This window comes from Schistocerca serialis, chromosome 11 (assembly GCF_023864345.2).
Source record: "Schistocerca serialis cubense isolate TAMUIC-IGC-003099 chromosome 11, iqSchSeri2.2, whole genome shotgun sequence".
NCBI lineage: Eukaryota > Metazoa > Arthropoda > Insecta > Orthoptera > Acrididae > Schistocerca > Schistocerca serialis.
The window spans coordinates 74,496,326-74,640,504 of record NC_064648.1 but is presented as its reverse complement, the minus strand read 5'-3'; the positions used below and the strand labels follow the sequence as shown (position 1 = coordinate 74,640,504).

At 42.1% G+C, this 144,179-nt stretch overlaps 1 protein-coding gene across 4 annotated transcripts; it reads left to right on the top strand.

Annotated features, from left to right (window-relative positions):
• The first annotated feature begins 30,943 nt into the window (after window positions 1–30,943).
• On the top strand, window positions 30,944–127,132 carry LOC126426743 (serine/threonine-protein phosphatase 6 regulatory ankyrin repeat subunit B-like). Of its 4 annotated transcripts, none has more exons than XM_050088714.1 (6): window positions 30,944–31,035; window positions 45,564–45,733; window positions 45,859–45,906; window positions 91,613–92,189; window positions 111,226–111,375; window positions 126,557–127,132. In XM_050088714.1, the coding sequence occupies exons 2-6, from the start codon at window positions 45,646–45,648 to the stop codon at window positions 127,041–127,043; spliced, it is 1,350 nt and encodes a 449-aa protein (XP_049944671.1). In that variant the 5' UTR covers window positions 30,944–31,035; window positions 45,564–45,645; the 3' UTR covers window positions 127,044–127,132. The 4 variants fall into 4 exon arrangements, with proteins under 4 accessions (XP_049944671.1, XP_049944673.1, XP_049944674.1 ...); XM_050088715.1 differs by having other exon boundaries at window positions 31,008–31,069; XM_050088716.1 differs by lacking the exon at window positions 45,859–45,906.
• Window positions 127,133–144,179: the final 17,047 nt, after the last annotated feature.

Genomic DNA, 144,179 nt, shown 5'->3' with positions numbered 1-144,179 from the left:
ATATGGACTTAGACCAGTTGAGCTGTGCATTTTGCCATTGTAACAACTTACCAAGTAAGGTAAACAGACATGCTAGTTGTAGTGTTTGCTGATCACACAATGGCTAACCATTTTAATGATTGTTCTGTGGACTCGCTCAACTCTTCCATTTCCTTCAGGGTGTGCTGGTGTAGTCCTTAACTCAGTTATTTGCATGAGCTTACAAATCTGTTTAAGTAATCGACTCATAAAATTCGTTCCTTGATCACTAGATTTACTTAATGGTGATCCAAAGTTAAGAATCCATTTGCTTACAAAAACTGTAGCTATAGTCTTAGCGCTCTGATGAGGTATTGGTATGATGAGAAGGTATCTAGAGAAATGATCTGACATTGACAATAAGTATTTGTTTCCATCTTTAGTCATAGGCAACGGTCCTATGACGTCTAGCCCCACTCATTCAAATGGATTGCTTGTCTCTCGCACTTCTTGCATGGTGCTCTACTTTTTCCTACATTATTCCGTCTGTTACAGGAATCACATTGTGAAACAAACTTGAAAAGTCAGCTTTTGCGGCTCAGCCACCAAAACATTTGAACTATTTTAATGTTTGTTGCTTTTTTACCACAATGTTGCGGTAATGAAGAATCATGTTGTTCTCTCATGATTTGCTCTTTAATGCTTTCTGGAATATCTAGGAGGTTTCCTTGACTAGTGGTTTTCTACAATAATCTATCTATTTCGACAAACTTCTTGAGCTGCCTTCAACTCTTCTTCTCGACTTATTGTAACACAAACATTGACTTTCCACTCATTGCATCAGCATTCACAGGTCGGCATATAACCTTAAATTGGTACTCACTTAGTCTTAATGCTTATCTTGTTAATTTGGAATTTGGACCCTTTAAGGTCAATAACCATTTAAGAGCAGCATGATCTGCAATAACTGTAAATTCTCTTCCTGTTGAGAAACATCTGTTATGTGTTGTACCAAAAAACAAAGCACAAGGCTCCTTCTCAGTAGTAGTATAATTACATTCTGCTTTGTTGGATGTTCATGACCATCAGCTTCTTGAGACAAAATTGCACCTAGGACAAAATTGGATGCATCAGGTAAAAGAATGTAAGGTTTACTGATATCTTGATAGGCTAACACTGGGGCTGTGGTTAGAGCAATTTTAAGTCCTTCCATTGCCTTACTTCCTCTCCATGCAACCCATGAATGAATGTGTCAATGGCTCTCTGGTCGACTTTGAGCAATTGAATGCGATTTTCATTTTCATCTTCCACTAACTTGTACGTTTTAAATCTCTGAACAACAATCGTTCAAAACTCATTGTAATCTTCTGTTGTCACGCAAGTAGGTTCTGCGCTAATGAAATCTCGTGCTGCTCCCTGAATTCTTAATTTGGCAGCCACTAGCTTGTCGAAATCTGTCCATGATCCTAACAGGGCGGCACCTTCAAGTTTACGAAAAAACACCTTCACATCATCTTCGGATTTCCCGCTAAAACCTGGTCCTGATGGCGATAATGAAAAATTCTTTATTGTAATTGTACTTGTATTGCATGAAATATCATTTGACAAGTCTCTCGGAATGTTATGCCTGTTTCTTTCTGCTTTTAACTGCCGAATCTCTTCTTGCAGTTCAGTAATAACAGTTTGTAGATCGACGACGTACTCTGACTGAATTGCGATATTTCGGCTAATTTAACGCCAATGAGTGACTCAAAAGTAAAATAAAAATCCATCACTACCTTTCGTATTGTAGCCAAACTGGAGTAGACCAACCTGAATTCCAGCGTTGGATGTCCCCACATGGTCAGAAGATGTTCATGCTGCTGCTGGTGCTCGAAGTTCACGTTGTGCTGCACCTCTTCAGGACAGTAGATTTTCCGTAATAATCCCACTTCTGACACCACTTCCATATGTGGGTTGTTTGTGTTCTTGTTCCAGATGATAATTAGACTAAATGTTTGTCAAGGTTTGTGAGCAGTGGGTCCTTCAGTTGCGGCAATACACGAATGCCGAGAAGTAAGTTTAAACAGTTTTATTAACAAAGGCTGTTTATAAAACGCGCACTCCAGGCGCACCCATCATCACTGTGTCTGACATAATTATGGTTCTATTGAAAGTCTCCATGGTGAGCTAAGAAAGAGAGACATATTTACACCCGAGGCCGCGCTACTTAATACGGCGCGTTGCAGACGGCGGCCAGTGGTTTACTCCCTGCGTCGCACGGCGGCCGAACGCACGTGCACTGGCCGATCAGATTGTCGGCACTCCTCATAGGTCGGCTGGCGAGCGCGTGTTACGTACCGTACAGCTGCGTGCAACCGGTAGATCCTTACACATGTATACATTCAAGAAAGAATATGGAGATCGGGAAACGAGACGAACTTCACATGATTTAGTGTTAGCATAATAGATAACGGTGGGGTTTGTCGAGTCGAAAGTTGTGGGATTCCAACCCATCCCATGACATGCAAATAATTGTTTCATGTTATCGCTACTAACACATTCTGCGACCATCTTATCAATGTAATACATGTATGTTGCGCAATAAATGATGTTACTTACAATCTGTCTGATTTATGAACAGAGGATGGATTAAATATCAATTTCCATGTGCGTGGTTAGGTCGAAAATTAAGAGGACAACTTAAATTTCAGCGACTGAAGCAACTAACAATAAAATCCATATTCTTCCTTCTCGTAAATATTTGATTCTCTATTTTCGAATATGTGCCGTGTTTCGAGTATTAGGCGAAGCTGGAATCTTTGTAAAAAGACAAACTGCTGCAAGTGAATCTAGGTGCTATGACATCCATATACTCCCTTGTCACCAAATCGATAGCCGATCATGCAGCCGTTGCTGTTGGGAGTAACCTCAAAATGACTTCACGATTGCGAGAAGTTCGTGAACGAGATTTACCCTTTCAAACATCCACATGTACCATCCTCAAATCTTGCCACCGATTATTCGTTTCAGAAAATAAAATTTCATTTCTTCTCGTTTTAGTCAACCGTTACCTAACGCTCCATTTAAAAATTTCCACAACCAATGGTACTTAAAATTTATCAAACACCCATGTGTGAAAATCCACACCTTCCTATAATTTCTTCAGTATTAGTAAGTGTTTCCACGACCAATCGTACTTAAAATTTATCAAACACCCATATGTGAAAATCCACACCTTCCTATCATTTCTTCTGTATTAGTAAGTGTTACCAACGATTAAACTATGCTCACTGGAAAAACCCACTAGGCCAGTCCATGTTCACCTAATATTTTTCTTTCTCTTCCTCTAATAGAATTCCAGTCCTGCAAGACAATTAAATTTTGGTCCCCATTAACCACTTGAATAATTTATCTCAACATACACCGTTTAAGTCTCTTCACCAAGTGCTGAGACATCAGGCTTATGAAGTTGTTCTCTTTTGGTGAGTGTTACCTTATCCATAGTGATTAATTCTCTGTGCTGCTGGTAGCAGCTTACCTACATTCTAATTTTCTTATTTGTTATTAGATCTGTTGCTGAATTTCTTGTATTTCATATAGTGGTCGTAATCTTAGTTTGTTTTATATGTCCCATCTGAATCATTGTGCAATATGCACTTGTGGTTACAATGTATTAAGGTAATTTTTATGCCAACTATAGTCGTCTCTTTCTGCGTGCTTTTATTGGACCTTACCGATTAATCTTCCGGTATATGAAATTATATTCCGTTGCCCTTAAATATTTTGATGATGTATGTGACTCTGTTTCAAATGTTTAAGCGCAACGAATCATAATTCCATTTACCAAAAGATTAATCCTTAGCGCCCAGTAAAATTACTGAAAAGATAAAACCATGACTCGTAATGGAATTGATTTGCCATTGTTTTGTACGCATACTGCTCAACGGAGTATCAACTAACACAACGGTTTCAGCCTCCACTTGCACACTTCAAAGGTCCATGTCCAATGTTTTGTCACCTTTTTCATCTCTGATTTGGAGTAAAATTCCCTGCGCATCGATATTAAACATTCCCCGATACTGCTTTGTATTCTCAGTGGAAAATCACCCCGTGTCAGCCACTATGTGTTGCGACATGACGGGTGTCGTCACCGTCTCCTGCTCTACTGAAGTCTCTTAAGTGTCCAAAGCGCGTTCCGCCTACAGCTCTGCTCCTGGCAGTACACGCTGTGCTGAGTCCCTTGGACTTGACGTCATCCAGATTTCATCTATTCGGCTGCCCAATCCTTCAAACTAAAATGTTTAATGACAGTGCGACATTTTTACTGCTCATTTACAGAAGCAACTGATACAGTGTCATCTTCAGATTACAGTCATCAATTAACTGCCTGACGCATACAGTTCAAACTTCGTTACGACTACCACAAGAATCACGTTAACCATCTGAAAAATTCTACAGTATTTCAGAAAAATTAACCTCGCCTATTAAACGGACGCAGTAATTTTTCTACGAATGACTGTCGATGGCGTAAACTGTGTATGATCTGATACTCGTGCGTCGTTCGACTTGTTCTTGGAGACTGCAGGATTTTGCTGCCCTGCACATTGCGGGATTTCTGCTCTGCAGCCTGCCCACGGAATTAAATAGAGCTCACTCCTTAGCTCTAGGTTTTATCAGTATCTTGTTCCTGCTACAGTGTATTTTTAGCCTAAATTCTTTTAATTGGAACACATGCTCGAGGCATAGCAGTAAGATGCACCCCTACCTAACAAGGTTCGTCACATCTCAGGCGGCTGCTGCTATGGTAAATATTCTGCTGTCCACTAAAATGGAAACACCTCGAAGAACGGCAGTTACCGAAATATTACTTTTTGTCCGTATACAGTATGGCACGAAAAATAAATGATAAAATCTGTAGGTGATATGGACCGTCGAATTCCCAAGGTGAAATGTCTTGCCTGCATCTAGCATTGCTTTACTGTACGTGGAACCACATTGTGGTGATATATGTGAAGCGGCCAGACCAACATATGGCATCTGACAAGCAGCGGAGGGCTTCTCAGCAGCTGCAGAGGCAACAGTCTGGACGATTGACTGGTCTTGTAACACCCGTCTGAATGACTGACTGGTGTGGCCATTTAACATCAGCCAACTTGGCCATGCCTTCTTGCTACTGCGAATGTCTCAAAACGAGAGGAAACTACAACTGCTATTTTTTTCCAAGAAGATGTACCTCTGCTGCATCGCTATACGGAGATGGTACAGTCTAAGACAAAACATTACGGACGTAAAATAATAGCCGAAACCGATCTCCAGGCTGCGACTACTCAAAAATGGCACATAATCAGAAGAACGAAACTGGCATTCTACAGGTCGGAGTGTAAGGTGTTAGTGCCGTTAAGTAGGTAGATAGGTTAGAAAATTTAAAAAGAGAGATGAATACGTTCAAGTTGGATGTAGTGTAGAAGGAAATGCGGTAACATGAAGATCAAGTCAGGTCCGTATGAGGCTACCAGCACTAAATGAAATAGAGCTAATGCAAGAAGAGGTCTAATAACAAATGAGAAGATTTGAATGTGAGTAACCTAATACCAACAGCATAGCAAATGAATTATCGGGGACAAGGTATGTACGAATGTAACATACGCCTGCTAGCTCAGCAGTTGGTGGAAAGAGTGAGACAGTGTATGTTGAGATAAATTATTCAAGTGGTTAATGGCGACGAAAGCTTAGTTGTGATGCAGGAGTGGAATTCTATTAGAGGAAGAGAAAGAAAAACGGTAGGAGAACGTGGACTGGCCTGGTGGGTTGTTGCAGTGAGCATAGTTTCATCGTTGGTAACATTTACTAATACTGAAGAAATTCCGAGAAGGTGTGGATTTTCGCATACGGGTGTTTGATAAATTTTAAGTACCATTGGTCGTCGAGATTTTCAAATGGAGCATTAGGTAACGGTTGACAGAAACAAGAAGAAATGCACTTTGTGAGGCTATACACATTTAGCTTTTATTTTTTGAAAGGAATAATCGGTGGCAAGATTTGTGTGTGCTTCATGTGGATGTTTGAAAGGGTAAATCTCGTTTCATGAATTTCCCGCAAACGTGACCTCATTTTGACGTCAGTCACAATATGGACGACCGCATGCTCGGCTATCGATTTTGTGACAAGGGAGGATATGAGTGTTATTGCACGTCGATTCATTCGCAGAAGTTTAAAGTTTCCTCTTAGGTTCCAGCCTAACCTCACACTCGAACACGGCACTTAGTCAGAAATAGAGGGTCAAATATTTACGAGAGAGAGGAATATGGATGTTATGGTTACTTGTTTCACTCGCAGCAATTTAAGCTGTCCTCATAAGTTCCTGCATAGGCGCGCACTCGGAAATTTCTATTTATTTCATCCTCACACAAAATGTAAATAACGTCTCTTATTGCGCAAGTTACTTGTATTACATTGACAAGAGAGTCGTAGAATGTGCTACCAGCGATAACATGACAAAATTATTTGCATATCATGGGATGGGAACCAACAATTTCCGACTTCAGAAACCCCGCCGTTATCTGTTACACTATCAGTTAACCATGTGAAGTCTGTCTTATATTTTCTCCTGTATATATACATCGTTGGTCCGTTCTTAAGTTGCATAATACGATAATGACAACGTATTTGTAAAAAATTTTCAGTGCTCTGCGAGCTTAGAACGACATACTACAAATTATAAAACAAACGTGTTCCATGCTTAATCTGGAAATTATTGAAGATAATAAGTCACTTCTGAGAGAGCACTTTTTTATGAAGACATTAACCATCGATAAATCATTATGTAACATTTTATGATTGCAGTAATTATAATAAATCCTAGAATGACGTGGCTTTGAAAATCTTCAGTGCTTAGGCATTAACTCTTGTGAGTGGCCCGTATCGAAGGCTACCGAAAGTTGATAGCCGATGATGAGGTTGTCGATATTGCGTGTGATATCAAGATGACGTCACGTTTGTGGAAAGTGTAGTGAAACGAGAGTTACCCTGTTTGGAAACATAGCACGTAGTAAGTGAGTGTTCATATTATCAGTCCTTTGCTACTCAAAATTCGAAAGGTACACAGCAAATCTGCCCTAAGCCCGGAACACAAGAATGGCAGCATCCATAAGCCTCACCACTGACGAAGTGTTTTGAAAAATACGGGATGTGCCGAAAAGAATATGTGTATTAAAAAGTATTATTTAGTCCGAACTATCGATAACTGCACCTTGGTTCAGCTATTGGAGAAACGAATACATAGTCTAGTTCATATTAATAGCCGCTACATGACAGTGGTCTCCTGTTTTCTTTGGTAAGCATGATATGTTTAAAATGGCTACTCCACAGCTGAAATCATTTTGAGTTCTAGAGTTTGCGAATTGCAGTTCCGTGATTACAGTGCAAAGACGTTTCAGGTTGAGGTAACAAATTGATCCAGATGGTATCGACAGTTTCTAGATACAGGATGTGTGTGTAAAGAAAAGAGTCCCGTCCACCCTAGTGTTCCTGAAGAAAATGTTGCACGAATTCAAACTGCTTTCAAACACAGTCTCTCAAAATCAACCCATCATGCCATTCGGGAGTTACAACTGCGTACAACAACAATTTGGCGTGTTTTGAGACGTCAGTTGGTTATGAAGCAGTACAAGTTACAGCTGTTACAAGATCTGCGTCCTGCTGACTAACGCAAACGTGTGGCATTTTGTAACGAGATTCTCGACACTATTGCCAATGATAACACTTTTGCACAACGAATCGTGTTCAGTGATTAAGCGCCCTTCCATGTTAATGGTCAGGTAAACAAAGAGAATGTTCGAAATTGCGGCCATAGAACCCGCATACAGCCACTGAACGAGATTCACCCAACGTCAATGTGTTTTGTGCAATATGCCGATCATCTGTTTACGGCCAGTTCCTCTGTGATGGAAACACGGTTAACGGTCAGTAGTATGTCACTATCTTACAAAACTGGTTGTTTCTGAGACTGCACGAAGACAACTTCACTTTTCAACAACACAGGGCACCCACTGGCTGGAGTCGCCGAGTACGTGAATATCTGAATGAAATTCTACCGAACCGTTGGATTGGACGTCAAGGAGCTAGCGAGTTAGCATGTCCCAGCTGGGCTCCACAGTCACCGCGTCGGATTTGACACCCTCTGACTTCTTCCTGAGGGGTTTCGTTAAAGACAACGTGTATGTACGACCACCCCAACAGAACATGGAAAAGTTGAAGAACCGGATCCGTACTGCTGTAACATCAGTGACGAAGGACATGCTAGCCCAAATATGGGAGGAATTTGAGTATCGATGTGCTACTGTTCGTGTCACTGATGGAGGACATATTGAACGTCTTTAATATGAACTTGAGAGGTTTGTAAATATGAGTGTAAAGTTTCATGTTTGTATTTCGTAAGGTTTAATAAAAATATGCACTCGAAGTAAATATATTGTTTTTGAAACACCCTGTAATGGCGAAATGAGAATGTCTTGGTAAAATTAGTTTTATTCGGTTCCGTAATGTGAAAATTTCCAACATAATATCACACGCCAATGAGGGAAACATAGCATCTGAAATTAAAGAGAAAATGAGATCAGTACAGGACGCACAGGGCCGCCTCGTGCAGGGCAGCCACCTGTCGCCAGACACCCCTGCTGTGCTCGCGGGCCGAGACTGCCTCCCAGAGCCATCGCTTACTCCACGTCACACTGTATTTCAAAACACGCCGCTTCACTGCAGGCGAAGCCCGTCCTATCACTGGCGACCCAGCGTCCCCGATCCGTGACCCGGAAAATCAGCGTCTTTATATTTTCCTCGGAGGAAGTCACTCACCAATGAAGTTCGCGAATTGCTTTGACTCATACTCTGCATCTGTGGGTGAATAATTTTCCTTCTTCTACGAAAAGCAAAGAATCCCTGAACGAGGAGAAAATCTTTAAAAAAATCACTTCTTCAGCATCTGTACTACAAGGCTAGCAATTCTCGCCGCTTTCATTTTATTAAGTCCATTCAATTTTTAGTACTTAAATTTATATTACACAAATCTGTTATTTTATAGCGATTTTCAATATTTTCCGTGGAATTGTCTCCATGTTACAAAATACACACTTTTGTCCTGCAGACTTATGATAGGCTTAATTTCTACAAATATAATTTCATACAAACAAATTATAAGCTACAAGTTTAGTGTGATTCAAAACAGCTCATTACACCAATATAAGTGACAACAGGATCAATTTTTTTAATAATCATTACACTAAATCCTCTTGTTACTTTCATTCCACCTGAACCAAAATCACATGGGCTCTACAGGAGAAAGCAAACAAACGACTGCCTCGAGCATCAGCCACGTCGTACAGTTCGACATATCCTTCGGTGGAATCCTCATATGGCAGTAAGTTGGTTTCATTTTCAAGGACAGAATAGCAGCAGATGCGTGGGACGAACAGCCCTGTACTTCTGCTCATGAATTTGAAATCAGGATTCAAGATACCAGTTTGCCTCGTTCCATGTACTTTCGCACATATTTTCTCCCTCACTGAAAGCGCAACTGAGGCAGATTTGATCACACGGGCAAAAGTACAATAACAATTTGTGCGTTCCAAGATGTATTGAAAAGAAATGTGACAAGTGTGAACGAAAGTGGGAGAGCGTGTTTCACGGCCAATGTGCGGACGAAACAGCAACCAGACATTCTAGGCCTTATGCTGCCGTAAATCTAGAAGGAAAGGTTGCAAGAATCTATTGGTAATATCTGGACATAGTGATGGGACAGATATCAGATTCTGTACTTGCGTTCTGTTACTTGCGCAACTTTTAAATGCACATAATTTTGATCAATGTAAATAGTATTAATTGAAACTTGGACATAATCACTTTAAGGTTGATTTGGACGATTTTTCTGCACTTTCTTCTATTTATCCTTTTTATCGTTCGCTGCACAGCCGGTGGTTGCGCATATTTCCGGACAAATGGTGGTGATTTCTTGGATTTTATCGTCAAATGGACTTCAGACAACTTTGCTCAGACGTGTTGTGCAGTGTCTCTCGTATCCCGATATATCGCGCCTCGTCGCACTTTCCAGTTCTGAGCACAAAACGAACACGTACTGATGGCTGAAACAACAGACACACGCTCCAAGTGAGGAGTGTGTGCTGTAATTTGATTTCATTATGCTGAGGGATTCAGCTTGATTTCATGCGGCCCATGAGAAACCGCCGTGACGTGTGATATCAAGGAGTTGCAGTCATGCGAGATATTTCAAGCAGGATGTTCATGAAGCAGGTAGTCAGCGAAAGAAGCGAATGTCAGCTGATGTTCTTGTTCACTGATTGGATAAGGCGATTCGAGAAAATTGACCGTAAGGGAGAGTTCAGAACAAGCGAAGAGGAACGCTGTCTTTAGGTAATGTTCCTTTTCATGAGAATGCTCATCAGCACACTACAGCTGCTATGAAGACGCTCGTGCAGAGTTTCAAATAGGACGTCTTTGGTCTCCCACCATAACAGCCTCGATTTTGCTTTTACACTGACGGTAGTGTGGGGCTGTGTCGGATGCCTCCCTGAAGTCAAGGAAAACGTCACCAACCTGGCCACCGGTGTATACACCGTCCTGGGCCTCACGGAAGAAGACAGCGAGCTGAGTATTGCAGGATCTCTATATATGGAATCCATGTTGATTTTTATATAGCAGGTTTCTGTGAGCGTAATACATATTCCATAATTCTTGGTTGATGTCAACGATACAGGCGTATCATATTTACCTCGGTCTCATGATCCTTCTTCGAAATGAAAATGCCCTGCGCTTCTTTTCAGTCGCTAGCTACTCTTGGTTGCTCCATGCGACCTACGATAAACAGCTCGCCCTTGTTCAGGTTTCAGCGCTGTTCTTCATCTTCCTGCCATTGGAACCTTCAACAGCACGCCACTGACAGTATGAACACTCGTTTGCTCCGTGTTATCTACAAAAGATAACATGAGGCAAAGGAACCTTCAGATAGTTAGTTCTGATCTAACCAAAAAATTCGAATGTAAGGAAGGAGAAGAACATATCTAAATCCAGAACATGAAAACATTTGGAACATCTTCCCCAAACCCTACCAACGACAACGCCGTTTAAAACAGGATAATGGCGTATGACCGGATAAAACTCGTTTATTCACTTGAATATGATCGATATAAGATGAAAATTATCAACATAATGTTGCACGCAGTTTAAAACGGCTGGACGAGAAAGTTTCAGGCCTGGATCTAAGGGAGACAGCAATTTCACTGGGCGCCCAGCCATATTCTCGAAGAAAAAAATCATCCACCGCATGTTGTTTATCGATCATTCATATGATTTTGAAACGCATACGAGTTGTTTCTTGAACATTTTTGAACAAATTCTGAGTTGATTTCTCAACAAATAAGAAGTTTTTTGTAATGCATGCATAGTTTACGTGGTGTGTCTGCCAGGGAAATCCCTTCGCGTGTAGAAATAAAAAAAGGGGATGGTGCTACACGAGCTGACCCGAATAAACCCGAACGGATGAATGCAGATCCCTGTTTGTTTATGTGGTTGATTGGGTGTGCGAATGATCAGCGTTGTTATTATTACCAGCGAAATTCCTAAAGTCAGACTACCAGGTTGGAAAGATCACATATTATGTTCTGGGTGCATCCAAGAAAAGGAAATTTTGACAGAAAGTGTTTGCCAAATCGCTACATTACCAGTTGTTACTGCCGGTTAGTAGCCGCATTAAGTTCTGTTCTCGACAAAGTGCGGGAAGCGCGTCGTACGAACACGCAATGACACCTAACCGGCGAATAAAAGCGGGGTAACTGAACCTGTGCTGCTGGCAGGGTTACTGAAATTAACCAGAGATTAAGTTTAGACAGTGGCAGCAACAGTTGTGATGAAAAGATTATGTGTTAGAACGAGGAAGGAGAAGAAACGGGGACACCTCACAAATTATGTGGAAGAATTTGACGATTCCAAAATTGTATGAAAAATTTGGTACTAACTACTTGTCGATCTCATGCTTGAGGAAGTGGAGCGTATGAACGAAATGTGAAACTATTTCTTAATATAAGACTTCTTGCTTGTAGTAGGCCATAATAGCCATTTGATATTAGTACTTCATGAGTTATCTACTGCTGTGTTATTTATTTAAATGAAGTACACAGAAATGACCATTTATGCAAAAACAGTGTCACTTATCAGGTGTATTACAAATGCTGCAATATAAGAAAGGCCCATTTCCTTTTATTTAGCAGATAGTGGGGAAATAGATGTAATCAAGTCGAGAAACCACACCAGTCTTGGGTAATATTTGTATTAACACAGCTTTTTCAGTATCAGACAGCAATACTTTCAGTTTTCATGTAGCAAAACATTTGACGGACTTTGATGTGGTAATGGATTGTTTCACAAATATGCAATCACGGAGTGTAAAGCTGTAGCGAGATTAGTGACAAAAAAAGTGCCGGGACATTTGGATTGAAGAAATGTGTACTGTCTTGATTGTCTCTTGTTTTTACTGGTTTTATGTTTTCTGTATTTAACTTTGTATCACATTAATGAGAAAGTTATTAACAAGTAGATTGTCTGCAGATGAATGCTCTCATTTTCCGTCTTGTAAAGTCATCAGAGGACCAAAACGAATTGTAAAATGATTCAAATAAGATATCTGTATGGTGCGAAAAGTTGCAGTTGACCCTGATTAAAGAAAAGTGTGAAGTAACTCACATGAGTACTAAGAGAAATCAGTTAATTTTCGGGGGTCATAAATCACTCAAATCTGAAGGCTGTAAATTCAACTAAATACCGAGGGATTACCATAACAAATAACCTAAATTGGAACGATGACGTAGATAATATTGTCGGTAGAGCAAACCAAAGACTGCGATTCATCGGCAGAACACTTAGAAGGTGCAACAGGTCTACTAAAGAGACTGCTTGCACCACGCTTGTCCGCCCTATTCTGGAGTATTGTTGTGCGGTGTGGGATCCGCATCAGGTGGGACTGACAGATGACATCGAAAAAGTACAAAGAAGGGCAGCTCGTTTTGTATTACCGTGAAATAGGGGAGATAGTGCCACAGACATGATACGTGAATTGGAGTATTAAACATTAAAACAAAGGAGATCTTCTCATGAAATTTCTATCACCAGTTTTCTCCTCCGATTGCGAAAGCATTCTTTTGGCACCCACCTACATAGGTAGAACTGATGATCACGATAAAATAAGATACATCAGGACTCGCACAGAAAACTTTAAGTTCTCGTTTTCCCCGCGCGCCATTCGAGAGTGGAACGGTAGAGAGACAGCTTGAAGGTGGCCCATTGCACCCTCTGCCAGGCAATGTTGTGCGATGGGCAGATTGACCACGAAGATGTAGATGTAGGCAATAAAGAGTGCAAATTTTCTGAAGAGTTCTTATTCTCCATGTCACAAATAACGCAACCAAGTATTAATTGGGAGATTTTTATTTTTTTTTTTATTTTTTTTTTTTTTTTTTTTTTTTTTTTTGAGAGGGTTAGGATGTCAAATCGGTCGACTGTGAGCAGGAGAGGCACCACAGGACTTTTCAACTTCCACTGTCCTGAATATACTCTTGATGGCTTCCAATACAAAATATACACATTTGAATTGCATAGAGCGAAAGACAGCGTCGTGCGAGAGAAGACTGCTGTGTGAAGAGGCGTGGCACTGCACTTTGGCAGACTTAAGACCGAATAACAAGCCTTACATATCCTCGAACGTGTATGTTTCATATTTCGAACTCATCAGAACGATGCACGCTGAAAAATGATCACATGTTCAAACCTTCCCGTCTCCTCTATGCCTCTTTTGTTAATGATAACCTTCCCTTTTACAATATCCTATGTAACCTTCCCTTAGGATTTCTACCTCTTGCTTAATAATAACAAATGAAATCTTCCCTTTGAAATTTATTCTCTTTCTCAATCGTCGCATACAAATTTAATTGCTGCTTATTAAAAGTGATTTTCCGATTATTTCGACGAAACATAGAATGTGTCGTCGACGTGGCCCTCACTCATTGCCTGCAATAACCCAAAACTGTTCCTTAGCTTTTTTACTGTTACTGGATCGCCATCTGATTCCTACATCGAACTGGGACATGAATATACTTACTCCATTTTACTATACTCTATTAGCTGCTGATGGGCTGTCATAATAAGTGGTTGTATTTATTACCAAAGCTGACGTTATTCTTTAATAGCAAAACTGACGTTATTCTATAATTAATTTGACTGAAGTTACGTAATTCATAGTTACACTTTTTCTTGACAACAATAAAATTTTTGCAAAGTTTTATGTTGATAGTTTTTGGGATGGATTGTAATCAGTAATGCAACATTGCTGGCAAAAATTAATTATATTCTGAAAACGCTTCAAATATTTACTGTTGGTAATGAAATGATTTTACAAACGTTCAAATGGGACTTACTTTTTACAATAATCTTACAACTAGCATTGCGCAATCATACCTTCAGTAGTCTTGAGTTTCGCCAAGAATTAATTCAATAATATTAGTTCCTCTTATTATAATAGTTAGCTGATGTCTCTGTACATCTGTTTATAATCTCTTGTAAATGATAGCTGGTGGCTGGCAGACACACTACTCCTCTCAACCTCTCGCTTCAGACCTGCTACCGACTCGCTTCACTTCTCGCTTACTACTGACTTCCTACGAACGCTAAAGTGCGGTCTCTCCCTCCAACAATGCTTTCTGGTGCAGACAATCCCTGCTACCACTGCAAAATGTATCAATGCGCGGTCTTTCCAGCTCTTTTCTTAAAATGTATCCATACGCGGTTTCTCCCGCCCTTTTTAAAATTGTATCAACAATACTTTGAAGCAGATATTCCCTGTTACCACAATTATTTCCAACATGACAAATATTAATTATTCCTACTTAATTCTATTAATAAAATATAAACATATTTCATAAACTGTGATTTGACAATAGACAATAGAAATATACACGTCTTTCAATGTTTCAAAAACCGATTTTTTTTAATTTTTTGTGTCCTATCGCAAACAGACGATGGGCTGGGGGGAGGGTAGATGCCACTATCAAGTTTATACCCAGGTGGGAAATATCGTCGACATGGGTCTGGCAAACAAAAAGAAGAAACGAGTGCAGTACAAGACGAATGAGCCGCTACGCCCTTGCAGCTCTCGTCATGTTGCTAGGCTGCGAACTGGAACTGCCTCTCCGGTGCACTGCGCACGCGTCCGCCTTATCGGTGTGACGTAGGAAGAAGTCGATTTAAGGAAGGCGAGGCGCCCCATATCGCTAGCGAACCACTGCCCCAGACCGCTAACAGTCGCTATCAACGTTTATTTATTTATTTTTTCGTGAGAAGTAATTACCCAACAGTGCAGTTGAGCAACAAACAAACAGCGTAACTGCGGCCCAACGATGTGTTGACTGTTCTTCCAAGAACGGGTCTGCGGAGGAGGAAATGGATGTACAGAGGCCCTCTGTTTGCATAATTTATGAAATGTTCAATGCACAGGTTCACGTAAAATTATTTCACCGTTTTACTTGTACAATCTGTATCTGAAAGAATAATCCGATTTGGCAAGTCTACATTTTTGAATACTGACCCTATGACTTACCTTAGAAGGTAGGTCAAGGACAGACAAATCTACGTTTCTAGCATTTGTAGACTTAGAGAAAGCTTTAGACAGTGTTGCTGGAATTCTCTCCTTCAAATTTTGAAGGTGGCAGGGGCCAAATACAGGGAGCGAAAGGCTATTTTCAATTTTTACAGAAACCTGATGGCAGTTATAAGAGTTAAGGGACATAAAAGGAAAGCAGTAGTGTGGGAAGAGAGTGAGACAGGGCTGTAGCCTGTCCCTGATGTTATTCAATCTGTATATTGAGCAAGTAGTAAAGGAGAGAAAAGAAAAATTTGGAGTTGGAATTAAAATCCATGGAGTAGAGATAAAAACTTTGCGGTTTGCCAATGACATTGCAATTCTCTCAGAGACAGTAAAGGATATGGACAGTGTCTTGAAAGGAGGAAAAGCAAAACGAGGATAACTGAATGTTGTCGAATTGAATCAGATGATGTTGAGGGAATTAGACTAGGAATGAGACACAAAGTACTAGATGTGTATTGCTTTTTGGGGAGTAAAATAACTCATGATGCTAGAAGTCGAGAGTATGTAAAATGTAGACTGCCTGTGGCAAGGAAAGCGTTTCTGAAGAAGAGAAATTTTTTAACATCGAGTATAGATTTAAGCGTCAGGAAGTCTTTTATGAAAGTGTTTGTGTGGAGTGGAGTCATATATGGTAGTGATGGCTCTGAGCACCATGGGACTCAACATCTGAGGTAATCAGTTACCTAGAACTTAGAACTACTTAAACCTAACTAACCTAAGGACAACACACACATCCATGCCCGAGGCTGGATTCGAACCTGCGACCGTAGCAGTCACGGGTTTCCAAACTGAAGCGCCTAGAACCACACGGCCACACCGGCCGGCTATGGTAGTGAAACATGGGCGATAATTAAATTAGACAAGAAGAGAATAGAAGCTTTCGAAATGTGGTGCTACAGAAGAATGCTGAAGATTAGATGGGTAGATCACGTAACTAATGAGGAGGTACTGAACACAATTGGGAATTTGTGGCACAACTTGACTAGAAGAGGAGATCGGTCGGTAGGACGTGTTCTGAGGCATCAAGGGATCACCAGTTTAGTGTTGCAGGGCAGCGTGGAGGGCAAAAACCATAGAAGATAACCAAGACATGAACACACTAAACAGATTCATTAGGATGTATTTCGTAGTTGTTACGTGAAGAAGCCCCCCCATGAACCATGGACCTTGCCGTTGGTGGGGAGGCCTGCGTGCCTCAGCGATACAGATGGCCATACCGTAGGTGCAACCACAACGGAGGGGTATCTGTTGAGAGGCCAGACAAACATGTGGTTCCTGAAGAGGGGCAGCAGCCTTTTCAGTAGTTGCAGGGGCAACAGTCTGGATGATTGACTGATCTGGCCTTCTTACATTAACCAAAACGGCCTTGCTGTGCTGGTACTGCGAACGGCTGAAAGCAAGGGGAAACTACAGCCGTAATTCTTCCCGAGGACGTGAAGCTTTTCTGTATGATTAAATGATGATGGCGTCCTCTTGGGTAAAATATTCCGGAGGTAAAATAGTCCCCCATTCAGATCTCCAGACGGGGACTATTCAGGAGGACGTCATTATCATTAGAAAGAAAACTGGCGTTCTATGGATCGGAGCGTGGAATGTCAGATCCCTTAATCGGGGAGGTAGGTTAGAAAATTTAAAAAGGGAAATGGATAGGTTAAAGTTAGATATAGTGGGAATTAGTGAAGTTCGGTGGCAGGAGGAACAAGACTTTTGGTCAGGTGATTACAGGGTTATAAATACAATATCTAATAGGGGTAAGGCAGGAGTAGGTTTAATAATGAATAAAAAAATAGGAGTGCGGGTTAGCTACTACAAACAGCATAGTGAACTCATTATTGTGGCCAAGATAGAAACAAAGCCCATGCCAACTGCAGTAGCACAAGTTTATATGCCAACTAGCTCTGCAGATGATGAAGAAATAGATGAAATGTATGACGAGATAAAAGAAATTATTCAGGTAGTGAAGGGAGACGAAAATTTAATAGTCATGGGTGACTGGAATTCGTCAGTAGGAAAAGGGAGAGAAGGAAACATAGTAGGTGAATATGGATTGGAGGGAAGGAATGAAAGAGGAAGCCGCCTTGTAGAATTTTGCACAGAGCATAACTTAATCATAGCTAACACTTGGTTCAAGAATCATAAAAGAAGGTTGTATACCTGGAAGAATCCTGGACATACTAAAAGGTATCAGATAGATTATATAATGGTGAGACAGAGATTTAGGACTCAGGTTTTAAATTGTAAGACATTTCCTGGGGCAGATGTGGATTCTGACCACAATCTATTATTGGTTATGAACTGCAGATTGAAACTGAAGAAACTGCAAAAAGGTGGGAATTTAAGGAGATGGGACCTGGATAAACTGAAAGAACCAGAGGTTGTAGAGAGTTTCAGGCAGAGCATAAGGGAACAATTGACAGGAATGGGGGAAAGAAATACAGTAGAAGAAGAATGGGTAGCTCTGAGGGATGAAGTAGTGAAGGCAGCAGACGATCAAGTAGGTAAACAGACGAGGGTTAATAGAAACCCTTGGGTAACAGAAGAAATATTGAATTTAATTGACGAAAGGAGAAAATATAAAAATGCAGTAAATGAAGCAGGCAAAAGGGAACACAAACGTCTCAAAAATGAGATCGACAGGAAGTGCAAAATGGCTAAGCAGGGATGGCTAGAGGACAAATGTAAGGATGTAGAGGTTTGTCTCACTAGGGGTAAGATAGATACTGCCTACAGGAAAATTAAAGAGACCTTTGGAGAGAAGAGAACCACTTGTATGAATACCAAGAGCTCAGATGGCAACCCAGTTCTAAGCAAAGAAGGGAAGGCAGAGAGGTGGAAGGAGTATATAGAGGGTTTATACAAGGGCGATGTACTTGAGGACAATATTATGGAAATGGAAGAGGATGTAGATGAAGACGAAATAGGAGATAAGATACTGCGTGAAGAGTTTGACAGAGCACTGAAAGACCTGAGTCGAAACAAGGCCCCGGAGTAGACAACATTCCATTAGAACTACTGATGGCCTCGGGAGGGCCAGTCATGACAAAACTCTACCATCTGGTGAGGAAGATGTATGAGACAGGCGAAATACCCTCAGCCTTCAAGAAGAATATAATAATTCCAATCCCAAAGAAAGCAGGTGTTGACAGATGTGAAAATTACCGAACTATCATTTAATAATTCACAGCTGCAAAATACAAACGCGAATTCTTTACAAACGAATGGAAAAACTGGTAGAAGCTGACCTCGGGCAAGATCAGTTTGGATTCCGTAGAAATGTTGGAACACGTGAGGCAATACTGACCTTACGACTTATCTTAGAAGAAAGTTTAAGAAAAGGCAAACCTACGTTTCTAGCATTTGTAGACTTAGAGAAAGCTTTTGAAAATGTTAACTGGAATACTCTCTTTCAAATTCTGAAGGTGGCAGGGGTAAAATACAGGGAGCCAAAGGCTATTTACAATTTGTACAGAAACCAGATGGCAGTTATAAGAGTCGAGGGACATGAAAGGGAAGCAGTGGTTGGGAAAGGAGTGAGACAGGGTTGTAGCCTCTCCCCGATGTTATTCAATCTGTATATTGAGCAAGCAGTAAAGGAAACAAAAGAAAACTTTGGAGTAGGTGTTAAAATTCATGGAGAAGAAGTAAAACTTTGAGGTTTGCCGATGACATTGTAATTCTGTCAGAGACAGCAAAGGACTTGGAAGAGCAGTTGAACGGAATTGACAGTGTCTCGAAAGGAGGATATAAGATGAACATCAACAAAAGCAAAACGAGGATAATGGAATGTAGTCAAATTAAGTCGGGTGATTCTGAGGGAATTAGATTAGGAAATGAGACACTTAAAGTAGTAAAGGAGTTTTGCTATTTAGGGAGTAAAATAACTGATGATGGTCGAAGTAAAGAGGATATAAAATGTAGACTGGCAATGGCAAGGAAAGCGTTTCTCAAGAACAGAAATTTATTAACATCGAGTATAGATTTAAGTGTCAGGAAGTCGTTTCTGAAAGTATTTGTATGGAGTGCAGCCATGTATGGAAGTGCAACATGGACGATAAATAGTTTGGACAAGGAGAGAATAGAAGCTTTCGAAATGTGGTGCTACAGAAGAATGCTGAGGATATGGTGTGTAGATCATGTAACTAATGAGGAGGTATTGAATAGGATTGGGGAGAAGAGAAGTTTGTGGCACAACTTGACTAGAAGAAGGGATCGGTTGGTAGGACATGTTTTGAGGCTTCAAGGGATCACAAATTTAGCATTGGAGGGCACCGTGGAGGGTAAAAATCGTAGAGGCAGACCAAGAGATGAATACACTAAGCAGATTCATAAGGATGTAGGTTGCAGTAGGTACTGGGAGATGAAGAAGCTTGCACAGGATAGAGTAGCAAGGAGAGCTGCATCAAACCAATCTCAGGACTGAAGACCACAACAACAACAACAACGTGAAGAAGCTTATGCAGTGTAGAGTAGAATGGAGGGTTGCATCCGACCAGTCTCTGAAGGCCACAACAAGAACAACATTTTTGAAACCAATATACATATACGAGGGTCGTTCAATGAGTAATGCCCCACGTTATTTGTCTCAGAACATACTTATTGTTTAGAGTCAGAGTTTGGTAACAATATACATCAACATGTCTTCTACGTAGACTCCATCACGACCAATGGACATGCGCCAATGTTGTGGAAGAGCATTTACTCCCAGTAGGCGTAGCCATGCTTTCACTGCAGCATTGACACTCTCGTCATCTTCAAAGTATCTTCCCCATAGAGAATCTTCAAGTGGCCCAAGGAGATGGAAGACCGAGGGTACCACGCCTAGAGTGTAGTATGGATGATGCAGCAATGGTGTCCAGCCAAGGGGAAACTACGGCCGTAATTTTTCCCGAGGGCATGCAGCTTTACTGTATGATTAAATGATGATGGCGTCCTCTTGGGTAAAATATTCCGGAGGTAAAATAGTCCCCCATTCGGATCTCCGGGCGGGGACTACTCAAGAGGACGTCGTTATCAGGAGAAAGAAAACTGGCGTTCTACGGATCGGAGCGTGGAATGTCAGATCACTTAATCGGGCAGGTAGGTTAGAAAATTTAAAAAGGGAAATCGATAAGTTAAAGTTAGATATAGTGGGAATTAGTGAAGTTCGGTGGCAGGAGGAACAAGACTTCTGGTCAGGTGACTACAGGGTTATAATTACAAAATCAATTAGGGGTAATGCAGGAGTAAGTTTAATAATGAATAGGAAAATAGGAATGCGGATAAGCTACTACAAACAGCATAGTGAACGCATTATTGTGGCCAAAATAGATACGAAGCCCACGCCTACTACAGTAGTACACGTTTATATGCCAAGTAGCTCTGCAGATGACGAAGAAATTGAAGAAATGTATGATGAAATAAAAGAAATTATTCAGATAGTGAAGGGTGATGAAAATTTAATAGTCATGGGTGACTGGAATTCGGTAGTAGGAAAAGGGAGAAAAGGAAATGTAGTAGATGAATATGGATTGGGGCTAAGAAATGAAAGAGGAAGCCGCCTGGTAGAATTTTGCACAGAGCACAAATTAATCATAGCTAACACTTGGTTTAAGAATCATGAAAGAAGATTGTATACATGGAAGAACCCTGGAGATACTAAAAGGTATCAGATAGATTATATAATGGTAAGATAGAGATTTAGGAACCAGGTTTTAAATTGTAAGACATTTCCAGGGGCAGATGTGGACTCTGACCACAATCTATTGGTTATGATCTGTAGATTAAAATTGAAGAAACTGCAAAAAGGTGGGAATTTAAGGAGATGGGACCTGGATAAACTGAAAGAACCAGAGGTTGCACATAGTTTCAGGGAGAGCATAAGGGAACAATTGACAGGAATGGGGGAAAGAAATGCAGTAGAAGAAGAATGGGTAGCTTAGAGGGATGAAGCAGTGAAGGCAGCAGAGGATCAAATAGGTAAAAAGACGAGGGCTAGTAGAAATCCTTGGGTAACAGGAGAAATATTGAATTTAATTGATGAAAGGAGAAAATATAAAAATGCAGTAAATGAAGCAGGCAAAAGGGAACACAAACGTCTCAAAAATGAGATCGACAGGAAGTGCAAAATGGCTAAGCAGGGATGGCTAGAGGACAAATGTAAGGATGTAGAGGCTTATCTCACTAGGGGTAAGATAGATACAGTCTACAGGAAAATTAAAGACACCTTTGAAGAAAAGAGAGCCACTTGTGTGAATATCAAGAGCTCGGATGGAAATCCAGTTCTAAGCAAAGAGGGGAAAGCAGAAAGGTGGAAGGAATATACAGAGGGTCTATACAAGGGCAATGTCCTTGAGGACAAGATTATGGAAATGGAACAGGATGTAAATGAAGATGAAATGGGGGATACGATACTGCGTGAAGAGTTTGACAGAGCACTGAAAGACCTGAGTCGAAACAAGGCCCCCGGAGTAGACAACATTCCATTGGAACTACTGACGGCCTTGGGAGAGCCAGTCCTGACAAAATTCTACCATCTGGTGAGTAAGATGTATGAAACAGGCGAAATACCCTCCGACTTCAAGAAGAATATAATAATTCCAATCCCAAAGAAAGCAGGTGTTCACAGATGTGAAAATTACCGAACTATCAGTTTCATAAGCCACAGCTGCAAAATACTAACACGAATTCTTTACAGACGAATGGAAAAACTGGTAGAAGCTGACCTCGGGGAAGATCAGTTTGGATTCCATAGAAATGTTGGAACGCGTGAGGCAATACTGACCTTACGACTTATCTTAGAAGAAAGATTAAGGAAAGGCAAACCTGCGTTCCTAGCATTTGTAGACTTAGAGAAAGCTTTTGACAATGTTGACTGGAATACTCTCTTTCAAATTCTAAAGGTGGCAGGGGTAAAATACAGGGAGCGAAAGGCTATTTACAAATTGTACAGAAACCAGATGGCAGTTATAAGAGTCGAGGGACACGAAAGGGAAGCAGTGGTTGGGAAGGGAGTAAGACAGGGTTGTAGCCTCTCCCCGATGTTATTCAATCTGTATATTGAGCAAGCAGTAAAGGAAACAAAAAAAATTTCGGAGTAGGTAGTAAAATCCATGGAGAAGATATAAAAACTTTGAGGTTCGCCGATGACATTGTAATTCTGTCAGAGACAGCAAAGGACTTGGAAGAGCAGTTGAATGGAATGGATAGTGTCTTGAAAGGAGGATATAAGATGAACATCAACAAAAGCAAAACGAGGATAATGGAATGTAGTCGAATTAAGTCGGGTGATGCTGAGGGAATTAGATTAGGAAATGAGACACTTAAAGTAGTAAAGGAGTTTTGCTATTTGTGGAGCAAAATAACTGATGATGGTCGAAGTAAAGGGGATATAAAATGTAGACTGGAAATGGCAAGGAAAGCGTTTCTGAAGAAGAGAAATTTGTTAACATCGAGTATAGATTTAAGTGTCAGGAAGTCATTTCTGAAAGTATTTGTATGGAGTGTAGCCATGTATGGAAGTGAAACGTGGACGATAAATAGTTTGGACAAGAAGAGAATAGAAGCTTTCGAAATGTGGTGCTACAGAAGAATGCTGAAGATTAAATGGGTAGATCACATAACTAATGAGGAAGTATTGAATAGGATTGGGGAGAAGAGAAGTTTGTGGCACAACTTGACCAGAAGAAGGGATCGGTTGGTAGGACATGTTCTGAGGCATCAAGGGATCACCAATTTAGTATTGGAGGGCAGCGTGGAGGGTAAAAATCGTAGAGGGAGACCAAGAGATGAATACACCAAGCAGATTCAGAAGGATGTAGGTTGCAGTAGGTACTGGGAGATGAAGAAACTTGCACAGGATAGAGTAGCATGGAGAACTGCATCAAACAAGTCTCAGGACTGAAGACCACAACAACAACAACATACACGCTGTCATCTTCAGGTGGCTCCTGGCGAATGCTGTGCTGTTCCTCTCGGCGCCGAGAGGAACAGCACAGCATTCATCAGGAACCACCTGATGATGGCAGCGTGTACGTCTGCCGAAATATTGAGGAGAAATTACGACGCCACCCGGTCGGATACCCGAGAACTGTTGAAACTGGAAATACGCTGGGAAATCTTAAGACTGGATGTCCAACCGAATTTGGCCCTGTGTTCCTGGGTTCTCTGCCTTTTGTGCTGGTGTGCATTTTTGCGTTGGTGCAAGGTTTCTCCTGGATTCTTGTCCGATCGAACACGTCGGAAACGGATCTTGAGTTTGTTCAGAGTCTTTACGTATGCCTCTGAATTAATGGTTGACCGTCTAGGCATCACATCCATGAGAATGACGTCATTACAATCCCAGAAGACTGTCACCATGACTTTTCTGGCAGAGGGCATTGTCCTGAATTTCTTCTTTTGTGGTGAACGAGGATGATGCCACTCCATGGACTGCCTTTTTGTTTCTGGCGCTAAGTGGCGCGCCCAGCCTTCGTCTGCAGTAACAAACCGTGACAGAAAGGCCTCTCTTTGGGGCTCCAACAATTCAGATGAAATGGCCTTTCTTTGAATCTTGTGGTCCGCTGTGAGCACTCGTGGAACCCATCGTGAGCGCCTTTTTTAATATCCCTGAGTCCTGATCACTGCAGACGCACTTCCATTGCTGACCGACAACTGTAGAGCCAATTGTCGAGTTGTGATGCGCCGGTCGGCACGAATAATGGCATCCGCACTCTTCAGCACATCTGCAGCAGTGGCTGTGGCAGGACGTCCCGAGCGTGGCTGACCATGGAGCTCTGTTTCTGCATTTCCTTAGGCTGTAACTTTCTTTACCCATCGCCCAGCTGTACTCCTATCAACTGCAGCATCGCCATACACTGCACACAAGCGTTTATGGATGTTCACAACGGTTTCTTTTTCTGCACACAATAATTCAATAAAAGCATGCCACTTGTAACGTGAATCGTATGTAGACGTCATTTAGACGCTGTACTAAGGCTGTGACATCTTCTCAACTTCATCGGCGCACAGAACAAAAATAAAATGTGGTGCAGCAACAAGGACGTTTGTTTATGTATTTGAATGGCTTTTTAAAAAAATGTGGGGCATCACTTACTGAACAACACTGTTACAATGAATATTCTTTTTTAATTAGCGGGAAACTCAGAAAGTCTTTTTTTCATACCTTTTCATAGGTGTTCATTTTACACCCTTTAGGTGAATGGCATATGTCAATCTGGTATTCAAATTGTTCATCACTACAGCGAACAAGTCATGAGTTTCAGCTTCCACAGCTGGTGTTATGCGATGTCTCAGCTCATTCATTGATGTTGATAACCGAGGCACATAGAGTCTTTTATAAACCCCCACAAGAAATATCACATACAATCAAGTTCGGTGACCATGTAGGGCCGTAATGTAGGGCTGAATCATACGGTCCATAGCGACCAATCCATCGTTCGGTGATTCTTTGATTTAAAAATCCCCGCACTTCAAGACGCCAGTGTGGCAGTGCCCCATCCTGTTGGTAAATGAAGTCGTCTGAATGTGGGGCACGGAACAACCACATGAAGTTGTACAACATGACTGGAATTCTCCAAAATTTGATGTGTTTTGTGTAGTTTCACAGGAAAAGGTGTACAGTCCATTTTTCTTTGCCGAGAACACTGTTCACTCAAGCACATATCTCGATATGATTCAGAACTTCCTTTTCCCAGAGTTTGAGACTGTTGAGGGTGAAGGGGAGGGAAGTTACAAGTCACTGTGGGAGTTTTTATTATTTCTTTTCATTGGTGGAAACCGGAGAGCCTATCAGAAGTAGATAACAGCCATGTCTGTAGGTATATAAGAAACAATGTTTTCTGATTCAGCAGTAAACAGATATACCCTGAAGAAGGTGTGGCTTGCATCAGGAAAGGAACCGTCGGTAGTTTTATATATATTGACAATGCGGTCGCAAACCCACAAAAATGTTGTTGAATGGCCGCGAAAACCTAAGTTTATAGATGTACCTGAGTACAGGCGTACGTGGAAGGTGGAATTACGACTGCACTGAGTTTGTAATGGAGGTGGATTGAACACGTAGCTTGGTAAACAGATGGCGGATAAGCAAATGAATATAACGGGAAAAAAATCTTGAGGACACCATTACAGAAAGGCTAAGAGAAGTAGGAGGAGGTGTGATAAGAGATACTATACTGGGATAACAATTTCACAGATCTGTGGAAGTCCTAAACTCGAAACAATGCACCTAGCGTAGACCTACATTACTTCTGAATTATTGAGGCGCGTGGGAGAGCCAGATATGACCAAATTATTCCATGTGGTGAGCAGGACAAATGAGACAGGCAAAATATCCTCAGACATCGGAAATAATGCAATAAATGAAATACTAAAGAAAGCAGGTGATGGTGTGAATACTATTGAACCATCAGCATGGCTGCAAGATATGACGTGAATTATCTTCTGAAGAGAAGGCCACCTCGGGAAATATCAGCCTGGAGTCCTGAGAAATGCTGGATAACGTAACTTCAGTAGAGGCAGCGAATCGATTTGAAAGTGCCGGCCGTTTTGTATGCAATGAGCACAAGACGGTAGGTCGATGTCGGGACGTGATAAATTGGCAAAAAGGTCCGATCGTTTTTGTACTTGCCTCTGTTCGTACGTTGTCTGAAGCTGGTTCAATTGTACATAGGTATCAAAGAGGAATGGTACGTTACACGCAGCCACGCATTGCGGTGCAAGGACAGTGATCGTAACAAGATCCTAACTGAGAGGGACCCAATAAGAGGGCCACACGTTGTCAATGGCAGTCGGTTTCAAAGCCGACAGGGGTTGCTATTGTCAGAAGACTTCCGGCATAAGAAGTCAGACTCATTCTGCCAACGGCCTTGTCAAAGAGGGCGGAGGAGCGGATAGAGGTTCAGGGCACTCTCTTGTCCTAGGGGTGGGAAATTGCCCCTAAAGGCGGAAGAATCAGCAATGATCAACGACATGAGGATGCAGAAGGCAATGGAAACCACTGCATTAAAGACACGTAACGTGTATGCACAGGACATGTGGCCTGTAATTGAAGAAGTGTCATGATGATCTCTCCATTGACAAAAGATTCCGGAATAGTCCCCCATTCGGATCTGCGGGAGGGGACTGCCAAGGAGGAGGTTACCATGAGAAAAAGATTGAATAATCGACGAAAGGATAACGTTCTACGAGACGGGGCGTGGAATGTCAGAAGCTTGAACGTGGTAGGGAAACTAGAAAATCTGAAAAGGGAAATGCAAAGGCTCAATCTAGATATAGGCTAAAGAAAAATCAAGACACTCTCATAGGATTTGAAAAATCAAGACACTCTCATAGGATTTGTCGACCTAAAAGCGTTCGACAATATAAAATGGTGCAAGCTGTTCGAGATTCTGAAAAAAGTAGGGGTAAGCTATAGGGAGAGACGGGTCATATACAATATGTACAACAACCAAGAGGGAATAATAAGAGTGGACGATCAAGAACGAAGTGCTCGTATTAAGAAGGGTGCAAGACAAGGCTGTAGCCTTTCGCCTCTACTCTTCAATCTGTACATCGAGGAAGCAATGACGGAAATAAAAGAAAGGTTCAGGAGTGGAATTAAAGTACAAGGTGAAAGGACATCAATGATACGATTCGCTAATGACATTGCTATCCTGAGTGAAAGTGAAGAAGAGTTAAATGATCTGCTGAACGGAATGAACAGTCTAATGAGTACACAGTATGGTTTGAGAGTAAATCGGAGAAAGACGAAGGTAATGAGAAGTAGTAGAAATGAGAACAGCGAGAAACTTAACATCAGGATTGATGGTCACGAAGTCAATGAAGTTAAGGAATTCTGCTACCTAGGCAGTAAAATAACCAATGACGGACGGAGCAAGGTGGACATCAAAAGCAGACTCGCTATGGCAAAAAAGCCATTTCTGGCCAAGAGAAGTGTACTAATATCAAATACCGGCCTTAATTTGAGGAAGAAATTTCTGAGGATGTACGTCTGGAGTACTGCATTGTATGGTAGTGAAACATGGACTGTGGGAAAACCGGAACAGAAGAGAATCGAAGCATTAGAGATGTGGTGCTATGGACGAATGTTGAAAACTAGGTGGACTGATAAGGTAAGGAATGAGGAGGTTCTACGCAGAATCGGAGAGGAAAGGAATATGTGGAAAACACTGATAAGGAGAAGGGACAGGATGATAGGACATTTGCTAAGACATGAGGGAATGACTTCCATGTTACTAGAGGGAGCTGTAGAGGGCAAAAACTGTAGAGGAAGACAGAGATTGGAATACGTGAAGCAAATAATTGAGGACGTAGGTTGCAAGTGCTACTCTGAGATGAGGAGGTTAGCACAGGAAAGGAATTCGTGGCGGGCCGCATCAAACCAGTCAGTTGACTGATGACCAAAAAAAAAAAAAAAGTACCATTATAAAAAAGTTTCCCAGAGAACATGGAGAAGCGGACTGCACATAGAGCACACTTGGAATCTGACCCTTCACAGTGAAGACGTTTCCCACAGCCGCACTCACGACTGGACACCTCCTGTTGGCCAGCGACCACAGCGAATGGTTAGCAGCTGCTGGGGCTGTGCAGTGTGCTCAGGCGTCTCGCCGTTTGGCCTGTTGTCAAACGATGCGTAATGTCCGTCCAGTCAACCGACGGCGCAACGTGTGGAGGATGCAGAAGAGAGGGCAACACTGCGTTGGATTAAACAACGTGGTTTTTGTTCACATTAAAAAGCATTACTGGGCCCACGATATACACACATAAAAAAAAAATTGTGTCACCTCAGTTCCGAGAGTTCCGCAACGTGTACCGAAAATTGGAATATAGATCAACATACACTTCATTTCTGCCCTTTTTATTAAAACCACATATTGCATGAGACCTTCAGGAGGTGGTGGTCAAGATTGCTGCACACACCAGTACTACTAATACCCAGTAGCACGTCCTCTTGCGTTGATGCATGCCTGTATTCGTCTTGGCATACTATCCACAAGATCAAGGCACTGTTGGTCCAGATTGCTTCACTCCTCAACAGAGATTCGGCGTAGATCCCTCAGTTAGTAGGTCATGTCGTCTATAAACAGCCCTTTTCAATCCATCCCAGGCATGTTCGATAGGGTTCAGGTCTGGAGAACATGCTGACCACCCGAATCGAGAGAAGTCGTTATCCTGAAGGAAGTCGTTGAGAAGACGTGCAGGATGGGTGCGCGAATTGTCATCCATGAAGACGAATGCCTCGCCCGTATGTAGCCGATATGGTTGTGCTGTCGGTCGTAGGATGGCATTCACATATTGTACAGCCATTACGGCTCCTTCCATGATCACCATCGCCGTACGTCAGCCCCACATAATGCCACCCCAAAAGCAGTGGTGACCCTCCACCTTGCTGCACTCACTGGACGGTGTATCTATCTCGTTCATTCTGACGGGGTTGCCTCCGAACACGTCTCTTACAGTTGTCTGGTTAATGGCACATACGACACTCATCGGGAAAGAGAACGTGATGCCAGTCCAGAGCGGTCCATTCAGCTAGTTGTTGGGCCCATCTGAAACGCGCTGCATGGCGTCGTGGTTACAAAGATGGACCTCGCCAAGGACATCAGGAGTCATGTTGCCCATCATGCAGCTTAACGCGACGTCCTGTGGCTGCACGAAAAGGATATTCAACATGGTGGCGCTACTGTCGGGGTACCTCCGAGCCAAACTCCGAAAATAGCGGTAATCCACTGCAGTAGCAGGCCTTCGGCGGCCTGAGTGAAGCATGTCATCGACAGTTCCTATCTCTCTCTGTATCTCCTCCATGTCCGAAAAACATTGCTTTGGTTCACTCCAAGATGTCTGGACATTTCTCTTGTTGAGAGCCCTTGCTGGTACAAAGTAACAATGCACACGTGATCTAACCCTGGTATTGACCGTCTAGGCATGGTTTAACTACAGACAAAACTAGCTGTATACCTCCTTCCTGGAGGAATGACTGGAACTGATCGGCTGTCGGACCCCTCCATCTATTAGGCGCTGGTCATTCGTGGTTGCTTACATCTTTGTGTGGGTTTAGTGACAGCTCTGACCAGTCAAAGGGTCTGTGTCTGTGATATACTATCCACAGTCAACGTCTGTTTTCAGGAGTTCTGGGAAACGGGCTAATGCAAAACTGTTTTTGATGTGTGGAGTAGGATGTAGAATCCCAAAGCACCACACAACAATCTCTAGCGTGAAATGCATCCTCCACAGATAGCAGACAGAACGCCCTCCTAATTGCGCCGTTAGAGCATTCAACACTAATGGCTGTGATGTTTTGAGATTATATTTCATACCATTCCTTGATACCATTTCTTCGGGTTATTGGGGGAAACTACATTAAGATGTTTGACAGATTTTTTGGGATTTTGTTTTGGGTGCAAGGAATTAATTATAATTTAATCAAATTTTGACAATTTTCATTCATGTTTCGAATAGTTTCTGTGAATTTTTTGAATGATTTCAGCCAAAAATAACAGAGTTATGCTGTGATGTCCGCTGAAGGTTGTGAGTAGTGAATTGTGTGTAGCATAGCCATTCCAATTTTCATATGAAATCAAAAAGTTTTGATTTTACATTAATAACTTATTTTCTAAGAATATGAACCTCAACGAAAGTGAAAATAATGAAAATTAAAATGTCTGCTGGCGTTGGAACAATTTACTTCGATTTTCACTATTTTTTCTCTAATTATGAAAAGAAAAATACCCTTAAAATATGATATCATCTCACGAATTGTTTCATATAATTTATGGTCGTAGTGTTGACGGCAAGTGCGAGGCGCCTCCTGAGAGGGAACAGTTTTCTGTCCGGCTTGCGTATCCCGGAGAAGGAGAGAGAAAGGCAACGGAAATGAGCACCTCCTGCTGGCAAAGTACGTCGCAGTGAGAATGGAGCGGACTGAGCCTGGGAATGAGCAGCATCTGATGTGGCGCACAGAGCTTTTTACTAGTGAGGGGTTCCAGGTTCCCTGTTCCGCGATCGCTTATCTCAGTCTCTGCAATTTCAGTGTTCATGCAGTGATTGAAAGGAGCGACCGTATTTCCGGTGAAACATTTTAGAAAGACAGAGTGCATCATCTTCCATTACGGTGCCGGTGTGGCCACTGGGCGACACGATACGTGACTTGAATTCAGTCACTGGATTTGCGTAAGAGGAAGATTTCTTAGTGCTTCGGCTAAGATCAGATGGCAGAAATACTTCGAACGTCAGACCTATGCAAGAGCTATCGTTGTCGGTACGGAGGGGGGAGGGGGAAGGAGTGGGGGCAGGGAGGGGGTCTCGAGGAAAACTGCGGACAGAGTGGGTGGGAGGCGGCAGCCCAGTCCAGCACAGGAGGCGAGTCTCGCTGCCGACCACCACTGCACTGGCTGCCGCGGCGCCCGACGTGTCTGGTGAGTCTCTACGTACTCCTTCCATCAACGTACGGTAGGTATATACTGTGCGTGTAACTTCCCTCAATTTGGCTGTCTCCTGTTCTCAGTGTTGTCCACCCTGAAAAGTGCCGGCTATGAAAATGGGGAAAACTAAAGTGAGGCCGAGATGTTTCTCTTTTTTCTAAATTATTTTCCGTGACCTGTAGCGCGACAGTTCTTATTAAGAACTCCTGTACTGGCTAACGTTAGCTTTGAAAGTTACTTATTACTGCTTCTTACAGCACAATTTATGTATTGGTGCTACTAGCAGTGGTTCTTGAACGAAAGTCGCTCTTATGTAAACTTGTCGGATCCAAATGACAACTGAAGCAGGCGAGAGTTCCGGAATGAAACTCTCACTCTACAGCGGAGTCTGCGCTGATATGAAACTTCCTGGGAGATGAAAACTGTCTGCTTAACCGAGAGTCGAACTCGGTACCTTTGCCTTTCGCGGTCAAGTAGGAAGGTAGGAGACGAGGTACTGACGGAAGTGAAGCTGTAAGGAGGGGTCGTGAGTCGTGTTTAGGTAGCTCAGTCGGTAGAGCACTTGAAATTCAAAGGTCCGAGTTCGAGTCTCGGTCCAGCACACAGTTTTAATCTGTAAGGACGTTCCAGAAATAAACCTATTGCTGCTTTCTTGGGTTTGTTACCACTTTGCATAAGTAACCAGCCTTGCTATGGCAGAGATTGACATGATAGTACGTCGATCACACATGTTAACCAGGTTTTTGTTTTCTCCACACATTCCCCATCCACAAAATTAGTAGAAATTGGCCCTTAGCTCAGGTACTGGGTACGATCTTGGTAACAGCAGTTACATCTGCATGGCTACTTAGCGACTACGATAGATCGACCATTGTCGGTAGAAGGCAAGGAAGGACTGAAAACTGTACCTCTGAATGTTGATAAACTCAGGAACGAATGCGGTAATATGCCCACATGAGTGTGTTGCACTATGTCCAGGACATTCCTGATCACCCTGCCATGCATGTGTTGAACACGTATGTAAGTATACTTAGCATTTGTGTGTTGTTGTTGTAGTAATGACGTTAGTAGTAGTAGTAGCAGTAGTAGTAATAGTCTTTAATTAGTAGATCAGTTTTTACAGGCATACTGGACACGTCTTGATATTACAATTTAGGAACGATAAATTACTGTAAGTCACATAAAGGGACATTTGCAGCCTTACAGGTCTAGAATGGCAAGAGTGCGACAAATAGTTAGCTGTGACCTTACAGTAGGAATAAACCTAGCATTAACCGGATATGATTTAGGGATACCACGAAAATCTAAATTAGATGAGTAGATGAAGAGTAGAGCATCCACCATCCCGAATACAAGGCCAGTCTGTTTATGACAGTGCTACCTCATTCGGTTTATCTCTTGCGTACAACACTTCAAGTGCCAGGGAGCCAGGTTGGAGGGGTAAGGTGCTGGTGTCCAAATGAAACAGTTTATTACACAATACGAATTCATCAAACAAAGTCGATAACTTTAAAAATTACAGAGGTCCGTGATTAATGAATTTAGCATGTTATATGAGCCACAGCCTATGAAACGTTAACAAAAGTTAACTGTATTTTTACTCTAAGGCCGTCTAGCAACACTACTCACACTTCACAGATCAACAACAGTGGTTGCTTCGAACTTAACACCGAGTGACGCATTCAGTTAAATTCAAAGAAAATGAAATAATGGGTCAAAAAATGAAAGAATCAATAAGTGGAATTAAATGTATATCAGGCTTGTAGTCAAATAAATTCTTAGTACACTAACCAATGGCAAAAGGTTTACTAGTTACATAGACAACAAAACCAAAATACCCTCATGAACAATGTGGAGACGCTCTACACAAGCAAAATCTGAAATAAGAGCTGCTTATACTCATTAGGTTTTCCAACACAATTGTTCAAGGATTCTGACATGATTTAAAATTTGCAGTCCTCGCTCCGAGAGACAGTTTGAAGTTACAAATCAGTACCGAAAATCATGATAAGCCACTCAGTTCAAACCGGCGACCCATTGGCTCAATCTATTATTTAACACATCAAACGGGCACGCTAAAAGGCGCCTAGTCTCTACAATAATTAATCTTGCACCCAGAACACAAGGAAACAGTGTGCTAATGTAGAGCTTAAGATAGTGGACCAACAATTATACCTGTTGTCACACGCACCAGCACTGTGTGGAACAAATTTTTACGCTCTCTCGGATTCAGGAACTTAGGTGACCAAACATCCGCCCCAAGGTAATGGTCTACCTTGCTCCTTTTAAAACAACTTCGTCGTAACTGAAACGTGTTGTTGTTGAGGTCTTCAGTCCAGAGACTGGTTTGATGCAGCTCTCCACGCTACTTTATCCCGTGCAAGGTTCTTCATCTCCAAGTACCTACTGCATCTAACATCCTCCGAATTTGCTTAGTGTACTCATCTCTTGGTCTCCCTCTAAGATTTTTACCCTCCACGCTGCACTCCAATACTAAATTCATGATCCCTTGATGCCTCTGAAGATGTCCTACCATCGATCCCTTCTGCTAGTCTAGTTATGCCACAAATTCCTCTTCTCCCCAATTGTATTCAGTACTTCCTCATTAGTTACGTGATGTACGCATCTAATCTTCAGCATTCTTCTGTAGGACCGCATTTCGAAAGCTTCTATTCTCTGTTTGCGTAAACTATTTATCGTCCATGTTTCGCTTCCATACATGGCTACACTTCATACAAATACTTTCAGAAAAGTCTTCCTGACACTTAAATTTATACTTGATGTTAACAGATTTCTCTTCTTCACAAAGGCTTTCCTTGCCATTGCCAGTCTACATTTTACATCCTCTCTACTTCGACCATCATCAGTTATTTTGCTCCCGAAATAGCAAAACTCTTTTTTAAGTGTCTCATTTCCTACAATAATTCCCTCAGCATCACGTCATTTAATTCAACTACATTCCATTATCCTCGTTTTGCTTTTCTTGATGTTCATCCTATATCATCCTTTGAGGACACTGTCCATTCAGTCCAACTGCTCTTGCAGGTCCTCTGCTGACTCATACAGAATTACAATGTTATCAGCAAACGTCGAAGTTTTTATTTCTTCTGCATGGTTTTTAATTCCTACTCCAAATTTATCTTTCGTTTTCTTTACTGCTTGCTCAATGGAACATTGGGGATAGGCTACAACCCTGTCTCACTTCTTTTCCAACCACTCCTTGCCTTTCATGCCCCTCAACTCTTATAACTGCTAACTGGTTTCTGCAAAAATTGTAAATAGCCTTTCGCTCCCAGTATTTGACAACTGCTGCCATCAGAATTTGAATGAGACTTCCAGTCAACATGGTAAAAAGCTTTCTCTAAGTCTACAAATGCTAGGAACGTAGGTATGCCTTTCCTTAGTCTAAGATAAATCGTTGGGTCAGAATTACCTCACGTGTTCCAATATTTCTACGGAATCCTAACTGATTTTCCCCGAGGTCGACTTAACCAGTTTTTCCGTTCGTCTGTAAAGAGTTCGTGTCAGTATTTTGCAGCCGTGAAATATTAAACTGATAGTTCCGTTATTTTGGCACGTGTCAACACCTGCTTTCTTTGGGATTGGAATGGAATTATTAAATTCCTTTTGAAGTCTGAGGGTTCTTCACGTATCTCATACATCTTGCTCACGAGATGGTAGAGTTTTGTCAGGGCTGGCTCACCCAAGGCTGTCAGTAGTTCTAATGGCATGTTGTCTACTCTAGGGGCCTTGATTCGACGTAGGTTTTTCAGTGCTCTATCAAGTTCTTCATGCAGTATCATATCTCTCATTTCATATTCATTTACGTCCTCTTCCATTTTCGTAATAATGCCCTCAAGTACATCGCCCTTGTGTAGACCCTCTACATAGTCTCGCCAACTCTCGACCTTGCCTTCTTTGCTTAGAATTGATTTCGATTTGAGCTCTTGATATTCATTCAGATTCACCTTTTCTCCAAAGGTCTCTTTAATTTTCCTGGAGGCGGTATCTATCTTACCCCTAGTAATGTATACCTCTAATTCCTCACATTTGTCCTGTAGCCATCACTGCTTAGCCATTTTCCACTTCCTGTTCTGGCGTTAGTAACTTGCTTATTCTGTATAAGAAATAGTAGTAAATAATAATAGTGATGCTGTCACTGTTAATTGGTAATATTTACTGGCAAAATAAAACCTAACACTAGATTGCGTACTTACAGCTATCCTGTGTGGCCGTTTTTCAGTACGACTTAAAAAGAGAGAAGGATTATTATTGATCACCGATGCGTCGGTTCTCGATTATGTTCAAGAGACGTACTGATTGATTACGCCAAGGGGTTTTCTTAATTGACCTTTTGACCTGGATTGCCTTCGCGCTATCAGAATGTTCGATGAAAATACCTAAGGGACCTATGTGAATACAAAAACAGAAATGAAAGCAAATTAGTCGAATTTCGTAAGAGAAAGATTAACGGATCGGAAGTTGAACACATTAGTGGTCTCCCAAACGCAATCGAGACACTGCGATAAAGAGTGAACCTGTACAAAGCAGATATACAATTTGAACATCATTTATGGTTAGTGAAAGAAAAAAATAAGAAGAAAATTACTCCATCGTAAAATATTAATATATCTTGAACAAATTGGCTTTAAACTTCTAGACACTGACAAGTACAGAATAAGTACATGGGTTACAGCTGATATTTATTTTGTACATGAAGCAGTCCAACAATTGCTGCTTTGTCAGTCCGTTCCTTCTTCACCCGAGCTACCGAGACGTTTCTTCGTTGTTTCACATACTTTCTACATAAGATAAAAATACAACTGGTAGCAATGCTATGTCGTACGTCTTAACATATCGGCGACCAACAGTACCAGAGTAATGAAGTCTCTAGAATATTTCTTAACAAAAGATAGATTGTTCTTTCTTCTGTTTCGCTGCTTCTTGTATCAAGCGCTGTGATGCTCAGCATCTTTATGACTAATACATCATTTGCAAAGTATCTGAAATCCATTAATATTACATTGCTTTCCGAGTGAGGAGCGATGACTAAAAAAAAAAAAAAAAAAAAAAAAAGTGGCTCAAATGTCTCTGAGCACTATGCAACTTAACTTCTGAGGTCACCAGTCCCCTAGAACTTAGATCTACTTAAACGTAACTAACCTAACAACATCACACACATCCATGCCCGAGGCAGGATTCGAACCTCCAACCGTAGTGGTCGCGCGGTTCCACACTGTAGCGCCTAGAACCGCTCGGCCACCCCGGGCCGGCGCGATGACTCCGTCAGGATCATCGCGACTCACGCGTAGTTGTAATATTATTGCTTTCATCAATCAAATTAGTATTACTTGCTAGAATTCTTTACAATAGATTTCATATATGACATTAGGCAAGGTGGTTGACATAAAGAATAACAGGTAAATATATTCGTACGACTGAAATTGATGGTAAATTGTTCATGGAGTAATTACATGACTGTTGGGCCGGACTCGTTCTAATGTATTATACAAGGATAACAGGTGTGCATTTTTCGGTAAGGGACAATGAAATTAGGCTAAAGATACACGTACATAGATACATTATACATGGCATAATAAATATTAAAAAATAACAAAGAAATAAATAATTTGACTTCGCAGGAAGTCTGGGAGCAGTGTGCACTCTTGGAAAATATATTACAAAGAACTGACATTCTTGTTATACAGTGACATTTACAGGGCCAGCCGGAGTGGCGTAGCGGTTCTAGGCGCTACAGTCTGGAACCGCGCGACCGCTACAGTGGCAGGTTCGAATCCTGCCTCGGGCATGGATGTGTGTGATGTCTTTAGGTTAGTTAGGTTTAAGTAGTTCTCAGTTCTAGGGGACTGATGACCTCAGAAGTTAAGTCCCATAGTGCTCAGAGCCATTTGAACCATTTATAGGAATATTTTTGCCGTGGTCTGTACGTAGATTTCTTGCGCTAAGCTCTTAGCACTTTACTGATTTATGGTTTTCATGACATGCAAAAAACAAAAAGTTTCACTACGATTTGGGTAAGTATGACTTGCACTGGGAGTGGTAGAACTTCAGGTATAAATGGCAGCACTACACTTGAGTGAGGGAAATTGATTGCACTTTCATAGTGGTGGAAACGTAGGGCATCAGTTTCACTGTGGAGATTGAAGTGTTTGTCTCGATATGATGGTGCGTTGGAAATTTGTCGTGGATCAGGAACTGGAAGACTGGTTCTGCAACGTGTTGAGCCGTTTGGTGGCGGTCTCTATTTCACTTGATGCATGTTCGAGCTTCCAATCATGTTCTCGTAAATGAAAAATACAGAGAAAATCTGTATTAGAATGTCCTTATTTACTAATAACTTAGTCTAAAAGAAAAATGGATTAGGTAAGGATAACAATAATGTTTTGTACATAAGGTTTCATTCTCTTAGGAGTGCTTAGTTATCGTATTTATTTATTTTTCTGGTTTTATTTGGGTCGACAAGTTGTCGTCATTACTTGGCCTGGTCTATAAGTCCGGTAGCAATTGTCAAAGTCGAGTTTGAGACATTTCAGATTACTGTCTTGGTGATTTTATAAGGTATATAAGTGCTTAACTCATGGTTTTATCAGATTTTATATTGTAAGTATTTCAAACACATTTGGAGTCCGCGATCGTTGTGCAAAGGAAACTGGATTGTTGAGCGCAGCGTACTCTGTGTTACGTCCGTTTGTCATAGTCACGTGATAGTAACTTGAAGGCTTCACAACGCTAGCAGCAGTGTTCCGAGAGAAGCAGAACGTTTGGTGCCTACTAGCCGTGTCGTGAGTTTTTACAGTTTTTCATCGACTCGGAAACTCGGAAGCAGTCAGATGCTGCAACTCCCGTAGCTGTGTCGAGGAATGTGTCTGTGGAAAGGCGTACAATACCGGTTGCGATAAGTACAACACTTGTTCACTTGCACAGTTCGGTTTTCTACATAGTGGTTTCGTGGTGCAAGTACTTATAACATTACTTCACACATGGATTTCTACATTTGTCCGTGGAGTTATCACCTTTTCAGTTCAGACGTTATTATTATTTCGTGTGCACATGTATTTCGTCGTCATGTGAAAGTCCACACGCATAAGTTTTATACGTGTCCGTTTATTGCTTGTCTATAGTCGCTTCACATGCAGCAGCATATATGTGTCCATTAATTGATGACTGCATTATTACTACAAAGTGGAGTTGTAGTTGTTGTTGTTGTGGTCTTCAGTCCTGAGACTGGTTTGATGCAGTTCTCCATTCTACTCTGTCCTGTGCAAGCTTCTTCATCTCGCAGTACCTACTGCAACCTACATCCTTCTCTATCTGCTTGGTGTATTCATCTCTTGGTCTCCCTCTACGATTTTTACCCTCCACGCTCCCCTCCATTACTAAATTGGTGATCCCTTGATGCCTCAGAACATGTCCTACCAACCGATCCCTTCTTCTAGTCAAGTTGTGCCAAAAACTTCTCTTCTCCCCAATCCTATTCAATACCTCCTCATTAGTTATGTGATCTACCTGTCTAATCTCCAGCATTCTTCTGCAGCACCATGTTTCAAAAGCTTCTATTCTCTTCCTGTCAAAAATATTTATCGTCCATGTTTCACTTCCATACATGGCTACACTCCATACAAATACTTTCAGGAACGACTTCCTGACACTTAAATCTATACTCGGTGTTAACAAATTTCTCTTCTTCAGAAACGCTTTCCTTGCCATTGCCAGTCTACATTTTATATCCTCTCTACTTCGACCATCATCAGTTATTTTGCTCCCGAAATAGCAAAACTCCTTTACTACTTTAAGTGTCTCATTTCCTACTATAATTCCCTCAGCATCCCCCGACTTAATTCGACCACATTCCATTATCCTCGTTTTGCTTTTGTTGATGTTCATCTTATATTCTCCCTTCAAGACACTATCCATTCCGTTCAACTGATCTTCCAAGTCCTTTGCTGTCTCTGACAGAATTACAATGTCATCGGTGAACCTCAAAGTTTTTATTTCTTCTCCATGGATTTTAATTCCTACTCCGAATTTTTCTTTTGTTTCCTTTACTGCTTGCTCAATATACAGATTGAATAACATCGGGGAGAGGCTACAAACCTTTCTCACTCCCTTCCCAACCACTGCCTCCCTTTCATGTCCCTCGACTCTTATAACTGCCGTCTGGTTTCTGTACAAATTGTAAATAGCCTTTCGCTCCCCGTACTTTACCCCTGCCACCTTCAGAATTTGAAAGAGAGTATTCCAGTCAACATTGTCAAAAGCTTTCTCTAAGTCTACAAATCCTAGAAACGTAGGTTTGCCTTTCCTTAATCTAGCTTATAAGATAAGCCGTAGGGTCAGTATTGCCTCACGTGTTCCAATGTTTTTACGGAATCCAAACTGATCTTCCCCGAGGTCGGCTTCTACTAGTTTTTCCATTCGTCTGTAAAGAACTCGCGTTAGTATTTTGCAGCAGTGACTTATTAATCTGATAGTTCGGTAATTTTCACATCTGTCAACACCTGCTTTCTCTGGGATTGGAATTATTACATTCTTCTTGAAGTCTGAGGGTATTTCATGTGTCTCATATATCTTGCTCACCAGATGGTAGAGTTTTGTCAGGACTTGCTCTCCCAAGGCTGTCAGCAGTTCTAAGGGAGTGTTGTCTACTCCCGGGGACTTGTTTCGAATCAGGTCTTTCGGTGCTCTGGCAAACTCCTCACGTAGAATCATATCTCCCATTTCATCTTCATCTACATCCTGTTCCATTTCCATAATATTGTCCTCAAGTACATTGCCCTTGTATAGACCGTCTATATACTCCTTCCACCTTTCTGCTTTCCCTTCTATCCTTAGAACTGGGTTTCCATCTGAGCTCTTGATAATTATACAAGTGGTTCTCTTTCCTCCAAACTCCAAAGGTCTCTTTACTTTTCCTGTAGGTAGTATCAATCTTAACCCCCCCCCCCCTCAAGAGATCAGCCTCTATATCCTTACCCTTGTCCTCTAGCCATGTCTGGTTAGCCATTTTGCACTTCCTGTCAATCTCATTTTTTAGACGTTTGTATTCCTTTTTGGCTGCTTCATTTATTGCATTTTTATATTTTCTCCTTTCATCAATTAAATTCAATATTTCTTCTGTTACCCAAGGATTTTTACTAGCCCTCGTCTTTTTACCTAATTGATCCTCTGCTACCTTCACTACTTCATCCCTCAAAGCTACCCATTCTTCTTCTGCTGTATTTCCTTCCCCCATTCCTGTCAATTGTTCCCTTATGCTCTCCCTGAAACTCTGTACAACCTCTGGTTCTTTCAGTTTATCCAGGTCCCATCTCCTTAAAGTCCCACCTTTTTGCAGTTTCCTCAGTTTTAATCTACAGTTCGTGACTAATAGATTGTGGTCAGAGTCCACATCTGGCCCTGGAAATGTCTTACAATTTGAAACCTGGTTCCTAAATCTCTGTCTTACCATTAAATAACCTATCTGAAACCGATCAGTATCTCCAGGCTCCTTCCATGTATACAACCTTCTTTTATGATTCTTGAACCAAGTGTTAGCTATGATTAAGTTGTGCTCTGTGCAAAATTCTACCAGGCGGCTTCCTCTTTCATTTCTTAGCCCCAATCCATAGTCACCTACTACCGAATTAACATTCGGTATACATATTATGTCTAAATATTATTTACAAAAGAAAAATAATCTCTATGACTACAAGGTCTGACGAAAAAAAGTGTCTCTTATTCATAGTTCGTGCTTCCAAAGTACTTTAGGTTTAGGGCATACACCTTGTTCGAAAACTTGTTACTCTTCTCTTTTTACGATAATTACTCTTTTCTCAAGTTCAGCTCTTATTTTTTCTGTGTTAATTACGTCGTTTGTTTGAAGACATAGTCATTATGGCTTCGCTTATGGGATGAACAGCTCATGTTCAAGTTTCCATTAGGGAAATTGGGAAGCTTAGTGTTCTCTGTCGTGCTTCTGCACATAACAAACCTTAATTGGATTCGCGGTTCGCGGAGAATATGCATATTCAGTCAACAACTAAAGTGTCACGACCATCCATACGTACAGTCTGTACGTATCAAGCTTGCTGTCAGTCTGTAAAATTCACTTCTGTACTAGATAAGGTAGGAAGATAAGGATACTGATTAGAGGAAAACACAATAGACTTTTGTGGGGTGAAAAGATATTAAGACAAACTTTCAATGACGTATGAAATGATGAGCGTGACATAAATTGTGCCTCATCACGCTAGTTTTCTATGATAAGTAGTTAGCGTAATTAAATCGATACAGTAGTCTCAGTATCGTCCGATCCAGCTCTCCAAGCATTTCTCTATACATATCTAAAATTACTTATACCATGCATTAGCAGTGAACAGTGTCAGTTAGCTATCTTCTGTTCTGGATATCGTAAAATTGGGTTCCCAAAAAAAAATTTTTTAAAAATATAAAAAAATACTTCTGGTACTAAATTATTTTACTTATAAATGATCTTTGTAAGTATTTCAGCTGCACTCTGCCCTAAAATTCCTATGAGCGCATACGGTTTTCTCGGTACTGTAATAAGAGTAATTGAGTTGCACACTTCTTTCCTGCTACCTGGATCGTTATTGATTTATTTGACACATATATGCTAAGCTGCGGTCTGTATCAACTGCTTTTCACAGGTGGTCTCATAAAAATTGTTATCAAACACTCCCTATACATTACAAAACATATCCCTCCTAAGAGCAAGCGACCTTAATCAACTTTTATTTACCAGATATCATTGTTGTCCGAATGATCATTTTAATTTATTTCACTCAAGAGGAGAGAGCTTTGTTATACTTAAAACTAGTGGTATCAGGTGGCACTTAGCACGTCCCTCCTATATTATTTGTTTTTCAGCTCTTTGGCTGTGGCTGCTCATGGCTCAGTTAACTTAAAACTTACATCTAAGGCAAATCCTGCTCTCCTACAATAAATCTATTTTATAACTTCTCTTGTGGAGGCAGGTGGACAGGGTGTTAGTCCTGTGCAATATTCTTATGTATACTTATATGTATATAAAGTCTGCGTGATGAAACAATCCTTTTATTCATCAAGACACAGGGTCAGCTAATAGATAGCAACCAATGTGCGGCTTTCTTAGTATAATAAATGGTCCTTCATACAAGTACTGCCACTTGCAATTCTTATGATAAGTCAAAAATGGTTTGAAGTCGGTCTTTAAAAGCACTCGTTCATTTACATGATATGATAAGACTTTCGTAATGTGTTTGTCATGCGCCTTTTTTCTTAGGTTGGCATGAGTGATTAAAGATATGAGAGCTTGTCTTAACTTGTCGTCTAATGTTACTTCAGGGTGTTGTAATTTTGTTCCGCAGCTTCCCTGTGGCGGCATAAACAAGCTGCTACTACTTTTCCGACTTAGGTGGAGTTGAAATGTCAGTTAATTTTACTTGAGTAGTAGGCTCAAAACTTGCGTTCGTATACCATACGAAATGTGCATCACTTAATTGCGTGTCATTTGACATTGCGTTTGATGCTTGGTTCGCCTGTATGTAAAAAATTGTCGGGTTTCCTTGGCTATTGTGACTGGCGGTGTTAAGAAAAGCTTGCGACGGATTGTCCTGATTATTGTTCCTGAACTGTTGGTTGAGTTGGTGAGAAAGTGTCGCATTTGGAGGCTGCAAAGAATTCTTTTGATGTGAGAGGGTGTTAAGAAAAGCTTGCGACGGATTGTCCTGATTATTGTTCCTGAACTGTTGGTTGAGTTGGTGAGAAAGTGTCGCATTTGGAGGCTGCAAAGAATTCTTTTGATGTGAGAGAGTGAAGTGACTTGGCTGACTATACTGTTGTGGCCCGATATTATTGTTCCATTTCTTTCCCTTGTGACGCTTTCCATTACATTTCCAGTAGTTCGGATGCTTGTAATTACAGTTGTGATTTATTGGTGAGTTACCGTATTGTCGCTGTGTGTTTTGATAAATCAGGTTGTATCTATTCTGGTTTCGATATTTGCTATGTAGTTTTCCATTGCGGCGGTTGAAATTATTATGACTGCTGTAACGCTGAGCGTTTGGTTGTCCGCTGTTATGCTGGTACGACATTCCGTTGACACAGTTTGCTACGTGCTGTTGCGAAGCGTGTGGTCCATTATTGTAATTATTATGCGCACTCGCACGCACGTCCAAATTGTCAATTTAAATGGAATTTTGCCCCGTCACTAAGCTCTAAGTGTGGAAGAGAACTGTCATCCTCCATCTTTCCAGGAACGAAATTACAGAACTCCACACGTTGTCGTTTGTTACCTTCACGAAAAACTTGCCATAGCAGAATTTTGTACGGTTTCGTGTGTAAACGTCTACGCAACAAACGCCAGGACGGACATCGGGGACACGTTGAGCTGTCGTGCTGTGCGGCCAACGGATTGCTGCGGACTCCTTGTGAAACTATGGCGGATGCGCTCGACATCTTCGTCAGACACTCGGGGACGGCCCGGCGATTTGCCTTTACACACACACAACGTGTTTCTTGGAATTGTTCATCCCATTGTCTAACGATCTGTGCTATAGGATGTTCCACACGAAAATCGCGCTGAACGGTTATTACTGATCCGCAGTGCGCAAAACTTTGAACACAAAGCGCTTTCAGTTGTCCCGACACCATTTTTACTGGAACTGAAACGGGCGCACACTGCTGCTGACTGGCTGAAATGGTGTAAAACTCGGGCCTGCTCTTTCCACAAGTGAGTTGTTCATACACATATGTCAAATAACATAACAGTCACGATAGTTTGGAAATCGGATGACGCATTTTGATTCACCCTATGTTTCTTGGAGCACAGTTCCCGCCAGCACCACACGTTGGCGTGTCCTTAGCCGCCTGAGGCTCATCTAGCTGGCTAATGCCACTGCTGTAGGTGAAACACAGTCCCGTCCTTCTCTCCCTCCGCATACCAGATCTCCACGTATAGACATACACTATGGTTTCATTTGAAAAAGCCAAGTTGATCCCTGTCTCCTGCAATTAATATGAGTATTACAACGGACTATACGTCGCTCATACAGCAGTTTCTCGCAATTAATAGGGTGCAAACATTATAACGATCTCTTAAATTGTTTCGACAGTATTTGCCTTAAACAGTGCAGCTGATAAGCCAGTATACATGGTGGTTCCTGAACATACTCAAATATTTCAATATGTTATCCTACAAGTAAAACCAAAGAAAAAGTTCATATAAACATCGGTCCGCAAATGTTTAGTTACGAAGTTACGGCTAATAAAGGATTTTGCCTGAAATTTAGCAACTTCACTAATATGAAGCCATCGCAAAACTGTACGAGGTTAAAGTAAAGCATGATTTCCATTTACTTCGTCGTCATTGATATGATGAGTCTAATAAAATATTTTCCCAGCACGTCTAACTGACGAGACATACTTACAATTCCTTCAAGAAGAAAACCCCGCTTGCTCGAAGATGTTCCACTTGCTACGCGATTGCAAATGTGTTTTCAACAGGACGGCGCGCCTCCACATTTCGCCAACCCATCACTACACATTTAAATGAACATTTTCGCCATAAACGGATTGGTCGAGGTGCTACACGTCTGTGACCACTCAGATCGCCCGATTTAACACCAATGCATTTTTTTGTATGCAGATGGCTGAAAGACATAGTTTATGAGGACAAAGTCAAAACACGTGAGGCATTACGTGCTCGCGTTGTGAATGCAATAGGCAAAATTAAGAACAGCTCCGTGGAACTGAAACGAGCAACAAAATCAGTTCATACATGTGTAGCTAAATTCATTGAACTCAGTGGACACGTTTTTGAACATTTATTGTGAATGTATTGTGAAACTGTATGCCCACTGTACAACTTCCTTAACACTGAGCTTTCTTATATCCGCTGTAACATGAATTCACGTGTGATATCGTATTAATAAAAGCAGATTATCTGACAAATTCATACAGTTTCAATTAAAGTTATTAGCATCATTATTTCAAAATAAAATTTACAACTTCTCCTGAAAACTTTGTGCAGTCGCCTCGAATTTAAAAAACAAATTGGGCCAAGTAATAAATTAATATTTTTACGAAATTACTTCTTTGCTTCACTGAATGTTCTGAAAAACTACTGCAGATACGCGCCTGGAGCATCTCTTATTAGTTTCACCAGATGAATAACAACAAAATAAATGGAAATCGTGATTTACTGTAACCTTGTACAGTTTTGCGATGGCTTCATATTACCGAAGTTGGTAAATTTCAGGCAAAATCTCTCACTAGCCGTAACTACGCAGATGAACATTTGCGGACCTGTGTTCACACGAACTGTTTTCTTTAGTTTTACTTGTAGAATAACAAATTAAAACATTTGCATACCTTCGTGAATCACCCTGTATATTCGGAACAACGGAGTGGCATCCATATTGTAAAATGGTGTAATTTAGATTAATTTACGTTTCTTTATTTACTAAACAGGTAGCTGCAAAAAAAAGTGCGTTTTGTAATTACACTTTTTCGTAACATTTCAGGTTGTTCAGCAGACTGCAAGTTCGGTGAAGTTGTTTTGAGAGAAAAGTTTTTTACTTGGCCCGACACCTGCGACCATCCGTGATGTTCCGCAGAAACGCTTGTTGGTTCATCCGAATTTTTGTGGCGGTGGTCATATGTAGTGGCTACAGTCACCCATTTTCCGTTACAGGTAAAAATTATTTTTTTTTTTCGATTCCTATGAGGCTGGGTATGATAATGGACAGCAATTTTTTGTGAAGTAATGAAGTAAATGTTTAAGTTTTGCACTGAGATCTTTACGAATTTATTTTCCAGAATCGTATACAGAAGTCAGCGGACATAGTGTAACAGCCGACAACTCAGGTAAGTGTTTCATCCGTTACTCGTGGTCCAAGTGGTCCTTTTGGTGCTAGTTTATTTAATCACGGTAGCCTTATCTCTGCTTTGAGACGTCCTCGCCGGCGCCGTTGGGAGGCGAGCGTGTGCAAGCTTCCCTCCAGCTGCCTGCACCACCTCTTCCCTGCTCGTCTTATTCAGACACACTAGACTAGTAGCCTACTTGAATATATCGAGGTTCTATTTTTATATTAGCGAGAGAAGATATAAAATAAATATACATAAATTGTTCAGAAATCTCTCTTGTCCAAGGGTCACACAAACTTGTATTCAGTACAGTTCGTTGCTCCTGCATGATAGGCAATACGTACGTCAGACGTTATTGCTATGCATGTAGCATAACTGGCAGAGATGGGCGTGACCCACCCGTGGTACACACAGGCGGGAACTTGTTGGACTAACTGCTTTGGGTCACAGGGCAGTCATAAGAATACTGCGAGGGAACTGCGCAACATCGTTGGGTATCAGTGTATCATTGCCTTTGGTATTGTAGAAAGCTCCAGTTGGAATGCCATTTGGTCATCATGTTGCCTATACAGGGTGTTTTTTACCACAGTGTACAAACTCTAGGGATTGATCGATGACAGCATGCGGAACAAGTAAGGTCTAATGAACTAACGTCCGGAAATGAATGATTTCCACGCTAGAGACCATTTATTCAATCATACACTGTTACGAAGACTGCAGTCTAATAGTCGCTGTACCACGCAGCGACAGTTACAGTATGTACTGAAAATGCTTTTCATGTGCCTCAACCCATGCGTGTATACGCGCCGTAGCGTGCTCTGTCTCCCACGCTCACACCGGCCAGGCTGCATACGAACAGCGTCGAAGGCAGGATGAATACGCTGCTACAGTGTCTCCACATCTGGAATTGGCTACGTGTGCACGATACTTCTTGAGCTCGCCCCATAACCAGAAATCGCAACTGGACCACCTTCTCCAATCCATCAACCAGGGAAGACACCATTGAGATGCGTCTGGACGTCAACGGCAAAGTGTAGCAGCCATATAACCATAGAAAAGACACCCGCAAGAAGTGCCGATAGTTCAGGCCTATTAGGCGATGTGGAAGGAAGGCTGGTCCCAAAATACGGCCGCCAATTATTCCGGCCCACACATACCGGCTGCACCGATGCTGATGATTCGCTGTCACCATACCATGGGCGTTCTGCATACCATTCCACAGATACCTGTTACGAGAGTTGAAGATACCACTCCACGTAAAGGTGCCGTCATCTGTGAACAGGATGGATAACACAGATCCCGGAATCGTGGTTGCCTGGTGAACAAATCAGTGACAGAACTGTTCCCTATGTGGAAAGTCTGTCGCTAGTACGCCCTGTACACACTGTAAATGATAACGGTAGTAACAATCGTCATGGAGAATGTCCCACACGCTCGTCTGGCTTACCCTGTACAGGCCGGTCCACTACCTGCTACTGAGATGGCGGTCGCCTTCCACACTGCTGATTACATTTTCTTCCAACTGTAGTCTCTGATCATTTTGGGTACGTCCTTCACGACCTCCTGCATCCTAGGTCATGATGTGCGATAAACAGTACCACCCTCTATGAGGATATCATGCATACTGCAACTGTAGCTGCATGGTATTACACTGCAGCTTCTGTTACAAAGTATGATTGTATAAATGGTCTCTGGCATACGGATCATGCGTTTCTGGGCACCATCAGACATTTTTTGTTCCTTATCCTCTCATTGATAAATCACCAGAGTTTTTACATGGTTGAAAAAATCATCTTGTATATTCCATAGACCCTTACAGCGATAAAAGTAATCTGTCTGTGTAACGTATCGGTAGAATTTTCGCAAAGGTTTACTTACCTGTGTTATGTTCCACACCGTAACTTTTTTCTAGAGACATACTGATGTTACAGAGTTCATCTTGGACACGCAAGTTCAAAATGTAACAACCGACTTCCTCTATTTCCTTGGTGTCCAAGTAAAATCAGATATGACAGATAAATTCTCCTCTAAGATTCACGTCCTAAAACTTCACATGAATTTTAAACATTTTTCGTGTTAACTGTATTTAAATCCTGCTTGAATTGTAATATATTCCGTTTTCGTACGCTATGTACCATCAGGTACGTGTTTTGCGCTGCAAAATCAGCTGCGATCAACATTTATCCTCCATAAAAATTATCGGAGTAGCAGCCTCATTCAAAGAAACATTTATCCAATCTTTAATTGTGTATCAAAGTGAATAGACGTAAATTTTTTAAAATTTTCCTAAGTTACCAGTGATGTGTAGTACGTGTGTCGCATAAAATCAGTGTTTCTGTAGCGCTTGTTGTAAGTAACATCTATCCCATTGTCTGCATTTACTGTAAACTAACGACAATTTTCATTTGGTTTTCGACTACCACCTCTAAAAATTTCACGAGATTGGTAGCGTTTATAGAAGATGCTACTGCACTATAGAGGAAACATCGATTTGCGAACGGACTGCTTCAGATCTTAACGGTAACTAGCTGTACTTGGAGCTTAACTGGCCCAGAACATAAGAAAGGATCTGCAAGCTTACTTCAATGATACTTGTTTACTGTTCTGAAAAACATTACACCAGCCACACTGCAGCCCTACTGTGAACACCGTCCTCGAACGTGGGAAGAGTTAGCTGACGTTCATAAGTTAAGATCAGTCGCCTGGAAGCTGCTGTATATGGGTGTTTCTGGAGAGTTACCAGCAGTAATGTATCAGATATGCCACAGATACCTGAGTTACTACCATCTCCTGCTGTCGCTTCTACATGGAGTACATGATCTGTCCCCGCTGATCCACTTGGCTGTCATCAGCTTCTACAGGAAGTACATGATGTGTCACTACTCATCCACTTGGCTGTAAGAAGATTGTACAGGAAGTTCATGATCTATCACCATTCATCCTTCTTGGCTGTCACCAGCTTCTACAGATAGTACATGATCTGTCACCGCCCATCCACTTGGCTGTGAGTGGTCTGCCATTGGTAGGACTAGGCTGCATGGACAGTGGAGCAGGGACCAGGGAGGACTCAGCACGCGGTACCTATCACCTTAACCAACAAATAGGAGGTGCAGACTTCCACTGAAATCGAAACTGAGTCAGTGAGACTAACTACAACTTTTGAGTAATATGGTATGTGCAGTGTCAAGAAGAGGCAAACACGAAAGGATAGCATCTGTTAACAGTAGGAAGTTCAAATGTACGGCAAGTGAATGTATCCGTTAGGTAAATGCAAGAAACGATGTGAGGGAAGACTAAGTGTACTCACTGTCTATGGCTGGAAGCCTTATTCAGCCTGCTGAAGAGGCCATTCCCTCAATTGCTGAGGGAACGTGGTGCAACCGGCAGCTGACCGCGCTCTTCGGCCACACTTGGATCATTCAACTGTCAGAGAAGGTTGATAATGGTGGTCTCACTCATCTAACTTCAGTGAGACAATTTGCTGCAGTGCAAAACTGGTCGTTCTCCCCACGTTCTGAATCGAATGTAACTACTGACTCAGAGTTCGAAGGTTCTGTGACAAAGCAGCCTGAAATTTCTTGGACCTGCGTCAAGGGGTTGAGTAGACACCGTAAATGGGTCAGGTGTTTGGTACACATCAGAGGCTGCTGCTCAGGTAGCTGTTTGGGTGTGGAGTGGACACAACGGTTTTCAGATTAGACTACTCTTCATCCAGTCCAGATAACGATAGGGACCTGAAAGTGTCACTAATAGTTCCAATGAAGAGTCACATACTGGCGAGAGTATTACAGTTCAAGTGATCAACTTCTGAATCACCGATAACAACGTTCCAGGGTTTGAAGCAGGCCCAGTAGAGCTCACATAATACCCGGTACAGGAGGCTGGTGGAAACGCAGAACTGACAGCAGTGAGATACTTATAAAAATTTCAGCGTGTATCGAAAATATACATGGAGATAGTAGGGCATTTGTCCCAGGTCACAAACAAACTGTACCAACTAAAACAGAAACATAAACTGCGTGTGAGGCTGTCTCGGAAAGACTCAGTACCATCGGTGGGCATTAATTTGGAAACAGGTCCCTCTGTCAACTTCTAGATCTACTCTAGATGCAACAAAAAATTATAGAGAAAACCGAAGCACTGTTACATAAGTTTCCAAGTCACACTCTAATTGTTGAAGTAGATGTTAATTGTGCAACAATCGACTGAGAAAATAACAGTTTAGTAAGAGGTGGGGGTGACAAGACGTCTGGTGAAACACCTCTAAATGAGTTGTCTGAGAATTACCTAAAACAGACTGTTTGGGAGCCCACTGGTGATATTGCATCTGATAGTTTCATAATGACCATAACTCTTTGAGGAAGCTCACACAGAAACTAGTATCAATGACCATGAAGCAACAATAATTTACAACGTACAAATGGCAACTAAAACATGTAGCAGAATACATATATGTTCAGCAAACCAGATACACAAGCAGTTGTGACCTATTTCAATACAAAACTCGAAATATTTAGCTCTGGAGAAAAACATGTAGAAGAATTGCGGTTCAGGTTTATAAGAACAGTCAACTGTGCACTTTGTACATATGTAGAGCAGTTCATGATAAGAGGGACACTCCACAGTCTGCAGTCATTTTAAAGAAACATCTAAAGAAAAAGAGACAACTGGTCAACAAATGCTAGGCAAAACGTGGGGCTACATGTAGGAAGATGTAAATGAGATGTGTTTGGCTAATGAAAGAGAATTTTGTCTAACCTACTATGATTACCGAGCCGCACATAGGCTCAACAAAAGGACTCATAATTAAAGCTTTCAGTCATTAAGGCTGCAGTCAACAATAGACAACAAGCACACACACACACACACACACACACACACATGTACTCACGCAAACGAAACTCACACACACGACTGCACTCTCAGGCAATTGAAACCACACTGAGAGCAGCAGCACCACTGCATGATGGGAGTGGCGACAGGGTGGGGGTGAAGAGGAGGTTGGGGTGGGGAGGGGTAGGGGTAGTATGTGTGGGCGGCGGACAGTGAAGTGCTGCATGTTAGATGGTGGGAATGGGAATGGTGGGGATGGGGAGGGAAGTAGCTGAAAAGGAGGGAAATAGAAAGACTGTCTTTGGTGGTGGAACGACGGTTAAGTTGTGATGGAATGGGAATAGGGTAGGAGCTGGATGGGTGAGTACAGTGACTGACAAAGGTTCCCACAACCCGCCTGGCGTCCTCCTTTGTTAGTCACTGTCCTCACGCATCCAGTAAGGTGCCCTGTTCCCATCCCAGCACTACACAGCCGTCATTCCACCACCACCCCCAGTCCTTTTATTTCCCTGCGTTTCTGCTACTTCCCCGCCCTCCCCACCTCTCCGCTGCCCTCTGTCTAATCTGTAGCACTTCACTGTCCACCACCCCACCATACTGTTGCTCCCCTCCCTGCCACAGTCTCCTCCTCTCCCCACACCCAGTCGTCATTCCCATCATGCACTCGTGCTGCTGCTCACAATGTGGTTTCAGTTGCCTGAGACTTCAGTCACGTGTGTGAGTTGCGTGTGTGTGTGTGTGTGTGTGTGTGTGTGTGTGTGTGTGTGTGTGCGAGTCTACTGTTGACGAAGGCGTCATTGGCCAAAAGCTTTAACTCTGAGACTTTTTTGTTGTGCCTATCTGCAACTCAGCATTTCGTCTCAGTGGTGAGTTGCAACTTTCCTTTTCGTAATATTGTCACATTCCATCCTGGATTTTTCGTAATTTCACTCCTACTAAGACTACTGTAGCAGAATAGGAAGGATCTCTCGCATAACCAAGGAAATGCCAGTATTGTGTAAAGCTGGTACAAAATGTAGTGTTCAGACACTCGCAGACCAGGTAATGACAGCAATTAAGCGTAGCAAAGCAAAATCAGAAACTCTGAATTAGTATCCCGAAATGTTTCTTTAGAGGTGGTATTGTGGGGTATTGCTCTAATTTGTGACGATGACAGATATAGATGTACCATTAGTGTCATTAGTGTTGAGAAACAGCTGAGATTTAACAAGGCTCCAAGCCCGATGGAATCTCTGTCAGATCCTACACCGAATTTGCGTCTGATTTAGCCTCTCTCTTAACCAAAATCTATTGTAAATCTCCAGTACAAATAACAGTGCCCCGTAGTTGGAAGAAGTTCGAGGAGACACCCATCTAGTAGAAGAGCAGCAGGAGTCATTCACAAAACTACCGTGCAATGTCCTTGCCATCCATTTCTTATAGGGTTCTTCATCATATTCTCAGCTCAAACGTAATGAGGTTCCTTGAATAGAAGGACCTCATTGCCAATCAGTATGGATTTAGAAAACTGTCACATGTCACATTTCCTTCATGACATCCTTAAAGCTATAATCAAGGCAGTAAGGTAAATGCAGTAATTTCGATTTTCGATAAAATCATTTGACTCACTGCCATAACCACACTTATTACCAAAAGTATGATTATATGGGGCGATGCGAAATTTGTGACTTAACTAAGGATTTATTTGTTAGGGAGGACTCAGCGTGTTGCTTTAATGCAGAGAAATTAGTGTGTACAACGTAAGTGTATTGCTACTCGAATTTGATGTAATTCTAAAATTAATAGCCTGTGAAAGAATTGAAACGTTAGAACTTCAGTTGAAACACTGGTTCATGCAAGTGGGAAGTAGGTGTGCAATCGTCTGAAACTTGAAAGAAAGGCTCCTTTGCACGTACAGTAAATTGGTGGCTAGCACGCAAAGTGATCACACCTTGTGAACTGAACGACGCAAGAAGAGCGGCAAAATTATTTTATGTAGCCTCGGGTGTCGAAAAACGTAGGCTCATTTTTCAAGGTATTTACTGGTTAGCACTGAAATACCGTACCAAGAAGAGAATATACAGCTAGAGCCATGGATACTTTTGGCACATTTTTTGAATAGCCACATGAGATCGACACTGCCACCACCTGCATCTCACAGAATCATTTGGGTACTGACTAATTGCATAGACCACTTATCTGTTCTATTAATGAATAATAAGTTTTTGTTCCCTAAACAATGGGTTGGGCACTTTTATTTTATGCGCAATCATTTATGTAAACAAGGTCCTATTCCAAGTGCTGCAATAATCCCAGCATTGAACTGAAAACTAATTACCTCCCATAAAAAAAACAAAAAAAACAATAATTTGTGTGGAGTAGTTGACACTATAAGTATTCAGTCAGGCCAAGTTTTGACGTACTCCACGTTTTTTTCGTACAAGGATAGTTGGTTTTTTATTAAAGTGTAATTGCCAAGAATTGATTTCAAGTATCGAACTTAAAGATTGTTCGTCTTAAAATCTTAGTACAGTGTAACAGTTATCTGTAAAAACTAAATTCATAACAGTGACTGGTTAGGCTTGAAGGGCAAGCTTAATGATGATTGTGCAGGTCTGAAGTTAAAGTGTTTATGATGTCATGTATACATAGTTAATAGTGTATCTCATATCGTGTTATGACTAAAATGTTCAGCCTTCAGCTGAGTCTACTGATGGACTAGTCTCAGAGTCCTCATGCTAACAGCTGAAGCAAATTTAAGTTTCGTATAACAATTACAGCATTAGTGATGTGCGCGTGCAAGTTTTCTAATATTTATGTACTATAATAAGCAACTGTATACAACTATTGAAATTATATTACATCCAGGCACCATATATCCCATTTGTGATAAATAGTATAAAGAAGCAAATGCTATTTGAATACTGAAATAATAGTAAGGTTGTTGTTATTATGGTCTTCAGTACAAAGACTGATTTCACGCAGCTCACCACGATACTCTATGCTGTGCGGGCCTCTTCGTCTCCAAGTAACTGCTGCAACCTACATCCCTCTCAACCTGTTTACTGTATTTATTACTTGGTCTTCCTGAATGACTTTAATCCCCGCCCCCCACCCTCCCCCTCATCGCGCTTCCCTCCAGTACTAAATTCGTGATGTCCTGATGTCTCAGCGTGTGTCCTATCAACTGATCCCTTCTTGTAACTAGGTTGTGCCACCAGTTTCTTTTCTCTCCAGTTCTATTCTTACTTCCTCATTGGTTATGTGTTGTGGAACAGTGAGGCTTCGTGCGAGCGATATTCAGTAGGAGAAGTAAAGTCTGCTAAGAAAGTCCCGGACGTCACTTGCACTGAAAATGTACCTAAGGGCCAGTCTAAAACTGAGTTTGAGGAATATTACAAGGGAGGAATATAAGCAGTATGTTAACGTCGGCCTCGACTGTTCTGTCCGCGCAATGACACGTCGGACACGGTTGGCTCTGTAAAAAAAAAAAAACCTGGCACGTAGAAAGTAAATGATTAAGCAAACACAAATTTAGGGTAATTGACACTATAATTACGAACTTGGACTTAACGTACATATAACATGTTAACAATTACGTCAATAACAATGACAGAACTTGAGTGGTTTGAAAAGTTCACAAATCACGTAGAAATGTCCATTCATTAACCAATCTGCGTTTTTCACACATGCTAGTCCCACATGCAACAAAATGACAGTATTTATCTGTAGGGTTTAACAAATGACAATTCTAATAACGACCCCTATGTAATGGTGCGTCCATATTATACAGGATATAAAAAGAGACTGATATCGTTCGGCAGTGGTCGATGGTTTGCGCGCTTGTTTTTTTTAGTATTCAACTGTCTTCAGAGTCTGTCTTTAATATCAATGTTTTTACTTGCGCGCTGAGTAAGTCTATAGTTTCTTAGGCGCGTCAGTGCTACTGGATTCATTTGTACATTGGTACATAAATGGCTCTTGGCCTCTTTCATTACTCAGATCAGTGTTTTCTGTGACGAGATGTGGCAGTGTGAAAATACATCACATCGTCTCCCATGTGGAGAATGAGAACTACTGGATTCTCGTGATCCATGCGTAATTCCAGTGATGTAGTTGCACACAGTACATGCATTCATCTAAATTGTCAAAATCGCACTCCAAATTAATTAACATAACACATATATCATAATATCCACAATATTTATCAAATAAGTGCATAGAAGTGTTTATGCTTTGAACTTAAAGTCCATTGTTTTCGCACTATTATGCTTCAGTTCACTGTGGTCAGTGCCACAGTTATTTTAGTTCCTCTGTCTACGCACAGGCGGTGACCTTCACTCTTGAAAAGTAACTGTACAACAGTTTGATCTAGCTTCCATATTAATTAATAAATTCAGTCCTGCTGAAAAGAGAGAAACTTATAACCTAACATTAAAATCAAAGGTAGATTGCTTATCCACTAATTATTGTCTGTATATTTGTATGATGTTTTAGTTAGTTCAGGGGTTTTGTCTCTTTTGTACAGTTTTTTTGTGTGAATTGCGTGGTATTTCCTTATTGCTTATATTTACACTAACAAATTTGCATGTTGCGCACGAACACAAAACACATTGACGTTCAACGCCGTGGGTTGACGATGGTAGTTTGTGGTCTGGTCTCACAGCATCTTGTCATGGTTATGTAGTGGTTAACACAAAAGAAGAAAAAGAAGAGAAGAAAAGAAAAGAAAAGGTTGAAAATCGGAAAATTCTGTGTGCCTTGCGGCAAACGGCTACTACGTTTGATTCACCTTTAATGTAAATAATTTCGAAGCTGTATTCTTGGAGTGAAAGGCACCACCTGGTGAGTCGTGAATGAAGCAATTTGCATGATAGCAAGAAAGAAAGGGCTTGATGGTCTGTGTATATGCGAGTATGTAAGTAGCGAAACTTACGGAATGCCCAAATAATGACAAGAGCCTCCCGCTTCGTCACAGAGTACGACCTCTCGCACTCCGTGAGCGTGCGGCTCGCAAAACTTATCGATTTGACGATTGTCTGGCGTTACTAGACAATCTGTCCTGTCACGGTCGCCAGTTGTAGTGGTTAATACAAAAGAAGAAAAAGAAGAGAAGAAAAGAAAAGGTTGAAAATGTGGGAAGAAATGGTGAATAAAAAGGGGGTTTTAAAATCGTAAATGACCGTGAAAAAGGGAAAGAATGAAATGCAAATCGGACTTCGTATTAGAGAAAAAGCTATCGGACTTCGTGATTCGGAAAAGCTATTGTTGGGTGGGTCCCTGTGGCGTTTTTGAGCAAAAGATCAACCAATTTCCACTACAAAAATTATTGCAAAAGAACAGAGAATAACTAAATGTAACTGACAGGAGGAAATGGCATAGATAAGAGTTCATCTTTCACCATGTTAACATGACTTCTTTCGTGCAGCTTCCAGGTCTTCAAAAATCTCCTACTTTATTTCTGCGTGAAAAGTCTGCTCCGAAATCTGGCAATCGTCCAGGAATCACTAATTGATGCCAATTAAAATCATCTTGATACTGAATGCAATTTAATTTACTTTGCTACTTCCATCCTCCGAATTTCATAACTGTCTCAATATGTCTACACATTAAAATCAGATCAAGACTAGCTAATAATTTTTTTACATCTGCATTAAGCTTCTGCGCTCGAGAGACAATAGACGGATAGAAACCAAAAAAAGAGTTACAATTTTAGTATTTTCTCTGCCGGCGAGCGCTCATACCGCTGCGACGGTATAATTTATGTCTGAGGGAACGAGTGTAGCGCGGCGAAATTCAAAGTCCCGCTACAGTTACGTGGGCAAGACAAGGACATTAAGAAGCTGGAGTCTCATTATGTTAAATGTTCATCCATGTGGATAAATGTCCGTGACTTCTGTTCCTTTTGGTGCCTCTTTTCTATCATGAAACAATAAAAAAATTGTGGTTTAGGTAATGCTTAACACTAAGTTTACACCACTAATACGGCAAGGGATAAGGATGTGAACATCAGATTTACAAACGTAGCGTCAGTACTCGCTCACTACATTTATACATTGTTCAGTAATATCTTATTTCCGCTCCGAAATCACTATACCAGCCGATCGTTGTGGTCGAGCGGTTCTAGGCGCTTCAGAGCGGAGCAGCCCGAATTCTGCCTCCGGCATGGATGAGGTTAGTTAGGTTTAAATGGTTCTAAGTCTAGGGGACTGATGACTTCAGATGTTAAGTCCCATAATACTGAGAGCCATTGTGTTGTTCAAGCAAAACTTCTGTTACATTGCTTGATAAATTGAGCTACTGCTTGGTTTCTTATTTCCAAAACATAATTTCAGTACCAAGTAAAGTCGATCCCAATAGTTAACTCCCTTTATCAACAATGCTCGCTCTTGATACCACTTTTCCTAATTAGGCTGGCGACCGTTTCCTTGCGTGTTATTATTAATAAAACCGGGATTCTAGGTTCAAACGGTTCAAATGGCTCTGAGCACTATGGGACTTAACAGCTGTGGTCATCAGTCCCCTAGAACTTATAACTACTTAAACCTAACTAACCTAAGGACATCACACACATCCATGCCCGAGGCAGGATTCGAACCTGCGACCGTAGCACGGGATTCTAGTCTCGTTTATTCTGTTATTGCCTCCTTTCAATAGGATTGCTTAGAGAAACGAAAATAGTCCCATACCTTGACCATTAGACACAGTCACGGTCAAATTAAAATCCTTTGTCAGGACGAACATTAGGGTATATTACTAATTGAGAAAGAACCGGTAGTGTTATGAAGCTTAGGTTGCCTCTATAATCGTGTAGAAATTTCTGACGTTTTCGTCACTGGCGAACCAGTGCATCAGCAGGTGTGGCGATTCGTACAAGGCGACGGTTCCACCTTGCTTAAAATGCTCTGGTCAGCGCTCAGTTTCAGGTGGGCCGTGTGTGGTATCTCTCCATCAACAAGAGCTATAACGTACAAGGGCCTACGCCACGTCGGGAAGGGTAACTGGTAGCTCACACTACACGCACTCAGATCGTGTACGGCAGCCTCCCATTTCACTAATATGCCCGGATATTCCGCCACTAACTCCAAGGTTTGCGGCATAACCGCCCATCTCTAAAAAAAACTATTCCACAAGACCGTCAGCACCGCCACTGGCATCCCAGTTGGAAAGAGACAGCCACCTGCCACTTTACAAATACGTCCCATACGACAATACTTAGACAACATATGTGTATGGAGATAAACAGCGATTAATTTACTTATAACAAATTATTCAAAATGACAGTCACAATCGCATTATTTATTATGCCTCCAACCGGTTTCAACTCGCTTTGGGGTCATCTTCAGGGCAATTTACACCATTTGGTCGCTTGCCGCCAACCGGGTCGAAACCGGTTGGCGGCAAAATAAATAATGCGATTGTGACTATCATTTTGAATAATTGACTCTATCACAATGATTAACGCCCCTCCCAACTCCTAGCGGCTATGGCAGGATTTAGGGTACAACAATGGAATGCGCTATCTGCGCTCACCAACGAGGATGTACTCACACAAGACCTTTGGACGTGGAAAACAGCACTGGCAACCATCTCTGATACAAGTTCTCAACCTGACACTGCAGCCCCTTTGGGGATATCAGGTATACTGAAAAGGCAGAGAGGGAGACCGAGGAGGAGCTGCGCTCTTCATCAGTGGTGTGCTGTGCCACACACCAGTAATGATGTACCACGACGCTACCGCAGCTTTCAAGCGGCAGCGGTCAGGTTCTCGTCTCCAGTTGGTTGAATCACCATTGTGGCTGTCTGCTGTCGTATATTTCCACCGACGAGTCATATGCATTGCACAGCAGCTGGAACCTCCTTTCCTACTCTGTGACGATTTTAACGAGCGCAACACATTTTGGGCCCGCGTGTTGCATGATAAACTGGGTGCCGAGATTATGAAGATTCTTGAGGAGTTCAATCTTGTTCTCTGTGACGATTCGACTACATTACTCCTGTTACTGGGTCAGCGACCCTCAGCTGCCTACCTTGTTTCCTATTCCCTAGTTTCTTGCACGGACTGCTATTCTCATCCTGTGTGATCGAGACACGACATTCTTCTCGTATCAGTGTTCACACAGATCCCTGTAACAGTCAACTGGTCACGTCTGAAACGGCTCCTCCTGAAGGCGGATTGGTCATGGTACTGTGCAGCAATGGATGCACCATTTCCCTCGTTCCCCAGCGAGAAGTCACTGCATGTAAGGTATATTATCAGATTAGAATGGCGGTTAAAAAACCAGGAATGCTCCCCCAGACGCAATACGGATTTTCTAAGGGTAGAAGTATTTTTAACAACTTCACATCCCGTGCAATGGACGCTGAAAAAAATCTTTCTGACTTGCAAGTACCTTATGGCTTAATTTCTTGATTTTTCAGAAGCTTATGACTGTACTACTGCTGCACCTCGCACTTTTACGATTTATCTATGATTTACTAGCCTGTCGTACCGTTTACATCAGTGACCAGAAAGAAGTGTCATATGGGCCTCGCGTGATGTCTTGTGGCATTCCACAAGATGCGATACTGAGTCCCTTACCATACACCCTTCATGTCACCGACATGAAGACTACTTATCCCCAACGCCAAAGTTTTTCAGTTCGTGGATGATACTGTATGTACGCCCATTCGCTATGTCATTAAAATGAACAAGTGTTCTACCAATTCAACATTCAATCGCATTTCATCCTCTTCATCAACAACTTCATGGCAACAGATTGGTTACAGTTTTCTGAACATCATCTACGGAAAGTGCAAAGTGATCTGGCGTACCTACGCTAAATTGTGTTAAAAGATAAACATCGTTTTAAACCATGGGCAAGCCAATCTTTGCAATGTGTACTAATCATCAGTTGAACTTCCACGCTAACTCAAAAAAACAAGTAAAACTGCCCTCTTGCTACATAAACGTTTGATGCGTGTTTCTCAAGACCTACGTTTTACTGATTTGCGTCTAAGTACCCTCAACTAAGTTGATAAGCTGCTGCCCACAAATACTGGAACACATTCTACTGAAAACAAGGCAATCAGTGTGGTACCAACACGACGGATGTCCCTCCCATTCTGGACGCACACTGAACAGCCAAAGAGACTGGTACACGTGCCCATTATCGTGTAGGGCCCCCATGAGCACGCAGAAGTGCCACGAGACGACATATCAGGGACTCGACTAATGTCTGAAGTAGTGCTGGAGGGAATAGACACCATTAATCCTGCAGGGCTGTCCACACGAGAGGGTGGGAATTTCTTCTGAACAGCACGTTGCAAGGAATCTCACATATGCTCAATAATGTTCATGTCTGGGGAGTTTAGTGGCCAGCGGAAGTGTTTCAACTTAGAAGAGTGTTCCTGGAGGCACTCTGTAGCAATTATGGACGTGTGGGGTGTCGCATTGTCCTGCTGGAACTGCCCCAGTCCGTCGGATCGCACAACGGTTCTGAATGGACGCAGGTGATCAGACTGGATGTTACGTACGTGTCACCCGTCAAAGTCGTATCTAGACGTATCGCAGGTGCCATATAACTCCAACTGCACACGGCACACACCATACAGAGCGTCCACCAGCTTATACTGTCCCCAACTGACTTGCAGGGTCCATGGACTCACGCGGTTCTACCCGTACCCGTCCGTCCACTCAATACAATTTGAAAAGAGAATCGTCCGACACGGCAACATGTTTCCGGTCATCAACAGTCCAACGTCGGTGTTGACGACCCCAAGAGAGGCGTAAGGTTCGTGTCAGGCAGTCATCAACGGTACACGAGTGGGCTTTCGACTCTAAACCCCCTGTCGATGATGTTTCTTTGAATGGTTCGCACACTGACACTTGTTGATGGCCCAGCATTGATCTGCAGCAATTTGCGGAAGGATTGCACTTCTGTCACGTTGAACGATTCTCTTCAGTCGTCGTTGGTTCCGTTCTTGCAGGATCTTTTTTCCGGCCACATCGATGGCTTCGACGTGATGTTTTACTGGATTCTTGATATTCACGGTACCCTCGTGAAATGGTCTTAAGGGAAAATCCCCACTTCATCGCTGCCTCGGAGATGCTGTGTCCCATCGGTCGTGCACTGACTATAACACCACGTTCAAACTCACTTAAATCTTGATAACCTGCCATTGTACCATCAGTAACCGATCTAACAACAGCGACAAACACTTGTTGCCTAATATAGGCGCTGCCGATCGCAGTGCCGTGTTCTGCCTGTTTGCATGTCTCTGTGTTTGAATACGCATGCCTATGACAGGTCTCTTTAGCTCATCAGTGAATAATGACTCACGTTCCTAAGAGAATATTTGGAGAGCATCGGAACGGTAGCTCAGGAAACGCAAATTGGCCTGCGCACCCACCGAACTTCTATATATTCATCCGTGGCAAAAATTAGAGCGAAACGTCTGTGATGAAACCCCGACATCTCCCGAAAATATGAAATGCTTAATGACATGGATCCATACTGCCGCTAACTCCAGATGAAATTCTACGTGCCGTATTCTCTCTCCAGAATCACTTTATTACGTATAGTGAGCTCAAGGCCCGTCTTAGCAGCTTCTCCCTGTCTAGAGGAGCTATCTCAATTCATCACGCCCGACCAAGTTACCTGCGTCGACCGACTGCCCATGCGTTCGCCTCCAACTAGCACGAAAAGGCGAAGCTCCCTTTGATCGTTCAGTCGGTTCGCACCAATAAAGCATATTTTGTTGCGTTTTGTTGCCAATCACGGCAGAATAAAGTTCCTAGAGACTCCCAAACCTCTCTACTAGAAGAGTTTGTCTTGCAAACTCTCTGCACAATTCCTTTGAATAAGCTGGCGGGATTGCTACACGTCTGTAAGAAGGAATGTGGACTGTGGTTACCACACTGATGGAGGAGGAAGAGTGGGGAAGATACCTTCAAGTCCGTCGAGAACCAGTAATTTCTGCAACTACGTAGAACTCATTTGCTGTTGTCGCATGTGGTAGCTTAATGTGGCTCGAGTTGTGCAATCTTCGACATATTAGTGGCTGATTTATTCCATCACGCCAAAACACCTTAAAAATGAGCAGCGGATGCAATCATAAATCTGACAGAATGGCAATGGCCAAGCACTTTCGTAATAAGCAATTGGAGGGACGAGATCATAGGAGACGTGGTGCACAAATGTGGCTATTCATCCAAGTAGCTTTCCATACCCGAAAACGGCGGTTCAGCTTTACGTAACCTGATTGATACGCATATTCGTCAACTGCTTCGGTGGCACATATTACAAAAACAAGAAAACGCAACACGAGAACTGTAATATATATATGAATGTTTCTTTATTTGTCCCTCCTTCGATTCTATACTACTCGATCATTTGCGATTAAACTTTGCTGATTTGTTGTGTGTCAACAAACGGAGATTTCTGGATTGTACTAAAGTTGTTGAAGAAAAATCTAGAAACTGGAAGTGTCGAGAAAAAAACACGCCAAGAAAATGCTTGAGAAATTAATGAAAAAAATTAAGCAAACATTTTAGCAGCCGTTAACACACATTGGAAATGTAACAGAGGCATCTCGGAAGCTGCCAACTTTCAACTGAATGCAAGTGGCGGCAGGCGAAAACGCTATCCGTGTCTACAGGTGCGTCAACATTGAGGCGTTATCATAGACATGTACCCAAATTTTATTTTCGAATAGGTGGTGCGCGTGGCCTTTTAACATATTTGTGTGTGTCACATTCTTCAGCTGCAGTTCTTGCGTTTCAGTGTGTATGAAGTATGTGAAGTGAGTTAAACACAGATAATGACATTTCCGTTCGTGTGTGACGTTATAAGTGGTGTTAATTATAAACTTCAGACTCCAACTCGACATAACACAACCGACACAATTTTCTGTACTTTTTACAAACTAATTGTAATAGTTGCCACTTAGTAATACTTTCGCTATCAAGCGGTCCAGATGATGCAGTCGTTACCAAATTGTTTTCTTATTAGGGAATATGAAGATTTCGAATCTGTGCATCCAGATTTCAGTTTTCGTGATTACCTTGTCGCTCTAAGAAAATACTGGAGAGGTTCCTTTGAAAAGGAACTGCCGGATTGAAACATTCCGACCGTGTGCTCCGTCTCTAATGACCTAGATCTCTACGGGTTTGAGCCCCAATTTGCTCCCTTCCTCCTTTAAATCAGTTACGCCATCTTTACAACGAGCTGTTGGTCAATGTAGACCTCCAGCACGGAAGAAAAAGGCATCACGAACCGCAGAAACAAACGAGCAACTTGAAGTAAGACTGGAAAGCGATCGACTACGCGCTTTTCGATTCAGACGAGCACTGCATACCGATCTATATCTTGGTGCATTACACTGTGGCGCTAATTATGATTTGAGGCATCACACAGGTGTGGTTATTGTAAAAACTGATAATTAAACTTGTAGTGCCCTCTAAAATGAAAGACCAGCAATGCACTGAGCAGGTGGATAAGAGAAGTAGACGAAATTACATTCATCACCCTCAACATTATCAACGTTAGTACCAGGTGACATAAACTTATCGAATATTTGTTTTTGCAGAAATGGCCACTCCGGTTATTTTACCATACTCGCATGCAGCCATTCATGGGATGAAGTAAAACAACTTAGGTGCACTGGAGGGTCATCAACTGAATGCCATAATATTTTCTACGCCTGACTTTATAGAAACATTAGTACAACTCACGTTTCCAAATGACATTACCCGGTGCAACATGTATCATGTGTGGAACTTCTATCACAATATTCATAGTACAAGGGAAAATATGTCATCTTACAGGATCTCTACTAGCGTAGACAATTAAAGATACTAATTATTTAGAATTTACTTCATGGCAAACACTCATGAATATGTTGGTTAACGTTCAGTTCAGTATAGGTGCTAAAGGAGAAATTGTCACAGCATTCCAAATTTTATTCGATCTAGAAACGAATGAAAACTGTAGTTCACATCTGGCCTTGAATAAATGCCTGCTGATGCGTACAAAGTTGTAGCTAGAGCTGGCGGAAAACCTGTCACCAAACGCGAAACAGAAGACTAAACTCCCACAATTAATGAAATGATGACAGTTACAGCCGGCGCAGAGTTAAACTCGCATGTTGGTAAAGAATTTAACTAACTTGATGCTATTCTTCTTCGCAGATATGGCGATGTTCATCGAGTATCCAAATCTCATCTCTCATACGAAGGATTGCAGTATCGGACGGTATTTTGACGAAGAGAACATGGATGTCTTCACAACATGAAACTAAGAAATTCAGGGAGTGCTAAGGAAACAAATAAGGATATTAGAGCTACGAATTACTATTCACATCGATTGACGATTCGTGAAAAAGCTGAAAATCAGATCTTAAAATGTTGACAATTGTTCCAATACTACATTCGATTAAATTCAACCAAACGGCGTTCCAGATATAGTCTGTCGGTAAACTGAAGAGCGAGCGAGCGAGTCCCCACTATGCCAACCCAGCTACGTCACAGGGCGCTTCTACAGGCTGTTTCACAACGTAGTGCCGGCCGTGCCGTTGCGCGCGCTTTAAATGTGTGGCGGCGCCGAGTACAGAATTACGTCTCGGCTGCGGTCATTTTTATACAAATGCATTAAGACCATAAGGAATACAAAAAAACGATAGCTTCTTCCGAAACACAACATTATAGAGTAAATATTATTTACATAAGAACGGAAGTCAGTATTAGACTACAAACATAGAACCGAATGGCTGTTCATGTGAATGTATGTCCGCTGTTGCTATTCGTAAAACGAATCCCATATAATGCAATCAATCTGTACAATTAAAGGCTTGTTCTTATTTTGTGTTTCTATTAAAAGGTAGAAGTTTTCCTTAAAGAGCTGCATTGAAACTTAACAACTCTTGCAACACCAAGAGTATTTAAAAAATAAGCAGAAATTTATAATTTTCTGTGTTGTATTAGTCCGACTTGCACTACTTTTTCGTCACTGTCTTTGTAAACATGCCTCAAAAGTAAGTGTACTATGTTAAGCATATTGGGTATTTACTGTGTTGTCAGCTGTCAGAAAGGTTACATGTGTTTTGGTAGCATCAACCATTATTTGTTTTGTATAAAAATTTATTAGAGAATCTGTATTAAATTTGGTTATAAGAATGGAATAAAATGTATCAAACTTTTAGAAATGGTAAATATTGCTGTTCATGAGACTGTTATGAGTAAACCAAGGGCAGACAAGCGGTATAATCGTTTCAAAGCAGGCCTTAAAGGACAGCGGTTTTACAAGCATGGATAAGAATAAAAATGCACAGTTAAGAGACGTATAAACTGTCCAGAAGAAAGAGCTCCTGAAGTGTTTTGGAAATTGGAGAAAGCACTGGCATAACTGTATAGCATGTATTGGGGAATATTTTGAAGAGGATAACATTGCTGTCGCTTAAGAAATGAAGTTCTTACCAAAAAATAGAAATGAATATGTGAACGCACCTCGAATGTCAAGATTTTTACCCAGAAGTCCAGAATCGGTGTACATGTTTCGAATGAAATTTCAGCAGAGTTTAGAATAGCTATTGCGCACATGTTTCAAGTAGTATGTCTTAGAATCAGGCGAATAGTGACCGAGATACAGATTTAGTGTTCCATAAGCGTCAAAGGTTTTGCGTGATTTTGAAACTGTCTATAACGATGGCTTTACTCCCAAAATTACTAGTTTTCCTTTGTGGCGATTCCAGTAAACGAAGCAGCTTATTTTTCCGTTCCTAACTTATGTGTCCTACTGGGTGAGGCTGACGTTCACATAGATTTCAGCCCTTTAATTGGGACTGGTAATGTTAGCCAACAGTTCTCTTTGGGTCGCCTCTTTAATACACGCAGTAATAACATTAGAGACGATCGAACGCTCGTTACTCCGCAAACACCTCCACTTCTTCGTATTCTGCATATTTTCTCGCAATGCTAGACTACTATCCATCACTTCCGGATATCGAAGTACATCAGTAAGTATACAAAGTTAACTCACTGATGCTAACAACTAAGATCCCACGAACAGAAACGACGTACATCACTGCTCGTCGATCTACACCGCTGGACCAATAACGGGCAACAGATTTTGGGTGCCCCTGTAGGACGGAGGCAGGGTTCTTCCGGGAAAGGCCACTTCCCCCACCAAAAGCGCTGCTCGCTCTTCAGTTTACAGACTATGGTTCCCTTATTTACGTCACTCAGCTGCTAATGATGTCAATGGAATGCCAATGAGCTGGGAAAAATAGTTATATTAGTGACAAGGCTTTCCACAGCACATGAATGATACAGTTACAATGACATTTGTTTGCACAAATGGCCACTCAGGTTATTTTAACGTATTCACATGCAACCATTCATGGGATGAAGCAATACAACTTAGGTTCACTGGAGGTTATCAGCTGAATCTCATATTATTTTCTGCGCCTGACTTAATACAAACATTGAAATTCTGAATAATTTTCTTTGCCGATCATCATGGGTTTCGAGAGACACGCTGCTGGATGTATTCCGTTAAGCGGCAAAGTAGAGGAGTATCATACGAATACATTTTGATTTTATTGACACAAAATCCAGGCCACTTCAAACTCATCAGCAGAAGCACAAATACCAGATATCGACATTGACCCATATCTAATGAAAATCTTCAACAAAAACATGATTCATAGTCCATACGACTTCTGCAACACTGGTTCTCCTTACATGCCCGTCGGGAAATACAGGAAAAGTAACGAAAGGTGACTGTCAGCGAGACCACACCTGGCAATGACGGATACCAATTTTGTCGTCGACCATTGACTAAAGATACCAGAAAATCGATCACATTAAAACTATGAAACAATAATACTGAAGTAGTTAATCATTAGGATATACCACATTCAGCGTCGTCCTCGAAAACGTGCATGCCTCACACCAACAGCGAGAAGTGGAATTTGGCAAAATGGATCATTTACATTTGCGAACCAGGCTACAAAAGAAGTGATAGGGCAGTGGAAAGCATATATCAATAAAATCGACCAATGTTAACTGGTACCCTGTAGCAGTGAAGCTGTATGGTGCATTTTTTTTCTCTTCCAAGCCACGATTGACATAGTTTTTCCTTTGACAGTTTACATTCAAAATGGACAGAGCGTGTCTTTCACATACAGAAAATGCAGTGCAGGGGCATTGTCACCACCTCGAAATGTGTTACCGGCATTTTTCTCACTATGCATGGCCGTTACTTTTGATAAGCCGCAATTTTACTCTCACGTGTCAAAATACTGCACATGGAAAACGTTAAATCCAGCCTAGTCGTCAAATACGGGGTGTCTAGAAAACCTGCTTTCTCAGATCGCTAGGCAACACTCAGACAAATCGTATTCGTGAGTTTTATTACAATAGGAAAATATAACAAAACTTTGTCAATTACACAGATGTGTCGCAAGCAAAGGGCGACATTAAAAATACGCAATGATCTTCAGTATAAACGCCGGCCGCTGTGGCCGAGTGGTTCTAGGCGCATCAGTCCAGAGCCGCGCTGCTGCTATGGGCAGGTCCTTAGGTTAGTTAGGTTTAAGTAGTTCTAAGTTGAGGGACTGACCTGAGATGTTAAGTCCCATAGTTCTCAGAGCCATCTGAACCATTTATTTTCAGTATAAACAATCCTAAGTCGCTGATATACAAGTGCCTAATCTCGAAGCTGCAGTAGAACTCGCTGACCTTGAAGCTACCATTCAGTTGGGCCGCGACCAGTCGGGCACGGCGCTAATGTCGTCTTCGTCGCTGCTCTCGCGTTGTCATCCTGGAGAAGCGTCGGCCAGCGTGCGATTGGCCGACGTCTTCTCACAGCCGTCTCCTCTCTATCGTTGGCGACAGGCATACCGGCGCTTGACTGTAACAGAAAACATCAGCGAACAAGTTGCAACGTCGCCAACAACGTACAGCAGTTGCAGGACGCTTGTATACTGGTCACCCAAACAATGCACAATGATTCTGTTTACGATTACTGTTAACCACCGTGCGTACACCGACATCCTTCCACCAACTGAGAAGAGACAATTGTAAGGTAGGTTACTTTCCGCTTATTTTGGAGCTCGTAAAGAACATAATCGCTTTTAAAACGAGGCACATAGGGACACTTCACTCTCCGATGCAGCGAATATCGCTCAACCATAGCAAAAACACACCTTATCTGCAGTAAAGTTCACGTCATGCTTGACCCTTAACCGGAATCGTGGGTCATTTTGGACCTGACGACAACAATAAAACCGTCTAACAACGGAAACGCATGGAGTTTGCTTCGTGCGCCATTTTAATCTCAGTACATTGTGAGGTGCACCAGGGATGGGGAGCTCGCTACTTGAAATTTACTCAATGTCCAATTTGACCGACAATTCCAGATACGGGATTCTATTAGTCAGTGTATACTGAGTTATTTTGTGGTCTTTCACGCACTTTATTCCCAGAATGCAGCGGGGCCTCGCTGAAAAAGAAATCTGTGAACTATTATTAGACGAAATTTATTCAGATACAGAATCTTTAAGCGGTTTTCAACTTTGTGATTAAGAGAACATAAGTGACGATGACATAAGAGACGATGAAAATACACAACAAGAAATTTCTTCTGATTCAAGTAATTCATCGTCTGGTGATTCAGTAGAGAGAGTTAGCCGGCTCCCAAGTAGTTCAAATTTTCGGAGTAAATCCACCAGCTAGGTACAGAGTCAGAAGCCACATCATCATCACTCACCTGCCGGGTCTCATGGATACAGTTCGTGAAAAACGGATCATGTCACCAATGCAATCATGGCAGTTGCTGATATCAGATGAAATGATCGCACGTATTTGCACTCACACTAATAAGAAAATAACAGAATATTCAGAAAAGTATTAAAATAATGCTACTTACACTAACCATGTGAGTATTATGGAAATGAAAGCATCCTTTGGGTTGTTACTATTATCAAGTGTATTGAAATCTGCCCATGAAGACATACAGAATTTATGGGCAACTGATGTAACAAGCCGAGATATATTCAGAATAACGATGTCAGTAAAGCGATTCATGTTCCTGTTATCTGCTTTGAGATTTCAGTATGTGAATTTCTGGGAAGAACGAAGAACTAATGAATGCGCTACTCTCACTCAGAAATATTTGGAGATTTCATTCTGAACTGTCAAAAAAAAAAAAAAAAAAAAATAGCTGCTCAGAATATTTGATGGTTGATGAACTGATTCGCCCTTTTAGACGGAAATGTTTTTTCAAGCTTTATATGAACTCGAAGTCTGCTAAATATGGCAGCAAGAGTAAGTGCCTTTGCGACGCTAAAACACACTGTCTATACAGTGCTTTTATCTATACAGGCAAATCAATTACATATAAAACAAGCTAACTTTCAGTTCCAATACAGAATGTACTGTAGCTTGCAGAACCTTTATTTGGAACAAACAGAAATATAACTGCCGATATTGGGTTTCCTCTGTGGAGCTTGTTGATTAGCTGATTGTAAATGGTTTGACCTTCATTGGAATGATGAACAAAATTAGAAGGGAAATACCGCCAGAATTTTTAGCCAATAAACAACAGGTAGTAGGATCTAAGATATTTGGTTTCATGAAGGATAAAACGTTGACAACTTATGTCCAGAAAAAGGATCGAAGCGCAGTGGAGATCTCATCACTGCACCATGAGAATTCAGTCAATGAAACTAGTGGAAAACCTGAGGTAATTGAATTTTACAAAAGAATGAAAGGTGGTGTTGATACATGAGATCAGAAATTCGCCAATTATTGACTCTATAAGAACACTGAATATTGAGAGTGCAAGTGGATTCGTATTATGGAAGGCATCAAATGGTGTAAAACGTATGAAAAGTAATCATTACATAGAAGAAATTGGACTAAATTTGATGAGGCCCTTCATCACAAAAAGAAAGATTATTCATGTTCAGTAGATTTGAGAGCAGGATAGATAATTTTCTAGGGGCAGCTGATGAACCACAAAATGACCAATGACCAGAAAATTCACATTGTAATCAATGTGGATCACGAAAAAGAGGAAAATGTTATTTATGTGGTCCTAAAACTAACAGCAAAACAATCACAAAAATGCGACACTTGTTTTAAATTCATCTGTAAACGGCATGCAGGAAAAGCAGTGTTGTGTACCAAGTGCCGTTCGTCGTTCAGGTACTGATATAGATAACATTTGGATACCTCCATGTTTCGTTTTCATTAGTTTTGTTTATGACTGGTGGCATGTAGAGTCGTTATTTATGTTAAGCGGAGGTTATGAGAAACCCCATAGTATATCTAGGTTTTTTGATGTAAGCAATCATGTAGTATTCCAAAGTAACATACTAAAATTTCTTGTAAAATATGAAACATAGGACTTAAAGTTAAACAAATAACACAATGTAAAATTTTTACTCAATAAAAGTTTATTTATATTTGAAATAAAATTTATTTTAATAAAATCATTATGCATTTACAAACGAATTATATCTTTTATGGGGATTGTGTTGAATTTTTATTCAAGGGTCCATCTGGACTAGCGATTATAGTTATGGTCGTTAAAATATCGCTTCCAGTTAAGGGTGAACATCCATGCATTCTAATAATCAAAATCCAAACATTCGATTCACGGCAAACCTCTATAACGAGGTAATGGTTTCGATGGACGACATACGCTTGTCAGTCCCTAACAAACTACTGAGAATGGCTGCCCCGAATCAAGCCTCAAACAACGTTTTCGTTCACAATAAGCAATGGGAAACACTCTGTGACGTTGAATAATTGGGCGCATTTGTTCAAACGAATCTTTTGGGATTGGTTCCAGAACAACATATAGGCTATGACACAACCATGCATACAATTACAAGTCAATGTCGTTGACAGTATATCCTACATGCCCCAGGAGTCAAAATCAGAACGTTGTCCGTTTCATTTATTTTGAAAACATGTGGTCGGAATAAAGTAGTACCCTTGCAGCTGCATCATCTGGAACTGCAGCAACTCTTTTCGATAGTCGCCAAACATTGCTTTCAGCTACTAAATTACTGTCGACTGCTCAACACTGCGATATCTCCATCCAGTACCCACAAAACTACTGTAATGGGTACAGAACTCCAATCACATCAGCTTATTATGAGGGACGAATGCACTACAGAGCGAAAAAGAGTTCATCGTACTCTCAGGGTTGAGAGAAAATGAAGAGCACTTTGGTGGCCCACTCGTCTTCTTGTCTGCTGCTTCTTGACAAAGCTCTTTCAGCTGTACCTCATTCAGAAGCCACTGATGAAGTGAAAGCACTTCCCAAATTACCGGTATTATAGAAATATGTGCAAAACCGACTTTGGAGACGAATATCAGTGAGAAACAGCTACATGATGCATTTGCTGAACGTTATGCAACACAATTGTTCTATATTTGGAATGGAGGAATGACAACCAATAAATCAACACAATGCATCACATTGGCAACGAACTTCCGCAAAGCCATAGCAATCACATACAAAATGATGCTCAAATATTTCAAAATATCCCACAGAATTACAAAAATCGTGAGAGATGGGCGATGCAGTTCTTTGTAAACAACTACTCCATTAGAGGTATTTCTTCTTGTTGAATTAGTTTTCTGAAGTAGTTCAAATGAGATAAAATCAAGAGCAGTAATAATAACCTGCAAACTAATAATTAGAAAGAATGTGCCAAATGTGTGTGATTCCTAAGGGACGAAACTAAGGTCATCGATCCCTAGACTTACACACTACTTTAACTAACTTATGCTATGTGCAAAACACACACCCATGCCCGAGGGAGGACTCAAACCCCCAGCGAGAGAGGCCACGCAATGCGTGACATGGCGCCTAAACCTCGCGGCCACTCCGCGCCGCAATAATTAGAAAGTAACATTTAATAATTTCATTGCCTACAAAACTGAAAACATTGATGATGCTTGTGGATAGGCCAGGAACCCCACCTGTGTGGAGTCCAGCCACTTGTTGCAAGGTTTTTCAGGTGAAGTCACCTCGGCGCCTGCGTGTCCATTGGGATGATATGATGTTGAAGTCAACACAATGCCCAGTCCCTGAGTGGAGAAAATGTCAGCTATGCCTCACTGACCACTTTCTTCACCATGTTTCTAACATTCTTGACTATACCTAGGCATACAAAGAACAGAAGAAGTTAATGCCATCGGCACTCTTATCGTAAACGAAGCCCCCCCCCCCCCCACCCCAAAAAAAAATGATCTCCTCAACTTCATGTCTAGCCCCAGTTAATAAGACACAGGGGAAAGGAGGATACAACGGAGGTCTTTTTTAATTGTGTTTTTAAGCCATCTCCGCTGCACTAGCACATCCCCACAAAGACTGGCAATAGCCTTCAGCATCATCGGGAGAGGATCTGGGTGGTAGGGAAGCGTTAGTAATTCACTGACGCACATCTCTTCACAAGTGTGTATGAATATCTATTCAGGGGATGGATTCTGTAAAACGGAGGAAAGGAAGGTATGTCGCTGTTCCTAGCACGTATGATCCATTTGCGAAGGTGGTTACAGAAAGCACCCATGAGAATGTTCGATAAATATTGATGGTTCTTAGAATTCTTGACAACTGCACAATAACAGTCATTAAGGTACTGCCACAAATCGATGGACCACCACCAAACAGGTAGCAGGCAGCATGTCCGCCAATCCAAGCTCCTGATTGAGTCTTAGCCCACAGGAAACAGTCCATGCCTGGGAAGAGATGCTTTGGGACCGTAGTGGTGTCAGGAGTCATGTGTGAGGTGAATGCCGACATCTGCTGGACCAAAAGCCAAACATCATTCACCTCGCCTTCACAGCCATCGCTGTAGGCCACATGTGGTATGTAATGGCCATGCTATGAGGTGTATCCTGCATAGAACCGACTTTAGTACTTGCTTTCCATTAACCATCACGTATCAGGTGGATTGGACATTTGACGCACTAGTCAGGGCCTGCACTTCCCTCTATACAGCATTCCACGAGACAAAGGGCTGTATTTCCTCAATCACATTCAGCAGAAGCTGCAATTGCAGTGAGGCATACACTACCTTGGCTGTCGGTAGATGTGGAGAGAGAAGCGGGGTCCAGATGTAGTTGTATTCATGAAAGAAATAGTTCCAGCAGGAAAAGGACGTTGGGACCTATGATAGCGGCACTGGGGCAACTACAGAGACTAGTCAATAAGCTAATCAGACAAGTCGAAAAACGTTGCCACATATTGGCATTCAAGAATTTAAAGTTGTTTGATGTTGGAGATGACAAAAACTGAGGCCTCGTATGCGCTTCACAGGGGTGGGGGACTCATAGCGGACCTTAAACAACATGCCAGCTTGGCTAACACGTGTCTATCCATTGACGGCGGGATGTGAAAAGTCTGAGCCATGTGCAGGATTTGCGATGCAAGACAAACGTCCATTATAGATGTGCAGGGTTCAGAGTCAATTGTAAAGGAGCTCTGCTGGGATCCAGCGTAATAAGCGCCTATTGTTAAGGGCGACAAATCGCTCCAAGTTGGCAGTAAAAATCAATGCCTAGACATGTTATCACGTCACGCACCTGCAGCAGAGTAATGCATTCAGCATCAGCCCACGTCCTATAGGCAACGCGCGAGATTTGCAAATGTTAATGACACTGCCTGAAGCAATTCTCTAGTACTCCACCCACTTCAGTGCTGCTTGAACATCGTTTCTGTTTCGCAGGACAAGGACCAAGTCGCCCACAGACTCACTGAAGAGTTGACGGAGGCCGCAAAGTAACGGTTCCAGGGCGAGAACGTATTGGACTTTGGAAAGAGCATCTGCCACACCAATCCTTATACCAGGATGGACAGCATAAGTCGACCATCATATAGGATCCAAGATGTGCACCTCAGCTGTCTGGAAATCCCATATTTGGCATCACTGCTGCCAGATATGAGCGATGAACCCTTTCCAAGGCCTAGCTGAAATCAAGGGAAGCGAAGACTCCCATCAGACACAGTGTCTGCCTAAGCACAGTAATGTTACAGTACCGACATAAGGCAGTGCAGATGTTGTGACAGCCTCCTAAAGAGGCCTGATTGTGGGAGACTACAAAGCAGGCAACCCTTCTCAGGTTTGGTGTAAAAAGTCAAGTGAAGATCTTCATGTCAGAGTTCTGGAGCAACAGGGATCAATAGACACTGATGATTCCACTCTTCAAGGAAACAGTGACGGTGCCGGATTTCCATATTGCCACCATGATGATTGTCGGCATTCAGGCAAATGTTGGAGAGATACGTTCAGTTTCCAGGGGCATCGTGAAGTGAAAGTGCCTATATAGGCTGCATGGTCTGAAAAACCAATGGACCCATATTTCAGCTGCTCATATTCCCCAAACAACTGGGCTTGAGAGAGAGATGATGTGTATATGGATGGGAATTGCTGGTATGGTGTGTGAAACCCTCCCTATCACCATGCACTTATTTCCACGTGTCAACGAATCGAAAGTTCGCACCCGGTAGCTGAGTGGTCAGCACGACAGAATGCCAGTACTAAGGACCTGGGTTCGATTCCCGGCTGGGTCGGAGATTTTCTGCTCTTAGGGACTGTGTGCTGCATTGTCCTCATCAACATCATTCCATCCCTATCGACCCGCAAGTCGCCGAAGTGGCGTCAGATTGAAAGACTTGCACCTGGCGAATGTTCTACCTGAGGGAGGCGCTAATCACACGACATTTACATTTTAATGAATCGTGGAGAGGGCTTCATACGGTGTGTATTTGGCAGATGGTGTAGATTTTTACAGTTCTGATGCCATGGGGAGTGAGTGCCATGCCGCTTCTGTCAAGGAGAAAAGTGAAATCTCTGGCAATCAAGCCTTCACAGAGAAGGACGTCATGCCACTGCCAATGGCAGATGCGTGGAAAACATGAGTGGTATATCTGAAAGAGCTGACGGAATTCATGACATAGATCTCCTGCTGTGTTCTGTGAGCCTTGTAACATTGTCAGTTTATGGTGTGCATTGATGTTATGGACATTGAGCAAGGCCTGTCAGTATTTTTTAGTGCCAAAGCCCAACTGGGAAGTTACATGAACTCTGTCAGTGGCTGTCCATGGTACACCAGCTGTGGCATCTGTAACATTGTCAGTCACTGTGTTGTAGCTCTACCCCATACCACCATCTGGACACTCCCTTCGGTAGCACAAGGCAGTAGTGCGGTGTCATCCTCTACCTCATATTCCCAGAAGCTCATTACTATAGATGTTGTGTCATCTGCTGTGCATACAAGTGGAGTCGGTACCAAAAGAGTAATGCCACCTGTGATGCACGCCAAAAGGGTTGGCACAACTGTGTCACTATGACATTAAGCAGTCATGAGACAAGGTGTTAGAGGACTTGGCGTCATCAGACATTTGGTCATCATCAGGCACCATTTGTTAAAGGTAGTCATCCAATGGTCACAGTGCCATTTCTGGCGCTTCCATTGCAAACATGCTTTTCAGATTTCTGGCAGCAATTGTCCATTGGCTCAATGACTGACAGAAGGAAGGCAGAAGTCGGTACAATACTAGCAGCCATTTCTGTGTTGTTGTCATCGGTGCTAGGCAGGAGAGTGTCTCCTCCAGTTAACAGCTCTGGTTCCAGTGATATGATAAGTGCCAGATCAGTCTCTGCGATGGCAGTCATTGTTTGTAATGGATCATGTGAGTAGTGCTGAAGACCAGCAGTTTGTGCAGTGCCCACAGCATAGGTGACAGGATGGACAATGGACGTCGCAATGGGCCAGCGTCGTTGAGCGGTGTCTCTCCAAGCCAGCGCAAGGGGCAGTTTTGGCGGAATGTCCTTCCTAGTTGCAGCAACTACAGGTAAGGGGCTGCATGTCATATGTGACGATGGCCCTGCATGCTCCTATAAACAGGTATAATGGGACATGCTTCACTGATTCATATTTCAGTTGATGGACACTGTTGAGAACAGGATAGGTATCAAGGTTTTCCATCTGTCGGCCTGGTGACTGCATACATTGCCATATGGCTTGGAAGACGACATGATGATGTCTGGTGGGACCTCAATCGGGAGTTCAGACTCTAATGGAATGGAGGCCCCTCCATGTCCGTCAGGGTTCTTGAACTTGAGATTTGGCACATGGTGGATCTCAATGTCGATACACAATTTTTCGGTGCGCATACTGACACCTTCAACGTTACCAGTAAAGGAAATGTGAAAGCCAGTTACGTCCTGTGGGTCCAGGCTAAGATCATCCCGAACAACTCAATTTCGAAAGGTCGTAGCCGTGCATATTCAATTTGAAAAGTGATCCTGATCGCTACCCGGCGTTCAGTGTGCGCCACCGCTCGCTCGTAACAAGGAGCAGTACACGGAGCCGCGATGGGGAGTAAACAAAGAAATCGAGCTCGTGCGCTCCACGACGGGCAGGACGCGAGCAGACATCGGCGCGTCATAGCTATGCGAGACGAACTATGACTCAGACCTTTAAAAACAAATCATACTGCATATTTCTATGATTTTTTACATGTAGTCTTTTTGACTCAATAGGCTGAGTGTTTTCAGTTTTATCCAAAGTATTTAGTTGGGAACCCAGTAAGTGGGAAGCACTGAGGATGAAATTATGCTCCTTGTCATCAAAGCGATTATATGCTATGTAATTCTCCATCTGACAAGATCTAGAAATAGGAAAAACTCGCTCTTATTAATTATTTCGCAAAAATTAAGTCTTAACATGAGAAGGAAATATTTAGAGACAGGTACTGTAGACTGAGGTGAATTAAGCCAACTAACGGAATGGCTTCCCTCCTCTATCCTACGCAGTTCGCACAGTTCGGAACTGGAGGCTGAACTTAAGTAAGAGGACATGTGACAGGACATCCTCCTCTAGCACTACTTTTCCGTAACAGTACTTGTCGATACCAGTATTATTTTCCGAATCTTGAACGGCTCAATATTATCTCAGCTGCCTTTCTGAAAACTTTTATATAATTTCATATGTGGTATGTAATATTACGAGCCAAAAATTTATGAAATGCAATTACTTTATGACATATTTTAGTTGTTATAATCGATAAGAACTAGTTCTGGATGTATAGTTAAAATAATTTTTTTAGAAACATTTGAAATTACGAGTTATGTCACACTTGAAATTTCTGTAATTAATTACAAAATCCTATACTGTTTACTATGTTGATTTCTGGATTCATTTGTGAGACAATAATCGAAATTAATTATGTAAATAAATCTAGTAAAAATTAATTTGTTAACCAACATTGCAAACCCTTTCGAATACTGCTACTTCTGCAGAGTGAGAGAGTCGTAAGCATGTCTATGATCGGACGTATTTTTGTGCGAACAGTTTAATTTCGGCTTTCTTCATGCGAAAAATCAAAATGCTGTTGGTATACTACAAAATGAGAAAATATATTTATGTGAAAAACTTGCTGCAACCATAATCTTCCAATGCATTTGGTTTAAACAAAGGGCGAGGGGCTGATGTGACATTTATATCTTCAAAGAATCAGACCTCTAGATAAGAAGAACTGGAGACAACTAAAAATGACAAGCTAAGTAATCTAGAAAGTTAACTGTAATTTTCGCTCCTCTCAAATTCCCATAAAATCTTTTGCCTTATGTGGACAACAGATGGAAGTAGGAAGGAGGGGTGAGATTACGAACTGACAGAACGGTTTCAGCCTTCTAATCAGCCATTAGGAGGTCAGAACGAAGGACATTTACTTCCTGGGTATCGGCTGTAGTCAGTATCAAGGGAGGATAAATTTGTTCACACGGATTCTAACTACCAATATGTAGGGGAAACCAGAAGTAAACGAACTACATTTTACTAAGAGAAAGGCCACTTCAAACAGTTCCTTTCTCAGAATAGTTAATTTTAACTAATTCGTTCATGAACTACACATCCTTAAACATACTTATTCATCTGCATGTAAAACAAAGTATCGGGCGAAGCGACTGTATATCTATGCACTGATACTGCAATGAATCAGAATGAAGTTCTTAAAAATTCAACCATATTCGTAAATTCACTTCAGGCCTTCCGCTGCACGGTTTAACGATGGAAATTTGCTTGGATGTCATTCTTCTTCGAATCATAAAGCCACCACGATTTTCCAATGGTACCACTATTTTGGCAAAAAAATTTGACAATATCATTAATACCACATGTTTAAATGGGAACATTGCAGGATAAGATATACTGTTGCTTCACAACTCAATGATTCCAGCAGATATGCCACTCGAGTTGAAACGTTTGCTGTTTCCGGTTGCGATTCACATTTTCAGAAACCAGCAGCAAAGCACAGGAACTTTCGCAGCAAGTGTGATTTCTAAATTAGGCAAATACATGCTTCTCACATGCTGCATGTTGCCTGATGACACGTTGGAAAACCTTCTGATTTATTCGTGTCCGCGCCAGATGGAGAAACTAAAAATACTTTATATCCAAAAATACTTCACTACACAGATCTTACATACAAACACTTCCTTTGATTGAATGGCAATGGAACGCACGCACTGTATTCGACACAACTCGAAAATCGAACCTTAAGTAATTAACGTGGCTGAAATAAAAGTAGTGCTTTGGTCTGCGTATATCCAACAATAATTATGAAAGGAAGACAATTAACTGTGAGCAGTGCTTTTAAAGAAGTACATGTGTGGTCAAGGGGAAGACATATGACAAGAACATTTAATGATTAAGACTAGTAAGTTACGTCTGGATATATGTACAAACTACATAACCACAGAAACGTTTTCCGTGTTGTTACAAACGTATGGAAGGAAAAGTTAACAGGCAATGCGCAAAGAACGTGTATGTCTGTGTATACAGTGAGATTTATGATGAGTCATCTACACTGTAGTGCCAAAGAAACTGGTATAGGCCTGTGTATTCAAATACGGAGATATGTAAACAGGCAGAACACGGCGCTGCGGTCGGTAACGCTTGTACAAGACAACAAGTGTCTGGGGTAGTTGTTAGATCGGTTATGCTGCTTTTAATGGCAGATTATCAAGATGTAAGTGGGTTTGAACGTGGTGTTATAGTCGGCGCAGGAGCGATGGGAAACAGCACATCCGAGGTAGCGATGAAGTGGGGAATTTCCCGTACAAACATTTCGCTCAACGTAACTGAAGTGCCATCCTTCCGCAAATTGCTGTAGATTTTAATGCTGGGCCATCAAGAAGAGTCAGGCTGCAAACTATTCATCATCGATAACGGACTTCGGAGCCGAAGGACCACTCGCGTGCCCTTGATAACAACATGACACAAGTCTTCAGGCCTCGCCTGGACCAGTCAACAACGACATTGGACTGTTGATGACTCTAAACGTGTTGCCTGGTTGGGCGAGTCTAGTTTGAAACTGTATCGAGTGGATGGATGTATGGAGACAACCTCAGGAATCCATGGACCCTGTATGTCAGCAGGAGATCGTTCAACTTGGTCGATGCGCTGTAGTGGTGTGGCGCCTGTGCTGTTGGAGTGATATGGGACCCCTAATACGTCTGGACACACCTCTGACAGGTGACACGTACATAAGTTTCCTGTCTGATCACCTGCATCCATTTCTGTCCGTTGTACATTCCAACGGATTTTGGCAATTCTAGATCGTCAATACGACACCCCACACGTCCAGAGCTGCTACAGACTGGCTCCAGAAACACTCTTCTGAGTTTAGACACTTCCACTCGTCACCATACTCCCCAGACATGAACATTATTGAGCATAAGTGAGATTCCTTGTAACGTGCTGCTCAGAAGAAATCTCCACCCTTTCGTACTCCTACGGATTTATGGACAGCCGGACAGCCCTGCAGGATTCATAGTGTCAGTTCCCTCGGCACTACTTCTGACATTAGTCGAGTCCATGCCACGTCGTGTTGCGGCACTTCTGCGTGCTCGCGGGGCCCTACACGAAATTTCTTTGGTTCTTCAGTGTGTTGTAATGTTGATGCATTAATTTGTTCTGAAAACGGTGCTGATATTCAAGACAATAAAAGCGGGTTAAAAGCTGTGAGCTATATGGGGACCTTATCCTTGCATTACTGAGCAACTGTTTCACCAGGTATCCAGTCTAGCTTACCAAATTCCCAACAAGACTAACATTAATTATAATCTTTTAGTAGTCATCTTACGATAACCGGTGATATATATATATATATATATATATATATATATATATATATATATATATATATATATATAAGACAATTTAAATAAAAAGAAATAAATCGTTTTATATTTGGATATTTATTTTAACATTGATCATTCTTCCATTAAAATTTTAGCATATTAAACTTGATTCATAACTAAACTGGTGCCTTATTTAGGATTGTGAAAATGTGAGTTTGTAATCTTACGGAACACATCAATTATGGAGCCAAGATTGGGAGACTGCATACAACACTGCATTCATAAAATAACACCCAAAGAATTTTGAAATATGTACAAGAGGAAATTAACCACAACCAACCCAGTCAATTTTCACCCAAAGAAGTTACGTTCGTAGCGCAATCCTGTCCATCATGAAATTACCACACACTGGTGTACTAAATTCATACTAACTCTCTGTGAAATCTTCCCGAAATGAATAGCTCAGGGCTACTTTGATGATTACACTACATGCTTCATGTGGTCAACTTGGTTTACACAAAGAGTGTAACTCTGCAATAATTTTGATAATTAAAATAAATTACATCGAAACATAAATTAAAAAAGAAAAACCTCGAACTGGTTACAATCGTCTTACTATTGACATGATAGGTCAAACAATTGTATAAGCACGTGGTACTGGTCTCACAAAGTACACTCCACGTGGGTTGAACATAAAGAACAGTTGCTATATTGAAAAATATTGTCAAGACGAGACGTTATAATGTCACGCACATTCGCATTTGAGATTGATGATCTTAGTTAGAGTTACGGATCATCCACACGTGGTTCCACTTTACTCACAAAGTAGTGACAAAGCAACTACTGAAAGATATTCTGAACTTCACACTCGAATTACACTGCATTCCAATGTAAGATAACATTAGATATTTTAGATCTAAACCTGAAATAAAGGTGATTAAATTTTCAGTTAGGCTGAACTTAAGACATCCATTGTCCTACGGACTTAGCAGAGACGCCCTTAGCCAGAGATCTCACCACTTCAGACGCTCGCTGCAGACAGACTACCCTGGGTCCCTACCAAGGGTGCTTCCAGATACAAAACGGAAGTGACCAGAGAGGCAGCTTCCTATACCAACATGACAAGGGACGGACAGGACCATACTAGGAATAGAAACCTCTTTGCTTTTAGAAAGCGAAGCTACTTGTTCCGACGCTGGTCCTACTGTTCTTTAGCAGACAGGTTTGTCTGTTACCATCAAGCATGCAACTATAAATACATTTGCTCATCCATCCTTTCACACAGAAGAGAAGGGGATGACAGTATCTTATCGTATACAGTATATAAAAGAAAGCGGATGTAGGCTCCGTATGAGACTGTGTGACATGAATTACATATAAACTGTGTTTTAAAGTGTAGTAGTGTGACAGATCGTTCTTGATTATGTGTAAATAGTAATACGTTCCACTGCTCAGTCTGCTCCCAGATAGAGACAGAAACACCACAGTAAATTTATAAGTGGAATTTACACTGTAAATGACAACAGATTTAAGAAATTAACATGAAAGGTATCCAACAGAGACCTTTCAGCGTATAACATTCAAATGCTTAGTGTGTGTAGTTAGTTATATGTACAGATCGGACACCATCCTACATGTAGACATACATGGTGTAATGGATATAAGTGCAAATATTTCTATTGGTGAGTGAGAAGAGAGTACTAAACAATATTATATCAGTACTTGCGCCATTTGCAGACTAATAATTATGGCTGTTAGTGGTCGTATGTTTTATATGGGTTATTATTAGCAAGTACATACGGAAAAAGCAAGCAACTGAAAATGTACCTTTCCATGGGCCACAGAGAAAGTATTGAAGGATGGATGCGTAGAAGCAGAATGAAAGTCTAGTGACAGGCGTACTCAATTTTTACGTACAATTACGACAGTGAAGTACACAAGATATATAAAAACTGAAAAAAGTATATATGGTTGCTAAATACTGAAGTGCCTGTACAATTTAAGTTAATCTTATTAATCTTTAATTTGTGTCGCAGAAACCTTTAATTTTTGTGTCAGAAAAATCTGGTAACAAACAGATGTATAATGCATACAGGAGAGACGTCTTTCGTTATTCTGAAGTGAGACCAGACATTATAGATAAACCGTAGAGTATTAACAAAATGCACAAAACACTATAATGTTCACGGACGAAAGAAAAACACTGGAGCAAATGCCTGATCTCTGTTGACCACACAGAGACAGAAACGAAAGTAAGAGAAGAATTGTGAAAACGTCAACAAGTTTTTGAGCATCGAGGAACAGGGTGTGTAGTCTCCAGACGGACTTGCATTTAGAGCAAAACATCTTTCCAACCCTGATTCCTTGGCCACCAAGTTGTTTTGTCCTGCAATACGACGACTATGGTGAGGTACAGCTCTGTGTCCTCCGCAGGGAGGCGTGGCGTGGCGACCACAGGGAGACATACGACAACAACATTTAATGAGTAAGCACCGAAAGTCGTGTGTGGATATACGTACAAAGTGACATAACCAACGAAATGTTTGACAGAACACCAAATATAAACGTTTTCCGTGTGATTACACATGTGTGAAAGGGAAAGCCCACAGAAAGTTCTGTACCTAAAGACTGGAAAATTGCCCAGGTCACACCAATACAAAAAATGGAAGTAGGAGTAATCCGCTAAATTACAGGCCCACGTCACTAACGTCGATTTGTAGTAGGGTTTTGGAACATATACTGTGTTCGAACATTATCAATTTCCTCGAAGAAAACGATTTATTGACACATAGTCATCATGGATGCAGAAAACATCGTTGTTGCGAAACACAACTACTCAAGAAGTAATGAGTGCTATCTACAGGGGATGTCCAATTGATTCCATGTCTTTAGATTTCCAGAAGACTTTCGACACCGTTCCTCAAGCGTCTTCTAACCAAGCTGCATGGTTATGAAAAATAGCCTCAATTGTGCTGCTGGGTTCGTTATTTCCTCTCAGTAAGATCACAGTCTGTAGTAATAGACGGAAAGTCATCGATTAAAACAGAAGCAATATCCTGCGTTCCCCAGGGAAGTGTTATAGGCCATCTGTAGTTCCCGAGCCGGGTAGCCGCGCGGTTTGGGGCGTCTTGTCACGCTCCGTGTGACACCCACCGTCGGAGGTTCGAGTCCTCCATCGGGCATTGGTCTGTGTGTCGCCCTTAGCGTAAGTTAGTTTATGTTAGATTGAATAGCGAGTAAACTTAGGGACGGATGACCTCAGCAGTTTGGTCCCACAAGACCTTACCACAAACTTCCAAATTTTTCCCTCCGTTTTTCGTGAAGAATATTAACGACATAGGAGACAATCTGTGTAGCTCTCTCAGATTGTTTGCAAATGATGCTCTCGTTTACCGTCTCGTTAAGTCATCAGATGACCAAAACGAACTGCAAAATGAATTAGATAACATATGTTTGCTGCGAAAAGTGGCAATTGACCCTAAATAAAGCAAAGTGTGAAGTTATTCACATGAGTACTAAAAGAAATCCACTAAATTTCGATTACGCGATAAGTCACTCAAATCTGAAGACTGTAAATTCAACTAAATACTTGGGGATTACAATTACAAATAACATAAATTGGAAGGATCACATAGATAACGTTTTGGGTAGAGCAAACCAAAGACTGCAATTCATTGGCAGAACACTTAGAAGGTGCAACAGTTTTACTAAAGAGACTGCTTACACCAGGCTTGTCCGTCCTATTCTGGAGTATTGCTGTGTGGTGTGCGATCCCCATTGGGAGGGACTGACAGACGACACAACAGTACTGCGCTTCTTTTTCATTCATCATTGACTCTTGCCTTCCAAGGCTTAAAAAAATGTATTTGTCTAAGGTGAAAGATGTAAGGGCAATACACTGGCGTAGGTTAACGGTTATTTGGTTTATTAAGGAAAGGCAATACTACTTTTCTGTCATTTGTAGACTTAGAGAAAGCTTGTGACAATATTGAGTGGAATACTCTATTTCAAATTCTGAAGGTGGGAGGGGTTAAATACACCGAGTGAAAGGCTATTTACAATGTGTGCAGAAACCAGATGGCAGTTGAAACAGTCGAGGGGCATGAAAGGGAAACAGTGGTTAAGAATGGAGTGAGACAGGGTTTTAGCGTATCCTCAATGTCATTCAATCTGTATATTGAGCAAGCAGTAAATAAAACAAAAGAAAAGTTCAGAGTAGGAATTTAAATCCAAAGAAAATATAAAAGGTATGAGGTTTGCCGATGACATTGGAATTATCTCAGAGACAGCAAAGGACCTGGAAGAGAAGTCGAGTAGAACAGACAGAAGGCGGACAAAAGATGAACATCAACAAAAGTGAAACTACGACAAGGGATATAGTCGAATTAAATCAGTTGTGGCTGAGGGAATTAGATTAGCAAACGAGACACTTAAAGTAGTAGATGAGTTTTTCTATTTGGGGAGAAAAATAACTGGTGATGGTGGAAGTAGGGAGGATGTAAAATGTAGACTGGAAATGACAAGGAAAGCGTTTCAAAAGAAGAGAAATTTGTTAACATCACGTATAGATTTAAGTGTCAGGAAGTCGTTTCTGAAAGTATTTGTATGGAGTGTAGCCATGTATGGAAGCGAAACATGGACGATAAGTAGTTTGGAGAAGAAGAGAATAGAAGCTTTCAAAATGTGGTGCTGCAGAAGAATGCTGAAGATTATATGGGTATAACACGTAACTAATGAGGAGGTACTGAATAGAATTGGGGAGAAGAGAAATTTCTGGCACAAATTGACCAGAAGAAGGCATCTGTTGGTAGGACATGTTTAGGGGCATCAAGGACTCACCAATTCAGTACTGGAGAGCACCTTGGAGGGAGACTAAGATATGAATACATTAAGCAGACTCAGAGGGATGTAGATTGCAGTCGGTACTTTGAGATGTAGGAGCTTACACAGGATAGAGCAGTATCAAACCAGTCTCTGAAGACCATTACAACAACAACAACACGGTTACGATCGAAATCAGGAAGGAAACTTATTCATACAGGGTGACACTTCGAGACTGAAATTTTCACTCTGCGCTGACACGAAACTTCCTGGCAGATTAAAACTGTGTGCCGGACTGTGACAAGAACTTGGGGCCTCTGCCTTTTGCGGGCAAGTGCTCCACCATCTGAGCTACCCAAGCAGGTCTCACGTCCCGTCTTATGGGCTTCTGCTAGGACCTGCTCTCTTACCTTTCAAACTTCACATAAGCTCCTCTGCGAATCTTGCAGGACTAGCACTCCTGGAAGAAAGGATATTGCGGAGACGTAACTTAGTCACAGCCTGGGGCATGTTTCCCGACAGAAATTTTCACTCTGCAGTGGTGTGTGGGCTGATAGGAAATTTCCTGGCAGGAGTGCTAGTGAAATTTGGAAGGTAGGAGACGAGATACTGGCAGAACTGAAGCCCATAGGACGGGACGTGTATCGTGGTTGGGTAGCTCAGTCGACAGAGCACTTGCCCGCGATAGGCAAAGGTTCCGATTTCGAGTCTCTGTCCGGCACACAGTTTTAATCTACCAGGAAGTTTGAGGGTTCAATTATTGACCTACATGAAATGAAATCCTCATAGATTCTGAACGGTTTGCTTTATGACGCTCAAACTGCATGCTTGGCCGCGGGGGATGATGGTAATTAGTATGTGCATGCGCGTTCGCCGAGTGGTTGTCGGCCATGTGCACAACAAAACGTCACGGTACAATGTACCTGAACATATACCACTTGTGGAGGCCTGCTACGCTAGCAATAGCAGCCCAAATGTGGCTCAAAGGAAGTGGTGCGACCGAGATCAAGCTGAAGACAACCGGTCCGTGTGTGCTAAAAATAAAGAATGTGATTCGAAAGTTTGAGAGAATGGGTAGCTCTCTTACTGACAGTGTCGCAATGTCAGTCGTCCAAAAAGGATGAAAACGACTGAAAACATCAACATTACAAGTCTTGTGTCTCAAACCAGCCCCAGGAAATTTATCAGAAGAGCTGCACAACAGCTGGGAATCAACTGGGAGGCACTGCGACATGTACTTGTTGAAGACCTGCATCTTTTCCCGTACAAAATTCAAGCTTCTCAACATTTAAGCTCGAGGGCCATGGAACAGCAGTCGTGTTTCGCCTACACTGTTGTCTGCAGAATTGACGAACAGTACTTTTATGCGAATATGGTTTCGTTTCGCGGTTAAGCCCACATTCACTTGGATGTGTTCGTCAATAAGCGAAATTGACGCATTTGGTGGACTGAGACTGCGCATTCGATGATCGAGAAGTCTTTCACCCTCAACGGAGCACTGTGTGGTGTGCAGTCTCCAGTCACGGAATAATCAGTGCAATATTCTTTTGGTGACTACCGAACGGTACGTAAAGGTTTTGAAAGATGATATCATCACGATTATCCAAAGTTACGATCATTTCGATAAGATGTATTCATACAACATAGTGCTCGACCTCTTCGAAGCAGGGAAGTGTTTGATGTTCTGAAGGAGCATTCTGGGGACCGCATTCTGGCTCTGGTGTACCCAGGAGGCACTGGCATGTGCCTCGATTGGCCGCCATATTCTCCGGATCTGAATACATCGATTTCTTTTTGTGGGGCTGTATTAAGGTCAAGGTGTGCAGCAATAGCCCCGAGACTATTGCTGAGCTGAAAACAGACATTCAAGAGGTCATCGACAGCATCTATGTTCCGACACTTCAGCAGGTCACGCAGAATATCGCTATTCGTCTTCGCCACGTCATTGCCTATGACGGCAGCCACACCGAAGATGTCATAACCTTAATCCGAAAATATGTAGTGACGTTTACATTTTGAATAAAATGTGTACACGCCGAACTCCGTAACTAATTTACGTCTTTCTTCTTCATATACAGTCCGCCAGAAAAATGTAGACACACCACAAGGAACGAAAAGTATTACTTATGTGTTTGTTTTACATTTAATAATCGATCACAGATGTTGCACAACCTTTAGCTTAGCATACGGTTACTTCAAGTGTTAAAAAGTTCACAGTCGACGGCTATACACATAGCAGATCGACGAGCGGTCGTCGCAACACTTTAAGCACTATAGGACTTAACATGTAGTGTCCTTGGTCCCCTAGAACTTAGAACTACTTAGACCTAACTAACCTAAGGACATCAAACACATCCATGCCAGAGGCAGTATTCTAACCTGCGAACGTAGCAGCAGCTGGGTTCCGGACTGAAGCGCCTAGAACCGCTCGGCCACAGCGGCCGGCTCTTCGCAACTATGTCAGTCACAATTCCAGTTGAGATCGCTGCACATGTCGCTGTAATCTCCTCCAGCGTGCGTGGCTTACGTCGATAGACGTTATCTTTCACAGTTCCCCACAAGTAAAAGTCTGTAGCTGTTAGATCTGGCGACCATGGAGGGAACTCAATGGGTCTTCTTCATCCAGTCCAATGCCACAGGTGCGGGGCACGATGGGAATTAGAATGCCCATCGAACACGCCAGGATGTTGTCGGCCACTTTTATTTGGATGGATGCTTTAGCAAGTGAAATTGGCACAGTTGGGGGACTGAGAGTCAGCATTTGGTGATCGGGATGTCACTTCACCCTCAACGGGAGACTGTGTGGTGTGCAATGACCACTCATGGAATAATCGGTGCGGTATTCCTTTGGTAACTACCGAACGGTATGTGAAGGTTATTGAAGTTGATTTCAATCCCATTATCCAAATTAATCCTGGTGGAGCACTTTTGGGACTGCATTCTGGTTCTGATGCACCCAGAGGCCACTAGCATGGGCCTAGATTGGATTCACTTTCAGTTAAAACAGCTGTGCCATGCATACCTGCTCTATTCTCCTGTATACTATATGTAACACTACTCTCCCTTCCTAAGTACGTGTTTGTTGAATAGATTAAAGATAATGGTTTATAGTACACTACCTTGCCGGATTCATTCATGAATATGTGTAGAACCTGTGTAGAGTGCACTCCAATAGAAGTCCTCTCCTTTTTTATACAGCTTCCACATAACATATCACTCTCTATGCATATTCCTACTCTCTTCTGTACCTCAAACTTTATTTGGCCATTTTACATCATGAAACATTTCCTGTATACCTACAAAAGCTATTTATTTACAATTTAAAATTAAGTTTAAAGATATTACTCCTTCTTGGATTCTTCGGTTTTTTTTCGAATCCAAACTGATTTTCTGATAATCGTGTGTCAATTGTTCGAAGACAGAAGAAGCTTTTATTTGATGTGGCATTCACGACTAAGCTAAGACTTCGGTAATTTTTGTATTTTAAGACAAGAATAAATGTCGTATAAAGTTTCTCTAGAGTCTGAGGGCAATTTCCCCTGTTCCTGTATGTTACACAAGGGAGTATTTAACAAATTTCTAATTTCAATTCTTCCAGATTCGACAAATTCAGCTGGAATGATGTCTTTCCCAGGGCTCTCTTGTTTCTCAGATTTTCAGAGCTAGCTGATATGAAATAGCTGCAATAACTAATAGTAATTTAAAACGTCATTTAGAGGATCAGCCTGATCGTCTAATGTAGTAACTGGAACTGTGACTATTTTCAGCGCTAATTACAGCTTGTAATGAAGAACTTACAACAACAAAGGTCAGTTATCAGTACCATCTGCAACAATTTTGTAGGGTGACATCAATTACGAAATGATGGAAAGAATGTGTGTTGAAAAGATGGCATATTCTCTATGACTGGCTTTGACATATCCCCCTACAGTAATGGCTCCCAACCTTTCTGAGAGCATTATCCCAGAGTGCAAACAGAAACTAGCTAGAGCTCCACTTCCCCCTTCCCCAAACACCCAAACACACATACCAAGTCATCATCCTTAGCGATTAACTAAACTCCACTAAGAAGAATATTTCCTTTGAAAACTTTTATTTTGAAAGTGATGAAAGATAAATGGTACTTAGCTTTTGTAGATGTTTTATTAAACGTCAGACTAATGTAATTATAAAATTGGTACTTCTTATTTGTATTGATGTAGCCTTTCTCATTGCGTCTAAGACTACTCAAAAATGGAAGTTAACTAACTGTCTGCAGTGAAGTTATGCACTTGTTACAAAAATTGTTTCCTCTACACCACCTCTATGACACTTGTGTCACCCTCACCCTTCACCTTTACTTAAAATCAATCAAGTGAAAATTCGTGCACTCTACTTACTGTTTCTGAATCACTTGATTGCTGGACTCCTTACCTCTGCAGTGTCAGAAATCAAACGATTTTAACTTGCCAACGCTTTGTGTCTGACTAGGTGCTAGAAATAATAATAAAAATAAATTACTGTACACATCTTACACTACAATAGTAGCCATTACATAGTAAGTGTTGAGTTTAAGTTTAATATTTTTTCATTTATTATTATGAAGTGAGTGATGACGAAATTTCTGGTAATTTGATAGAAATTTTTATGATATATTGAAGCATATGTGATCTATATGTCTCGATTTCTCCATCATGGTACAAAGTGAAAACTATTGTGTGCAGCAGGAGGATTACGTGTGGACGATGAAGTTCATACATTCGTTTGACAAGCTGTAGCATGCACCACATTGTGTCATTCATTACTTCTACTATTTGAAAATAAAAATTTATTGATGATAATTTATGTAATAGCTACAAATTGTTGCAAAATAGTCATGATAAACATGATATTTTAGAAATAATTTAGTATTGTGAGCGAAACGCAATTAGGCACAGTTATTTGTACTCCTCATAAAATTTAATTTTATCCGTTGGGGCGTTATGCCACTACCCTACAAAATATTGGAATATGTCAGAAGTTGCCATCTACACTCCTGGAAATTGAAATAAGAACACCGTGAATTCATTGTCCCAGGAAGGGGAAACTTTATTGACACATTCCTGGGGTCAGATACATCACATGATCACACTGACAGAACCACAGGCACATAGACACAGGCAACAGAGCATGCACAATGTCGGCACTAGTACAGTGTATATCCACCTTTCGCAGCAATGCAGGCTGCTATTCTCCCATGGAGACGATCGTAGAGATGCTGGATGTAGTCCTGTGGAATGGCTTGCCATGCCATTTCCACCTGGTGCCTCAGTTGCACCAGCGTTCGTGCTGGACGTGCAGACCGCGTGAGACGACGCTTCATCCAGTCCCAAACATGCTCAATGGGGGACAGATCCGGAGATCTTGCTGGCCAGGGTAGTTGACTTACACCTTCTAGAGCACGTTGGGTGGCACGGGATACATGCGGACGTCCATTGTCCTGTTGGAACAGCAAGTTCCCTTGCCGGTCTAGGAATGGTAGAACGATGGGTTCGATGACGGTTTGGATGTACCGTGCACTATTCAGTGTCCCCTCGACGATCACCAGTGGTGTACGGCCAGTGTAGGAGATCGCTCCCCACACCATGATACCGTGTGTTGGCCCTGTGTGCCTCGGTCGTATGCAGTCCTGTTTGTGGCGCTCACCTGCACGGCGCCAAACACGCATACGACCATCATTGGCACCAAGGCAGAAGCGACTCTCATCGCTGAAGACGACACGTCTCCATTCGTCCCTCCACTCACGCCTGTCGCGACACCGCTGGAGGCGGGCTGCACGATGTTGGGGCGTGAGCGGAAGACGGCCTAACGGTGTGCGGGACCGTAGCCCAGCTTCATGGAGACGGTTGCGAATGGTCCCCGCCAATACCCCAGGAGCAACAGTGTCCCTAATTTGCTGGGAAGTGGCGGTGCGGTCCCCTACGGCACTGCGTAGGATCCTACGGTCTTGGCGTGCATCCGTGCGTCGCTGCGGTCCGATCCCAGGTCGACGGGCACGTGCACCTTCCGCCGACCACTGGCGACAACATCGATGTACTGTGGAGACCTCACGCCCCATGTGTTGAGCAATTCGGCGGTACGTCCACCCGGCCTCCCGCATGCCCACTATACGCCCTCGCTCAAAGTCCGTCAACTGCACATACGGTTCACGTCCACGCTGTAGCGGCATGCTGCCAGTGTTAAAGACTGCGATGGAGCTCCGTATGCCACGGCAAACTGGCTGACACTGACGGCGGCGGTGCACAAATGCTGCGCAGCTAGCACCATTCGACGGCCAACACCGCGGTTCCTGGTGTGTCCGCTGTGCCGTGCGTGTGATCATTGCTTGTACAGCCCTCTCGCAGTGTCCGGAGCAAGTATGGTGGGTCTGACACACCGGTGTCAATGTGTTCTTTTTTCCATTTCCAGGAGTGTAGCTATGCCCGCCACCTCTATGTCACGTTTCTAGAAAGTCATTCCTGACTGTGACAGCAGTTACTTGAACCCCTGTATCAGTTCCTGGAGAGAAACATGCTGGTATAGCAGTTAAGGGCAGAGGGATACAGATTTCAGGCATGAAATATCATTGTTTTCTTAAATAACTGCAGAAATCGGGACTGGGTGTTGAACAATGTATGCTCTTAGTTTTGTGCTAGATATTCATTTCGATACTTTGAGCAGGTAATTGTAGGAAGAGGCCTCTATTCTTTCTGTGGCATTTTGTACAAGCAAATAGGGAAGTTTTAAGAGGAGATGTAATAGATTTTCAAAAGTATTATTTCCTTCATCTACACACTATAATCTATGTTGGGTGTAAATGTTATCCTGATAGCAGCTTTAGAAATGCCTTTAAATTATGGCATTGATTAACTCTGCACTGACAGCCACTCCCAATTTTTCCAACATTTGGGAAACTGTGTTCCAGAATCGCTGACAGTGGGACTCGTTCAGGAGGCTGAGGAGGCCACGGCCGTGGATCTCGGAGCCCTGCTGGACGCCGGGGACGACGCTGTGGTGACTCTGCTGGCTGGGGACACGCGGCTGGTGGCTCATAGGGCTGTCTTGGCCGCCAGGAGTCCCGTGTTTGCGGACATGTTCCGTCGCGTCACTGTAGAGGGCAGCAGCAGTCAGCTCGTACTCTCGGACACAGAGGGTCCTGTGCTGCGCCAGGTGCTGGCATACCTCTACACCCTGCAGGTGCCCCAGCTGCCCAGCATGGCTCCAAAGCTGCTGGTCGCCGCCGACGTATACGGCCTGTCGGTACTGAAAGCGCACTGTGAGCAACAGGTGGTCGCCCAGCTGTCTGTCGAGACTGCGGCAGCTGCAGGTGTTATCGCGATTAGGCATTCCGCCAACAGGCTGAAGCAGGCCGCCGTCGCCTTCATAAAGGCCCACTTGCTCCGTGTGATGGCGACGCAGGGCTGGGCTGAGGCTGTAGTCAACGACCCACAAACTGTTGTGAAGTTGGCTCACCTGATTGCAGAGACACCGACAGACACCAGGTAAGCGTGAGACAAGTCACAATTCCACGTTACACAGCGATAAGTGTGTGTACTGCCAGGCCTACAATGTCCACCACAAAGTTTAATTAGATGTGCATGCGCAGTAAAATACACTACTACTGACATCCATTTTCTTGTATACACTCTGTGATCAAATGTATCCAGACGCCTGGATGAATTTGACTTACAAATTCAATGAAGCCCTCCATCGGTAATGCTGGAATTCAGTGTGGTGTTGGTCCACCCTTAGCCTTGATCTCAGCTTCCACTCTCGCAGCAGTTTTTTGTGCTGCAACACATGTTAAAGATAGTTACCAACTTTTTAGGAAAGCTGATCCAGTTGCTGTACAGACTTTTGTAAACCTTATCAAGGAACAAGAGTGGCAAGATGTTTATAGTGCTGATACAGTAGACGATAAATATAATGCTTTCCTCAAGACTTTTCTCGTGCTCTTTGAAAGTTGTTTTCCGTTAGAACGTTCAAAACAGGGTACTAGCACAAACAGGCAGCCTGGGTGGCTGACTAAAGGGATAAGAATATCTTGTAGAACAAAGTGGCAATTATATCAAAACGTTAGAAACAGTCAAAATCTAAATACAGCAGCCCATTACAAACAGTATTGTAAGGTGCTTAAAAAAGTTATTAGGAAGGCAACAAGTATGTGGTATGCAGATAGAATAGCTAAGTCTCAGGATAAAATTAAAACCATATGGTCAGTCGTAAAGGAAGTGGCTGGTCTGCAGAGACAGGTCGAGAATATAGAATCAGTGCGTAGTGGGGATGTCCGTGTTACTGATAAGTCGCATATATGTACAGTACTTAATAATCACTTTCTGAATATAGCAGGTGAACTAAATAGAAACCTAGTCCCAACAGGGAATCATATAGCGCTCTTAGAAAAAAGTGTTCCGAGACTGTTACCTGAAATGCTCCTCCATGATACTGACAAGAGGGAGATTGAGTTAATAATTAAATCACTAAAGACCAAGAACTCTCATGGATATGACGGGGTATCTAGCAGAATACTGAAGTATTGTTCCACATATGTTAGCTCAGTACTTAGCCATATCTGTAACTTTTCCTTTAGGAGTGGTCGGTTTCCTGACCGATTAAAGTACTCGGTAGTGAAGCCACTTTATAAAAAGGGAGACAGGGATAATGTTGACAATTATAGACCTATTTCTATGCCATCGGTGTTTGCTAAAGTTATCGAGAGGGTTGTATATACAAGGTTACTGCAGCATTTAAATTCACATAATTTGCTGTCAAATGTACAGTTTGGTTTTAGAAATGGCTTAACAACTGAAAATGCTATAGTCTCTTTTCTCTGTGAGGTTTTGGACGGATTAAATAAAAGGTTGCGAACGTTAGGTGTTTTCTTTGATTTAACGAAGGCTTTTGACTGTGTTGACCACAAAATATTACTGCAGAAGTTGGAACATTATGGAGTAAGGGGAGTAGCTTACAATTGGTTCGCCTCCTACTTTAAGAACAGAAAGCAGAAGGTAATCCTCCGCAATATTGAGAGTGGTAATGATGTTCAGTCCCAATGGGGCACTGTTAAATGGGGCGTTCCCCAAGGGTCGGTGCTGGGGCCACTGCTGTTTCTTATTTATGTAAATGATATGCCTTCTAGTATTACAGGTGATTCAAAAATATTTCTGTTTGCTGATGACACCACCTTGGTAGTGAAGGATTTTGTGTGTAATATTGAAACATTATCAAATAATGTAGTTCATGATATAAGTTCGTGGCTTGTGGAAAATAATTTGATGCTAAATCACAGTAAGAATCAGTTTTTACAGTTTCTAACCCACAATTCAACAAGAACTGACATTTTAATCAGACAGAATGGGCATGTTATAAGCGAGACGGAACAGTTCAAGTTCCTAGGTGTACGGATAGATAGTAAGCTGTTGTGGAAAGCCCATGTTCAGGATCTTGTTCAGAAACTAAATGCCGCTTTATTTACCATTAGAACAGTATCTGAAATAAGTGACATTTCAACACGAAAAGTAGTATACTTCGCATATTTTCATACGCTTATGTCATATGGTATTATTTTTTGGGGTAATTCTTCTGATTCAAAAAGGGTATTTTTGGCTCAAAAACGGGCTATTCGAGCTATGTATGGTGTAAGTTCGAAAACCTCTTGTCGACCCCTATTCAATAGTCTGGGAATTTTGACATTGCCCTCACAGTATGTATTTTCTTTAATGTCGTTTGTTGTTAGCAATATTAGCTTATTCCCAAGAGTTAGCAGCTTTCACTCAGTTAATACTAGGCAGAAATCAAATCTGCATGTGGAATACACTTCCTTGACTCTTGTGCAGAAAGGAGTGCAGTATTCTGCTGCATCAATTTTCAATATGCTACCACAAGAACTCAAAAATCTTAGCAGTAGCCCAAACACTTTTAAGTCTAAACTGAAGAGTTTCCTCATGGCTCACTCCTTCTATTCTGTCGAGGAGCTCCTGGAAGAGCTAAAAAATTAAGCAAATTCCAGTGTTACATTCTTGATTTTCTTTATTTAAACTAACGACTTGTCACCTGAATATGTTTCTTATATTTCATTTTATCTGTTTCTACAATCGTGTTATAATTTCATGTATTGACTCGTTCCATGACCATGGAGACTTCTCCTAAATGTGGTCCCACGGAACAATAAATAAATAAATAAATAAAAATCAGGTGCTGGATGGTTTGTTGGGGAATGGCAGCTCATTCTACACGGAGTGCTGCACTGAAGAGAGGTATCAGTGTTGGTCGGTGAGGCCTGGCACGAAGCTGGCGTTCGAATATATCCCAGATGTGTGCTGTAGCGTTCAGGTCAGGACCCTGTGTGGGCCAGTCCTTCACAAAGACGTTACTGTCATGCAACCACTCGGCCACAGCCCATGCATTATGAACAGGTACTCGATCATGTTGAAAGATGCAATCGCCATCCCCCAACTGCTCTTGAACAGCTGGAAACAAGAAGGCGCTTAAAACATGAATGTAGGTCTGTGTTGTGATAGTGCCACGCGAAACAACAAGGGGTGCAAGCATCCTCCATGACAAATACGAGCATATCATAAAACCACCGCCTCTGAATTTTACTGTTGGCACTACACATGCTGGCAGAGAGCGTTCACAGGGCATTCGCCATACCCACACCCTGCCATCCGATTGCCACATTGTGTACCATGATTGGTCACTCCACACAATGTTTTTCCACTGCTCAATCGTCCAATGCTTTCGCTTCTTACACCAGGCATTTACCTTCGTGATATGTGGCTTAAGAGCAGCCCTTAGACCATGAAATCCTAGTTTTGTCACCTCCCGCCTAACTGTCATTGTACTTGTAGTGGATACAGTGACGAATCACGGTACAAAATGTTGCCATCCGATGGCAGGGAGTGGGTGGGGCGAATCCTTGGTGTACGTCATTTACCAGTGTGTGTAGTGCCAACAGTAAAATTCGGAGGCAGTTATGATGAAGAGCAATTCGTGGACAGAGATTGCATCTTTCAACCTGATCAAGCTCCTGATCATGACGCACGGGCTGTGCCGGAGTGGTTACACAGCATGAACATCCCTGTAATGGACTAGCCTGCACAGAGTTCTGACCTGAATCCTACAGAACATCTTGTGATGTTTTGGAACACCAACTTCGTGCCAGGCCTTGCCGACTGACAACGATACCTCTCCTCAGTGCACCACTCCATGAAATATGGGCTGCCATTCCCCAAGAAGCCTCCCAGCACCTGATTCAACGTATGCCTGCGTGAGTAGGAGCTGTCATCAAGGCTAATGGGCGGCTGATCCCATATTACACTCCTGGAAATTGAAATAAGAACACCGTGAATTCATTGTCCCAGGAAGGGGAAACTCTATTGACTCATTCCTAGGGTCAGATACATCACATGATCACACTGACAGAACCACAGGCACATAGACACAGGCAACAGAGCATGCACAATGTCGGCACTAGTACAGTGTATATCCACCTTTCGCTGCAATGCAGGCTGCTATTCTCCCATGGAGACGATCGTAGAGATGCTGGATGTAGTCCTGTGGAACGGCTTGCCATGTCATTTCCACCTGGCGCCTCAGTTGCACCAGCGTTCGTGCTAGACGTGCAGACCGCGTGAGACGACGCTTCATCCAGTCCCAAACATGCTCAATGGGGGACAGATCCGGAGATCTTGCTGGCCAGGGTAGTTGACCCTCAGCTTCTAGAGCACGCTGGGTGGCACGGGATACATGCGGACGTGCATTGTCCTGTTGGAACAGCTAGTTCCCTTGCCGGTCTAGGAATGGTAGAACGATGGGTTCGCCGGCCGCGGTGGTCTAGCGGTTCTAGGCGCTCAGTCCGGAACCGCGGGACTGCTACGGTCGCAGGTTCGAATCCTGCCTCGGGCATGGATGTGTGTGATGTCCTTAGGTTAGTTAGGTTTAAGTAATTCTAAGTTCTAGGGGACTGATAACCACAGATGTTAAGTCCCGTAGTGCTCAGAGCCATTTTAGAACGATGGGTTCGATGACGGTTTGGATGTACCGTGCACTATTCAGTGTCCCCTCGACGATCACCAGTGGTGTACGGCCAGTGTAGGAGATCGCTCCCCACACCATGATGCCGGGTGTTGGCCCTGTGTGCCTCGGTCGTATGCAGTCCTGATTGTGGCACTCACCTGCACGGCGCCAAACACGCATACGACCATCATTGGCACCAAGGCAGAAGCGACTCTCATCGCTGAAGACGACACGTCTCCATTCGTCCCTCCATTCACGCCTGTCGCGACACCACTGGACGCGGGCTGCACGATGTTGGGGCGTGAGCGGAAGACGGCCTAACGGTGTGCGGGACCGTAGCCCAGCTTCATGGAGACGGTTGCGAATGGTCCTCGCCGATACCCCAGGAGCAACAGTGTCCCTAATTTGCTGGGAAGTGGCGGTGCAGTCCCCTACGGCACTGCGTAGGATCCTACGGTCTTGGCGTGCATCCGTGCGTCGCTGCGGTCCGGTCCCAGGTCGACGGGCACGTGCACCTTCCGCCGACCACTGGCGACAACATCGATGTACTGTGGAGACCTCACGCCCCACGTGTTGAGCAATTCGGCGGTACGTCCACCGGGCCTCCCGCATGCCCACTATACGCCCTCGCTCAAAGTCCGTCAACTGCACATACGGTTCACGTCCACGCTGTCGCGGCATGCTACCAGTGTTAAAGACTGCGATGGAGCTCCGTATGCCACGGCAAACTGGCTGACACTGACGGCGGCGGTGCACAAATGCTGCGCAGCTAGTGCCATTCGACGGTCAACACCGCGGTTCCTGGTGTGTCCACTGTGCCGTGCGTGTGATCATTGCTTGTACAGCCCTCTCGCAGTGTCCGGAGCAAGTATGGTGGGTCTGACACACCGGTGTCAATGTGTTCTTTTTTCCATTTCCAGGAGTGTATATTCTAGCATTACCTATAGAGTGCGCCACGAACTTGTAATTCAGTTTCAGCCAGGTGTCTGGATACTTTAGATCACATAGTGTACCTTAGAATGCTGCAGCACAGTTCAAGGTGGGCAGCAACGTATTTTAAATTCCCCATTCATGATTTTCTCATTCTGTAAATCTTGAAATATTGGTGGTAGTGGAGTAGTCAGTCACATTAGTCGCTACACCCATATCAGTACAACAGTTTTTTGTGTTTTGTATCTCCCTTTTACGTTCTAGATATATATGTGGGATTCGCTGACAAGTTCTGTAACAAAATTCATTAACTCTAACGAAGTATTCGAGGGGTATTAGAAATAAGATTTTTGAAGTTTACTATGCTCTAAGGAAAATGTTGTCATTCTCAATCGGAGCATATATGGAACATCTCTCTTAAAGAAGGTGATATAAAAACACAATTCTTAAGCATCACATGACCACCTCACAAGAAAGGCGACAGGGTTTCACAACAGCTCTGCCGCTTCAGGCAGTTCCGCATAATGCTCTGTCTTCCTTCACATTTCCTTCCCACTTCTAGTCTGTTGTTTCTCGTGATATTGCCATACTTCAGTGCACTAGCTTGTGCAACACACAAAGGAAGGCGCTTTTTGTGTGAAATCTCCGTTCTTGGCTCTTAGAGACCAGTCTTTGCTTAATTTTCCCTGTGGCTTTAGTAAAGATTAGTCCTGAAGTGTTTTCTTCTGCTAGAGCTTAGGGGTTTCCTTATCTGACCTGTTCCAGTTATTGGTCCATTCCTAACCACGTCAAAATGAAACAGATCTTTAGATCCTTCTATTCTTTGTTATCAACATATCACATTATAAATACTCACTACAATGCTAGTGACAAGTAATTATCATAAATTACTTTTATTGTTAGATATGTCTGAATATATATGCACTACTTACTGAGCTGCTTCAAAAACTGGAATTCATATCCTTCAGATAATAATCCGTACACTCAGTGATTCATTTCTCATTGATTTTTATTGTTACAGAAGTGTATCCCGTAATTATAAACGTAAATTAATGTTGAATGAAACTGCTTATCGCTACAGCTATGTTTTTAAGATGCCTATTATTTACACATTAACTTTAAATATGTAATTCCATCTGAAATATTTAGAAGCAAAGTTGGGAAACGCACTTCTTAACTTAAATAGGGTGCATGTCACAAAACCTAACCAGTATCTTCTTTATTGCGTCAAGCTATGTACACTATTGCATTGCTTACCATGACAACCACTTCACACAAGTATCCATCCACGTTACATGCATATACATGAAGCCTCTCTTTTTATGTCAATGGTAAATTCATTGCCCAGTTTCTTCATGAGAAATCACAAACGTTAACCAACACACACACACACACACACACACACACACACACACACACACACACACACACAGAACAAAACTACAACTGGCAAAACTAGAAACTGCCACATCTTCAGTAGTTGTCATTTGATACACGGATCTCCCAAAAGTTACTGCCATTAAATACCATTGCTACATGCAGCATGGTTTGCACGGCTCTTGAAATACTTGTCTTTTTCTATCACAACACTTGCTTCATAAGCACCACTTGTAAATTCCACATTGTCCAAACACCAGCCACAACTTTTTCACAGGTTATCACACTGCATACAAACTTCCATCAACTGGCATATGTAGCATAGTTCCTTTGTCTGTGCATTGCACTTATATTTAAATTATTAAGCACTAATATAGCACACACACACACACACACACACACACACACACACACACACACTAATCACAGTCTGATAAATATCATTACACTGAACACAGTAACGAAACAAAATTCTTGATTTCAGTGAGTGACAACCTGTGATCGGCACTTAGGCGTAAATATATACTATGTAATTAATGTGTATGCTTATTTTACTGATCATACTCATAGACTCGTTCAGCCTCCCAGTCAGGTACTATTCAATGTTCACCTGTTTCGTGAGGGTGCTCATTGGCCAGTGTGAATGAAATAAATCTATTGGCCGAAGTTTCAATTCTGTGATAAAAGTTTTAATGGAAGTTAAATTTTTACTGCAGTAGCTTCGTAATATGACAAATATTGTGCTCCATTTTTCTCTGAATTTCCTTCCCCAGTCATTTCAGAAGTATCTGTCATCATATTTACCATATGTTCCCCCTACCGCCCTGTCTATAGCATATGACCTACGAACACCATCTGGTGGACATAGTAGCAAATTAAGTACATTTAAAAGTTTTGCCAATCTAACTTCTGAGTGACTGTAGCTTGGTATGTTAAACTGCTAGTATGAGGAACTCAGGAGAAGCAGCGTGTAAACTGATTGTCTCACTAGTAAGTCATTTATCTTAGTGGGTTAGTGGACCAACTGTTGCCTTTGGCTGTATTGGTCCCATTATCTGTGGATGGACAGCTGCCCAGTGGTCTCTGTCTTAATACATGTATTGGAACATTCTACATCTGCACTGTGGACCAGCCACTGGACACAGCAGGACCAACCCCCAATATACAGCCACACAGTGAGCACAGCGACTGTGTCTGGACCCTCACCACAGCTGTGCAGACCACAGGTCCCCACTCAACCCCCGTCTGCGGCATGTCGTGAGCTCTGTCACTACATAAGCGTGTCTTTAAACAAATTGGAGGAGGATGGCGTTAGCGAAGTGTTATGGCGAAAAAATCGAATTTTAGTTTCTAAAAAGCAGAGATGGCAATGGTTAACAGTAAACTTATTGTTTTAATCGATATCAACATCTTTCTTTGCATTATGTTCATTCAGTGTGGTAGTATGGGGATTGTTTCTTAAGCTAAAATTCTTTTCCAAAGTTTCTGTATATATTAATGTAGTGGATGGAGTTTCTAGTTTCATTGTTGGTTATATATCTCCCAAATTAATCTGGAAGGGAATGGATGTGGAAGTAGGTTGCTGGTGCATTGCTATATGAGTATCATACATGAACATAAATTTATGGACTTTATCAGCTGCAAAAGAGAAAGGTAGAGTCTGGAGAAAGTGAAGCATGTAAGACTGGAAAGATAACCTCCACGTAAGACTACGAACATCGCTTGATGTAGAGTTTATGTTTATATACATTGCATCAACAAAAACTGAAGTATTCGGAAGGGCTGACGAAACGAAATGATACTTCACATGTTGATGCAGTATGTGACATTATATCAGTCATTGAAAAATCGAGTCAAATTTACACAGAACATAGTGGTATGAACCCATTTATAGTTTGGCATTGCAATCACACTTACCTGGACACATGCGTTGGTTCTGTTGGGAAGTAAATCTTCATTTTATCCTCTCCTGAGGGAAAGTGGGCCATAACCGTTGCAACTCGTCCTTGATATCGCAGTTACTAGCACTGCTATGGATTGACACCCGACATGTTAGATCTGGATGTCTTTCAGGACATGGGGGTATTTCAACATCATGCAGACAATTTATGGAGATACATCCCATGTGTGGTGAGCATTTTCCTGTTGACTGTTGATGTCACAATACTGTTGCATGAGAGGTAGCAAGCAGGGACATGGGATGGCAGTGGCATACCATTGTGCCGACAGTGTCCTCAGTCACTATGAGTCTTGAGCTGAGGTCATACCCAGTGGATCCACATACCATCACCCCAGAAGTAATACTGCTGCATGTCTCCAGAAAACAGAAAGAATGCGACCAAGGTCGCCGCCATAGTGCCTGACGATGCTCATCTGGGCCAGTACAAAATGTGATTCATGGCTGTAATGCGAATAGTCTATGCATTATATTGACAGAACCTCTCCAACGGAAGTCTTTTCTGTGTTAGTAGTAATGACAGCTACACGTGGCTGAATAATTCCATAGCCCATCTGCTAGTGGCCTCTGACACCAATGCAGGGACGAGGAAGACATGCTCATGGTCTTAGGGACTGTGAACAATACAATAAATTACTACGATTGGCTGGTCCAATAACAAAAGTGTTAAGGGAGTTGACCACGAGTGTATCTAAGAAGACTATAAAAATGAGTGAAATACAAGTGATACACTTTGATTGGTTGCAATGCTGTCTCGAGGCAGTAAGATATTTCCGGATATGATAGCGTGGCCAATCTGGCTTCAAACCTAGAGAGACCCTAGATACTTCTGTTAGTACAGGGTGGAGCAGATGAAAGTGGCCTGGGAGAATGACTACGATTGCACGTGAATATATGCATATAGCCACACCCTGTGACATGCACGCCATTGATCCACCACGTGATCCACATCAGTTCAGACTGTAGTGCGGGCTGTGCCAGTGTGAGTGGAGCAGAGCAAAGGGGGCGGTGGTACTCACAGTGGAGCAGCAGGCGTTCGTTGTGAAAAGTTATGTTAGAACCAAGTCATTGAAACGGTATGGTCAGTTGTTTTCTGCGAAATTTAGTGGTGTTAAAGTGTGAGCAACGAGTACCATGCAACGCTTAATCCGAAATTGATGTCAAACAGGATCTGTTTTGAACCAGTAAAAAAAAAAAATGCCTAATCTTCCCTACACATCACAAAACATGGCTGCAGTGCGTCAGAAAATGTTTCAGAGACCTACCAAATCAATCCAACACCTATCACAAGAGACCAGGATGTCACACTGATTACGCAGACCTGCATATTCAGGGTGGTCCATTGATTGACTGGGCCAAATATCTCACAAAATAAACGTCAAATGAAAAAATTTGTCTAGCTTGAAGGGGGAAACCAGATGGCGCTATGGTTGGTCCGCTAGATGGCTCTGCCATAGGTCAAACGGGTATCAACTGCGTGTTTTTTAAATAGGAACCCCCATTTTTTATTACATATTCCAGTAGTACGTAAAGCAATACGAACGTTTTAGTTAGGCCACTTTTTCACTTTGTGATAGATAGCGCTGTAATGGCCACAGACATATGGCTCACAATTTTAGCTGAACAGTTCGCAACAGGTAGTTTTTTTAAATTAAAATACAGAACGTAAGTACGTTTAAACATTTTATTGCGGTTGCTCCAATGCGATACATGTACCTTTGTGAACTTATCATTTCTGAAAACGCATGCTGTTACAGCATGATTACCTGTAAATACAACATTAATGCAATAAATGCTCAAAATGATGTCCGTCAACATCAAAGCATTTGACAATACGTGTAACGAAATTCCTCTCAACAGCGAGTAGTTCGCCTTCCGTAATGTTTGCACATGCATTGACAATGCGCTGACGCATAATGTTAGGCGTTGTCGGTGGATCACGATAGCAAATATCCATCAACTTTCCCCACAGAAAGAAACCGGGGACGTTACATCCGGTGAACGTGCGGCCATGGGATAGTGCTTCGACGATCCATTCACCTGTCATGAAGTATGCTATTCAATACCGCTTCAACCGTACGCGAGCTATGTGCCAGACATCCATAATGTTGGAAGTACATCGCCATTCTGTAATGCAGTGAAACATCTTGTATTACCATCCCGTAATTTCTCTTGTGCCCAGTGGCAGAACTGTACAAGACGTTCAAAGTCGTCGCCATGCAATTCCTGGTGGACAGAAATATGGAACGGGTGCAATCGATGTTGATGTAGCATTCTCAACACCGACGTTTTAGCGATTCCTGATTCTCGCGCAATTGGTCTGCTACTGATTTGCGCATTAGCCGCGACAGCAGCTAAAACATCTACTTGGGCATCATCATTTGTTGCAGGTCGTGGTTGACGTTTCACATGTGGCTGAACACTTTCCTTAAATAACGTAGGCTAACTATCCGGCGAACGTTCCAGACACTTTGATAATTTCGTCCAGGATACCGAGCAGCATTCATAGCACACGCCCATTTGGCATTTTGATCACAGTAGCCGTATATCAACAAGATATCGACCATTTCCGCAATTCGTAAACGGTCCATTTTAAGATGGGTACTGCATGATGAAGCAAATACCGTCCGCACTGGCGGAATGTTACGTGATACCACGTACTTGTACGTTTGTGACTATTACAGCGCCATCTATCACAAAACGAAAAAAGTGGTCCACCTAAAACATTGATATTTCTTTACGTACTACACTAATATGTAATAAAAATGTGGATTACTATTTAAAAATACGCAGTTGATATCCGTTTGACCTATGGCAGCGCCATCTAACGGGCCAACCATAGCACCATCTGTTTTCCCCTGTTCAAGCTAGACGAGTATCTCTCTTTGTAGTGTTTCCGTTTGATGCTTATTTCGTGAGATATTTGGCCTGATCACTATTAATGGATCACCCTGTATATCCCTATCGCATTCTGTTGGTCATGCATTAAAACCAGCAGATGTTCCTTAGCACCTCCGCATTTGTGAATGTCCATTCACTGAGATAACAATGAATGGCTTGGACGTGGATCATTTCTTTATGTCTGATGGAGACTAATTTCAGCTGAGTTGTTACGTCAACTAACAGAATCACAGGTCCTGGGTAGCAGAGAATCAGCAGAACTTCCACGAAACACCCTTGCACGATCATAAGGTAGGATTTTGGTGTGCAATGTCTGCACGCAGCATTACTGGTTTCACCTTCTTCAATCAGCTGCTGACTTTGGCCCATCACATTGCCAACATTTTGGAGCTATTTGTGGCAGCACTAATGGAGGAGGGAAAGGTGTTCAGTTACTTCCAAGAAGATGGAGCAACTGGTCATACAGCAAGCCGAACCTTTGATCACAGATACACAATTTCATGATTCACAGTTGTTAGCAGAGGTCAGCCTGGTTGGGGCCCTACCTGGCCACCTTTGTCACCCGATCTGTCAGTGTGTTATTACACTGCACGAGAGCCCTCAAGAGCCGAGTCAATCACAACAACCCTCACAGTCATCAAGAACAGCAGCAGAACACTCCAGATGAGACTGCAGCAGTTCAAGCATCCAACCTTCGATCCACCCTCAGCAACCTACCGACCAGGGCCCAAAAGCATCAAGAGATGAATGGTGGTCATTTTCAACGGCTGATACAGTCATCTTAGTGCTGCATTTACTTCCTCTGTTGTATTGCTTTGTACTATAGAACTCTAATCTCTGGCTGCTTTTATTTGACCCCACATTCTAATAAATTGCGTGTGTATGTGGGTCCACCTTAGACTACTGTACATGGAAAGAGCATAGCTATACAAGGCAGTAAGCTAGTAAGCTTTCTCTCTGAGTCAGTAAATATAATGTTATCTTTTGTAACTGCAGTATAAGTATTTGTATTAGTGTCAATATTAGTAACAAATGCCAGTAATAACACAGTAGTAGCAGTAGTAGTTGTAGCTTCTAGAGAAAATTCATGGTGATGTATTAATAGAGGCTTTCAATAGTTGTAGGAGTTATATTGTTTATTACTGCAATTACAGTATCAGTTCACATTGTAGTTTTAATAGCAATATGTAAAATGAAATAGTAAAATTAGGCAAGATGATTTGAAAACGAATGCCACTATGTAGAGCACCACATCGATATCCATATAAATGTTGGAGCATACTAGTAGACAGAAATAAGGACAGTGAAAATCTTATATTTTAGACATACCATATTATAATTTTCAAAATAAGAAAGAAATAAGAGAAAAACAAGCTTGACATGTTTGAGGTACCCAGTAGTTTCCCGAGAGCATGGCAGAGCATGTCCTGAGGTGGTAGGTACTGTGTACCAAAACCAGTAACCAGTAGACTAAATGAAAACTGCTATTAAGGACTAAAACACTTATCAGCCAGAACATTATAATCACCTATGTAATACCTGATATGTCCACCTTTGCAATGGATAGCAGCAGTGACGCATCATGGTCTGGAAGGGAATTGGCGCCACACTGCCCACACAAGGCACCTAATTCCCAATAATTCCTCACCGGAGGAATGAGCTCTTACGCCACGTCGAGGCACATCCCTGATGTGTTCGTTCGCATTCCCATCTGGTGAGTTGTGGGAGCAGCACATTAATTGAAACTCGCCACACTGTTCCTCGAAATACTCCATCACTTCCATTCCTTGTGATATGGTGCATTACCTTGTTGAAAAACGCCACTGCCATCGTGAAACATGATCCTCATGAAGAGGAGTATGTGGTCAGAAACAAGTGTATATTGCTTGTTGGCCATCATGGTGCCTTGAACAATCTCTACTGGACCTATGAATGTCAAGGTGAATTTCCCTAGAGCACAATGGAACCAGCGCCAGTTTCTCTCTATCCCACAGCATAGGTGCCCAGGAGATGCTAATGTGCCCATTTCAGCCATAGTTGCTGATGTCATGGTGTTAACATTGGCAAATGAATGGGTTGTCAGCTGCAGAGGCACACTGTTAGGAGTCTTCAGGGCACTGTGTGTTCAGACACACTTGTAGCCTGCACCATCTGTCGCGGTCTACCAGTCTGCCCGGCCTACAACATTCGAGAATGTAATGAGGGCTGGCCACCCAACCCCATGACGTCTGGACATAGTTTCACCTTGGTTTCGCCACATGTTGAAGGCACTCACCACAGCGCTCCTCGGACACTCAACAAATCGTGCATTCCGAAATGCTCGTGATGAGCGTTCAGGTTATCATAAAATTCCCTCCTTCAAACTGAGATGTATAGCATACCTTCCCCATCTACAGATGGACAGCACATTTGCTGATCCTACGTCGACTGTGCATGCGCTGACTAGCAGTCATTCCTCATGAAGTGACGCGGCTATTGCCAGTACACGTTTAATCGATGATAGGCAGGCGATCATAATGTTCTGGCTAATGAGTCTGTTATTTATAAATTGCCGTGATAGCTGTTCCACCCGAGAGGGTATTGAGAAAATGACATAAATAAATAAATAAACTAATAAATGAATCTCTGAACCAAAGTGCAGGATAACACATTGCTGATAAAAAACCACTATTTGGTCTCAGATGGTAGGCATAGTTGTAAAGGGGTCACTGTGAGCCCAGTATGCAATATGGCATTCTTCCCTTGTCTTGACCAGACGTGACAGACTGTAACCTTGACAACGATAATGCCTGCCCTCGTGGTCATGTGCAACTCAACACTGCTGCATTGTAACATCTAAATGCCCCAAAATCTTATTGCTGCACAATTAGACCAGCCACGCAACTGGAGATCAAGAGTGGAGCAGCTTCCAAATTACGTCAGTTGCAGATAACACATGCATAGAAAGTGTCTCTGTATCCTTCACAAGTATCACACAACATCTGACACTGTTCACGGGCATTATATAAACGTGCTGTGGTGTCCGGTCTACCTGTCATGGAGATTTGAAACCCTGATCAGTTACACTGCAGCTGATGGCGTGTTTGTGTAAGAAGCCAGAATGACATCTCACCGCTTTTTCGATATGCTACAATTTATCTGTCAAGCATCACGTTATTAATTCTAAAACAGTGACTTGTAACAGTACACTTGTTTCAATCGGTCTCCTCACTCTTCTTTGGATTCACAGACTGAATAGTGTTCAGCTTTGAATTTGAATGTGACACCTTTTATTTCACAGATAAGAGAGACATCAGCAACTACCGACCTGTTTCACTGCTTCTATCATTTACCTACATTTTTGAGAAGGTGATGTATTGTAGAAGATTATCACACCTTGGCAACAATAATATTGTCACCAAATCACAGTTTGCCTTTCAGAAGGGGTGCTCTACTGAGAATGCCATTTAAATGTTCACACACCAGATAGTACAAGCATTAAATAACAAAACAGCACCGGTAGGTGTTTTCTGTGATCTATCCAAGGCATTTGATGGTGAAAATAATAATATACTGCTAGATAAATTTTGTAGGGTTGATGGTGTAGTCAACCAATACATCTTACCACATCTAACCAAAAGGTTGCAAAAAGCTGTATTTAGTAGTAACTCAACCAACAGAATTCAGGGACATAATTATGACAGGGTGGAAATCACATATGGGGTTCCCCAAGGCTCAATCTTAGGTCTACTACTGGTTCTCATATATGTTAATAATCTACCATCTAATGTACAGCAAGCTGAATTAGTTCTTTTTGCAGATGACAACAGTATTGTTATCACTCGCAGTATTAACACAGAACTTGAAGAAATGGTAAACAAAGTTCTCAAAAGTATCATTGTTTGGTTTTCTGCAAATTGCCTCACCCTGAATTTCACAAAGACACATTACATACAGTTCTGCACCTCCGGGGGTACTGCATCAGTGATAAGTGTAACACATGGTGGTGAAGTAATACATAAGGTGAAAACTTTTAAAATTCTTAGGTGTCCATATTGATGAGAATTTTAATTGGAAAAACATAAATTTGGGAACTTGTAAGAAAACTTAGTTTCGCTACATTTGCACTTAGAATCATAGTAAATTTAGAAAAGAGATAAATCAGTAAGGTGACATATTTTGCTTCTTTTCATTCAGCAATGTCATATGGAATAATGTTCTGGGGTAATTCATCTTTAAGAAAGAAGGTCTTCATTGCCTAGAAACGAGTTGTAACAATAATATGTGGCGCTCACGCGCGATCGTCTTGTAGCCATCTGATTTAGGAGTTGGGCCTACTGACTACCACTTCACGGTATATTTATTCCCTCATGAAGCTTGATGCAAACAATCTACTACAGTGCAAAAGGAACCATGAGGTACATGATTACAATAATAGAAGAAAAAATTACATTAATTACTGAACATTAAGGTTTTCTTTAGGTTGCCATTAAGGTTTGAACAAAAACTTTTGACCACTTACCCCGTGATACAAAATGTCTAACAGACAGTGTGGTAAAATTTGGAAATAAATTGAAAAAGTTTCTGCTTGAGAACTCCTTCTACTCTGTAGAAGACTTTCTATGTTTGTAATGTATAAAAAGGTATGGGTGGGAACTGATAACTCAATCTGGGTTTCTTGTTACCATTTTGGGGAAAAAGAATAGTAATTGTATGGTGATGTTTAGAGTACAAATAGACGTCTAAATTAACTGGCAATTTGCATCTAAAATGACTCATTCGACCACATGACGATCTATCGTGCAATTTTATGCAAGGAACATGAAAGTAAGCAACAAGCGTCTCTTTCTATTCCCCATGAGTGGGCGATATTCACTTAAACATCTGAAAATTCGGTAACTGTCTTCTATCGTACCTCATTCGTTTCATATTATGCAACATTTATCAACGACATTATGCCTACTGTATTTGGCTATTTTGTCACCTCCTTGTGAGGCATTAAAATACCAACATACAGAAAAAACTCGCAGAGCAGCTATTACTCGGCAATGGCGTACGAGCACTCTGTCTAACGCTCGTGGAAGTCTAAAGACTTGATGGAACCGTAAAGAAGAATTAATCCCTACATGTTATATGTCTACTTCTAGTATTCATAGATCAACTTTTTCCTTATACCATAAATACCTTACGCCTCAGATGTCTTTGATAGCGAGTAGCGAGCGGCGAGACGGAAATGACGTCCCTTGTGACGGTAGTCTGCTTGGCAAAGGAGCAGTTCGGCGCTGTCGAGTTTCTCTCGCTGTACACAGACATTGAGGTCGACCCCAGTTTTCAGCGCGGCATTCGCCTCACCCAGTGGTGACCCCCGATGCAGCCGCCAGGCTGTCTGCCGTTCACCCAGGGGGCGACGCGTTGCCTGGGGCGGTTGACGAAGGCTGTCGTCGTCGTGACCCCAGGGCGGAACTGCAGCCATTCCCCATGTGCCATCGCGTCACGAGAGCGTTGCGATCCCTGTGTTGTTTTGGGGCCATCAATAATGTTCAGAAGCGACATCCCACAAACTAACAACCTTGCACAACATCATATCACTGGCATGATTCATCCCCTTCTTGATTTATATCCCATTTCTTCGTGTTCTGGGTTTATTTTTCGCATCATTCTGACAGACAACAGCGACGAGAGAACTCAAAGAGATTTTTAGATACCTATCTCCAATTTCTTCCCCCTATAGTCGGATTCCTGTCTCCTAAGCGGGTAGGAAGTCAAAAATTAAAAAAAAAATCGACTTTTCGAAAATATGTCTGTTTTGTAGAGTACATCTTTCTGAAAAGTTTGATGTTTAAAACATATATATTTCAGTGATTATAAGGCACGCTATTTGGTCCTGCAGGTACCAAGATTAAGCGCTACACCCCTTACCACAGACGTCTGCTGTCATACATCCGTGTATTTCGCTGTGTTGAATTCGAATGTCTATATTAGCGCCAGAGATGGTCATACGTGTAATAAGGGACTATTCACATAGAAGAAATGTCTTGATGGCGGCACCCAAACCCCAATGAAAGCTTTAATCAATGTGCATGGAAAAGATTGCCAAAAACCAATTTTTGTGTGGAAGAGATGTACTTGCTGTTGGTGTTTATGATGCAGTTACATGTTTTAATGATAGTGTGTAAAGCCGGATATGTATTTTAGAGAAAATGGGAATCAAGGGCAAAGTGAACTGCATCAAAGCTTTATATGCAATAAACAGAGAGCGTGTAGTGAAAGCACGTAAATCATTTTTGGAAGTGATAAATTCGGAAAGAGTGAATCATAGGAATGTGGAAAAGACGAAAACAGATTTACAAAATGGAAAAAAACCTATTTGTGGTGCTGGACAGTTCTAAAAGATGCCAAATGCAGCCAGAAACTTTAATGGCCATTTTCTGCAAAACACAAATTTCTGTTCTCAGATACATGTAACACCCAAAATAAATATGCTATTCCTTTTCCAACTTGGTATCCTTATTGAACACGGACTCGTTAATGCAAAAGTCTAGAATTTTCCATCTCTATTAAAAACTGTTTTAAAGTTTGAGATAATTAACTATAAAATTTGAGTTTTTTCTAAACATGAAGTTTAAAATGTAACATGTCATTCATTTTCTTGAAAATTAAATAAATTCTAGAATTTCATACACCTTTATGTATGGATTGTATGCTGTGCAAAATTCATTGAAGAATCTCTCTTATGAAGAAAAGTGTACCTATAGAAAAAAATGCAGCCAATAGTAAGTGAAAAAATTATAAAATTTCACATGTAAAAAAAAATTATTTCGTTATGTTTTTGAACTTCCACTGCTATGATTGTGAATCCTGGTCATGCTGACAAAAATTCTATTAATTTATTTGTAAAAATATAGACAGTAGAATTTAGTATCTTGTGCTGCCTCTTCTGCTCCAAGTCGGTCCATTTGACGTCGAACCCCCTTAACATACGAGCTACAAACACCATCTCATGACGGTAGTACCACATTAAGTGCATTTAAGGGTTACTGTCATTCAAATTTCTTTGTGATTAATGCTGTTGTCTATTGAAATTATGTTGACCAATGGGTGTTGTAAGCACAGTTGTTGAGCTTTGTACACATCTTATATTTATTTTGTACCAAATATTGTGTAATATGCTAAGCTACAGGTATGAGAAAATGAGGAGAAGGAAGATGCATGATTGCCTGAATGCTGTCATTCGTCTTACGTGGGCCACTACTGTCGTTGGCAGTGTGTGTTCTATTATCTGTGTGTGGACAGTACCTCAGCTGTACAGTCTGTGGTAATCTGACCACTGGACTCGATGTGAAAACCCTTTTTGAGGCAGTGTTCCTCCTGTGCAGCACGCCAGGTGCTGGAGAGAGCAGGACCGGCCCCTCCCCGCAGCCGCACAGTGGCCACAGCGACGACGGCCGGAGGCCAGCCACAGCTACGCCCCCCACCTCTCCCCAGGCCACTCCACAGCCTGATGACGCCGCCGTCTCTCGCCTGCAGTGAGTTCAATCACTTTACGTGTAGACTGTCCACAATCACAGTGCGACATGTTGGGAAGTTAGTCAAGTGATAAAGTCAAGAAATCGAATGTCGCTATTTTACGTTTTTGACGAAGCAGAAGTTGTAGGTCTAGTATAAAGTTTTTCCTTTCATCAATTGTGACGTTCGACGAGGAAAGGATATAAGGGGATCTATACACCCTTCTACAGGTTTGTTGCATGACTCGTTTTCAGTTCCTAACACAGCTGACTTGTGTAAGATAACACTAAATATTTCCCCAAAAATAACGACTTTGCTGGTGTGTTGGGAGCAATTTCAGTTTTCAGCGAAATCTCTGCCTAGTAATCTCTCAGAAAGCCCTAAGATATTCTGGTAATACATTAAGCACACTAGTGGAAAGGAGCAGTCAATAACCTTCACTGTGTGATAACAATGGTGAAGTCACTGGTGACAGTGCCACTAAAGCAGAGTTACTACACATAGTTTTCCGAAACGTCTTGACCAAATAAGAAGAAATAAATATTCCTGAATTCCTATCAAGAATAACTTCAAAGTGAGACACATAGAAGCAAATATCCTCGGTGTAGCAAAGTAGCTTAAATCACTTAATAAAGGCAGGGCCTCATATCCAGATTGTATATCTCTCAGATTCCTATCTGAATATGCTGTCACAAAAGTTCCATATTTAGCAATTACATACATCATACAGCTCGCTCACAGAAAGATCCGCACCTAAAGACTGGAAAATTGTTCTTGTCACACCAATACCCAAAAAAGGAAATCCGCTGAATTACTGGTTCATATCACTAACGTCGATTTACAGTAGGGTTTTGGAACATATGCTGTGTCAGAACATTATGAATTACCTCGAAGAAAACGATTTATTGACACATTATCATCAAGGGCTTAGAAAATATCGTTCGTGTGGAACATAACTAGGTCTTTATACTTGTGAAGTCATGAGTGCTATCGACAGGGGATGTCAAAATGATTCCATATTTTTAGATTTACAGAAGCCTTTCGACACATTTCCTCAAAAGCGTCTCCTAGCTAAACTGCGTGCCTATTGAATGTTGCCTCAGTTGCGCGACTGGATTCGTGATTTACTCTCAGAAAGACATCGAGTAAAACAGATGTAATATCCGGCGTTTCCCAAGGAATTGTTACAGGCCCTCAATCGTTCCTGGTCTATATTAGGGGCAATTGACCCTGAACAAAGAAAAGTATGAAGTCATTCACACGAGCACTAAAAAAATCCACAAAATTTCTATTACGCGATAAGTGTCACGAACCTGAAGGCTGTAAATTCAATTAAGTACTTAGGGATTACGATTACAAATGACCTACACTGGACCGATCACGTAGATATTGTTGTGGGTAGAGGAAAGGAAAGACTGTGAATCATTGGCAGAACACTTAAAAGGTGGAACAGGTCTGCTAAAGAGGCTGCTTACACCACTTTTGTCCATCCTATTTTGGAATACTGCTGTGCGATATGGGATCCGTATCAGGTGGGACTGACGGATGACATCGAAAAAGTTTAAAGAAGCGCAGCTCATTTTTCATTACCGCAAAGTAGTGGAGATAGTGCCACGGACATGATACGTGAATCGGATTGACAATCATTAAAACAAACGCGATTTTCATTGCGACGGGATCTTATCATTAAATTCAACTACCAGTTTCCTTCCTCCGATTGCGAAAACATTCTGTTGGCACCCACCTAAATAGGGAGAATGATCATCACGATAAAATAAGAGATCTTGCACAGAAAAATTTAAGTATTTATTATTCCCGCGCGCCATTTAAGAACGGAACGGTAGAGACACAGCTTGATGGTGGTTCATTGAACCCTTTCCTATCGCATGAATTACCCATGTAGGGAAGAACCCTTCACTTTCATTTCCACGATTATTCTCCCAACGGCATAATGAGAAATTCTCTCACAGGGTGTGTTGTAAAACCGTAGCTGGGGGAGTTAAATCAGCTGAGATCCGTGGCTTATCCTACTACGAGACACGTATGTGACAACGTCTATTGGCAGTTTTTGGAAATGATTCGTGGCAACATGGGCTTCTACGAAAGTGGAAGTCGGACCTGTCGGTGTCCAAGTGATAAAGGTTGCCATTTTGGATCAATAAAAATCAGGTCAATCCTATTGTGTGGGAATGGTTGAGTGGAGACGGACACAGTAGCCGTATATCGACAGCTGTAAAACCTTCTGTAGCTCTGGGAGTTTTACAGGCGAAGTGACAGAAGTTTTTCTTTTTATTCATCGCAGACCAGTTTCAGCGTAAATTCGTCATCATTTCACTTTTCTTCTTTGAAATCATTGATCTATAGTGGTAGTCACCGATGTTTTACTGTCGCTTTGTGAAATAGAAACCCTATCTGATAGTGAACTGATATTGTTGCAAGACACAGTTCAGTTAATGCCTGAATTCAACAGGCCCAAAAGTGGCAATTCAGAGTATTCAATGTGCCTTTACAATTAATCAGAGCAGATCCAACAAGTTATTGGGCAATAGAGAAGTCTGTACCTATTCAAGAGAAAACAAGGAACCCTACTAGGTATTTTAACAATGACAATGGGATCAGTAATGTTTCAGTGGACTTAAGAAAACTTATTCTCTCCCAGTGATTCAAGGATTTCCGGCTTTAAATACCTATTATGGTCAGCCACAGATGTACGATGTCTGGCGATCCAGGTGGCCAAATCATTTACTCGAGTGGTCCACAAATTGAGCAAATACTTCTCGGAATACTTTTCCCAGTCTAAAAGCTTTATGTGCGCAGGCAGTCAACAAAACTTCATCCATGGGTCTGATAATATAGAAAGCTACAGAGAATGTACGCTGAAATTTTATAAGATAGAGAGCCTGATGGGTATTCACCCAATTTGTCGTATACAAATAGCATCAGCCATTTGACATAAGAAGACAACCAACGAGAAGTAAGTGTAACAGGAAAGACTAAAGATAGAGAGCACAATGAAGAATACTTTGTAGATAAACCAGAAACTCATCAATGTAAGATGATGCAGCATAATAAAAATTAATTAATGAATATGATCTCAGGCAAGTCTGTAAATTATGTTTCACGTACTAGATATAAAATTAGCAGAATCTCAGTAGAAAAGGAGCTGAAAAAAATTAGAAAATAAATTATTGTTGTTGAATAAGAGACAAGACATGGAAAGGGAAAAATATTTCTGCATAAAGAGACTAATACAAAAAGAGGAGAAAGCTGGCTAAAAAGCGACAGAGAAACATCAGCATGAGGAAATAAACAATTAAGAGCAGGAAATGAAACATATTAAGACAATACTCGATAATGGAGTGAAAAGTTTGTTGAGAGTGAGTTAAGAAAACCAGCCTGGAGAGCAGATCGTGCGTAACATGGTAGTAATGTGAATAACAATATACAGGGCGAAAGAGAGCCAACGCTTCCTTTTTTCTTCGGCATCAGACGTCTGTGGTGACTAGTAAGAGGTCCTACATAAATATAGACTTTGGAAGATTAAAAGCGAGAACAGCTTTGAACAAAAATAGTTTACAGTCATAAATACACGGATTTAAAAGAATCACAAAACCAAAAATTTGTTAATATAGAACAGTGAAACGTCGGGAATAGATTTGCCAGGGTAACATATTTAACTGATTAACATTGCAGGATCGCAAGTTAATGTAAGTGCGAGATAAGACACTGGACACGTGAAATGCTGGAGCACTGCCAAAAGGTCGAATGCAGGCATGCAAACATGTATGGATTGTGTTGCTCAAGTATCAGATATCAGTATTTAAAATGGAGTTCGATGCCTGATGCAGCTGGTTGGTCAGTACAGGGACGGTTAATGCTGTTGGTGAATGATGCTGGAGTTACTGTATGATGATGTCACATATCTGCTCGACTGGAAACAGACCTGATGATTGAGAATGCCAAGAGCCTTGTCAACACTCTATAGAACATGTTGGGTTACAAGAGCGGTAAGTGGGCGAACGTTATCCTGTTGAAAATCTACCCCTGGAATCCTGTTCGTCAATGGCAGCAGAACGGGTCGAATCACCAGATTGAAACAGACAAGGTGTGTGGGATAACCATGAGAATGTTCCTGCTGTCATACGAAATCGCACCACCGACCATAACTCCAGGTGTAGGTCCAGTGTGTTAACACACAGAAAGGCTGGTTGTAGGCCCCCAACTGGCCTAATCAAAACATGGCCATTACTGTCACCGAGGCTGGTGGTTTGCGATCAGTGGAACACATGCTACAGGGCATCTGGTTCGGGGCTGTCTTTAAAGTAACCGATTTGTAAGAGTTCATTGTGTTACTTGGTGACAACTGCTGCTCAAACTGCTGCTGGAGACGTATTACAATGCGCCAGAGTAATACGCAGAACAGGATGGTCTTCTGGAAGCCAGTCTTCTTGCGACCGGATATTCTTCTAATCACCGCATTACTGTGAACTATTTCTGCATCACGGAAGGAACAACCAGAATCTCGTAGCCCTAGTACAGACTTCGCTTAGTCTCTATGAGATGTTATTAACAGTGTCTTTGTCGTCTCAAAGGCATTTTTCCCCTACATCAACTCACTGCGCCCAAACTCAAAGGTAACTAACGCTCAAGCCCGTTACAGCGTGTTTTTAAAGCTAGCCTGATTGGCTTCCTCGTAGTGGTGCTACTATCGCCACTCTTGAGCAACTGCATTGAAATTAGAAAATACATAATATTCCAGATTTAGAAACACACCTACCAACTTTCGTTTATGTCGCACTGCTTCTTCTTGGTGCTGTACTATTTCGAAAGTAAAAGACGTTGTTAACAATGTTACCAAAATCTCAAAAAGTTCTTGAACGACATACTTCACATTTTTATACGTTACTCTTATAAACGTTGGGACAGTGGCTGCTTTTATACACCAGTGGCTTAGGAGTGCGCCATTGACTAGTGGTCAAAATTTTCTGTGTCCCAGGTTCCAGCACAGGCACTGCTTAACCTCTGAACAAAAATTAACAGCAGTGTCAGCAAAGACGTCCAGCATAAGAAGTCGCCATTTTCCTGACAAAGCCCTTGTCAAATAGGGTGGAGGAACGACAGGGCTTCATGGCACTCCCTTTCCCTTGGGGTGGGAAACTGCCCTTAAAAGGGAGAAGAGTCAGTAATGATCAATGACGAGAGGATGCAGAAGGCAATGGAATCGAATAAATTAAAACCACATAACGTGTATCCATAGGAAATACGTCGTTAACAGGGAAACTGTCTTGATGCAATCTGCATTGAGAAAAGATTCTGGACTAGTTACCCTTTTGGATCTCTTGTAGTGGACTACCAAGGTCGAAGTGACAATGGAAAAGACACGGAATAATTTAGGAAGGGCTACGACTTGGAGCTTTGAATTCAGAAGTTTGATCGTAATTAGAAAGCTAGGGAGTCTAAAAACGGAAGTCCAAAGGCCCCAGTCTAGATACGGTGGGGGTCATTGAAGTGAAACAGAGGAAGGCTAAGGATTTATCATAAGACACATTGGGGTAAAATCAACAGCAGCAGAAAATGCTGTAATGGGAGTAGGATTCATTATGTATAGGAAGTAGGAGAGAGTGTGGGCTACTGTGAACAGCTCTATGGCAGAGTTTTTCTCACCAGATTCGAAATCAAACGAACGCCAACAACGATAGTTCAGGTACACATGGTAACGACATAAGCAAAATGAGAAAAGAGAGGAAGTATGCAATTGAAATGCAGTTGCAGGGGAAAGAAAATAAGAAAGGGTCATGGGGTATATGGGCTTGGCATAGGGATGAGAGGGGTGAAAGTCTAATTGATTTCTGCATTGAAATTGAGATGGTAATAACAAATACTCTGTTTATCAATCATGTGAGGAAAAAATAAGCTTGGAAAAGACCCAGAGACACTGGAATATTCCAGGTGGATTGCATCATAGTGAGACAGAGATTCCGAAATCAGATATTGGAATATAAGGTGTACCCAGATGTAAACATAGATTTAGTAATTATGAAGAGTAGAGTGAGGTTTAAGAGAGTCGACCAGAAGAATCAGTGTAGAAGGATGTAGCATATTGCAGTACTGAGAAATGAAACTTAAAGTTTAACAACGATATGGATGTTGCGGTAAGGAATATCACAGTGGACTGTTCAGTTCAGGAGGAGAGGACATCTCTAGAACGTAAAATCACAGACGGTGCACAGACGAACACAGATAAAGGGAAGCCAACTTCAAAGAAAGTTTAGGTAACAAACAAAAAAATAATACAACTGATCGATGAAAGAAGAAAGTATAAAAGTGTTCAGCGAAAGACAGGAAGACAGCTACATTCACTGAGGTGGCCAGAGTCGTGGGATACCTGCTGATATCATGTCAGACCTCCTTGTGCCCAACCTAGAGCAAGAACGCGAGGTGGTGGGGACCCAAGAAGTTGTTGGAAGTCCCCTGTACAAATAATATGCCATGCTGCCCCTATAGCCACCCACAACTGCTAAAGCGTTGTTGGTGCAGGATTTTGTGCACGAACTGACCTCTCGATTATGTCCCATAAATGTTCCATGGGATTCATGTTGCGCGATCTGGGTGGTCAAATCATTTATTCGAGTGGTCCACAATGTTCGCCAAACGAGTCATGAACAGTTCTGTCCCACCGACATGATATCGTTATTTGAGAACATGAAGTCCACAAATGGCTGAAAATGGTCTCCAAGTAGCTAAAGATAGCTGTCTGCATTCAATGATAGGCTCAGTTGGACCAGAGGACCCTGCCCATTTCGTGTAAACAAAACCCATGCCGTTATCGAGCCAACACCATTTTGCACAGCGCCTTGTTGGCAATTCGGGTCTGTAGCTTCTCGCGGTCAATACCACACTCGAACACTACCATCAGCTCTCACTAACTCAATCCGAGATTTATCTGACCAGGCCACCCTATTCCAGTCGTCCAGGATTCAACCAATATGGTTATGAGACCAGGAGCTGCAGGTGATAGCCGGCCGGAGTGGCCGTGCGGTTCTAGGCGCTACAGTCTGGAACCGAGCGACCGCTACGGTCGCAGGTTCGAATCCTGCCTCGGGCATGTATGTGTGTGATGTCCTTAGGTTAGTTAGGTTTGATTAGTACTGAGTTCTAGGCGACTGATCACCTCAGAAGTTAAGTCGCATAGTGCTCAGAGCCCTTTTGCTGGTGATAACATACTGTTAGTAAATGCACTTGCAATGGTCATCTTTTGCCGCAGCCCATTGACGCAAAATTTCGCGGCACTTCCAAACAGTTACGTCGATAGTACATTCTGCATTGATTTCTGCGGTTGTTTCACGCAGTGTTGCTTCTGTCTTAGCACTGACCCATTTATGCAGGCGCCACTGCTTTAGGTCGTTATGTGAAGGCTGTCAACCACAGCACTGACCGTGGTGAAAGGTAATGCCTCAAATTTTGTATTCTCGGCACACTCTTGCCACTGTGGATCTTGGAATATTGAATTCCTTAACGATTTCCGAAATGTAATGTCTCATGCTTCTAGCTCAAACTACAGTTCGGTGTGAAAAGTGTTAATTCTCGCTGTGTGGGCATATGGCCACAATCACGTCTGAAACTTTTCACATGAATCACCTGATTACATATGATAGCACCGCCAATGCACTGCCCTTTTATATCTTGTGTACACATTACTACCGCTATCTGTGTATGTGCACATCACTTTTGCACAACTTGTCACCTCGATGTGAATCATTTAGGAATGACATATGTACGATGTTCTAGGTAGCCACGGCTAAATAACTGTAGAAAACTTAAGACAAAACTGTAAACAAACAGTCGTAGGAAGGACTGACACAGAATATAGAAAAGTGAAAACAATAATTACCATGGGAATTCCATTCCCAACGCCAGAAGAGAGAGCAAATTAATGGAAAGATTACATTGACAGCCTCTATGAAGGAGGAACTTTTCTGATGACATGGTAGAGGAAGCAATCTGTGTTGGCGTGGAAGATATAGAAGATGTACTATTAGAGGCAATATTTAAAAGAGCTCTGGTCTATTTATAACAAATAAAGCTAAAAGAATACATCAAATATCATCATGACTACTGAGTTCATAGGGGAAAGTGGCACCCCAACGACTATCCAAGTTCGAGTGTAGAATCTATGAGACTGGCAATGTACTGTCACACTTTCAGGAAAAATACCATCCACATATTTCCAAAGGTAGCAAGGGCAGATAACTGTGAAAACAACAGCACAATCATCTTTGGAACTCATACATCCGAGCTGCTGATGAGAATGATGTAAATAAGAATGGAACAGAAAATTGAAAAACTGTCTGATGACGGTCAGTTTGGCTTTAGGAGAGGTAAAGGCGCCAGAGAGGCAGTTCGCAAGTTGTACTTGATAATGGAACCAAGTCTGACGAAAAGTCAAAATACAGTCAAAAGTTTTTTACCTAGAAAAAGCGTTCGACGATATAAAATTCTGCAGGAGCTTCGAAAGACTTACATAAATATAAGTAAGTTACAGGGAAAGACAGGTGGGTTACAACATGTACAAGAACCAAGATTGAAGAATAAGACTTGAAAATAAAGATAAAGTACTCAGATTAAAAGTGTGTAAGACAGGGTGCGGTCTTTTGCCCCTACTATTCAATCTATTCATCGAAGAAGCTATGATGGATATGTAATAAAGATTCAAGGATGGGATTCAAATTCACGGTGAAGGAATGCCAATGAAAATTTTGTTGATGACATTGCTGTCCTCAGAGGAAGTGAAGAATTATGGGATCTGTTGAATTGAATGGAGAGTCTGATGAGTAAGGAATATTAATTGAGAATGAACCACGGAAATAAATTTCTAATGAGAAGCAGCAGATATCGGAATTTCTTACATTTAATTTGGTGGTCATGAAGTAGACAATATTAAGGAAATCTGTAAGCAAAATAACCCATGATATACATAACAAGAAGGACATAAAAAGCATATTAGAAAAGGCAAAATTGGTACAACTAGCCAACATAATTCTACTGCTATGAAACATAGGTCATAATTTGAGGAAGAAATTTATGAGAATCTATGTTTGGAGAACTACTTTGTATGATATTGAATCGTAGACAGTGGCTAAACACCGTGACTAAGGAGACTATGAGCGTCTGAGATGTGGTGCTAGAGAAAAGTGTTGAAAATTAGGTGGACTTGTTGGATATGGAATGAAGGGGGTACTCTGCAGAATCAGTGACATGGGGAAATACTGACAAGACGAAGGAGATATATAGTGTAAAGACTGAAGAGTGTCTTTCTCTTCAGTTGGATGACAGTTGGAATACGTCGAGGAGTTAATTGAGGATGTAGTGTGTAAGTGCTATTTGAGATGAAGGTTGGTGCAAGAGAGGAATTCGTGTCAGGCCACATCAAACAAATTAGAAAACTACTGGTTAAAATAATCTCATTTGACAGATTAATAGAATATATTTGTACTTAATTGCCTTTAGTTCACAAAGAATGTTTTACATATTATTCCCGAGGCTGCAACACACAGTTTGTAACATCAAAATGTAGGTGTTGCTGTCACGTGCCAATAACATGGCCCGTTTCTCAGTAGACATTCAGTTACATCGACAGTATCTGGACACCCATTAGTGAACATTAATAAGGGATGTGTCAAAGTTTCATCTCTATGAAGGCTTTTAATCTGCTGAGGAAACTTTCAGTAATGCGTCTGAACTTCAGTGGAGAAATGAGAACCCATTCTTCCTCAACGTTGGACTCTTTAATCTGCAGCGAAGTCAGCTTCTAACTCATCCCAAAGCAGTTACATTGGATTCAGCTCGGAATTCAGGGCAGAATAGTACAGTCATGGAATGTTGTCCACAAACTCTCGCGTAACAGATAATGATTTATTACAAGGAGCAATGTCTTGCTAATACAAACAATGTTACTGTATTGTATGCAGTACATAAAGCTGGAAAACGTGATTTACATGCTATCGAATTTAGTGTTAAGCTCAATAGGGGAATGACAACATAACCATGGATATACCCCATAATGTAACGCCATCTCCTCACTCCTTCACATTTGGCATTACACAAAATGGCAGGTAATAGTCATTAACCAAAAACACAATCTTCCATTGGTGATTCACATGTCTGGAACATTCGTTTCCACTCATCCATGGTCGAAATATTAGTGGTACATTTGATACTCAGGTGACACCCAGTGTCTAGTGCACATTCGAAATTACTGAACCTCCCTGATCAACCCATTCTGCTATTTCTGGTTCTCTGCTGACAACACCTGTGTCTCTGCCTCCTTTTATACTGGCGGATCGTCCTTTCATAACATTTGTTGGTCAGTCACACATTAGATAAAGGTGTCTAGATAGTTTCGATCCGATTGTGTAGCTTGTCCCCAATGTTATTCAATCCGTATATTGAGCAAGCGGTAAAGGAAACAAAAGAAATATTTGCAGTAGGAATTAAAAGAAATAAAAAGATTGACGTTGTCTGATGACATTGAAATATTGTCAGGGACAGAAAAGGACCTAGAAGAGCACCTGAACAAAATTGACAGTGTCTTGCAATGAGGATATAAGATGAACATCAACAAAAGCAAAACGAGGATAATGGAACAGAGCCAAGTTAAATTGGTTCATGCTGAGGGAATTACATTACGAAATGAAACGCTTAAAGTAGTAAATGAATTTTACTATTTGGGGAGCAAAATAACTGTTGATGTACGAAACAGAGATGATATAAACTGTAGAATGGCAATCACAAGGAAAGAGCTTCTGACGAAGAGAAATTTGGTAACGGCGAGTACAGATTTAAGTGTCAGGAGGTCGTTTCTGAAAGTATTTGTATGCGGTGTAGCCATGAATGGAAGTGAAACTTGGGCGATAAATAGTCTACACAAGAAGGGAATAGAAGCTTTCGAAATGTGGTGCTACAGAACACTGCAGAGGATTAGGTGGGTAGATAATATAACTGATGAGAAAGTACCGAACAGAATTGGGGAGAAGAGGAATTTGTGACACAACTTGAGGCAGGGATCGGTTGCTAGGACATGTTCTAAGGAATCAAGGGATAACAAATATAGTCCTGGATTGCAGTGTGGAGGCTAAAAATCGTAGTCAGAGACCAAGAAATGAATACACAGAACAGATTCAGAAGGATGTAGTTTGCAGTGGCTACTTGGAGACGAAGAAACTAGCACATAGTAGAGTGGCATGGAGAGTTGCATCAAAGCTGTCTCTGGACTGAAGACCGTAAGAACCTTAACAGTGTATATAAATGCTGTCAGGTCTTTAGTGTGTTCACAAAGCCAAGATCCAGATTGCCTAGAAATTTGAATGGTACGAAAGGCGCGTGAAATTCGATGTACACTGGTGTCCAAAATTAAAGCAACAAACGGAAATTTTGCGAGGTTGCGTTTATTTTGCCATAAAAAAGTACAAACAGGTGATAGTGAAGTAGGAAAAATGTTAAGAACAAAGAACATAAACAACTACAATATGCATAAAGGTAGAAAAAAATGTTCTTAGTTTTTTCTAAGTTAACAGATTTGCAAACACAATCCAACAACTGTATAATGTGCCCAGCCTAGGCTTGACCACCTCTGGCTCATACAACCCTGACATCGACAAGGCAAGCTGTGAATGATGTCATCAATCTCATGTGGAGGCAATAACACCATTTCTCCAGCAGAGCTACTCGCAAGTCTTATGGAATTGTTGGTGGATGCTTGAGTGATGCAACCCGTCTCACTACTACATATATTTTGTATGCATACTATAAACAATTTACAATAAATCCACACGTTATAGAATAATCTGTCCTTTATAAAATTTACAATATTACAATGCTAATTTATAAAATAAAATTCATGGAAACCTATATACAGTACAATAAAATTTTATACAGTCTTTGTTTCACATGTCATTCTTCCAGAAGTCCACATATGCCCTCGCTACTTCGGTGAACGCCATCAGGTCTTGGGCCGTGCTCGCTCTTGGGTGGTTTACTAACGGTCATCGTCTGGATGCTCCCACATGGACACAAAACACTTTCACTAATTCCCCACTTGTGCAGATTTCTGTTACATCTGTCCATTCCTGAACGTAGCCTGTTCACGGTTTTCCATCCCTCCCACTCAAGTTCCGCACCTGATGGCAGTACTTCCTCAGAATCGTGTGCATATTCTTGTTGTTCCTGCCACAATCTTTTTCTAGCAGTTTTTGGTGAACCTGTGAGTGGTTGGGTAGAATGGAGAAAACTACTTCTTGACGTAAGGCATTTAGGTAACATTTGGTACCCATGGAACGGTTGACGTTGATTTTGAACCTGTTTTGTTCGTTCAGTTCTGCTCTGTATTGAACGTCGGATATTTGGCAGAGCAATTCCTGACAAGGATTGTAGGTGTTCTACTCTTGTTGTCTTAAGGTATCCAGTAATATGTCTACACATCTGGTTCAGGACAGTGTCCTGCTTGTTTGTGTGGCATCATTGCTCCCAAACAGGACTTGAAAACACAGCAGCAGAGTAACAGAGTGCCATTGCGGTGGTGCGTAAAACTTTTGGACTAGCTCGACATTTTGATGTTAGCTTGCCAAGTAAGTTATTCCGTGATTGGATTTCTGCCTTGCTCTTTTCAATGTGCCTCTTGAATGACAGTGTCCTATCAAGAGTAACTCCCATGTACACTGGGAGAGGACAGTGTTTTAATCTTGTGTCATTCCACCAAACATTCAGTTCTTGCTTCGTCTCTCTGTTGTTAAGATGGAATAGGCAAGTTATGGTCCTACTTGGATTGGGTTTCAACTGGTTTTCTTTGTAATAGTTGGTAAGATTTTCCAGGTTCTCAGCTAGTATTTCCTCAATATCCTTTTAGTTTTATGCCTGAGCTGCTATTGCCCTATCATCAGCATAAATAAAAGATCTTGACCAGGGACCAATAGGCTGGTCATTTGTATAAATATTGAATAACCTGGGGGCAAGAACACTGCCCTGCAGAAGCCCATCTTTTTGTAGTCACCATCTGCTCTTGTTACCTTGAAACTCAACAAAATACCTTCTGTTAAATAGAACTGATGTGAATACAGAAGTGAATTGAGGGCTTTTTGTTGTTTTTTGCACTTTTGCAATGAGATTTCTGAGACTGATGGTATCATATGCTTCCATAAAACCTATAAACACCATTCCTGTAGTTCATCTTTTCTCAAACCCATCTCCAGTATAGTGGGTTAGGCTGAGAGCTTGACTGGTACAAGATTTGCCAGGCCAAAATCCTGCTTGCTCTTTTATTAGGGTGCCCTCAATCAGCTCTTTGAATCTGTTTAGTGTCAAACAGTTTGTATGTTGTACACAACAGAGAGATTGGCCGATAACTCTTAGGATCTTCTGGGTCCTTACCAGGCTTAAGAATTGCGGTTACTTTTGCCTGTCTGCAGATTTCAGGAATTCATCCAGTAGCCCAACAGTAGTTCATAAACTCCAACAGCCACAATTTGGAGCCGACACCAAGACGTATCATCTGTTCATTTTTAATATCATCTAGGCCTGCGGCCTTCCCAGTCTTTAAACCTTTGACTGCTTCTTTCACTTCTGATATTGTAAATGTATGATCGAGTGTATCATTATTTTCTTCATGGAATGCATCTAGTCTACTCGCATGCGCTTTCTTCAGTCTGTGTTTCGCTTTACCGTTTTTCAGCTACTGGAAGGCTATTTGGTTTGCTGTAATGCCAACAAAGCCTGGTGTACCTGTAGGTATACCATCAAATTTTTGAGCAGTCTCCACACTTTCCGACTACTGTGAGTTATGTTAATGCTTTCTACTGTGTGTTACCACTTCTGTCTTCTATTTTCAATCATTGTTGTTATGACTTCTTCTCCATTGTTCATGGGGAGAATGGGTTGGCGTCATAGAGAGCACAATACGTTTCGTATTTCTCTTTTGTCTCTTCGCTGTGGCCTTGAATGTACGATTTTCTACATCCTCTCGTATACTCTGCCGTGCAGAGTAAAAACAAACTCACTGAAGTTTTCTGGTAGAGGTGTGTATCCGCGACATGCTCTATGGGATTCAAATTGGGAGGTCGAGCACACCATCCCAGGTGTGCAATATCTTCAATTTCGAAGAAGCCTTCAATCAGCTAATCTCTATGAGGCGTACCTTTATCGTCCATCAATACGAAGTGTTGGCCACAGCACCTCGCAACGACGACATATGAGGTTCCAAGATCTCGCCACGACACCTGACTGGAGTTCAGCCTTGCCAATTCACCCATACAACGTCATGAAGAGGTGTTCAGGTAGTCCAAGTAATCGCTGAGCACACCATTAAAGAACCTCCCTGATATCAGTATCTTTTGCACGATATGTGGGTAACGAAATCCTGTTCCACGTTCCCTCCACGTGAAAATCCGTCGAGAAACACTCTCCAGACCATTTTGGGACTCACGTGTGAAGATAACATTGGCACACTGTTCGGCCATTCGGTGGGATGTTGACGACTTCACTCTACACATTTCCTTCTGTGAAGTGTCAGAGGTACATAAACAACGGGCCCCTGACAATAAGTGGCACTCTGGTGAGATCTTCTGTATAACGTTTGCCTAGATACAACACCAGTGCATCCTGCAAGGTGAGGTGCAGGTGCTGTGCAGTAGTGCCCTTTTAAACAAATAATGGTCCTCCCTTTCTCGTATCATATGTGGTCTGCCCTCGTCTTCGAGATACAGTTTCCTTCTCTACAAACAGTCGCCACATCTGATAAACAACAGTGCTATTCACATTAACCCATCGGGCTACATCAGGTTGTGACTGTCCTCCTCCCATTCTTCCAATGGCCCTCCACTGCGGAGAGCCTGGTATGCGTCTTCTCTGTACTATACTGCACCATCTGTGACTGTGTCTACAGCGATTGCGAATTTGGGCGTGGTTTTCCGTTGACCGGAATGCTAACTTCCGTGTAGAACACGGTTGTGCAGACATCTGTTGACAGTTTGCATGATTACATCGTGAATTAGGACGGGAAATCGCAGTTAGCTGCTTTAATTTAGGACACCAGTGCATTGTGGTAACCTTCTTGACTTTTAAGGACTCAACACAGTTCTGCTTCTGCCATAGTGTTTCGTCCTCAGATGTGTGTGTTTGGAGATATTTGTAAGTATTCCCCTTTTGTTGCAGGAATCTTTCTGGAGAAGAGAAGGGCAAGATGCTGGTTGCGGCAGCTAAGGAGGGGTCAGTGAGCAAGGTGCGAACGTTACTGGCAGTGGGGACGGACGTGGAGGCGATGGACGAGAACCAGCAGAACGCACTGCACTGGGCAGCAGCCGGGGGACACGCGGAGGTGGTGAGGCGTCTGCTGGAGGAAGGAGCTGATGTCAACGCCAGGGACCGCTGGCGGAACACGCCTCTGCATCAGGCTGCATGGAATGACAATGCGACGGTGGTGCGGCTGCTGGCGGCATCCTCTGCCGACTGCAACGCCAGGGATCACACTGGGAACACACCACTGCACGATGCGGCACGGCGTGGACAAGCAGACGCGGCGACTGCGCTACTGGAGGCAGGGGCCGACAGGGAAGTCAGGAATTACGATGGGGACACGCCACTGGACCTAGCCGAGTGGAACAACCACGAGTGGCTCATAGACATCCTAGGATCAAGCTAAATATAGTGCAAACGACTCTGGAGTAAAATTAAAAAAAGCCTTCTATGTGATCTATGTTACTTATAAAATAAAGAATACAGAATAGTTTATCCTCCAGTCTTGGTTTGCACCCTAATTTACATAGTACATACTACGACGCAAGTACCATAACACCAAGAGTGTTTATGGACTACCATAAGTTCAAAGAGGGACTCTCCTTTTGCTGAAAATTCAAAACAAACTGAATAATTCTCTATTACTAATTAACACCAGTTTTCTGCAATATTTGCTTACTGAAAAATACTTTTTAGACGCATGTTTGGTGCTATGTGGAACTTATATAAAACCCTGATGAATTTCCTTATATATAGATTGCCGACACATAACCTCTGTACTTAAAATACATCTTTATTTGAGATCTTTCACTGAATTTACTTCTGTACCTAATGTGCTGACAATCGAGCAACTTGTGTCTGCAGTTAAAAATTGTTATTGTTACCAGTACTTACGACACATTAGTTCCGATTCCGGACTGAATTTTGTTGTATACTGTCAAGCCGTCGAATACCGGCGGCCTAGGAAACCTCCTTCTCGGATCACTAGACAATACTTCTAGCAAATCGTAATAAAGAGTTTTATTACGAAATGAATCAATGACATTACTTAACTCTGACAGCAACAAAGAAGTGCTGCAAGCAAAGGGCGACATGCAAGAAAGAAATTTCTTCAGTATACACAATTCCGAAGTCACTGGTCTTGATGTGACTAATCTCTGATGTAGAAGTGGCCGCGACAAGCTGAGAGTGTGCGCATGTTCTCTTCCCCTGGAGGCCGCAGCTGTCGTGTTGTCGTCCTGGACAGAGGTCGGTCAGCGTGATATTGGGTGACGTCTTCTTCACAGCCCTGTCTGCTCTATCGTTCCCGACTGGGTGCTGGCGCTTGACTTTACGCCATAACATTCCTCCCCCCAAACGACGGACCGTCGTCGTATAAGGAGCGCGACAACGCGAGGGAAGGCAGGAGCGTGGAGGCAGCGGTGGATTGGAAACTGTGGCTGCAGCGGACGTCAGGTTTCCAGTTGTAGCCCGTCATCTGGCCTGCGCTCAGGTGCAATCGTCCCCCGGAAAACGCACAGAAGGGCACACATCCGAGACCCATAACCAGATGGAGAAGCCGCAAGCTGCTGCGACGTTTGCGGGTCCAGCTCCGTGGGTAGGACGAGAGGAGGAGGCGACGCCTCCGTCTCCACAGGGTCGTCCTGCGGTGTCGTAACGACACCCTTTGACAGCTGTTGTGTCCACACTGTCCTCGGCCTCTGTGAATCTGGGGGAAGAGATACACAAGGATCAATGTGCACATTACAGTGGCGAATTTGATCCTGATGTCGGCGCTGCAATCCGTCTGGGCCTGAAATGAGATACACGCAAGCACCAAGTCGACGAACGATCTCACCTCGCGCCCACCGTCTGCGTCGATACTTCGACGCCGGATATTGAGGATGGTGGAGCAGGTGGAGCAGTGTCCGCCAGCGATGGTCCATCTTGTGGATGCGAACGATAGGAGGTGAGAAACCGTTGCTATAAGCGTATACCACAAGCAACCAAAAAGATCCCACAAAATCTATGTGCACACGTTGCCATGGTGATTGCGACATAGGCCAAGAAGAGAATTTTTATGGTGGAGCGGACCGAATTTCCCCACATGCGTGACGCTGTTCTATTTGGCTGTACCCTCCCGAGTACAGTCTCGACGCGCTGTTTCGTAATTATCCTCCAGTGTCAGTCCACTATCATTCTGAACAAGAATCATCCCTCGCTTCATAACGAGGCTATGCCGACGTGCAAAGTATTGACGAGCTACGGAGTTCTTAATGCTATACTATGAGCGAGGCAAAATTGTGCGAATGTAGTTTAGCAGAATCTCCAAATCAGAATCGGCTTTCGTGGCCTGTGCAATTTTCCTGCTGTTCAGAGGCAAAGGTTGAAGCAATTCAGAATCCTGACCATCGATGTGACAACAAAATGCTGCAGAAGCGTTAAAGTCTGTATCAGGGTCAATCGTAAGACATGAAAGTACGTCCGCATTACCATGTTGATCTGTCGTAAGATTTACATTCTCGTACTGATATTTAGACAACAACAAAGCCCATCACTGCAATTTTTGGCCAGTAGGTACAGCGACTGCAAAGGCTTGTGATATGTTACTAAGTAGAATTTCATACCACACCAAATAGTGGTGGAATTTGGTGACACCATGCACAATAGCCGGTGCCCCTCTCTCTATTCGTGAATAATTACACTGAGCTTTGGAAAACACTTTTGATGCGAATGCAACAGGCCTGTCTTTATCACCAAATCACCGAGTCAATAAGAGGAAGCGTCAACTAGCAATACAGTTCATTTGTCAGGATCAAAGTCAACTAAGCATCGATCACTGAACAACGCATCTTAAAGTTCTCGAAAAGCTACTTGGCACTTATCTGTTCAAACAAATGGAACATTCTTGCGACGCAAGCGGTCTAATAGAGCTCCAATTTCTGCAGCATTCGGTATTAACCGAGTATATAAACAAATCAAATGAATCAAGGCCAAATAAGTTCTCACAATCGCATGATTGTAGCACACTGAAAGTTAAAGTTCACGAATGTGAGCGATACATGGCAGGCAAAGTACATTTTCTGAGGACAGGAATGTCTTCATCTGTTATAAGCCATCAGGTACATGCTATGTTTATATAGGCGTGGGGAACCTAAAACTTAGGATTCAGCGACGTTACTGAGACACTTGTGTACAACTGAAATTTCACATGTTTTCCACTAATGTGCAAATGAACAATAAGTTTTCCCACAAACTTTTTGTACCCACTGAAGAAACTGCACTGAAGAAACTGTTCGCTTGCTAGTTATGCTGATGCCTCCAGCAGGCTTTGACTAGACTGCATTGATTACATGGGCCTTGTGACTACAATTTCGTTTATGTTTGTTCTGTTGCATACATACGGATTGTACATGACCTACCTTTCCCAAGTATAGCACTGTGCTTGTCTAGACAGGCAGTCTTGGCGTTTGTGAGTAGCACCAAGGGCATGACTTAACTCTGTTTGCCTGTGTAGAGAGCTGGTTAGGCTCCATAGAGAACTGTTTACATGGCGTGGCGCTCGCAAGTGTATGCTGCCTAATGTGCCTGTCGGGAGCAAGGGACTCAACCTGACAGATTGGCGGCTGCTTACATTTATCAGCCGACATGCCACCCGAATTGTGCTGATCTAGTATTTGCACTACTTGCTGAAATGATGGATCAGACAGTTTCAAAGTCTGTTCTCTAAGTGAGACATCAGCTACATTGTACACGATCGCATCACGTGACATAACATCTGAATATAAAGCACCACAAGCACTTTTGGATTAGCATTTCCTCGTCACACCATGCAAATCTGTTACCCACTCACAGTAAGTTTGTTCTGACCGTTTCTTGCAACGAAAGAATTGATATCTAGCTGCTACCACATTTACATGTTGGTCTTAATAGTTAATTAGTGAATCTACACCCTTATCACAGGAAAGTTCACTCAGAGTTGCGGTAGGGAATAATCTCTGAATGAGACAAAACACAGAACTTCCTACTGTTGATAACAAATAATGAAGTTCCACAGTACCTTGTATGTTGTGACCAATTATGTGGGCTTCAGATTGTTGCAACCCATCTAGCCATTCGTCTTGTTGTTAATTAAACTGGCAAAAAGGCAGTATGGCATTCGGAGCTAGAGGTGTGGTATTTTGCGTTTCATTTGTGGCTTGAGCGGTGAGTAGCTGCTGTACTGTAGTCAGTAGAATTGCGATTTGCTGACTCTGAAACTGAAACATCTGTGTCAGCAGCGTTTCATATATCGCTAGCAGCTGTGCCGCTGGACCAAGGGGTGGGAGAAGTGGGTTGTTCGACTTGGAAGAGAGAACTGCAATAAACAGATAAGGCAGCCAATAAAAATAAGTACAGAAGCAAAGAAAATCTCCGCAACGCCCACTTGGAAACACTGATTAGCGAAAACAATATGAGAGAAACTATTAACCCTGTGGTGCGTGAATTTCACTGCAGTGGACAACTTATAATGGTCAATTTTCTGGAATTTTCAATCAGTCATGCGGTTGCAAATGCACGCAGGACACAACACCAGTAGGGACTGCCGACTGCACTGAACCGTGTGCATTAGCAGCCTCAGGACTGATTGAAAATGCGGGAGAAGCGACCATTAACAGCTGTCCACTGTAGAGGACGCTGTGCGCCACAGGGTTAAAGCAAGTTAACACACCCTTACAAAGAAAAGCCAACGCAGAATTATGGCGCCAGTAAAATAGAAAACGAAATCCTTGGTCGTCAGGGACTGAGTTCCTCTTAATTCTCAAAGCCAATGTTGTATCATGCCTAGATGCCCAATATATTGTGCCTGGGGAACCTCCTTCTCGGATCGCTATACAGCAGTTCAAGCAAATAGTATTAAAGTGTTTTACTACGAAATGAACCAATGACAATACTTAACTTTGACAATAACACAGAAGTATTGCAAGGAAAGGGTGACACGCAAACAAAAAAATCTCTTCAGTATATATAATTCCTAAGTCGGTGGTCTTGAAGTGCCTTATCTTGACGCTGTGGCAGGACCTACCCTTATGTTCTCTTCGCCCAGATGCCGCTGCTGTCGCGTTGTCGTCTTAGAGAGGTGTCAGTCAGCGTGCTATTTGCAGACGTCTTCTGCACAGCCCTCTCTGCTCTAACATTCCCGACTGGAGTGCCGGCACTTGATTTAACACTGGAACTAATTGACTCATGTATGTGTGTAACTCAGTGATTAATCTGTATAACTGCAGTGTGCCATCTGTAGCAATAATCAAACGAAGTTATGTGCTAATCATTTGAAAAGTTAGCAGTTTATCTTAAAGAAGAAAGAATTGTAGAATGACATATAATCACAAATACAACACACAGCTGTGACACTCCACTTACAAGACGTATTACCATGTATCACGTAACATTGACCTGCACTATCACATTACAGAAAGTTAAAGAAATTTTTCCCTTTTTCCCACACTTTGCTTCTGCCCATCTTCAGTGCTTTTTCCTCTGTCAGGCATCACGTCTACAACGCGTCTGCAGGGACCGCCCCGCTACCAGCTGCACAGCAGCCCTGGCCAGACAGCCGCCCCTGCCGACAGCGTCTCCATTGCCTCAGGCATCAGTCTGCCCAACTACTGCTTGCGGGAAGTGTACAACTGAATGAGAAATTTGTGTGGGCAATTCTGTCAGAAAATTTAACATGTCAGATAGTGCGTGAATGCCAGTCGTTTCTCAAGGGGTAAGATTTAGACATAACGCTAGACTTTGCCGGAATCATTAATGAAATGGAGATGTGCGACTACCTAATAACAACCCACTACTTCTGCATGGAAGGAGACCATCAGGGAAGCAGCAATGTGATTGTGGACAACGATATAACAGCTGGAAGAGACTGTTCAACGTGGATGAGCTCCAATTGTAGGGTAAAGGTATAACACAAATTTATATCTCAAATCACAAGTCCAGGAGTAAACAAAGTTATAAGTACCCATCTTATAGATGTTGTAAAGTGCCCAGACACGCGACTACAGGAAACTTTTACGTCTTCTTTGGCTAAGCATAGTGTGTTCCACCCAGTGCTAAGTTGTTTAAGTGTATTGGACACCATTATGCACCCCACTTTACTCTATGCCAATTGCATCCATGTGGTGTCAGCTAACTAATAATTTACAGAACAGTTGCTGTGCAGTGTTTAACGACGTTCTGCAATTTGTCTACTGGGGTAATGAGAACACCCGAAATTTGACAGGTGTGCAAGTACGTCTGCCAGACCCTCAAGGCCCAGAAAGGCTGATAAATTATGCTATGTCTGCAAACAGTTTTAATTATCTACCTGTAAACTACGTGGTGATTCTTAACTCTGACTCCAACAAAGACAATATAAGTACTACTCAGAAGTGTTATGTTAGAGTAGGAGAAACTAATTTTTCTCATTCTAGAATCCTGTTCTCCACAATACCGTCCTAAATAGATATCGCTGATTTGGGACTGGTTCCTACAGATAATGTTATACCCCACGTCTTAAGAAAAAGGACCAATGTGTCAAACAGACTTAAGCCATTCCAGATTAAATAAATTACTCCATTAAGTGCAGTTATTGTATCAAGTGTACGGAAACGAAAACTGGAAATGGAGGAACTCGAAGTAAAGAATAGGAGACTGGAGCGTATGGAGAAGACAACTGCTATAAAGCAAGAATATAAGCTGCAATTGGAAAAGAAAGAAGCTATTGCCGATGTGCAGGCCAGGATTACATATGGATTTAAACATTCTGTACGTAAAAAGCTGACTACGAAAGGGGAATAGAAAATATTGGCATTTACTGTAAACAGCCTTAGAAACTGATCACGTGTTGGAGTACGGGCCGAAATCGCTGGAATAGAGAACGTTTACTATATTAACGGATGCACGAAAAATGTGTTTATTAATCTCTATTCCCATTTGGATCGGCTTAAAAAGGATAGTTACATTCTATCTAAGCGTGGCGAGCTGGATGTGGTCCACCTAGGAACGGAACAGCCATTTGCCAAGTTTAAAACTGATGGAACGACTATATTTAATGGCCACTCGTTTGCAAAAATTGTAAACTTAAAGTTCTATACAGAAGTCCCTCACCAGACTGTCTCTGGCTGTGGACCACTCCCTGCTGCTGCTGTGGGCTTCAGTCCCAGCTCTAGTCTGATGCTGTTCTCCACACTAATCTACCCTCTGTAGGTCCCTCCATTTCTGCATAGCTCTGAAACCTACATCGAGTCGAGCCTGTTTCCTGTAGCCAACCCCTGGTCTCTCACTGCAGTATCCATCACATCCCCCAGACCATGACAACTTTCCTCCATTACCAAACTGATGGTTCTTGATCCTGAAGCCGGTCGAAGTGGCCATGCAGTTAAAGGCGTTGCAGTCTGGAACCGCAAGACCGCTACGGTCGCAGGTTCGAATCCTGCCTCGGGCATGGATGTTTGTGATGTCCTTAGGTTAGTTAGGTTTAACTAGTTCTAAGTTCTAGGGGACTAATGACCTCAGCAGTTGAGTCCCATAGTGCTCAGAGCCATTTGAGCCATTTTATTTCTTGATCCTGATCCAATTCAGTACTTCCTCACTAGTTACCCAGTCTAGACACTATAATAGTACAACAGTAATTGTTTGTATATCTGGAAAAGTTTTAAGGATTACTAACACAGTCATTTTGCCGGGTATTCTACTTCTATAGACTTATTTTTCCTAAATGGATTCTTTACTGGTCCCATTTTCTATGACTTTTCATAGATATTTATTAGGTAGACGTCTCCAAAGAATTTACCCAATAGGACCATTCTGAAAAGTTTCCCAAACAATAGCTTTCGGACATGTCCTAAAATATTGTTTTTTATCGCCCAAATTTGATTATTGTGTTCTGCAGATCCATTGTCGATGAGCAACGAAGCTTTGTTGCTCATGTGGCGCAGTTTGTGTGGCTGACATATCAGTTGTTTCGTAATGGCGGTTCACGGAGACGGTTTGTTTGATGAACAAATTTTAAAATGTTTGATCTCAATGTCAGATGGGGAATACGAAGGAGAAGATCCTCATGATGTTTGTGAGGCTGGTGAATTAGGAGAAGACGACGCTGCAAGCGCTGTTGATGATGAGGAACATAACCCTCCCATCAATGAAATCAGTGACTCTTGAGACAGCGCTGTTGCAACTACCGACCAAGAGCAAGCCGAGAAGCTGCAAACCAGGGTTGCTTTATCTACAGCAGGTACTTTTATATAGCCGTTCTACTACATCAAATGGTTCAAATGGCTCTGAGCACTATGGGACTCAACATCTGAGGTCGTAAGTCCTCTAGAACTTAGAACTACTTAAACCTAACTAACCGAAGGACATCACACACATCCATGCCCGAGGCAGGATTCGAACCTGCGACTGTAGCAGTCCCGGGGCTCCGGACTGCAGCGCCAGAACCGCACGGCCACCGCGGCCGGCCGTTCTACTATAATTTCATATTTTATCGCAACTGATATTTCAGCAAGCGTTATAAATGTGTTCTATTTTTCTGTATTACAATTTGAAATTTATCGTTTCTGTAGTGACCGAATTATTCTATTATATACTGTATGTTTAGGTACATCAAATAACACTGTTCGCTTACCTCCAGCTAACAGCGCTAGACGCGTCCGTGGCAGAGTGAAAAGAAAAATTCAGATGGAAGGAAATCTTTCCATTGGGAGTAGTGAGACAGCTAATGACGGAACAACGTGGACTGTTACACATATGAAAGCTGTTCCTGGAAGATGCCCACAGTAGAACAACTTGAAGATAGCACCGGGACCTACAGGCTATGCAAAGAAGATTGCCAGGAAATGTGTATATTGTAGTGCATGGAGACTGCTAATTGATGACAGAGTGCTACAAAATATTAAGAAATGTAAAGATAATAGAGCAAACCAAGAGCTACATGATAATAGTAATAATGGCGTGTGACGAGGGCCTCCAGTCGAGTAGACCGCTCGCCTGGTGCAAGTCTTCCGATTTAACGCCACTTCGGCGACTTGGTCGTCGATGGGGATGAAATGATGATGATTAGGACAACACAACACCCAGTCTCTGAAGGAGAAAATCTCCGACCCAGCCGGGAATCGAACCCGGCCCCTTAGGATTGACAGTCTGTCGCGCTGACCACTTTTTTTTCTCATTTTATTAGTTTTCGTTCGTTGTATCTGCTCTAGGCGGACGTCGAAAGACACCCGTTTCAGTTCGTTGTTGATCCATTAACTCATTTTTTTTTTATTAGAGAGGGCAGCTGGCCCTCTGACCGAACACAGTGAGCTACCGTGCCGGCTTCCACTAAGCTACCGGGGGCGGACAGCTACATGATGATCAGACTATTAGCGTCGATTCAATTGAAGCTGCTATATCACTTATGTATTTACGAGGCGTATATATAAAAAATAACTTTCCGTTGAAGTTGTTATGGTCGAATACATTGGGAGGCCAGCATTTTTTCGGAACACAAAGAACAGAAATCAGTTCACCGAAATATTTCGGTTTATGCGATTTGACGAAACAAGCGCACATCACATAGACTAAAGACATACGGTTTTGCACCTGCTACCCCTGCGTGGAATCCTTTCATTGCCAATTCCTTGGTGTGTTATATTCCAGGTGAAAATATCACTGTGGATGAGCAACTCTTTCTATGCAAGGCTAGATGCTCCTTCATTCAATACATGAGCAACAAAACAGACCCATTAGGAATATGGTTTTGGCTAGCAGTTGATACGAACTCTAAGTATCTGGTGAATGGGTTTCCTCACCTCGGCAAAGATGACAAGCGTCCCACAGGTGTTCCCTTGGCAGGGCATGTTGCAACGTACAGCCCTCTGTTTCCACAGGAAGAAACATAGCCAGCGACAATTTTTTTACAACGAAATGCCTTGCAGAAATTTAGAAACGTAAGAGTACAAGCATTGTAGGCACAGTGAAGAAGTCTAGAAGGGAATTACCTCGATCAGCAAAATCTGCTGTGGCACCTTTGCACATAACTATTCTTTGTAAGTTACGTGACATAACTCTAACATGCAATCAGGAGAAAGAGAACAACAATGTGCTTATTTTGAGTTCAATGCTTGACACAGTAACTATCGATGAACGACGTCTTAAAAAGAGTGAGTGGCCTATTGCAGTAGCACTAAGTATGGCGTTGAGTAAACGATCAAATGGCTCGGATTTTCACGGTGAAGCATGGATGCCGCAGATGGCCCACGCACGTTTTGTTCAATGCCTTTGGCTTAGCAGCTATAAATGTTTGGCTACTCTGTAAGGAAGTAACAGGAGAAAAATTAAGCAGACGTTAGTTTATATACAGATTGGCAGATGGGCTGGCTTCAGCATATAAGGACACAAAGGTACAAAATACTCTTCCTCATGCAGCATCACAACATCGCAGCATTCGGAAGACTGGTCAAATTGGTGGGTGTAGAGCCAACAATAGAAGCAAGCATTTATGTATAATGTGTGTCAAGTATGTTTGTGGACCATGTTTAGGCAAGGCTGAATACACCTGTGTGAGGTGTCCGACGCAGCAGGTGGTTCTGAATGAGTAAAAGCAGTGTTATAAATGTTTCCTCTACAATACAGGGTAGTCCATTGATCGTGATCGGAGCCAGATATGTCACGAAATAAGCGTCAAACGAAAAAACCTACTTGTCTAGCTTGAACGAGAAAACCAGGTGGCGCTATGGTTTGCCCGCTAGATGGCGTTGCCATCGGTCAAACGGATATCAACTGGTTTTTTTTTAATAGGAACCCCCATTTTTATAACATATTCGTGTAGTACGTAAAGAAATATGAATGTTTTAGTTGGACCACTTTTTTCGCTTTGAGATAGGTGGCGCTGTAATAGTCACAAACCTATGGCTCATAATTTTTGACGAACAGTTGGTAACAGGTTTGTTTTTGAAATTAAAATACAGAACGTAGGTGCGTTTGAACATTTTATTTAGGTTGTTCCGATGTGATACATGTATCTTTTTGAACTTATCATTTCTGAGAACGCATGCTGTTGCAGCGTGATTACCTGTAAATACCACATTAATTCAATGAATGTTCAAAATTATGTCCGTCAACCTCAAACCATTTGGCAATACGTGTAACGACATTCCTCTCAACAGCGAGTAGTTCGCCTTCCGTAATATTCGCACATGCATTGACAATGCGCTGACGCATGTTGTCAGGTGTTGTCGGTGGATCACGATAGCCAATATCCTTCAACTTTCCCCACAGAAAGAAATTCGGGGACGTCAGATGCGGTGAACGTGCGGGCCATGGTATGGTGCTTCGACGACCCATCCACCTGTCATGAAATATGCTATTCAATACCGCTTCAACCGCACGCGAGCTATGTGCCGGACATCCATCATGTTGGAAGTACATCGCCAATCTGTCATGCAGTGAAACATCTTGTAGTAACATAGGTAGAACATCGTATAGGAAAACAGCATACATTGCACAATTTAGATTGCCATCGATAAAATGGGGGCCAATTATCCTTCCTCCCATAATGCCGCACCATACATTAACCCGCCAAGGTCGCTGATGTTCCACTTGTCGCAGCCATCGTGGTCTTTCCTTTGCCCAATAGTGCATATTATGCCGCTTTACGTTACCGCTGTTGGTGAATGACGCTTCGTGGCTAAATAGAACGCGTGCAAAAAATCTGTCAATGTCCCATAATATCTCTTGTGCCCAGTGGCAGAACTGTACACGACGTTCAAAGTCTTCGCCATGCAATTCCTGGTGCATAGAAATATGGTACAGGTGCAATCGATGATGATGTAGCATTCTCAACACCGGCGTTTTTGAGATTCCCGTTTCTCGAGCAATTTATCTGCTACTGATGTGCGGATTAGCCGCGACATCATCTAAAACACTTCCTGTTTCCTTAAATAAGGTAACTATCCGGCGATCGGTCCGGACACTTGGATGATGTCGTCCAGGATACCGAGCAGCATACATAGCACACGCCTGTTGGGCCTTTTGATCACAACAGCCATACATCAAAACAATATCGACCTTTCCGCAATTGATAAACGGTCCATATAGCGGTCCAACCATAGCGCCATCTGGTTTCCTCCTTCAAGCTAGAGGAGTTTCGTTCTGTGTAGTTTTTTCGTTTGATGCTTATTTGGTGAGATATTTGGCCCGGTCACTATCAATGGACCACCCTGTATTTGTGCTTTTCAGATATGTGTGATAAGACACATGGTTTTCTTTTCTACAGAAAGTTACCCATTCCACATTTTGTTACATAATATTTTGATTAATTTTAGGTTAAAAATTTTCATTTTGCCATGCGATTCTACAGAACAATCTAAAATTGTATGGTGGTAAACTGAGTAACTTGTCTGAAATACATTGTTTTCTATTAGTGTAAAGGCATATTACATTTAGTGGTTGGGAAAGAGCTCAGCATCTTGCAGTTGTGTCTTAAATGGTTCAAATGGCTCTGAGCACTATGGGACTTAACTGCTGAGGTCATCAGTCCCCTAGAACTTGGAACTACTTAAACCTAACTAACCTAATGACATCACACACATCCATGCCCGAGGCAGGATTTGAACCTGCGACCGTAGCGGTCGCGCGGTTTCAGGTCACATAAATATTTGTACAAAATGATTCAAGATAAGCGTCAGTTATCAAGTGAGATGAACAATAAAGATTAATTTAGGGTCAGCTCACTATGTAGTATGACGACCATTTATTAATCTCTTGTTGTAATCAGTGAGACAGTTGTGAATTGCACATTGTCGAAATGGTGTAACTCATGCTTCTAATTCAACTACACGGCTTTATATCACGACCTACAAGATTCGCATTTTAAATCAAAGTATTCATACAATACTCGTTTGCAGTTGTGATCCCGGACGACTGAGCAGAGTCAGTAATAACCATGGGCAGCGTGTGCTTAATACTGTGCCCCAATTCAGTAACTATACTCTGGAATGCATAAAGCATTTCACATTATTTATAATATACTGTATGGCACCAGGAATGTTAAGAAGTCTTAAATTCAATGTACCTGCTGCCACTCAGCTTCAGAAAGGCTATAAAAATATGTCTCTGTCATTATTAAGATACGTGTGACACTACAATCTTTAACTGGACTGGATATATGCTTTTAACATTTACCATACTCTACTATTGACAATCGCGGGGTTCAAGGTTGGATTTCACTTATTCCCTGGATTTACTGGAAACGTGATTCCCTTTTAGGCGAGTTTTGAGGAAAAATCAAAGGTCAAAAACCCCAAGCAAATTGGAACATGTCACCAAAGTTATCACTTTCTGTGTCATAACGAGATATTGGTGTGATAATGACTTCTGATCGGCTATTAGAACTTTAAGACGGACACTATCAATTGTATACTTTATTTCATTTTTCTTGAGTTTTGCGATGACTGTATCAGTTGTACTTTCATTAGAATGTAGACAAAGCAGTAGACCATTCCTTCAGTTAATCAGTGTTCTTCTCCTCTGAGGATGGAAATATTTGACTCTTCAAATCACTAAATCACGGTGTCATCGACGATATTGTCGGTTGGGTAATGTTTGAGATCGTTTGATGAACATTCAAAAGAGCCATAGTGGATTCTTAGCTAATGGTGAATGCCATTTTCTGACAGCAACCCATACAGGAATGGACAACACACTTCTCAAAGGGCCCATGCCTGACATGATGCTGTATTACATCAATATTTTAAGATGAGTACAAGCAAAAACTCATGTTAGTGCCCTTTCAAATGGAATCGATTAATACATCGCAGTGGTGTTTCCTCAAACAATTTAACTTTGAAATACGCTCTTTACAGGATTTATGTTCAGAGCAGTTATTTACATGATTTCACAGTTTCTGAATACTGATCATAAAACTGCCCGATTTCAGGCAACATGCCGGCCGCTGTGGCCGAGCGGTTCTAGGCGCTTCAATCCGGAACTGCGCTGCTGCTGAGGTCGAAGATTCGAATCCTGCCTCGGGCATGGATGTGTGTGAAATCCTTAGGTTAGTTAGGTGTAAGTAGTTCCAGATCTAGGGGACTGATGACCTCACATGCTAAGTCCCATAGTGCTTAGAGCCATTTGAATCGTTTAAGGCATCATGTTGAGATTGCCACACCACTTACATTTCTTCTTGACTATTTTTCGACCATGACTGTCTCAAGACAAATGTACATTTTTTTTATTACCTCTACCAGTCACAAACTGTGTCAACTATTGTATTACTTATTTACTTAGCGACATGTTTGGAGGCTTAAAACTCCTCTTCAGGCTAAATGGCACTACAACAACAACTTTACAATAAGATCATACTGATATTACATAGTCTTTTCGTAAATGCTGTGGTCATCCTGTGGAAGAAGAGAAAACGTAGTAAGAGGCGATGTCACTTTAGAAGCTGGACTGATGTTAGCAAGAAAATGTTGTGTAACGGTCACTCACTTTCTTCTTCTGGCGTGGCAGTCTCATTGTGATTTATTGCGGTGTATCTATTTCCGTGAATCTTTTGGTCACTGCTCACAAAATGTCACTAATATAAAATAAAAAACCTTTACATACTTTCCTTCTGCTCGATATTCAGTTTTAGTTTTGTGCGTTTACAGTACAGACAGAAGTGTCTTTCTAAGTGGCACAACATCAGAGATGACTTAGAAAAGTTCGCAGATGAGCCACACTCACATTCCACTTCTGTTGCCACAAGACAGTTCCATATGAGGTGATCCTCGAGGAACAGGGTAGACACACACAGCATCAGCTTGTAAGCAGTCAGTGAGCTCTTCACATTTTTATTCCCATGACGCTGCCCATAATTTGTTCATCACTGATACCTCATGATATCACATCAGTCCATCAGTCCACGATATGTGATTTCAGAACTGTACCATGTGAGATCCCCTCCAGCAGTTCTACACAACTCATTGTTCGTTATCTGTTGCATACAGTAGTCAATTTCGAAAAGCCCAAAACTGCTTATGAACCCCATTAGTAGAAGATACTGTAAGTGCAATCATGTTCTCCCAAATTCCTTTACAGATATGCCTATTATTTCAGTAGCATATGGCAACGTCTTTGTACCACACACTTGCCAGCCTCTCAGTCAAACGAGCGCAGTTGTTTGGTTGCTTGGCTACAGGAATGGCTTCTACAGAGTGCAATCCTCTTTCTGCACTCACTCCTATGACATACCATACTTGTATTATGTTCTTCAATTCAGACCCAATTCAGCTCGCCTAGAATGAAAAAATTCTTCACATCAGTTTACAAATAACAGAATATAAGATAGCCAAAATTGCCTAGATAGACAAGATTCAGAGTGATTAGCACCTTCAAAACCCAGAAAATTCTCCCTCTCTCTCTGTCTGTCTCTCTCTCTCTCTCTCTCTCTCTATATATATATATATATATATATATATATATATATATATATATATATATAGAGAGAGAGAGAGAGAGAGAATATATATAGATATATATATCGTGACTGGGCCAAATATCTCATGAAATATGCTTCAAACGAAAAAACTAAAGAACGAAACCTGCCTAGCTTGAAGCGGGAAAGCAGATGGGGCTATGGTTGGCCCGCTAGATGGCGCTGCCATAGGTCAAACGGATATCAACTGTGTTTTGTAAATAAGAGCCACTTTTTTCTCTTTGTGATAGATGGCGCTGTAATAATCACAATTTTAGACGAACAGTTGGTAACAAGTAAGTTTTTTAAATTCAAATACAGAGCGTAGGTACGTTTGAACATTTTATTTCGTGTGTTCCAATGTGATACATGTACCTTTGTGAACTTATCATTTCTGAGAACGCGTGCTGTTACAGCGTGATTACCTGTAAATACCACATTAATTATTTCTGTCTACGTCAATGAATTTGGCAATACGTGTAACGACATTCCTCTCAACAACGAGTAGTTCGCATTCCGTAATGTTCGCACATGCATTGAGGATGCGCTAACACATGTTGTCAGGCGTTGTCGGTGGATCACGATAGCAAATATGCTTCAACTTTCCCCACATAAAGAAATCCGGGGACGTCAGATGCGGTGAACATGCGGGCCATGGTATGGTGCTTCGACGACCAATCCACCTGTCATGAAATATGCTATTCAATACCGCTTCAACCGCACGCAAGCTATGTGCCGGACATCCATCATGTTGGAAGTACATCGCCAATCTGTCATGCAGTGAAACATCTTGTAGTAACATAGGTAGAACATCGTGTAGGAAAACAGCATACATTGCACAATTTAGATAGCCATCGAGAAAATGGGGGCCAATTATCCTTCCTCCCATAATGCCGCACCATACATTAACCCGCCAAGGTCGCTGATGTTCCACTTGTCGCAGCCATCGTGGTTTTTCCTTTGCCCAATAGTGCATATTATGCCGCTTTACGTTACCGCTGTTGGTGAATGACGTTTCGTGGCTAAATAGAACGCGTGCAAAAATCTGTCAATGTCCCATAATTTCTCTTGTGTCCAGTGGCAGAACTGTACACGATGTTCAAAGTCGTCGCCATCCAATTCCTGGTGCATATAAGTACCGTACAGGTGCAATCGATGATGATGTAGCATTCTCAACACCGGCGTTTTTGAGATTCCTGTTTCTCGAGCAATGTATCTGCTACTGATGTGCGGATTAGCCGCGACATCATCTAAAACACCTACTTGGGCATCATCATTTGTTGCAGGTAGTGGTTGACGTGTCAAATTTGGCTGAACACTTCCTGTTTCCTTAAATAACGTAACTATCCCGCGAACGGTCCAGACACTTGGATGATGTTGTCCAGGATACCGAGCACCATACATGTTACACGCCCGTTGCGCATTTTGATCACAATAGCCATACATCAACACGATATCGACCTTGTCCTTAATTGGTAAACGGTCTATTTGAACATGGGTAATGTATCAAGAAGCAAATACCGTCCACACTGGCGGAATGTTGTGATACCACGTACTTATACGTTTGTGACTAATACAGCGCCATCTATCACAAAGCGAAAAAAGTAGTATAACTAAAACATTCGTATTTTTTACATACTACACGAATATGTAATAAAAATGGGGGTTCCTACTTAAAAAACGCAGTTGATATCCGTTTGACCTATGGCAGAACCATCTAGTGGGCCAACCACAGCGCTATCTGGTTTCCCCCTTCAAGCTAGACGAGTTTCGTTCTTTGTAGTTTTTTCATTTGATGCTTATTTTGTGAGATATTTGGCCTGGTCACTATCAATGGACCACCCTATATATATTTATAGAGGATGTAGTGTATAAAACAAGGGAAGAAAAAAATTCCTATGAACGTAGGTTGTGAAGCTCGTATCTTTCGAGTTACCATGTCTCTGCGCTAGTCTCCACAAGATGTGCATCATGCTTTCGTTGGTACACTTCTGATTGTTGCCAGATTGTGTCAAGGCATTGAACAAGCATTCTCTTAGTGTATCGACATCATTTATGGGACTGCATATGGCGAGGTCCTTACATGTCTCCAAAGCCAAAAGC

Coding starts and splice junctions, on each gene's coding strand:
- LOC126426743 (XM_050088714.1), top strand. CDS start 45,646: ATGTTCCGCAGAAACGCTTGTTGGTTCATCCGAATTTTTGTGGCGGTG. Junction 45,907..91,612: donor TGTAACAGCCGACAACTCAG/GTAAGTGTTTCA, acceptor ACTGTGTTCCAG/AATCGCTGACAGTGGGACTC. Junction 111,376..126,556: donor GCCGCCGTCTCTCGCCTGCA/GTGAGTTCAATC, acceptor CTTTTGTTGCAG/GAATCTTTCTGGAGAAGAGA.